This window comes from Gastrolobium bilobum, unplaced genomic scaffold (assembly GCF_033153095.1).
Source record: "Gastrolobium bilobum isolate Gb01-03AN ecotype WA unplaced genomic scaffold, APGP_CSIRO_Gbil_v1 utg4294, whole genome shotgun sequence".
Classification (NCBI taxonomy): domain Eukaryota; kingdom Viridiplantae; phylum Streptophyta; class Magnoliopsida; order Fabales; family Fabaceae; genus Gastrolobium; species Gastrolobium bilobum.
Window position 1 is genome coordinate 6557 of NW_026897253.1, and position 133414 is coordinate 139970.

At 34.8% G+C, this 133414-nt stretch overlaps 12 protein-coding genes and 1 long non-coding RNA gene across 18 annotated transcripts; 8 read left to right on the forward strand and 5 right to left on the reverse strand.

Annotated features, from left to right (window-relative positions):
- Positions 1-8615: 8615 nt before the first annotated feature.
- Positions 8616-11181, forward strand: LOC133305256 (WAT1-related protein At1g09380-like). The gene is made up of 7 exons (XM_061505418.1): positions 8616-8794; positions 9382-9444; positions 9554-9670; positions 9846-10101; positions 10218-10376; positions 10686-10837; positions 10980-11181. The coding sequence occupies exons 1-7, from the start codon at positions 8616-8618 to the stop codon at positions 11179-11181; spliced, it is 1128 nt and encodes a 375-aa protein (XP_061361402.1).
- A 777-nt stretch (positions 11182-11958) lies between these two features.
- LOC133305275 (ADP-ribosylation factor 2) lies at positions 11959-15474 on the forward strand. The gene is made up of 7 exons (XM_061505446.1): positions 11959-12154; positions 12841-13000; positions 13189-13259; positions 14455-14574; positions 14808-14926; positions 15032-15113; positions 15196-15474. The coding sequence occupies exons 2-7, from the start codon at positions 12853-12855 to the stop codon at positions 15199-15201; spliced, it is 546 nt and encodes a 181-aa protein (XP_061361430.1). The 5' UTR covers positions 11959-12154; positions 12841-12852; the 3' UTR covers positions 15202-15474.
- Positions 15475-17411: 1937 nt separating this feature from the next.
- On the reverse strand, positions 17412-20423 carry LOC133305274 (ABC transporter I family member 20). Its single transcript, XM_061505445.1, has 7 exons — positions 20055-20423; positions 19821-19954; positions 19445-19564; positions 18566-18661; positions 18274-18426; positions 18115-18192; positions 17412-17878 (listed from the first exon to the last, which is right to left on the reverse strand). The coding sequence occupies exons 1-7, from the start codon at positions 20239-20241 to the stop codon at positions 17639-17641; spliced, it is 1008 nt and encodes a 335-aa protein (XP_061361429.1). The 5' UTR covers positions 20242-20423; the 3' UTR covers positions 17412-17638.
- Positions 20424-23416: 2993 nt separating this feature from the next.
- On the forward strand, positions 23417-26821 carry LOC133305280 (Golgi apparatus membrane protein-like protein ECHIDNA). Its single transcript, XM_061505452.1, has 6 exons — positions 23417-23590; positions 24021-24077; positions 24165-24368; positions 24525-24584; positions 25100-25226; positions 26390-26821. The coding sequence occupies exons 1-6, from the start codon at positions 23576-23578 to the stop codon at positions 26473-26475; spliced, it is 549 nt and encodes a 182-aa protein (XP_061361436.1). The 5' UTR covers positions 23417-23575; the 3' UTR covers positions 26476-26821.
- Positions 26822-32031: 5210 nt separating this feature from the next.
- Positions 32032-36012, forward strand: LOC133305264 (alkaline/neutral invertase A, mitochondrial-like). 4 transcript variants are annotated; one of them, XM_061505428.1, is made up of 8 exons: positions 32032-32548; positions 32639-32792; positions 32874-33105; positions 33492-33651; positions 33808-34019; positions 34360-34853; positions 35102-35150; positions 35271-36012. In XM_061505428.1, exons 1-8 carry the CDS (start codon positions 32341-32343, stop codon positions 35595-35597), a joined length of 1836 nt encoding a protein of 611 aa, XP_061361412.1. In that variant the 5' UTR covers positions 32032-32340; the 3' UTR covers positions 35598-36012. The 4 variants fall into 4 exon arrangements, with proteins under 4 accessions (XP_061361412.1, XP_061361410.1, XP_061361411.1 ...); XM_061505426.1 differs by having other exon boundaries at positions 32032-32820; positions 32869-33105; XM_061505427.1 differs by having other exon boundaries at positions 32032-32798.
- Positions 36013-39884: 3872 nt separating this feature from the next.
- Positions 39885-42548, forward strand: LOC133305284 (putative pentatricopeptide repeat-containing protein At1g56570). The gene is made up of 2 exons (XM_061505455.1): positions 39885-40709; positions 40873-42548. Exons 1-2 carry the CDS (start codon positions 40107-40109, stop codon positions 42082-42084), a joined length of 1815 nt encoding a protein of 604 aa, XP_061361439.1. The 5' UTR covers positions 39885-40106; the 3' UTR covers positions 42085-42548.
- Positions 42549-43545: 997 nt separating this feature from the next.
- Positions 43546-52746, forward strand: LOC133305285 (protein AGENET DOMAIN (AGD)-CONTAINING P1). The gene is made up of 3 exons (XM_061505457.1): positions 43546-44105; positions 44229-44735; positions 52449-52746. The coding sequence occupies exons 1-3, from the start codon at positions 43581-43583 to the stop codon at positions 52461-52463; spliced, it is 1047 nt and encodes a 348-aa protein (XP_061361441.1). The 5' UTR covers positions 43546-43580; the 3' UTR covers positions 52464-52746.
- A 2412-nt stretch (positions 52747-55158) lies between these two features.
- On the reverse strand, positions 55159-55976 carry LOC133305272 (uncharacterized). Its single transcript, XM_061505443.1, has one exon. The coding sequence runs from the start codon at positions 55904-55906 to the stop codon at positions 55400-55402; it is 507 nt and encodes a 168-aa protein (XP_061361427.1). The 5' UTR covers positions 55907-55976; the 3' UTR covers positions 55159-55399.
- A 3253-nt stretch (positions 55977-59229) lies between these two features.
- LOC133305271 (intermediate cleaving peptidase 55, mitochondrial) lies at positions 59230-73752 on the reverse strand. Of its 3 annotated transcripts, none has more exons than XM_061505442.1 (14): positions 73638-73752; positions 73117-73191; positions 72355-72618; positions 71910-72002; positions 71487-71693; positions 71225-71328; positions 70960-71026; positions 70776-70883; positions 69669-69761; positions 68501-68591; positions 68233-68303; positions 66935-66990; positions 61549-61609; positions 59230-59716 (listed from the first exon to the last, which is right to left on the reverse strand). In XM_061505442.1, the coding sequence occupies exons 1-14, from the start codon at positions 73683-73685 to the stop codon at positions 59603-59605; spliced, it is 1452 nt and encodes a 483-aa protein (XP_061361426.1). In that variant the 5' UTR covers positions 73686-73752; the 3' UTR covers positions 59230-59602. The 3 variants fall into 3 exon arrangements, 1 of the variants encoding a protein (XP_061361426.1); XR_009750750.1 differs by having other exon boundaries at positions 59639-59716; positions 68238-68303; XR_009750751.1 differs by lacking the exon at positions 68233-68303 and having other exon boundaries at positions 59639-59716.
- A 10416-nt stretch (positions 73753-84168) lies between these two features.
- LOC133305273 (rhodanese-like domain-containing protein 6) lies at positions 84169-89544 on the reverse strand. The gene is made up of 9 exons (XM_061505444.1): positions 89365-89544; positions 89110-89274; positions 88609-88714; positions 88225-88405; positions 87960-88041; positions 87569-87651; positions 86278-86410; positions 85442-85607; positions 84169-85237 (listed from the first exon to the last, which is right to left on the reverse strand). Exons 1-9 carry the CDS (start codon positions 89524-89526, stop codon positions 84486-84488), a joined length of 1830 nt encoding a protein of 609 aa, XP_061361428.1. The 5' UTR covers positions 89527-89544; the 3' UTR covers positions 84169-84485.
- A 1125-nt stretch (positions 89545-90669) lies between these two features.
- Positions 90670-93490, forward strand: LOC133305270 (uncharacterized). The gene is made up of 3 exons (XR_009750749.1): positions 90670-90973; positions 91195-91256; positions 91870-93490. It is a non-coding gene; the product is annotated as an uncharacterized LOC133305270 (long non-coding RNA).
- A 2537-nt stretch (positions 93491-96027) lies between these two features.
- Positions 96028-96743, reverse strand: LOC133305257 (uncharacterized). Its single transcript, XM_061505419.1, has 2 exons — positions 96399-96743; positions 96028-96291 (listed from the first exon to the last, which is right to left on the reverse strand). Exons 1-2 carry the CDS (start codon positions 96741-96743, stop codon positions 96028-96030), a joined length of 609 nt encoding a protein of 202 aa, XP_061361403.1.
- A 26829-nt stretch (positions 96744-123572) lies between these two features.
- LOC133305263 (uncharacterized) lies at positions 123573-124030 on the forward strand. Its single transcript, XM_061505424.1, has one exon. The coding sequence runs from the start codon at positions 123589-123591 to the stop codon at positions 123832-123834; it is 246 nt and encodes an 81-aa protein (XP_061361408.1). The 5' UTR covers positions 123573-123588; the 3' UTR covers positions 123835-124030.
- Positions 124031-133414: the final 9384 nt, after the last annotated feature.

The window sequence follows — 133414 nt, forward strand, 5'->3', positions numbered from 1 at the left end:
ATCATATAAAAAAATTACCACAAAACGTATTAAGAAGTCAGAAAAGACCTGATTCATGGTAGCCTGAAACGTTGATGGTGCATTAGATAACCCGAATGGCATCACCAAAAATTCATAGTGTCCCTGGTGTGTGCGGAAAGCTATTTTGTGGACATCTGCTGGGTGCATTTTAATCTGGTGATAACCTGACCAGAGATCCAATTTGGAGAAAATGGTGGCTCCATAAAGCTCATCCATCAGTTCATCAATTGTTGGAATTGGGAATTTGTCTTGCACGGTCACGGCGTTTAAAGCTCGGTAATCAACGCAGAAACGCCAAGTGCCATCTTTTTTTTTTTACTAATAACACCGGAGAACTGAAAGCTGATTGGCTAGGTTGTATCACTCCAGTCTGTAACATTTCAGAAACTAGTTTCTCAATTTTGTTTTTCTGGAAATGAGGGTATCTATATGGGCGTACTTGAACAGGCTTTGTATCTGGCTGTAACAGAATACGGTGGTTGGTGGGACGGTCAGGTGGTAAGGAATTGGGAATTGCAAATACGGTGGTAAACTGATCCAACAGTATTTGGACATCAGTAGGCACGGATACAGGTCGGGTACTGTCCGACAGTAGTGAAGGAGGTGGAGATGAATCTCGTTCTGCTGCTAAGCACATAAAGGAAGACTCTAAGAAATTATGTGTGATTAACTTGTGCAGTTTGGGATGTTGTAATCAAACTGGCAGCAATGCGGTGATCACCATGTAACGCCACTTTTGCGCCTTGATGGGTGAATCCCATTGTCATCAGATTATAATCAGTTAAGATGGGGCCCAAGGTAGCCAGCCATTGAACGCCAAGAACTGTATCAGCGCCTTGTAACTCCAAAACAAATAAATCCACATTGAATTGGTGACCTTGAATGAGTATTGGAACAGCTTGGCAAAGTGCGGCACAAGTGAGAGAATCACCATTTCCTACTTGTACCTTAAAGGGAGAGATAGCCAAGAGTGTTAAATGCAAGTGGTTATCTGCATTGAGTGATGAAATTGTGAGTGCTCCCCCCATCAATGAGGATTTGGATGGACTGTCCCAATATGGTTCCGGTTAAACGAAACGACTTAGAAGAGTAGGTGCCAAATAAAGCATTAAAGCTTATCTTAGGTAGATCCGTTGTATTGTCAACATGGGGTTCTTTGTCCATAGGTGGATCAAAGATATCAGGGGGTTCCTCCTCCCCTTCGCCTTCTAAGTACAGCAATGAAGCTTTTGCTTTACATTTATGGCCATAGGTGAATTTGTCATCACAATTGAAACAAAGGCCCTTGTCACGCTTAATTTGCATCTCAGCTTGTGATTAGCAACGGATTGGGATGGATGGAAATGGTTTGTTATGATGGGTGTTGGTGAGGGTTAAAGGTGGGGAAGGTTTGGTGGAAGTTGGTATGTGGTATGGTGTGGCTGTGTGGGGAGTAGTGTTTGATTTGGCAAACCAGGGGCGGCTAGGTTTGTCATCGGACTGTTGGTCCTCAAAAAATTTGGCCAGAGCAAGAGCTTCATGCCAATCTCCCGGGCGTTGCATGAGAACTGAATGTCGAATTCGGGGTTTGAGACCAGAGATGAATAAGCCACGCTTCATGGTTGTGGACAGCCCAGGAACTCTACCGGCAGCCGCTCAAAATTGGATTGATAGTCCCCCATAGACCCAAATTGTTGTAATTTAGCCAATGCACCAATCGAATCCTCAAATTCCGAAGGACCAAAACGTCTACGAATTGCAGTGACAAACTCAGACCAAGTTGGTAACAAACCTTCTTCACTAAGGCCCGTAAACCAACAAGCTGCAGGGTCATCTAAATGAAATGAAACAATTAAGAGACGATCTTCGTCACCAATGTTATAATATTGGCAATATTTTTCCACAACAAATAACCAAGATGTTGGGTCACCAGCAGCAAAACGTGGAAATATTAGCTTAATAGAAAGAGGTTTTACCAGATCTGTGTTAGAAGCCGTAGATTTGGAAGAAGACCCTAGGCCGGAACCCAATATTCCAGAACGTGGATGGTTATCGAGTAACCTTTGAATTGATAGCTGGATTTGTGCTTGAGATTCATAGAGTTGAGCATTCGATTCCTGGAGCCCCAGAAATTGTTGTTCCCGTACCAGTTCAGCTGAGCGAAGTTGTTGCTCCAACAGATCTAGGCGATGGGTTTGCTATTCCAGAATTTCCAGATGCTGAGTGACATCACACATACGAGTGTTATCGGCCATGAGTAAGGAGGATGAATAAGCAACGAGAGCACCAAAATGTAACAATAAATCCCAGAATGGCTAGGGAAGAAGATCAGAAGAGAGAGTTAGAGGTAGAGAGAGAAGAAGAAATTGGAGAGAGAAGTTATTAAACTCTTGCATACCCTATTTCATTATCAGCATTACTATATATGACCTTAACGGTTTGGGCCTGTCGCTGATTACATGCTTACTGAATAATAAAAGACACTTATTATACTATAGCCTTTAAGTGGTCTCATAGTCTTGTAAATACTTGAGTTGCTTACGGGCCCGTTTCTTCTGTGATGTTGTCATATTAATTGAGCCTGTTACACCCATCATTACAAAAGAAAAAGAAAAAGGTGGGGTACAAAAATCGAAGTAAGAAAAAATGAGAGATGATATCTTATGTAAAAGGAGAATAATATTTTCCATGTTTTAATACTATTATAGTGAATATAATTAGAGCTTATAAAGATGACACCACTTGTAGGTTTTGCTAAAACGAGCATAGCTGGAAATTAACAGATTTGGTTGCTTTAAGACTTTGAATCCAGCCAAAGCTTTGAAGGCCAAGACAAAAACGAAACCGAAATGACATTGTTGCAAAGAAAAACGTTTCAAGGTATAAATAATAGGAAATCTTTTTAGATATTTTCAGAGTAATAATGTTTAACTATTGGTATATCAAATAACAAATTTAATTTAGAGTAAACACCATTTTTAGTCTCTGTCAATATTTACGAAGTCTTTTTTAGTCCCTAGCAATAAAAAATGACCAAATTAGTCCCTGAAATTACAAAAAAGGGTCATGTTAGTCCTTATGTTAACTCCCAAATATATAGAGTGACCCTTTTCTTGTACTTTCAGGGACCAATTTGGTCCTTTTTTATTGCTAGGACTGAAAAGGACTAAAAAAATTAAGTATGGTACTTTTAAAGTACAAAGGAATTTTTTGACGTAAAATTAATTGTGTTAAAATAGCCCATAAAATGGGGTGAATTCTTATAACAAATTAATTTTAAAAAATTAATTTGTATATTAATTTAATTTCTAAATATATCCTTATATGTTTTCTTTTATAAAAAATACAAAAGAGAAAATATTGAGAAATGGAAAATACGTTTTTTTTTTTAATTTTTTATCTCTCTCTATTTATTTATTATTTTTTAAAAGAAAGATTAATGATTTAGCTAGTATAAAGACCAGGTATGTATAAATAACGAATTTTTTTAAATGGCATGGATATCTATCTTTTTCATGGTTATCAATAATCGTAGTGAATTGTTAAATATTTATTAACTTTTACCTACATTGAATAATTTTCAGTCACTAATCATAAAATTAAATATTTAATAACTCATTAAGTATCAGAACAACTCTTCTAAAAAAAATAATTTTTCGAGAAATAAAGTTTATGATAATTAATAAGTTAATTACTAATATAAATACAATTTATTTAAAATAATAATATTTTTACATGACATACAATTTTACAGATAATTATCACTGTTAATTTAAATGCTCGCTCTGGTAAGCTGTAATTTGAGTGCATATGTATGATCAGAGGTGGTAGAGTGGGCGGCCTGCCCCACCCCACTCCACACTGCCATCAACTCGTCAAAAAATGAGTCAGTTCGTTTTGTCCCGCTTTTAAAAGTGGGCTGAAAAACTCGGTCTGTCCCGCACCTTTTAGCGGATTGGACGGGTGTCCAAGCCTATTTTATACTGACCCACCTGAGCTCGACTATGCCCGGCATCAATTCGCCAAAAAATGAGTTTGAGATGGGTTGAAAAACCTAACCCGCCCCACCCCGTTTAACAGGTGAGACGAATTTTCCCGCCGAGCTGATCCCGTTTTACCCGCTCTACTCGTGATTTTTTCTTCGGCTCTTTGACCGATGGGGGGTTTTTTGTGATGTTAATTTATGAATTTGGTATTTGGTTGAAGGTATTTACGAATTGGGGTCATTTAGTGACGCGAGGGGGACCCAGCGTCACTGAGTGCCGCTACCATCCCCTCGCGTCACTCTCACTTTTTTTATTTTTATTTTTACTTTTTTCTATTGAGTGCCGCCCCCCCTCCCCTGGGGCACTCACAGAATTGTGCCAAGTGGCACAATCTCGTTACTCCTATTACCGTAAAACTTCAGAAAGCCATAACTTTTGACTCGGGTATCCAAATCAGATGATTTTTTTTTTGATTTCACATAACTTTCCGAGATCTACGCAATGACATCTCATTTGACATATTTTATCTCTCACAAACATAATTCAAATCTGTAAAAAAGTGTAATTAGTGTTGCACATTTGAACTATATTAATGGAAGATAAAATATGTCAAATGAGATGTCATTGCGTAGATCTCAAAAAGTTATGTGAAATCAAAAAAAAATCATCTGATTTGGATACCCGAGTCAAAAGTTATGGCCTTCCGAAGTTTTACGGTAATAGGAGTAACCAGATTGTGCCACTTGGCACAATTCTGTGAGTGCCCCAGGGGAGGGGGGCAGCACTCAATAGAAAAAAGTAAAAAAAAAACTAAAAAAAGTGAGAGTGACGGGAGGGGATGATAGCGGCACTCAGTGACGCTGGGTCCTCCTCGCGTCACTAAATGACCCCGTTCGTAAATACCTTTAACGCGATACCAAATTGATAAATTAAAGAAATTAAAACCCCTAATAGGTGAAAGAGCCTTTTTTTTCTTCCCATGGATAACATATCTGACATCAATCTGTGCGTAACGAGAATTGAGGTGGGCCTCGTTTATTGTTTTTGCTGACATGGGCATGGTTGGAAATATAACAATCTGGTTAATTACTTCAAAATTCTGAATGCAGCAAAAGCTTTTCAGCCTAACACCAAAAATCATAAACAGAAATGACATTTACATAAGTAACAGGTTATATTTATAAAAAATTTGTTTATAAATTTTTATAAATTTAATTAAGTACTAAGGATAGTATATGAGTTGATTTATGTATTACTCTTAATAGATAGTTAAATTTATAAGAAAGGGTTTGCATTTATCATTTAACATGACACAAAAAGTTTCTTACCCACAACATTTTGTGGGGTTCACACTTTTTGAAGCAAAAAAAAAAAATTACAGCACGCAAAACGAATCTGTATAACATTACACAATCATTTTTCCTACAACATAACTATTTTAAAACCCTTATAAGAATTTATAAATAAAAAATTCTTAAATATAACCTTTCCCCTTGGCATAAATCCCAAAAAAAAAAAAGTGACATTAGCACAATTTTTTCGCAAGCTTTATGCTAAGTTAATTTTATACCTGAAGTTAAGATACCATCATGTTTGTTATACTATGATATTAAAAACTATAAATTTTGTATTGGGATTATACTAGTAGTACAATTTTTTATACAGTGGGGCAATCATAGACCCATGCAGAGTGTTCATAGAAATGTACATATTTATAGAAGTGTTTATAGTAAGAAGTTAATGCCGGTGGCGAAGCCAGTTGTGTGTGCCTGTGTGGGGCTTTTTTGAAAATTAGTCATATTTTTAATATGACTAAATAACTGTAGTCAAATTTTTAGATAAAATTTAATGTTAAGTTTTGTCTAAATTTTTGTTGACCTTAACTCAGTTAATAAGTTGGCTCTGCCATTCTCTAACAATCAATCATATATCCCTGTCTTCTTAAGGATTTTTTTCTTGTCTTTATTTTTATTTGGTATTCAAACCGGTTTAATTCATTTAGATCGACCCATGACTCAAAACCAGTGGAACATTGCGTCATTGCCACTTGAATTTTTTTCTTTTAAATTAAGAGTAGCTACCAACTTTTTTCTTCTAGTCATTTCATGCACGATTTCTCATTCTTCTTGCTGCTTCTTATATATATACTCATTCTTCTCGCTGCTTCTTATATATATACTCATTTTTCTTGCCGCATCTTTTATATATATTATAAAAATAGGTTATTTTACCTATATCTTTTTTTCCTATCTTTGCTGACCACCTTCTAATATCATTAGATCAGAAAATCAACTACTTTTATCATATCTCTATGTTATTCAGATTTTAATCTAACGGTGTTGGAGAGTGATAGATAAAGATAGACAGAAAAAAGATAGGTAAAATAACTTATCTCATATATATAGGGCTTTACTTTTCTTCAACCGCTTGACGTCTAGCAAATAAATTCAGGAGAATCATAACTATACAAAGATGAGTGAAAGCATTAAATGCGGGGAATCATTTCCAATTAACGGTGTAAGATTCATTGCTGGAAGTCCATATATATATATATATAGGGGAAAGCATTTCTGCAGCCACTTTAGATAAGGTTGTCTACAGCTATCCCTTTTTAACTAAGTACGACCGGTCGTAGATTAAAAGTGCATTTTCTCTCTTCGTCATGTCAGCCGACAGTGTCTGAGGAGAGAGAAAAAAAGAGCAGCTTTATTGTTATAACTAAGTACGACTGGTCGTACTTAGTTAAAAAAGGGTAGCTGTAGATAACCTTATCTAAAGTGGCTGTAGAAATAATTTTTCTATATATATATATATATAGAGACAGGATCCTTTGACACCAGTGTCAAATCTAAAGTTTGACACCTCACCTGAGAGTCGTTAGATCAAAAAAGATCAATGGTGTCACATGCTTACAAATCAGAGTCGTTGATATTTTTTGATCTAACGGCTCTCAGATGAGGTGTCAAACTTCAAAATTGACACCGGTGTCAAAGGCTCCTGCCCCATATATATATATATATATATATATATATAGGGTAGGATCCTTTGACACCGGTGTCAAATTTCAATTTTGACACCTCATCTGAGAACTGTTAGATCAAAAAAGATCAATGATGTCACATGCTTGCAAATCAGAGACGCTGATCTTTTTTGATCTAACGACTCTCAGATGATATGTCAAAATTGAAAATTGACACCGGTGTCAAAGGATCCTACCTATATATATATATATATATATATATATATATATATATATATATATATATATATATATATATTAGAGATATAAAAAACCATTAATGTAGCCTCACCCAGCAGCTTAAGCTTTTGGGTTGAATTGATTATTTACATGGTACCACAGTCTCGGTATCATGGATTTGATCCTCACCGCCTCTCATTTAATTAAAAAATAATTAAGTCTTATGGAATGCATAGGTAGGTGGGTCTGTGCATTATCCACCCTTCAAGTTTATGAGATAACGTGTTAAAGATATATAAAACCATTCATATAAACTCACTCATTAACTTAAGTTTTTGGGTTGAATTGGTTCTTTATATATATATATATATATATATATATATATATATGAGAAAAGTATTTCTCCAGTCACCGGAGATAAAGTTATCTCCAGTGAGCTCAAAAAGACGTCGTTTTGGGTTATAAGATTAAAAAATTGTAATGATAAAGCCTTATTCCCTGCAATATATTATAATTACAAAAATATCTTGATTCCCGCCCCAAAACGACGTCGTTTTGAGTTCACTGGAGATAACTTTATCTCCGGTGACTGCAGAAATCTTTTACCCTATATATATATATATATATATAAGGAAAAAGACTTCTCTTGTTGCATGAAAAGTCTCCTCTCCTACCACTCTCACTTTGATGTTCGTGCCAATCACTTTTCTATTTTTTATTTTTTTCTTTAAGGTGGACCCCATCTCTTTCTCTCTCTGTAGGAAAACTTGAATTTCTCATGCAACATGAGAAATTGCAAGCCCATATATATATATATATGGAAAAAGTGTTTGTCATTTTAAATGACATAAAGTTATGTCATTTTAAGAGAGAGATAGACACAGAAATTATTTTTTATTTAAATTTTAAATTAAAAAAAACCATCAATTTTCTCTCTCTCATGATTTTCATTTTCTGTGTCTATCTCTATTCTAAAATAACATAACTTATGTCATTTAAAATAACAAATATCAAACCATATATATATATATATATATATATATATATATATATATATATATATAAGGGAAATGATTTTCTCCTTTAATAGATGACAAGAAGTGTTTCCTGCACATACATGGAGATATGTGTTAATATTTATTTTATTTTTTATTTTATATTTTGAAACGATGGCCCCACCTTTTATTTGAGTAGGAGATAAGTTTTCGGTTTATGTAGAATAAGAAAAGTTTCCCCCCATATATATATCCCACATTTCATTTCTCATGCATGCTTCGTCCAGTTACATTGTCATACACACACATATCTCTCCCACGTTTCTTTTCTCATCCTTTGACCAGTTGCGTTGTCCCATTCTATAAAACAGTATCTCTGAAAAAATCTCTCCAAATTCCGAAGTTAGAGCAGTGAAGAAGAAACTTTGGAGAGAGATGGAGAGTAGCGTCGTCATTCCATTCTTAGCTATGGTTCTTGTGCAATTGAGCTATGCAGGGATGAATATTATCTCGAAGTTTGCATTACAATCTGGCATGAACCCTCTTGTTCTTGTTGCTTATCGTCAAATCTTTGCAACTCTAACCCTTGCTCCCTTCGCTTATTGGTTGGAACGGTAATATATATATGTACAAACTATAAATAGATTGCTTATCATGTTCTTGTGGTCTGGTTTTATTTCATAAATAATCATATATATATGCATGAATAATAATAACATTCAAAATCAACTAAACACTTGACCATATCAATTAAACTCATATTTCCCTGTGGTTAAATGCAGTTAATTCATGAATGATTACCGAAAGAGAACATGATAAATAATGTATGCTTTATGGTTGATGAGAAGGAAGAAGATCACAATAACTAGCCCAATTGCACTTAATGCAAAAAGTCAAAGCTTAATTAAAGACAATTTGAGTTTTTTGTACTGCCCCTCATTAAATATTGTAGAGAAATGGAGCCCAATTGCTATACATTTCAGAGTCGTAGGCATATTGCTCCCTGCACCGCGTGGATCTGTTCGTCTCATTTATTTATCTCCTACTTCTACGAGTAAAAAGTTTGGTGGAAATCGTCAGTTTCTTTGTTTTTTTTTCTCTCCCTTGCATAAGGTTAATGAAAAGCCAAAGGTGAAGCTAATCAAGGAAGAAAACCCTGATCAATGATTGCATCACAATTTTTTTTGTTTTCTTTCCATAGGAAAACGGTTCCCCGGATCACAATGCGCATCGGTTTCCAGATATTATTATCTTCTTTAACAGGGTAAGCTTAATTTCGTTTTTTTCTACCCTTTTAATTTGCTCTAGTCACGTTTTCATGTTTGGCTAATACATGTTTAATTAATTACTCAATAATTTAAGCTTGAATGCAGAATTACAGGAAATCAGGTACTGTACTTCGTGGGGCTAAAATATTCAACCCCTACAATTGCAACTGCACTACTCAATTTACTCCCAGCTTTCACTTTTGTCCTTGCAGTCCTCTTCAGGTGAGTGGCATATAAACTGGACTACCCCAGCATTTTGGTTATTTAAGTCCACTAATAACATCCATGATCCATCACCTTGCAGATATAGCCTATAGACATTAAGATCTACTAAAATAATGATGGCCAAAAACACAACATAGTAATTGATATAACTTAAGTTTTGTTGTATGAGTAGACAAGAATCTGTGAGAATCAAGACGAGGGCCGGGCAAGCAAAGGTGTTAGGGACAGTCCTCAGCGTTAGTGGAGCACTGCTTTTATCATTTTACCATGGAAAAACTCTCCATCTAGGCGAGTCAAGTATTCATTGGAGTTATGCAGACAAAATGGAAGCAGCAACTTCTTCCGGTAGTGGAAGAACAAACTTGCTTCTAGGCCCTGTTGCCTTAATTATTAGTACTCTTAGTTGGGCAGTATGGTTCATAATTCAAGTAAGCATAATGCTGAGTGATATTAATTAATTACTATATATATGTTTATTTCCTTTGTTTTTGCTCTTTATGTTAAAAAAGGGTTTGTAAAATTTATACTTGTTTTGCCGGTTCAGACAGACATGAGCAAGAACTTTCGAGCTCCTTGTACGTGCAGCTTCTACATGTGTTTGCTGGCAAGTATTCAGTGCGTAGCCATTGCATTGTGTTTTGAACACAAGGTCTCAGCTTGGTCACTCCACAATACTATGGGACTTACCTCTGCACTTTATGCGGTATCCTATACCATTTACTATAAGTTTTTTTATAGTTCCGCCAATTTCCTTTTATTAGATATATATATATATATATATATCGGCTTAACATTTCTGCAGCAGTCGTAGATAGTGTTATCTACAGCTGACACAGAAAGTGAGCCCCACGACTTTTAAAAAAAAAAAAACTCAGGATCCGTTGTCGTATCTTAAGATCCGGACGCGAATCCTTGCTTGCTGTAGGTACAGCAGCTGCACAAATCATTTTGCCTATATATATATATATATATTTTAATAGTAGTCATAATTGCATGCTAATGTTGGTTTCAGGGAATTATTAGCAGTGGACTAGTGTATTTTCTCATTTCATGGACCATTGAGAGGAAAGGTCCTCTCTATGTCTCTGTATTCACCCCTTTGCTGCTTGTCATCATTGCTGTTGTCAGCTGGGCTCTGCTTCACGAGAAATTATATGTTGGCACGTATGAAATTATATGCAACTTTATTTACTCATAAATCACTAAGATACTTTCCGTTGATTTTCTGTGCCTGATGAATAAAAAGTGTATGTTTTGGTCCTTACAATTTGGTTTGTTTTTAACCCCAGATTTTGATTTGGTTCAGTGCCGTAGGGTCTGTCCTGATAGTTTTCGGGCTCTATGCTGTTTTGTGGGGAAAGGGTAAAGAGATGAATAAGAAAGATGATATTCAAGAGACAGTCACAGAAGCAATCAAGGATAAAGAACAGGATGAGATTAATGACCTGGAATTGCAATCCTATGATCCTTCTAATGGAAATGGCAGCCATGGGATTCAAAAAAGATGAAGTTCATGAGACATTTCTATTGTCTAGCGCTTTTTGTAACAAGAAAGTCTTTTATCAAGTTATTTATAACACCCTTTCAATATCATATGCTCATTATATGTATGTGTGTATGCATATATAATTGTATTGGTGTAAGTTGTATGGAGGTAATATGTTGTTCTCTAATGCTTTCTCCTCAAATTCCTCAAATGAAAGCTAGAAATTTAAGCTATGAAACAATTTTATTTTTTTCTTTAATAAAGAAAAACAGTTACATTCAGCACAATTAAGGCAGAACTAAACTGCTTGAAAATTGTGTATCTCCAATTTTCATCACCACTCACCAGCAAGGCCAGGCTAAAACAAATTTTTTTAAGAGTAAATATCATTTTTGGTCGTTAGCAAATTTTACGATGTCCGCTTTAGTTCCTAGCAAATAAAAAGGTCCATCGTGATCCCTAAGAAATTCAAAATAAACTCATTTTAGTTCTTTTAAGGACTAATATGAGTCTTTTTTAAATTTGTGAGGGACCACAATTTCAACTGAATGTGTCCATTTTGAATTTCTTAGGGACACAATGAGTCTTTTTATTTGCTAAGAATTAAAACAGGGTATTTTGCTGAGGACAAAAATATATTTACTCTTTTTTAATCATCCCTTATTTTTCATGAAGCAATATGATATACTACTGTAGTGAGGCGTGAGGCCTCTTCCGAACATTAAAATCTTATATGAATTTTTGAGGGGTGAAAGAACTCTACTGGCCCTTTCTGTTTAAGGCTTACGATATAATATTTTTTATTTAAAATTTAAAAAAATAATCTATTTTTCTCTTAATTTTTATTATTTATATCTTTCTGTAACTTAAAATGATATAAAATTAAAACGGACTATTATTCACCTGCGATTCGATTCGAGGGAGCTTCTTATTGGATCTGCCCTCTCAAGTTCGCTAATCATAATCTCACTGTTCTGGTTCAGCTTCTTCTACTCGTAAGTTCTTCTTCTCATATGAACTTTGATTGGTGCTTGCTTTTATTATGTACACATTTTCGCTTTTTTGTGTGTACTTGCTTGCTCTCGTCCAGATCTGATTAGCTTTTATTCGAGTTCTGGTTCGGTGTTTAGTCTGTGCGAAATCTGAGTAGAAATATTTACCATCTTGTTACGTATTCTACCAGCGGATCTGTTGCAAGTAACCTGTTTCTCATTTTTCAAATAGCAAATCAAGTATGTTCTTAATAATAACGCGGATCTGAGCCTTCGCATTTGCTGTGTGCTCTACCGAATAAATAAGTCTAATCATTTTACTTTCAAAGCAGTTTTTGAAAATAAAAATAATCCTCTTTTCTTTTTCTTTTTTGGCTCTAAATTTTTGGTTCCATTTAGATTTTAGCTCGTACTGGATTATTTTATTGTATATGTTCGATAGATTTTTAAGGTGATTAATGACATAAGTTAACCCTGCCTTTACATTTTTCAAAAAATTCGCGTAATTATTTTTTTAATTTTTAATTCCGTCTGAATTTCAAAATAAGGTTGTCCTTTTGCATCCGGTTAGTGTGAGAACGGTTCTCTAATGTATTGATTCTTAAAATATGAGATTTGATCGATGGAGGAATGTGCAACAATGTGATTTGGTTGACGTATGCCTTCTCCTAATGAATTTCTGCATACAGTTGAAATAAGAGATGGGGTTGACTTTCACCAAACTTTTTAGCCGGCTCTTTGCAAAGAAAGAGATGCGTATTCTCATGGTAGGTCTTGACGCTGCTGGTAAGACTACCATATTGTATAAGCTCAAGCTGGGAGAAATTGTTACAACTATTCCCACAATTGGTATGCTCCTGAATTTGTCTTTTACATGCTTACATTTCTGCTTGTGTACTAAGTTCCAGCTTCTTTTTGTTCTCTATAATTTTAGATCTTTTAACTGCTTTATGATGAGATTTCACTCACTATTAACTTCTTTCGCATATGTTTTGGATATGGCTTGCCAATTTATGCTTATATTTTTTGTTATGCAGGATTTAATGTGGAGACTGTGGAATATAAAAATATTAGCTTCACTGTATGGGATGTGGGTGGCCAAGATAAGGTTTGTGGCTTGTATGATTTGTAATTTTCCTTTAAGTTCTGTTAAAACTTTTAAATAGAATCTTATATTAATTGCAATAAATTATAGTATTTTTTTTTTCTCTTTCCTTTTCTTCATTGATAGAGTGCTCTAAATTTGAAACAAAAGATGTGAACATGTGGTAGTAACTACTTTTTCCTATTTCAAACTGACCTTCAGCCTGAACCATGAACATAGGCTACATATATAGCATCCATCTTGTTTCAAGTTTTCCTTGAACCATATGATGGAAAATTCTCAGTATTGTGACTGACATTTTATTAAAAGCAAAGAATTCATACTAACAGTGGAATAGTTTGAGGGGACAGGAGCTTGATGACGTCTTATTGGTAGTCCGTCTGCCATTGAATTAGCTGAGGTCATGGTTATGGTGAAAATCTTCAAGCTTTGACTGTGAAGGAAGTTTAATAATAAAATAAGAAACACACAAAACTTTGGGGGCTAAAGAAGCTCCACCACTACCTATGAACATATGTAGTGTTTTAGGTTATGCAATTTTTCATAATTTATTCTAGATTTCCCTTCTATAGATTTTTCTGCGTGAAATCTGTTTGTTTTATTGTCAATGTGCTTATGGACGGTCTTGTGCCAAGCAGAGTTTCTTTCATTAGCACATAACACAAACATAAGCTACATATTGAGCCATCATGGTTTTCAAGTTTTTCCTGTAACATTGAGGGAAAGCTATACATGTTGTGGCTTATACTTTAGATGTTTACAAATTTCACTTCAATACGTATTTGTGTAGATTGATTTATTTGTTGCTGTCGTTCTCAAGAGTTTCATTTGCTTATGGTTCGTCATATGTAGAGCAATCTCTTCATTTGTGCATATGTTCTTTTTTTATGCAACTCCATGCAGGTCTTTCTTTATTCGTACATTTTTATTGCTTGAAAGTATTTACAAATGTGTATTCTGATATGTGCTTTAGATCAACACCATTTTGAAATTCCTGAGGTAGCTAAATTTTTTCTGTAATCCCTTTTACTTAGCAAATTTTTTGGATGGTCGCTATGGCTTTTGGACTCTTATTTGAGTACATGCAAGGTCTATTAGGTTAACTTCTAATTTTGTTTTGCCAAGATTTTCGATTGTTGCATGTTAAACATGTTATAAATTTTTCCCAATAATGTTCTTTTGTATGGTGCACTCACAGATACGTCCTTTATGGAGACACTACTTCCAAAACACACAGGGGCTTATCTTTGTCGTGGATAGCAATGATCGTGACCGTGTTGTTGAGGCTAGAGATGAGCTCCACCGAATGTTGAATGAGGTAAATAGAAGTCACTAAATGCAGGGGAATTTATAATCTAAATTATGAGGACAGCATTGCTTTGATTGATAGGTCTCGCATTATGTGTTGTTTTGAATAAATGACATTGGATTTGAAGCTTTGATACTTCTCTTACTCTGTCAAGTCTATAAAGCTCTGGCAATAGTAACGGTTGCATTTTAGCATTACATTTTACGGAAGAAATTTTAGTTATCTACATGGTTAATGTATAGGATGAGTTGAGAGATGCAGTGCTTCTTGTGTTTGCCAACAAACAAGATCTTCCAAATGCTATGAATGCCGCAGAAATCACAGACAAGCTTGGTCTTCATTCTCTCCGTCAACGCCACTGGTATTCAGATGCATTACTGTTATATTTGCATTGCTTTAATCTTTATTACGTATTTTGATAATTAGATTTTGTTGGCGTTGTTGTTTTTTGTTTAATATTTCACAGGTATATTCAGAGCACATGTGCCACCTCTGGGGAAGGACTCTATGAGGGACTGGACTGGCTCTCCAACAATATAGCCAACAAGGTAGGCTTAAACTTTGCATCTCCTGTATGGATGCTTGGCTTGTATAATTCTGCGGTTGATTTTTGTTTAATTTTTGGATCAGGCTTAAGAGACATTCATTTTTGAGGAACGCTGCTATCTTGCTTGGCTTTGCGATTGTATTATGAGTTTGATTGGGTGTTGCATCTCTTACAGCATAAAAATCTCTTTTATTTTTATTTTTATATTTTGTTTTCTCTTATAGTTATTTGTTACTATATGATAGCAATCTTGTTAGTTCTTCTAGAATTTCTAGTAATTAATGAATTACAAACTATATAAGCGGGAGTCTTTCATTTGTATTCCTACGCATTTGGTCATCAATGTCATCAATCACGCGAATAGAGTCTCAAGAGTCTTATTCCTTTACGTATAGTTCATTTAATACATGATACCCTTCGCTTAGACTTTTTTGTTTGATCTCATTAGAGGATTTTCATACAATTGACTCCAGCCGGGGACTCATACCTCTTGATACTTTCACTAGAATATATGTGCGATCTTTTTTTTTTCTTTCTTAGAATTCGGTATCAGGAAATCATCTCTAAACAATATTTTTATTTTAAGCTTTGATTTTATGAGAGTTTTAGATTTTGAAATAATTGATGATGGAGAATTAAATATTAAAATAATTAATTTCGAAAGAATTGATGTTAAAATAAGTAATTTGTGTTTGGAAATGATATTTTAAGTCAGTTTATAAGATATTTTAACTTTTAAAGTATAAATATAAGTATGTTTTTAAAAACTGAGAAGATTTTATATTTAGAATTAATTATAGAAAAATTCAAAATTCATTTATCTCAAAACCATTTTTATTTACTGCCGGATTAATTTTAAAAATTGAATCTATAACAAACAATACAAGTTACTGTACAATCTCATTCAGAAGGCTGCGACAGTGATTTTGGAGCTAACTAAGCAGGCATTTAGATGTTCATTTACAAATTTCACTTAACATTTGCTTTGATTGCGCTGAAATTATGCTAGTCAATGAATTCCAATATTTTCCCGAATGTAATTGCCTAATTGGAACTCTGCTACTTAATAATCGTGGAAGTGGTAGTACGTCCGTGGTATTTTTTTTTTTAAAAAGCTACTCACGAGTCAAGAGGAAAGCATAACGTTACGCACTCAATGTCGGGCAAAACGCAAAAATAACATGCATATGTAGAGTGGGGGAATCCCGTGTTTCTCACCTAACTTTACATGGTTCCATGGTAATAACAGCAATTGAGCTGAGGATGTGAAGATGCAAGAGACGATGCTCAAATCAAGAATGCTTAAATTACCAGTGTGAGAGTGGAATATTATAAATGGCAAACTTGTAGGGGTGAACTTGCATTTATTGAAGAGTTTAGCAATATTTAACTACGAATCTCTTGACAGTGGATGCAGTAATAGTTTTTCCATAAGAAGTGGAGACTGAACCAGGTGAACTTGTATTTTTTGAAGAGGAATTTAACTACGAATCTCTCGATAGTGGATGCAGTTATAGTTTTTCCATAAGAAGTGGAGACTGCACCAGGTGAACTTGTATTTTTTGAAGAGGAATTTAACTACGAATCTCTTGATAGTGGATGCAGTTATAGTTTTTCCTTAAGAAGTGGAGACTGCACCATTCATGTAGGATGAACATGCTGATAAGACTGATCTCAAAATATTAAGTTACTAGCCCAGACCAGGAATGAATAGACAGCTTATGGTAGGATGTCTATTCATAATACGTGCCATGTACAACTTTCTGTGTTTCTTTTATTTATTTATTTTCTTTTTTTATTTTTTAGTAAGAAAAAGTTCTGGCAGGGGAGACACCGGTATGTAACCCGCTAGGGCCAGGGCAAACCTGTTCAACCTCTATAAGGATTTACGCCAGGGACAGCGGCAAACTAAACCCGCTTTACAGTTTACCCATCAACAAAGGCCTTCAAAGCGGCCAGAGGGAATCGAACCCACACCCTTTTGAGGTATGGACCGACTCCTTAGCCACCTGTGCCACGCCTTGTTGACTATTTATTTATTTTTAAATAAGGTAGAAGACCTCATTAGGGATTTTTTTATAGGAGAATTTAGAAATGGAATGCTGGAGAATCGAATTCTCTATCTTGAACGCCAAGAAGTTTTCATTCTTTTTCTAAACCCTCATTTTTGTGGAAGTGGAATTATATATTTGGATATATAGCCAAAGACATCATCTAAATATAAAGAGGTGCCAGAGTAATTGAGCCAAACAAGTACATCAGACTAAGACAAATATTAAGAGAATTTATCACAGGCTGCTATCGCTCTCTCTGTCCTCTAATACCGGTCAAAATTTGCAATACAAAGTAATATGAGGCTTTGAAGTAAGTATTATAAACTTTCATGGGCAAATACATTTAGGTTTTATCGGTGATCCTATATATATAAGAAAGGATTATATATGCCAGATAGCATTGGCAAACAAATTTTATTTTGAAATTTATAAAAATATAAAGCAAAACCGATATTAGAATTTGAAGTTTTATCTACTGCCTCAATACTCGGTTGGCGCTGAGGAGAAAGTTTTCCTCACCAGCAATGGTGGAATGTAATCGTCCTGCTGCCCAGCCATTATTAACTACTCGAACAGCAGCACGTGCTGGATCTCCTGTTACACGGCTTCCATCAACTTGCTCTGCAAATTCAGGAAGACCAGCTGCCTTCCTCTCTTTCCTTTTCTTTCTATCTTCATCGCGTTCTTTCCGCAGCCAACTTTCTATTGTTCTCTGCATATTCAAAACCAATCAGGTACAATTATTTTTATTTTATTTTCTTAAATTGTAAAACTGCAAAACTTGGTCTATAATCCACCATGTTCCCTCGACAAGACCATAACCATAACCATTAGGTGGTATTTAAGGTTATGAGCTGACTAGGGCTCATATAACTAGAGGTAAGATACATTGAGTGACACTTAGAAATAATTGATCAAAAACTTTTTGGGATTAGGAACAAAACTAACCATTAGAGATAGTTTGCTAAGTTCTCTGACTTTGTCCATAGGCATTGCTAGTTGTAGCTTTCCATGGGCTACATAAACCTGATAAAAGAACATAAAGAATTACGAAGGATTATGGTAAAACATTAAAATAAAACAGTTCATAATGGAACTTAGAAATACAATATGTGTTGGCCAATCCTCAAGACCGTCGAATATATGTGTTGCATAGATAATAGTGGCCCCCCTTTCTTCACATTCCTTTCTTAGAAACCTCAGCAGGTCAGCTCTTGCTAGAACATCAAGGTCAACTGTTATCTCATCGAGAAGAAGAACCTAGATAAACAAGGAGGAACCTTATACATATGTGCAACGAAGCCACAAATATAAAACTGATTCTCAATTCAATAGGTATGTCGTAAAAAGGAAGAGCCTATAGTGACTTTTCAATACATGAAACAAAAGATTACAATACCTTGAATGGTCTGAGGAGACCCATACAAATTTGCACTCTTCTTCTTTGACCATCTGATACTTTATGCAATCTCCAGGAAAGATTGATATCTAGTACCTGCCAAGTCGAAGAGCAAAACAGAAAATAAGCAACGGTTTTCCAAAGACAACTATATACGCATAGCTAGAGAAACCTTCTAAGAAATTAACAACTATATACACATAGCCAGAGAAACATTCCACGAAATTAACAATCCATAGCCGGAAATCATGAACATCAAGAGAACATAATGATTTGGTTTTGGTCGAATCTGGCATAGGCAAGCTCGGTCTTTATGCCATCTACCAAAATCAAATTCATGGATATAGGAGCAAGTACCATATTAAACGCATTTAGGCTCTCCAGTTATTAAGAGAAACCTCATGCGTGTACAACCCATACAGAAATGAACAAAAAGGTTAAAAACCCGTACCAAAATAACAATGGAAAAAGGAGGATATCTTAGGAACCGAGTAAAGTGGAATAATATTTCTTTTGGTTGCACAGAAACCGATATTTACTCATAAAAAACAAAATGCCACTTCAGTGGCCAGTAAGCCCCTTCTACAGCCACATCTATGGACACAACGAGAACATATATCAAAGAATTATAGTCAATTCTACTGAAACAAATAAAAAATTGCAAAAAGTAATTATTCATGGTGCTACTTTGTTTTTAGACTAGGTAAAGTATAACCTACTTCTCCGGTTAAAATAAAAGTGTCCTAAGACCACTATACTCATCTGACATAAAGAAAAAATATTCCTGAAATGCATGTCAAGTTCTCAATATATAAAACTAAGCAACTGTGTCCAGCTGAAGTTAGATATATAAAAGGTTTAAGAAAAGATTCATCTAACCTTGATTAGCTCTGCTCTTCTTTCTGGATCAATCCCACCTACGCCAAATATCATTTTTTCTGCAGAAATGTCCATTTGTATTGGAACATCAAAACCTGCAAAAGCAACATCTCGCCTCCACTGTGCCCCCACCCCCAAAAAACAAAAAACATGATGGAATCAATTACTAACAGTTAACAATTTGATAGAAACTAAAAATGAATAATCGCAACATAAAATTTTCGATCTTTTAAACCAACCTCTTCTATCCCTTCTTGTTATATAGTTTATCAGTAAGAGACATATACAGCAAGTACTAGTTATACTAATCGATATGCCAAATTGAGATTAATAATAGTTGATATTTGAAAAGGGGGCATAAATTAAAAGCACGAACCTCACCACCAAGATAACAGAGATCACCAGAAGATGCTAAAGTGGTGTCATGAAAAGCTGATCTTCCGAGCACACGAACCATTTCTGGCTCCACCATGTGTTTCCCTCCTAGTATCTTGAGTATGGTGGTCTTGCCTAGTAATCAAATCACAGAACAAATAAATAAATAAAAATGAAAATGCAAATGCCTCTTCTTAAGATTCAAAAACGGAAGACAAAGAGCGCGTGAGAGAACCAGCGCCATTGGATCCAACGAGAAGACAGCGATAGCCGGAATTGAGAGTGAGAGAGAAATCTTGAATGAGAGGAGTGGAACCCGGCGGAGGATGGCCGTCGATGCCAGGGTATGTAAATCGAAGATTCTTTATCTCAATCGCTGCTGCCTCTGAATCTGAATTCCCATTAATACCCATTTTCAACATTCAACACCAAAACCTAACACACACACTCTCTCTTTTTTCTCTCTCTGCTACTCATACATTCATATATGAATTGAATTGGTGTGTAGTTTTGGGAAGGGGAAGCGTGGCTATGTCTCATACACTCGTGTTTTCCAGTTTCACCACCTACCAAAAATGTGTTCGGTTCACAATTTCACATGACCTTGTCTCTTTAAGGTTGCTGTGTATATTTACGAAAAGACACATGACACTGTTATGTGGTAGTTTTCTGGTAATTAAACAGTCCAAGAACCCAAATAGAAGAAAATGATTAAGCACTGTTGGACCTGGATTTCATAAAAAGAGATATCAACGTGATTTTCTTTAAGTCCAGCCCAAGCCTCAGGCCCATCAGCAACACGAGTACATGTAACTCTCTTAGTTATAATAATCTTATGCGATTTACGGAAATATCTTTAATACCACGGGTGTATCAAACTCGTTACATTTGGAAAAATTTGAAGGGATAAGGAGAGAAATATAAAAAAAAGTAAGGGTTAGAATCGAAAAAAAAATTATTCATTTTAATAAACGAGTGTATCAAGTTTGGTATACCGGGTGTACTAAAAGTTTGTTCGCAATATACATATTTTGGCGTGTGTGTAATATGCAATATCTGCTTCACTCTCTAGAGTATTGTATAAGAGACTTCTTCAAAAGAGCGTGTAGAATTGATATTTCACACACTTGTAAGAAGGAAATGGTGTAGAGCTATGATGCACGGACACGGACACGAGACTTGACACGACACGACACGCTGACACGTTAATTATAAAAAATGTCATATTTGGATACGTTGGGACACGTTTTGATATTAAATAAATTTTTTAATATATATGTAAAGAACCTTGAGGTCACCACCCCAAAAGCTAGCTCAAAGGGTGGGAGTGCCCAAGGTCTTATAAACTCCACATTAGTTGCACATACAACCAATGTGGGACTATATATCTCAACACGCCCCCTCACACAAGAGCCCATTGGGCTTGAAGAGTAGACAATGCAACAGGCTCAGCCTACCTGTGCTAAGAAACGCCACAAGAGAAAGCGGGGGGCGGCGAGGCTCTGATACCATGTAAAGAACCTTGGGATACACCACCCCAAGAGCTAGCTCAAAGGGTGGGAGTGCCCAAGGCCTTATAAACTCCGCATTAGTTGCACATACAACCAATGTGGGACTATATATCTCAACATGCCCCCTCACACGAAAGCCCAATGGGCTCTTGTGTAAGGGGGCGTGTTGAGATATATAGTCCCACATTGGTTGTATGTGCAACTACTGTGGAGTTTATAAGACTTGGGCACTCCCACCCTTTGAGCTAGCTTTTGGGGTGGTGACCTCAAGATTCTTTACAATGCTCTGATACCACTGTTGGGAAATTCGTTCCCTCAAACTCCAATGTCAAGCGGGTCCAGGGGAAGCCCGTGGCGGGGAACCACCACCAATGAGCTAAGGCTACACCAACCGTAGCAAGTGGATCCGACACCATGTCTCAACCCAAAATCTTAAGGCATTGGGTTCATGGGTCCTTTCACTTATATACTCTTCACTTAGCTCATTACCAACCAATGTGGGACTCATCACACTTGAATATCTCAACAATCTCCCCCTTAAGTGTGAAACCCACCATTGGTATGCTCCCCCTCAACCGAGTACCCGAAGCGCAAAGTACTCGACCTGCCTCCTAGCCAATCACTAGGCTAGCTCGAGCCCAATCCGGCTCTGATACCATGTAAATAACCTTGAGGTCACCACCCCAAAAGCTAGCTCAAAGGGTGGGAGTGCCCAAGGTCTTATAAACTCCACATTAGTTGCACTTACAACCAATGTGGGACTATATATCTCAACAATATATAATATGATTTATATTTAATACATATAAGAGTCCATAATAAGTCATATAACCAATTAAATATTTAAATTTCATAACATAAATATAAATATAAATAATTTTTCGTAGTTTGTTAACTTTTAATGTCAAATTTTATAACAGAAAAAATTAATTTATAAATTATTTCTTTTATATTTAGTTAACAAAATAAACTTAAGATTTAAAAAAAAATAAAAAAAACGTGTTCGAGCGTGTCCCCAAATATTGACCGCGTGTCCTCAAATATTGACCGCGTGTCCGAGCATGTCGGAGCGTGTCAGAGTGTGTCCGTGTCGGACACGTGTCCGACACGTAAATTTAAAAAAAAAATTGCGTGTCCGTGTAACGGAGGTGTAGAGAATGCACTTGCCTCACGTGCTCACCTTTTTGGATGGGAAACACAAACTTTCACTTAACCTACTTCATCATTTGAGTAGTTTGCTTTGCTTTTATAAGAAGGCGAATTAAGGCTTGCATCTAAAAATAATATTTATTGAATTATCTACAAGTATAAAAGGTCAAATGGGATAGAAAAATACCAACAAAATGCATTCTGAGAAGAGTGTCATACAGAAGAAATGAGTATAAAATATTATATTATTTTATTTTAAAATACTAAATAAGTCAACCTCGTATGTTAAGTTTTTTAAAATAAATCTGCGGCTTATTTGTTAAATAGGTTTTTTTCTAGACCAGATCTGCTCTGTTTACTACTTAGACAAGGTTTGGTCTACATATTGATACCTCTACTCCTGTATTTTTATACCATCATTTAGAACCTTTATAGCATATCACTTTACGTATATATATAAAAAAAATTTGTTTTTCTTAATTTTTATCTTATTTTATTACCATATTATTATGAAAATTTGGTTATATATTTAACATTTAAAAAGACAATATTTAATACAAATTAAAAATTCATTATCTTAAAAAATATTTAAGCTAAATTCAAATAATTTTTATTTTCCAATTTTTATTATGCTAACAAGAGAGAATGACAACGGACAACGGTTAAGGCCTAAGCCCAACAGATGATCACAGTCGTCACAACTTAATTTAGACCAGGAGGGTCCAGCACATCATTTTTTGGGTTCATAGACTATAGCATTTTTTGACACCGCTAACAAATGTGGTTTTAGCCATTTGGACTGTGACAAAAGTCCAAAAAATAAATAAATATTAATTAAAGTAAAGCCCAATCCGGCCCATAATGCTCTTTGTTTGCATTTCTTCAAGGAAAAAAAGAAACAGTGAAGAAAGAGGACTTTCTTAGTTAGATCCGTTAGAAATAGTGTTTTTTCACATAACTTCATCTTGGATCCGTAAGAAACAAATTTTGGTCTGAAAATCCTTGCGTTTGCGGGGTGTAAGATCTGGTATGCTCCGTCGTCTGTGATTACTTGCAAGCTTCGCTTCTTCTCTTTCCGAAGCTCACACAGTCACATATGGATCCCAATCAGGTAAATCAACTAGTTTTCTAGGTTTTCTCCATTTCATTCTCTATAATTCTTAGATCTGGTTCCGACTGTTAGCTCTAGGTTGCTTCTTTGAATTTTCGTTCATCTACGCTTTCCTTTGGTTGTTAGAATCTTAGGAAGACCGGAGATTCGATTTTTCAATAATCTTGAGGGAAAATCAAATCCAGTAGTATCTCTATATGCACTGCTTAATGTTTTTAATTTCAAACGATGATTCAGTAGTGCGTTTTATTTTCTGCTCGATTTTTCATTTTCTGTGCTATACAAATGTGTTGCTACACTTAAAAATTTGAATATGGATTAGACTTTGCCGTACACTTTTGGTCACTGGAAGTAGATTTGGTTGGAATGCTCATGCCATTGATTACTTTTTTAGATTTAGATAATCAATCGAATTTTCCTCCGTGTGCAGCCTGTAGGTGAAAACTACGCCAATCCAAAGACCTGCTTCTTTCATGTTCTCTTCAAGGTTAGCTTATATAGTCGACCTCTTTGCCTATCTTTTTATGTAAGCCATGTTCAACATCATTAAAGTATCATTTTCTGTATGTGGCAGGCTGCAGCCTTGGCATTTTACATTCTCTCGGCCCTCTTTATTAATAATTTTGTCATCATTTTTGTGGTGACAGTCCTTCTTGCCGCCCTTGATTTTTGGGTTGTCAAGAATGTGAGTGGGAGAATTTTAGTTGGTTTGAGATGGTGGAATGAAATAAATGATCTCGGTGAGAGTGTTTGGAAATTTGAATGTCTTGACCACGAGGTAGGTATTCCTTGTTTTGATCCATGGCAGGGCTGTAATATTACTTTTGAAATAATATCTCTGTCATGTACTGTCTATGCTGAGTACATAAGAATGAGCTTCAAATTCTTTATTTATAGAAACTTGCATCTTACATATGTTATTTTTTCCTTCCAGTCATTGGCTCGGATTAACAAGAAAGATTCATGGCTTTTCTGGTGGACCCTTTACCTTTCGGTAAGAAAATATGGATTGGTTATAGCAGGCAACAACATTCCGGTTTTCTCGTAGGTTCAGTTACAGTCAAAAGATTCAATATAGGGGACAGTACATATAATATTGTGGTCTGGTCGTACTTATTGAGATGGTGCACCTGTTGCTTAGGAGTAAATAATATACTAAATGGATTGTAATGTTCAGAAATCAGAATAAAGTGATTAGTTCTCAATAAATTTTGAATCTGATTGGAGAATAACTCCGATATGAACCTTGGGTGGGGGAGTTTAACCCCAAAAGCTAGTTTGTAAGGTAGGAGAACTCAATGTTCATATAAATCCCACACCGGAACCTTACGTTTCCACTGTGGGACTCCAAGTCCCATTCCTTGCAATTGGATCGTAACTAACACTTAACCCCCCCCCCCCCCCCCCCCCACACACACACACACACACACACAAAAGCATGATCATGTTCTCTTTAATCAGCATAACAATGGATTTTTTATTTTTTTATTTATTTGTATTGTTCTACAGGCAGTTGCATGGGTCGTGCTGGCTATATTTTCGCTCATAAGGCTTCAAGCCGATTATCTCCTTGTTGTAGGAGTTTGTTTGACCCTCAGCATTGCAAATATTGTTGGTTTTACCAAATGCAATAAAGGTACACAAGTTTATTGATGATGTTCTTAAAATGTGTGTCCTTTAATATAGAAAAATTGAATTAGGTTGGGGGAAATGTCTGGAAATAATAAGATACTGAAATTTTCAGTGCAAGGCTTTTCTTGGTTTATGACACACGTGTAATATGTCATCTTGAAGTCATGAAAACTTATTTTGTAGCACCTATTTCTCGTCTCCTTTTGAAAGATGTAAACTATAATTTGCTGTATTCTGCCCACTTCCTGTAAAATTGTTGACACACAAGAGGAGACTGACTACTAAATAACTTATGTTTAGAGTTCAATGTTTTTGTGTAAAATGTCAATTCATGATTTTTCTTGTCAATTCCTGGGTGGCAAAGGGCTCTATTAGGCCTCAAAATGACTCATTTAATCACCAAACCATAATTTCTTTAAGTTGGGTCATGATATTTGGTTCAAAGGTGCTTTGGATGCTGATATATTGTATACCCATGTAGGGTTCTGTGATTATTGATGCTTTGTTAATTGCAATCTTGTATTTGTGGTTTGCAACCTGTCCATTGGGCTTAATTGGGTGAGCATTTGTCTTTAGGATGCCCACAATCTATATTCACAGCAAATTTGAAGCTATTATTGCTATTGTCGTTGTTATAGTAATAGAAATATATTCCCCACAAATTGGAAGCTATTATTGTTATTGTCATTGTTATAGTAGTAGAAATAGTTGCTATGGACACTTCCCAAAAAAGAAAAAGAAATAGTTGCTATGGAATTGGTTAAGTAACTAGACACATTATTTTGCAATGATATGTGAAAAGGAATAACTCCTTGTAATAGTACCCTGTTTTTTGTGGGATTGGTGACTTTCGGTCTTGTTTTTATTTGCTGTATCAATATTTTCTGCACTACATCTGGTCTGATTGATCCTTCTTCCAATGAGTACGTGTTTCATTTTGAATGATATGGATATGTATGAAACATGCATGCCCTAGCAGTTTCTCTAGGTCTAGTTTTTCACATCTTGAGACTGGTGGTTCTATTCAAGCTCTGCCCCTCTCTGCGTCCCCTTCCTACCATTAGGAAGGATTTCTCTTCGTTCCCCATATGAATGTACAATTTCATCTTTTACTTGCTATTCAATGGAAAAACTTGCGATGACTGAAACTGCTTGGTTGTCTTTCAGATGCTAAGAAGCAGATTCAACAATTTGCCTCTCAGACAATTGCCTCTCGGTTCTCATCTACCTTACAGTCAGCATTCAATGTTTGATTATCATAGATGACTGAACCATGCATTATTGGAAGTATTGAAATGCGGTGGAAGTTTGTACATGATGATGATTATTTCGGCCAGCATCATATTCGATCTTGACTACCTATCGAACTTGCATAGCTACTGATTACAACAAATGCAAAATTTTGTACCTTTTATAAGAAAAGGCTTGAGTGAGCGAGACTTAGATAATCAAATTACATAGTAAAACAGTTACTTATTTTCGGGTGTAAATCATGTTTTTTTGTATTCTTTTGCATCGGAGGTTTAAGATTTATATTCTGTGCAACGAACTTTTACGGCTTATTATCATGATATTGAGTCATAAATTGGTGGATAATGTGAATGACAAATGTCATAATGTTGTATCATCAGGTCGTGGGTTACGATTTGTCTCCGACGAAGATATATGTAAAACTGAAATCAAATTTAAAAGGGTTTAACCAAAAATGGAGATACACTTCCCTATTTGCTGAGCAACAATAGCAGAAAACCAAGCTCCTTGGTAGAATTTCATATCATAAGCTGTATCTAAAATTTGTGAGGCATCTTTGCCAGGAACGTAACGGAGGAATTATATCCTGTTCGTAACTTTGTTTGGTGTACATGACATTAGATCATATTTTTTTAGCATGGGTGTTGTGCGGATAAATGGGGAACTCAATCTAGTATTAGCTGCTATCATCTCTCTCTATGGTTCCCCATGACGATATTAAGGGGAAGAAAAGTATGTTTGGTGCATAGGATATGATAAAGCATGATAGTACCAGACCTGATAGTATTAGGCCTGATTGTATAAGACCTGATTGAATTTTAATACTATCCAGCGTTTGACACGGTATTGTATACAATAATATATTGTATAAGATAATATTATCTAATATTTGGTAATGCACTGTATAATATTATGTATGATAAAAATAAATATTTTTAATAAAAATATCCTTTAATAAAGAATTTATATAATTATTCAAAAAAATGTCATATGATATTAAATTTTATAAAAAATGTATTGATCAGTGTGTCCAAAATATAAATTAATTTTTATAAAAATAAAAATATTCAATATTTTAAAAATTAATATATTGAAAAATTAATTTTTATTTTAATAGATTAATATTAAAATAATATATTAATTTTTGATAATTATTGGTTAACGATGTTAATACATCAATCTCTTATCAGGTCTTATCTCTCACCCTTAGGCCGGATTAAGTTATATATCGTTTTGATGTATTAAGGGATTATGCTGTATAAACTTATACTATACGATGGTCACACCAAACAACTGAAAATATCACAACATATAGTATAAACTCATACTATCATGCCTTATACGTCACACCCTTAATTAAAATGATTTTCGAATGATGCTGGACAAAAATCCTGTTTCACGCATGGCACGGTAATTTCTTTTCCTTTCGATTGCAAACAATGAGTCATAGATGATCATGATCTTTTTATTTTATTTTTTTGTACCGTTTTCCATCACTTTCGCCGGCCCCACCACCACTCATAAGCACCTGTCCCTCTTTGTTATGGGAACACTCACCAAAATGCCATTATCCACCAACTTTTTTATCTAAATGCCACGCGAACAGTATTATTTTCCAATATGCCACGGGGGCAAATTCGCTACCTTGTGTAGCAAACTCGGTTTGTTGACGTGTCATATTTTTAATGGATAACAAGTATCAAATTTAAAAAAATAATAATAAAAAAAAATGATGGTCGCCTACATGGTAGGCGAACTTGATTAAAATCAAGTTGGTGTCCACTAGAAATGTGACACGTCAGCAAACCGAGTTCGCAACACCGGGTAGCAAATTTGCCCCCGTAAGAAATTGGAAAATAATACTGTTCGCGTGACATTTAGATAAAAAAAAAGTTGGTGAAGAGTGACATTTTAGTCACTATTCTTTTGTTATGTTCATCGGACATCTTAACCAAATCATGGTAATGATGCAGTGTGCATAGGTTAACTCTGACTAGGATGTTAGGAATAACACATGCAATGGGGTCATTATGACATTTCGTGATCTTGTAAAAAGCAACTTAACCTGATATCATGACTGGAATGAACGCTTTATCTCTCACCTAACAAATCTCCACTTTAAGTGGAATCTGTAAGCTTTGCTTCCTCACTCCTGTTAAGCTTACATAAATCTCCCCTAACATATCAGATAAAGAAGATGGGGGTACTTTTAAGTTTTACTGAACCTCATTGTGTCGGTGAGAAGGGTGATGGAGTTGGCGATTTCAAACAATTCTATTAATTATTTATTGATTAGTGTTTTTTTTTTGTTAATTTCTTTGTGCTCCTGCACTTGTCCTCGACTGCCAAAGTGTAATATGATGAATATATATAGATATGTAAACACACAACACTTGTGCAGCAGTTAATATGCATGTAAATAATGAAGAGAAATGACCTGTCATTGCCCTGTGAGATTACCTCGTTAATGTTAGCCAAATTACTCGAGGTTTGGTAAAAGCAAAAAGGAAAAAGAAAAACAGTAAAATAGAAATTATATTCCGTCTAAGATAAATCATAAATTTTCTGTTGATTTTATTTGCCGGCCAAGATATCCATGATGGAACTGCAGCTAAAGTAACTATGCTTTAGGCAAGCTGGTATGCAGTTAGCAATGGACATCTACAAACAATCAGTGCCATAAATACCTTAGGATGTGTTTTGTTTATTCTCAAAGTCTTTTAAATTACCAATCGGGTTTAATTGATCAACACTCCAATAGCTAATTTATCTCTGTAAATTTATGGAAAGGTAAATTTAGTTAGAGTCTCTTTGTTGTATGCAATGACAACTAATTAAATAATCATTAAATTTAAGGTTACCACTTTCATAGACATCACGGTATAATTAACTTTATATTAATTTCATCGGTAAAGAGATAAATAAATATATTAATCAACAAATATATCAATTGAAGTGACACACGTAAAATTTATGTAGAAGATTTTCATTTAGTAGAAGAAATTATAATCTTTTTCTAAGTAAAAGGAGAAAACAATATGACATTTTCTTGAATTGGAAAAATATGTCGCACTCAAAATAACACTTGGGAGATATTATTAATTTCTCATTTCTCTTTGAATTGTGGAATGCTTTGAATTATAGGGAAAGCCTCCATTTATAGGCCAAAGTTTACAAGCATTTACGCATAAACTTGGTTGTTAGACTCAATAAATTGTGATTCGTGAACTTGCTTTAATACATATAAGAATGGAAAATAATTAAAAAATTTCCTTTGCAAAACTTCTATATACCAGTCCCTTTCTTGCATTCTCTCTTTCTCTTCTATTAATGTAGTTTTCCCCATTGCTCTTTGTTGGTTAGATGCAAACTAATTAATTTATTTGGTTCTCGTAGATGAGATGATGGACAGAACCCAACATCCTACGATTGATTATTGCTCCACCTAAACATGGCATAATATAACATTGTGATAGACCAATTTGGAAAAGAATTAAATTAATCACATGTAAATCAAAAAGAAAAAGAAAAAAAATTAGAACGAAGAAGATAAGATCAAACCACAAAAGTGGGATCTTCAACTTAAGGCCAATTGGTTGAACACTGTTTATGAATCAAACACGCAGTTGGGACAGATTTCAGGCGCAAAAAAAAGTGGTGGACAACATCTTTGCTGACCCGTCATCAATGAAAATCTATTTCCAACTTTCATGCGTGTCGCAAGTGTCGTGTATGGATCTTTGCATATTATATTTTTATAAAAATCAAAATCAAAATTCTTAGAAATGATTAAACCCAATATCATCAAATTATTTTTAAGACATAAAATTCATTTTAAATTTCTTTAGCAATTGTTCAACAATACTCTTTCAAGTCCAAAATTTTTCGCCAAAACAAAACAAATGAAATAATCCTCCTCCTTACCCGAAAGAGAAGGTCATAACGGAAATTTCCAAATATAGCAAAACGAGTAACTTCTCGCTTTAGAATTACAAAGTATTACTCCAAAACAAAGCATATCTTCGTTGGTCTGCACTTTAAAAAAATTGCTAATAGCAGTGTTTAATTTTAACTGCTAACAGTTGTTGAATTATATTTACCATTTATATTTAATGTGGTGTATACTTCCACAGTAGTAGCAAAAACAAATTTTTTTGCAGCTGATCCTTCTATTTCTGTGCGATCCCACTTTAATTGAATCTGCTGTAGAAGATTTTTGTTTTGCTATTATTATAGAAGTATAAACCCCATATTTACATTTAGTACTATAAAATATGAGAAAACATTTTCTCCTTTAAAAGGAGAAATTTTTTCTCATGTTAGTGACTCATAATATATGTGGGGCTCACAAAATAGTGGAGAGAGAGAAAAAGTTTCAAGGTAGGACTCACTTATGTTATGAGTCACTAACAGGAGAAAAATTTTCTCCTTTATAAAGAGAAAATATTTTCCCATAAAATATTATTTGGTTTTTCTAAAAGACTCATGAGTTGTGTTGATAAAAAGATTCTCATACTGATCTAAGTAATACCAAAACCAAATATGTAGTCTTCATAATTTTCAATCCTCTACCCCAATTTTTTTTTTTTTTTTTTGGGTAAATATACTTATTAGTTTTGCTCCTTTTCAACTATCCTTGTTATTTTTTTAATCACCTAATTATCCCCAACTTTAATTGATGTTAGAAATATTAACTTCTAAATCAACTTTAGTGACAATTTAATGTTTTTCAACCTATTTTTAATTTTATTTTACCAAACCTACGGTAATTTGGCTAACATTAACAAGGTAATCTCACATGGCACTGATAGCTTATGTTAAACCATAGAAACAAAAGTTAAAATAAATAATAGATATCATTAAAATTGACGAAAAGTTTAACATTTTCAAATTTCAAGTTTGACTAAAATTAGGAAGCGATCAAATGATTCGATAATGTTTTACCATGAAATAAATATAAAATAGACTGATTTCCATGAAAAATTAATGAACCACTGCACACGTAATGATAAGTGTGTTGTAAAATTGATACCGAATTTCTACACGGCAGATTTTGTGATTTATTAAAAGTATGAGATAAAATTATTTTTTATATATATATATAAAAATAGGCGGTGGTCATTTTTTTTTTCACATGCCTTACGTATTTTATGTGTAAGATAATTTTATTTTTTTCTTATGCACAAAAAACATCAAATCAAACCCTAAAAATTATAACAAGACATTTGACATTAAAAAGAACGAAATTGTTATATTTATAAATTTTATTATGCCTAACTGATAATATATTTTTGAATAAAATATTATCGATTTATAAGTTTGTAAAAAAAAAATTTATGAACGAGAAGAAAATATACTATACTTAGGGAACGTTCGCTACGCGATATTTTTCAGGATTTTCACAAATCTATTTTTTTTTTAAATTTTTAATTTTTAAATATTATCATAAATTAAACATAAAAATCATATTTTTAAAAATTGATATTTTTCGGATAAAAAAGATTTTTGCTGTGACAAACGCCCTAAATTCTTTACCTAAAAAGATAGATTCACCGAAATTCAAGACAGCATTTTCCCTTCATCGCCGGCAGCACCACCGCCTCAATATAAAGGACCATGGCTTCTCCAATCCTCTTGACATGATTATTCAATACGCTTCTTTCTCTTTTCCCCCACAAATTGAGATAAAGAACTGATATCTAGATTTTATCCATGAAAATCTTAGATTTTCATATTCTTACAACATCATAGGCCTATGCTAACTCATTCATATGAAATCCCAACACGCTGTTTATGATATATTAACCCTTTTGAGTTGACTTCGTTTCTGTTGTCATTCCCAGATTGCAATAATCTTTTCTTTGGTCATGAACGTAATTGCCCTTACTCGCAATTTCACAATGAAATTCTCTCGTAGGATTCTCATTGGTTCCAGGAATTCGTCGTTTTTTGGGTTCCCAACTTCAAAATGTCACCATACTCTTGCTCTGGCTAACAATTGGCTGAAACATCGTTTCAATATTGACCATAGCAATCACTACCCTTTTCGAATATTGGGGTTTCAGAGCATAACAGGTGGTGCCCAGAAAGTTTTTGACTTACCCTCTTCGAATTCTGGCCTTTACAGGGTATTATCAAGGTCTTTTAGCTCCACCATAGCCGGAGTTGCCTTCAAGGTTCGAAATTTCTCAACCTCTGTTGAGACCCGTGTCAATGACAACAATTTTGAGAGTTTTTACATACAGGGTGGCATGAATGTTAAGCCATTGGTGGTGGAAAGTATTCATAAGGATGATGAGAAAGTTGTAGGAGAAGAAGAGTTCGGGTTAGGAGTTGGAGCTGAAGATGTTAGCACAGAGAATAAAGATGGTGGTGTGAATGTGACACTGGTCAAGACCAGAGGCGAAGATACAGATGTTGAAAAACAAGCATGGAAGTTGCTACAAGGAGCTGTTGTGACTTATTGTGGTAGCCCCGTGGGGACAGTGGCTGCAAATGATCCAGGTGATAAGTCACCCTTGAATTATGATCAAGTCTTTATTCGGGATTTTGTCCCTTCAGCTCTTGCCTTCTTGCTTAGAGGAGAAAACGAGATTGTTAAGAACTTTCTTCTTCACACCTTGCAATTGCAGGTAATTTATCCTTTTCAGAGTCACATAAAGATTCAATCATGTGCTTTGTAAGTCTAAGCTATAAATGGCTGGATGGCTATCAATTGAATCCATTCTCTATTGATGTTCTTCCCTTTCATATATTCAACCCGGCTATTTTATACGAAGAGTTAGGTACGTAATCATTGCAATAGATGCTGATGATTAATGGTATATCCGAGGATTAGATGCTAAAGAAAGTATATTTATTGTGGTGATTACATGCTAATTCACAATTCTGTCTGTACTTTGATTTATCCCAAAAGAAAGTGTTTTTATTATTACAAAAATCACAAGTGTTTTAAAATTTTGTTATATATTGATTGCTAACATTCTACTTTTTTCTTTTCCCTATTTACTTGTAAAAGAGCTGGGAGAAAACAGTGGACTGCTACAGTCCCGGGCAGGGCTTAATGCCTGCTAGTTTCAAAGTTAGAACTGTAGTTCTTGATGAAGATAATCATGAAGAAGTTCTAGATCCTGATTTTGGGGAATCAGCCATTGGTCGTGTTGCACCTGTAGATTCAGGTTAGTACTTCGCAGTTTCGTATAATATGTCTATAGAAAAATAATGTTATTGAAAATTGCTTGTGCATTGTGAACCATATGCATTTTCAAAAATATTAGTTGAGTAACATTACGAAATGACTTTTCTCTATTGTTACAATTTTGTTTCTTTGATAGGATTATGGTGGATCATCCTGTTGCGGGCTTATGGGAAGCTCACTGGTGACTACAGTTTGCAAGAAAGGGTGGATGTTCAAACAGGCTTAAAAATGATCCTTAATTTGTGTTTAACTGATGGTTTCGATATGTTTCCTTCTCTGCTAGTCACTGATGGGTCTTGCATGATAGACAGGCGGATGGGCATTCATGGTCACCCCCTTGAGATCCAAGTAAGCTTAACTAAACTATGTTTTTCATTCTTGTGTGTTTTGTATTAGGTGCTATAGGGATTTGGAAATTATGTTGTTTTTGTGATCTGTTCTATGTAAATTGCATGATGCTCTCTATTTTACTCAGTTGCAATTGCCCTTGTCTGTAGACATAATGCACCTGTTTTTATTTGATATATGTTCTTTTTCCTGTATATGCTACAAGTGACTTATATATATCTTTGCTAAACATAATGAAACTTCGAATTCAGGTGATGTGGTTTCTGAATTATACCTCTATTGTTTCACTTGTTATCTCTCCATTTGGTTTTCCTTATTTGTGGTAAGTTTTACTTTACAGGCATTATTTTACTCAGCTCTTCGCTGCTCGCGTGAGATGCTTGCTGTAACTGATGGAACCAATAATCTGATTAGAGCCATCAACAACAGACTCAGTGCACTGTCATTCCACATTAGAGAATATTATTGGGTCGATATGAAAAAGTTGAATGAAATATACAGGTATAAAACAGAAGAGTACTCCATGGATGCCATTAACAAATTCAACATATATCCAGAACAAATTCCTTCGTGGGTAATGGATTGGATTCCAGAAGAAGGTGGATATCTGATTGGGAATCTGCAACCAGCTCACATGGATTTCAGGTTTTTCACTCTTGGAAATCTTTGGTCTATTGTTTCATCTTTGGGTACCCCAAGACAGAATAAGGCTATTTTAAATCTGATAGAAGCAAAATGGGATGATCTTGTGGGCCATATGCCTCTCAAGATATGTTATCCTGCCTTGGATAATGAAGAGTGGCGCATAATTACTGGCAGCGACCCAAAGAATACGTAAGTTCCTTCTGTGGTTTGCATATCTTGGAGCATTTTGATTTTTGATTTCTTTTTTTCTTTTTTAAAATTTACGAGTTCATCTACCACCGACCCCAACTAATTTGGGATAAAAGTGTTGTTGATGTTGATGTTTTTTTAAATTTGCGGAGTACATTTGATGAATTTATATTCTATAATTGTCTTTGAAGTCAGAATTGCTTCTACGTTATGAATCTTAACTGAAACAACATGCTTAACTTTTGCAGGCCTTGGTCATATCACAATGGTGGATCTTGGCCAACCCTTCTCTGGCAGGTAAATTTTTTCCTGATGGCAATATTTGTGTTTTAAGGAAAGCTTAGATATGTTGGTTATCCACTATGAAGTGTTGGTTTAATTTGTGATATATTTAATTTCCTTATACATGATCTTCAGTTCACGCTGGCATGCATCAAAATGGGGAGAATTGAACTAGCTCTGAAAGCAGTTGCTTTGGCTGAGAAAAGGTTACCACTAGATTCTTGGCCTGAATACTATGATACACGTACTGGAAAATTTATTGGAAAACAAGCTCGGCTGTATCAAACATGGACAGTAGCTGGTTTCCTTACATCCAAGATGCTTTTGAAGAATCCTGAAATGGCATCCATGTTGTTCTGTGAGGAGGATTATGAGCTTCTTGATATATGTGTCTGTGGACTTAGCAAGAGGGGAAGGAAAAAGTGCTCTCGTGGTGCTGCCAAGTCTCAGATTCTTGTGTGATGAGACTCTGCTTTATTTGGAAGCACAATGCCTACTGTACATGAATTAGTTCAGGGTTTAATTAATACGCAATTGGTAGGATAAAGTAAAAATTAAGTTGGATAATTAACAACATTTTACAAGTGAAATGTTATATTTACAAATTTTTGTTTACAAACTCTTACAAATTATATTATGTTTGACCGGTAATATACTCTTGAGTAGAGAGTATTACCGGTCACGTATAATTTAGTTTGTAAGTTTGTGAAAAAAATGTTTGTCAATATAACCCTACTTATGTTACAATAGTATGCAATTGAGAGGGCAATTCTCACTTTGTTTTTTAGTTACAAGGATGACGCAGGCTTTTTAAACTTCTGACTTGTTACAAATTATAGTCTCCTTACCTATTGGTTAGTTGATACTTAGGATTTTAATTTACAAATATGTACATTAACAAATGTTCATATATATATTTTTCTCATTTTACGATTGCTCCTTTGCGGCAATTTATAATAATGAGTTTCTAGGTGAGCGTAACTGAACTATTTTTATGTAGTACTTTTTTGTGTCTTCCAAGTTACTTTCTGAATGTTTTAAAGAGTAAATTGTAAAACTATAATCATAAATTAAAAAAATGATTGGCTGAAATTGTGATAAAGATATATTTTGTTAAACTTGATTCTGATAATTTTTAATCAGCGATTACAATATTGCACTTTATCTTTTAAATTGTATCCTTTCATTTGAAAGGAATTAAAATTAAAGGAGGACATTATTAATCATATGGTGAAGGTTGACTTGTAGGAAGTCTAAGTATGTTTGCACAGAACAGTAACCAGATACTTAATGAAGTTTTAGGGTGTGTTTAATTCTGTCCTGTTTTTTTCTTCTTAATATTATTTTGTAAAATAGTTAATGAAAATAAGTTTTTTTATTTTTTTAATTTAAAAGTTAAAAGTCAAAATACAAAAAAATGATCTCTAATTTTTTTTTTTAAATGTTATAATTTTTAAATTTTTTTTACAAAATATATTTTTTTATTCTAAAAATAAAAAATTCAATACAGATTTCGAACATGTCCTTAGTCTTTTAGATATATATTAAAAAAAATGTAGTACGCATAATATATAATATAATTTATAGGGGTAAGATATTGTAATAACTAATTAGAGTTACTATCAATGTTACTACCAATCAATTTTATCATTAGATCGATTATGTTGATCTAACGGTTATATTTATGAGTTTATTTTTTTTTGCAGTCACTGCAGATAAGTTATCTGTAGTAAACCTAATACGACGTCGTTTTGAGGCAGAAATCATGGTATTTTTATAATTTTAATTTATATCATGGTTATTATAGTCTTTTTAATTATAATTTTTTAATATTTCAATCTCAAAACAACTTCGTTTTCCGAGTAAATACAGATAACTTATCTGCAGTAATTGCAGAAATATTTTTTTGTATATTTATTTTCATCTTTGTATGGTTATAATTCCCCATATTTATTGTGAAAGCATTAAATATGGAAATCATAACCATACAAAGGTTAAAATAAATATAAAGTATTAAGTATGAGAAATTATAACTATACAAACATGAAAATAAATATAATCGTTGGATCAACATAATCGATCTAACAGTGAAATTGATTGGTAGTAACTCTAATTAGTTGTTACAATATCATACTCCTAAATTATAAGAGTTTGTAAAAAAAAATAAAAAAAAATATAACATATCCCACTATAATTTTTTTCACAGTTTCTTTTGTTTACTACCAGGGTTTTTTAAGAGAATGTATTAGATTAGGATTTTAAAAGACCTTTTTTGAGATAAAAAATATAATAGATTTTAAAAGATAATTTAGAATTAGAGGGACTTTAAATACTTTTTTGAGATAAAAAATCTAATAAATTTTAAAAGATTATTTAGAATTGGAAGGACTTAAAAGACATTTTTTACGATCAAAATTTCGTAAGATTGAATTTTAAAGGATTTTAATAGAATTTATAAGATTTGAAAGGATAATATGGATTTATAAGATTTTAAAAAAATCATATGAATTTTTAACAAACATTCAAAATTACAAGAGTCAATAAAAAAATAACAAAGAAATGCAATGATATTGATAAAAAAAAGTAAGACCTAATATAATTTTCTCAATCAGTAAAATTCATGATAGAATTTCGTTTGTAATTTTTTTGCAATTGATCTTGTAAACCTTGAGATTTTTGTTTTACGTGATGAGAGAAAAATAACCATTATCATATGCATGTTTTCATTGCGTATTCCAAGAAAATTTCGAATATGAATTTATAAGTTTTATTACATGAAAGTTTAGAAAATTTCTCAAATTATTTTCAATCGATACATTAAAACCTTAAATTGCTTTGGAGCTTTTGAAAACGAAGTTTTTAGTGATCTATTGATAAAAAGATTCTTTGAAATCGTTTCCTATAGCGGAGGAATTTCGTTTATGAATGTAATATTATTAAACATAAGGTTCATATTATAAAAGTTTCAATATTTCTTCAAACAAAAAAATATTTCTACAGTTACCGCAGAAAAGTTATCTATATTTACTCCCAAAATGACGTTGTTTTGGGATTGAAAGATTAAAAAATTATAATTATAAAGACTATAATAACCCTAAAATAAATTAAAATTACAAAAATACCATGATTTTCGCTCCAAAACAACGTCGTAGTGGGCTTACTGCAGATAGCTTATCTGCAGTGACTGCAGAAAAAACGAACCCTTCTTTAAATCGATATTGTTGCATTGATTTAAAACGAAAAATGGTTTGGGAGTTTTTGTTCCTTTGTTATTTTTCCACTGTCTTGTGTTATTTTTAATACAAAAATTAAATATTTTTGTGCCAAGAAAAATAGCATCAATAGTTTGAAAAATTATTTTTAAACTTTCAAAAACTCTTAAAAATTGCTCAAAAATCTACTGTTTTTGAAATGGATTAGATTAAAAATCTTGTTGAGTTGTTGTTTTGTGATGCTAAAAAATCTGCTACTTTTAAGCTTTGACGAAGATTCCATGGCGGAATTCGATTTCGAGCGAGTCGACCTAAGGAAAAAAAAAAACACTACACTAGAAAAATTTCAATAAATCTCAAAGTATATATTTCTCACTAAAAAGTTTCACAAAATTCATACCAATAAAAAATGGAGAAGGATATTGTAACAACCAAGTTGTGTTACTACCAATCAATTTCACCGTTAGATCAATTATGTTGATCCAACGATTATATTTATTTTTATCTTTGTATGATTATGATTCCTCATATTTAAAGTGAAAGCATCAAATATGAGAAATCATAACCTATGATGCACGGACACGGACACGGGACACGACACGACACGACACGTTAATTCTAAAAAATGTTAAATTTCGACACGTTGGAACACGTTTTGATATTAAATAATATTTTTAATATATATAATATAATTTATATTTAATACATATAGCAACTCATATGCTAATTAAATATTCAAAAATTTTGTTTATGCTGGGACCTTTTATTAATTAAGAATGTATTTATTAATTAACCGACCAAGAGGAAGGAAAGAATAATACTAGAAGTATAGAAGTCAAAGTTAGGAATTCAAAGTTGAAAGCACAAGGACCAATGAGTCGATGGTGAGCAGTAAAATCACATGGGAGCCATCAGCCCATGCTGGCTAGGCAGTAGGCACCCTCCCTCTCTTGGGTTTCGCTTCCTTTTAAAATATCCCAAAACCATTAACACAATTCAAATCTGCAGAAGCTGAAGAGAGTAAGAAAAGAGGCACCATAGAATGAACGGGGTATCTCTGTCGAGCTTGATGAGGAGCTTCTTGGCGGGCTGAGCCGGAGGAGGAGCTATATTGATCTCCGCTTCCACTGCCTATATTATTACCGGAGACGACGACGGACCAACGAAAAAGAGAAAGTTTCCCGCGCGAGAGAGGACAAGAGGATAGGATTTCTGACTTTTTATTTTTATTAAATATTTTGTATTTTTTTAATTGTAATTTTATTTTATTTTTTTAAAAAAAATGACAAAACATGTCTCAAAACGTGTCTATATACGTTGACCGCATGTCGGACTCGGTCAAATTCGCGTGTCCCACTAATCAACGTGTCCTAAAAAGTTGACCGCGTATCGGACGCGTGTCCGAACATGTCCTTGTCCGACAGTCCGAACGTGTCCGTGTCCGACACGTGTCGGACACGCATTATTTCCCAAAAAAAACGTGTCCGTGTTTCACAGATCATAACCATACAAAGATAAAAATAAATATAAAATATTAAATTTAAAAAATCATGTACAAGACTGAAAATAAATATAAAATATTTGTTCAACTCTCACGCTTCAGCTAAGTTATCGCCTTTTCATAACCGAGATTTTAAACCGAACTAAACACCAACCAGATTGTGAAATTGCAAGACAGTTCCATTTTTGCAATGAAACATGTATCATCAAACCTTAATAAATATGAGGCTTGGTTGGATAGGCAGTTGAAACAAGTGTGATGGCGGGTGCTAGGAAGTTACTGTCCCCAACTGATTTCCGACCCATCTCATTCGTGGTCCAAAACTCTCTTCGCTGCACCCAATTGAACACACCGTTTTGCCCCAAGGATTTGACTGGTTTAGCCACTGATCTCATCAAGTCGTACTTCGATAAGGGCTCTATCGAAGAGGCACACACTCTGTTCGACGAAATGTCCCACAGAGACGTCGTGGCTTGGACTGCCATGATCACTGGCTGCATCTCGTGCAATCAGCACAACCGTGCATGGAATGCGTTTTGTCAAATGCTGAGAGGTGGGGTGCAGCCCAACGCTTTTACCATATCTGCTGTTTTGAAGGCCTGTAAGGGTTTGAAAGCTCTTTCATGTGGCACATTGGTTCATGGGTGTGCCATCAAGGTTGGTACTCATGGATCATCCATATACGTTGATAATGCACTCATGGATATGTATGCCACTTGCTGTGATAGCATGGACCACGCAAGAATGGTTTTTGACGATATCATTACCAAGAATGCTGTCTCATGGACTACTTTGATCACTGGGTATACTCATAGAGGTGATGCCTATGGTGGTCTTAGAGTTTTCCGCCAAATGTTTCTGGTAAGCTTCTGTTTTATTCCTCTTTTCTTTTTGTAAATCCATTTCTAGTTTACTTAATTATTTGACTAATTAATGATCTAATAGCAACTAGAAGAAAATAAAATAATTGATCTGAGATGAAATCAGTATAACAATGTTTCCGTAATTTCTTGGTGACAAACAGGAGGAAGGAGAGGTGAGTCCTTTCAGCTTCTCAATTGCAGTTAGAGCTTGTACCTCAATCGGCTCTGACAATTTGGGCAAGCAGGTACATGCTGCAGTGATTAATCATGGATTTGAGTCCAATCTTCCCGTCATGAATTCCATACTGGACATGTATTGCAGGTGTCGTTGTGCATCTGAGGCAAAGCAATTATTCCGTGAAATGACTCAGAAAGATACAATCACATGGAATACCTTGATAGCTGGATTTGAAACATTGGATTCTGAGGAGTCTCTCTGCATATTTTCACGAATGGTGTCAGAAGGTTTTGGTCCAAATTGCTTCACATTTACTAGTGTTGTAGCTGCATGTGCTAACTTAGCAGTTCTGTATTGTGGGAAGCAGCTTCATGGTGGAATTGTTCGTAGAGGCCTCGATAACAACATGGCATTATCCAATGCACTTATTGATATGTATGCCAAGTGTGGAAATGTAGCTGATTCACATAAAATATTTTGCGAAATGTCGAGCACAAATTTGGTCTCCTGGACGTCCATGATGATTGGATATGGGTCTCATGGACATGGAAAAGAGGCTGTTGAATTGTTCAATGAGATGGTCAGGTTAGGTATTAAACCAGATAAAATAGTGTTTATGGCAGTTCTGAGTGCTTGTAGCCATGCCGGACTAGTGGATGAAGGCCTGAGATATTTTAGATTAATGACCAGCTATTATAATGTTGCACCAGATCGAGACATATATGGATGTGTGGTGGATTTGCTTGGTCGTGCTGGAAGAGTAAAGGAAGCTTATCAACTAATAGAGAATATGCCATTTAAGCCGGATGAGTCTATTTGGGTAGCCCTTCTTGGAGCTTGTAAAGCACATAAACAACCAAGTATGGTCAAATTAGCAGCTTTGAGAGTTTTGGATATGAAGCCAAATAAGGCGGGAACTTATGTGCTGTTATCAAATATTTATGCTGCTGAAGGTAACTGGGCTGATTTTGCCAGTTTGAGGAAGCTGATGAGAGGTATCAAAAATAAGAAAGAGGTGGGGAGGAGCTGGATTGAATTGAAAAACCAGGTTTACAGTTTCGTTGTTGGAGATAGATTTGTTTCTTCAAATGAGCAGGTGTGTGAAGTTCTGAAATTGTTGATTATGCATATGAAAGATATAGGACATGTACCTGATTTAGACTGCTTTGTACATGACCTAAAAGACGTGACTTGAATAGAAGCTGAAAAGACCATCTTATTGCTGAATGCTTCTGGCAGATTCTTTGGTTTAGTTCTTGCAAGCACAATCAACTTGGTTATAGAATACAGCAAAGAAATCGGGCACGAGGGAATTTGACATTTTTCTTGCAAATAGATTTGCTCAGTTTAGGTTAGAAAACAGAAAAGGAGTTGGAAGGAGAGCAGGAAGGTCATTTTTTTGAGAAAGTTCTGTTCTTTTTAAATTTGATTAAAAGAATAATTTATTTGGAGAGGAGAAGAATACTAAAACAGGAGGATGAGGGATCTTCCCGACAGCGAACAAAACGGAAGTTGCATTCCTTATTCCACTGCCAATTAGCCAAGTTCCTGAGCTCCACAATGCCATAAACACAAGGGGAAGACCAAGAGTGGCAAAATGACTTTTGTATATTGACATTATTTATTCATTCTGAAACCTATGCGACAACTATAGTTTTGTTTGCCAAATTTTGCATATTTAGAATCAAATGATATTTGATCTCATTCAAAGAAAGAAGAAAGAGGCGGTGGTTACTGAATAGGGATGGATTGTTTTTGGTTCTGGTTGTGGTTGCAATTTCTCTAGTGACATGGAGTGGAAGAACTCAAGCTATAATTTCTGTTCACTTGCGTAGCATTAAGGTAAAGATGCAAATTCAGCCAGTAGCAAGCATTTTTGACACTTTACGATCTCTACCAACTTCACTAAATTAGACAACAGTATATATACCAGGGACTAGCCTGTCAACAGCGAATGGATTCACTCATGTGAAAAAGTGATCATGTTATTTGATCACAATCACTCAATTAAAAATTATATACCTTTCTCTTTATTATCTCATCATCAATGAGTGGTTGTGATCAAATAACATGACCACATAACCACTTTTTCACATGAGAGGATCCACTCCCCTATCAACACGTCCAACCACATTTCCTCCGAATAACTTGGTTCCCCACCTTATTCTGCCACTAGATAACAGCTCATGACATGAAATTATTTATGAGACACAATGGAAACATTTATCCCTTAAGTTGGCTTGAATCTTAAAACATTTTTCCACCTTACAAATACCGCACTTGCGAAAGAAACATTTACGCAGAAGGATTGTGTTGGTTAATTTAATTAGAAATAAACTTAGTAATTGAAAAATACTTATTCTAAAAACCAGTCGATTGAAGTATAATCATAATAATTTCCATTCTGAAGTATTTGTAGGTTAGGATTAGTTTCTTGATTATTATATGAATAAAAATCATAAAAAAAATTATATAACAAAGTCATATGAAATTTTAAATCAGTTTCTTGATTATTATATTAATTTATCCGATATCAATTTTTTTATTATTTGAAAATTTAAAACAATAAACCCAAACAATAATTCTCTATGTTACTTGTGCGTAATGAAATAGAGACAACTCCGTTCACATTCCCGCCAAATAGAATTATAAAGACACTCGCTACTCTACGATTCCGTTTCTCATAGATATATGCGATCACATAGTAAAACCCTAAACCAGCAAGTGAAAGAGATGGCGCCCAAACCCAAAGCCTCGAAATCCTCCTCCTCCTCCTCTGTCTCAGCCCCTTTCAAACGTGGCTCTGTGGTGGAGGTCAGCTCCGACGATGAGGGCTTCCGCGGTTCTTGGTTTTCCGGCACCGTCGTCCGCCGCATCGCCTCCGACAAGTTCATGGTGGAGTACGACAACCTGATGGCCGACGAACAAAGTTCCAAGCGGTTGAAAGAAGTCATAAGTCTTCACCAGCTCCGACCATTACCACCGGCGGAGAGCCACCCGGAATTCAAGTTCGGCGATGAGGTGGACGCATTCCACAACGACGGCTGGTGGGAGGGCCACATAACGAAAGATTTCGGGGATGGTAATTTTGCTGTGTATTTCAGGGTCTCGAGGGAGCAAATCGTGTTTCCCAAGGAGAGTCTTAGGATCCACCGCGAGTGGATCAATGAAAATTGGGTTCCGCCAATTGAACAACAACAAGAACAACAACAACAGGCACGCTTCAATACAATATGATCAAAATTTTGTTTTTATTTGTTGCATTAGGGCTAAATTACATATGTTAGGATGTTAGTTTATTGTTCTTGAAATGACCTGATGATGTTGTTTTGATTCTAGGATAATGGAGTGCAGAAAGAGGAGTTGACGCAAAATTTGAATTTGGTTGAAACTGTGACGGAGGAGGAAGAGTTTTTGGTTGAAACTGTGACGGAGGAGGAAGAGTTTAAGGTAGGGACAGTAGTGGAGGTTAGTAGTGACGAAGATGGTTTCCAAGGAGCTTGGTTTTCTGCCACTGTAGTTGAGGCAATGGGAAAGGAGAAGTTCTTTATTGAGTACCAGAGCCTACTGGCTGATGATGATTCACAGCTTTTGAGAGAGGAGGCTGATATCCATCACATAAGGCCTCATCCGCCGGAAACTAGTGTTAGTGGTCAATTTAAACTTCTTGATGAAGTTGATGCGTGGTACAATGATGGTTGGTGGGTTGGTGTGGTTTCTAAAGTTCTTGATGACTCAAGATATATAGTTTTCTTCAGGAACACCAATGAAGAACTAGAGTTTCAGGGCTCTCAGTTAAGGCTACACCAGGATTGGATTGATGGAAAATGGATCATGGCTTCTAAGGTATGACGTTTTTAGTGTTCAAATACGCTTGTGCATTGAAATTTTCTTTTCAAAATTAGTCTTGATTCACATAACAGCTTATAGTCAAAATCAATTGTTGCCTTGTTGGGATTGCCAACTTCCATCTTTATGTGCTATCAATTAGCATTTAATAGCTTCCATTAATAAAAACTTGAATTGATATCAATTAGCTCCAATTTCTATCAATTAACATTTTTTTAGCTTCTATTAATAAATTATTGCCATCAATAGATTGGTATGAATTAGTTTTGATTAGTGTCAATTAACATTAAGCATTTATCGACTTTACCTTTTTAGTATTTCAAATCCTTGTTATAAAGGCCACAATGGTTTTATGGAATAAACAAAAAGAAATCACTTCCTTCCAGTCAATCTGTCCTCTCTCTCCCTTCTCTGCAATTCTGCCCACTCCACATCAACCCTGTTGTCAATCTTTAGGAGTATGTTGGATTTCAACCCTGCTGGAAGACGGAGCAGAGGGTTGGTATTTTGAAATTTGTGGCCTCTTAGTGAATCATATTTAGAGGCAGAGACACCTGGTAGATATTTTTAAATTGATGACTTCTTAGGAGAAAGTTTGATCTGCATTTATGAATGTTGGCTTTAGTTGTGCATTCTCCTCTGAGAATGATGTTGGAGGCTGAGATAATGTTGAGGGAGTCCGCATAAAATATAAGAAACGAGTTGAGTGAAGCAGAAACTTCCGTAGATTTGAAAATGTCTATCTAACCAGCCATGCATAATATTTGAAAGTAACAAGCCTGTCAAAATAGAAGTTTGGATCCGCACATTTGTGGATGTGGTACCAAAAGTAGTGTTTGCTCATCTATAACATCAATCAAATTACAGTATTACACCCAATTGCAAGTTTTCTCGTATTTGCTTATGTTTTTCTGTTAAATTATTAACATTGCTGATCAATATTTGATGTTTACATAATGGTTAATGCTCTTCTGAGATAAGTTTACACCTCTAGAGTAAATAAGTAAGGGTGTTTATTTTGAAGTGTAACGTTAACTTAACTTTAAAATAGAGTTTACCTCTAAAGTAAATATACCCTTGCCTACTTTAGTGACATTCATTGTAGAAGAAGTGGAAAATGAAGAGTGTGTATTATCAATTATGGAAAATGAAGAATACAAGAGTTGTGCTCTTTACAAAGGAAATGTTCCCTTCACAATGAGATAACTCTCAATCACAATAACATCCAATGTGCCCTTTGTAAAGAACACAACTCTTTTACTCTTCATTTTCCATAATTGATAATACACAGTCTTTCTTTCTTCATCTCCTTTGGTCTTTGCTTTTTACTTTCCCAGCCCTCTATATCTTAACAGAATTATTGAACTGCTACCAAATATATATTATCACTCCTTGTTGTGGAGATGAAATCAATTATCTTTATTAAAAAAGAATATATACCCTCCACACTTTGGGTTGACCTCCTTTGGACAAACCATTTGTGTCAATACTGTTAGAAAAGTATAATATAAAATTATTAATACGGCCTTCACCTAACAACTTAAATTTTTGAGTTGAAATGGTTCATTTGAAAGGTCAATGTGAATTGAGTATTTGAAGATGGTAGTTAGTGTTCAGGTTTTTAAGTTTTCCAAACCCATGATGTGCAGGGTCTTGATGGGTGTACCCAAGCCTTGATGTAACCCCATCAATACTCGAAGAAGCTTCCGCTTGAGAAAGAGTGAATATGGGCTTGAGACTCACACTTGATGGGGAAAATGTTGGGATTAAGTGTGAGTAGTGAAGTCCCACATTGGTTAAAACTCAACTAAGTGATGAACATATAAATGGAAGGACCCATAAACCTAACACCTTAAACTTTTAAGTTGAAATAATTTTTGACACTTGTTGGTCTTCACTTAGTCCATTTCTAACCAATGTAGAACTTCTAACTAAGAAGCATTTCAAATATACCTAGTTACCCACCTAAATAGAGAACTTTTGCTATGTAAATTGGCTGTACGATTCATGTAATCTTGGGCTCAGTGTAAATGAAAACAAAGCCCCATCTCTGCTCTATAGATCTTGTGCTACTGACTCTATCAAGGTCTCCCCTAGGGTAAACATGGACAATGAAGGAGGGGATCTACTATATACCACCTCAAAAGGAATGGTTTGGGGTGATGAGTGAAAGTTGATATTATATAAATAGTTCCTCATTCCTTGGGATGCTGACAGCAAAAACAACATAAATAAATCTCCAAAGTCCGGTTTAATACTTCGGTGTAACCATCTATCTCCGGATGATAGGTTGTACTATATTTTAGAACTGTCCCCAGTAATATGAAGAACTCCTTCCAAAAATTACTGACAAAAGTAGGGTCATGATCATTAGCAATTGAAATTGGAATCCCATGGAAGCATATAATTTCTCTTACAAAGATCTCAACAATTCCTTTAGATGTGTGAGCATGCTTGATCATAATAAAATGAGCATATGTATTATGGCCTCTAAAATTTGGCAAAGCAATAATGAATCCTTACTAAACTCCTAAAAATCATTCGGGGTTGGTAGAGGCTGCAACAAGCCCGCATGGAAAAAAAAACCAGATACTTGTTTTTCTAGCATATAAGATAGGCTGCCACAAATGCAAATGCAGTTACCACACTTTTCATGCTAATCCAGAGGAGTGGTTTAGCCAACTTGTGATAGATACGGTGAACTCCAACATCCTTCCGTTCGAGAAGCATGGACTTCATGATTGAGCTTTGGTATTAATGTTGAAGTTGTACATAAAACTAGTCTGCCTCTATAATATAGTATACTATCCTCCAATTGTTGCACTTTAGTTGCTTACAATTTAGAAACTTAAATAACTAAAGAAAAAGAAACAAGGATAATTTTTTGAGTGTTTGAGAGACTCAAAACTCCCCAATTCCCAATCAAGATTCGATATTTTCTTTTTCAAGAACTTAATCCAGTGCATCGCTTCCGCTTCCATGCTAATAAGGGTGTAATGCACTCTCCTACAGAGAAATATCCTTAAGCTCAAAGAATTTCTTAGCCTTGTTATCCATTATCCACCCTAGGGGTGGCAATTCGGGTTGACATGACATGATCTTAACACAAACATGAATACACTCTACATGAACACGACACGAATAATTTATAAGTTCTCAACACTAACATGACCCACTTTTTATGCAGGTTAACACGACACGAAAAGAATAATTATAAATTTATGGACCAAAATGGTAATTAACCAAAAAAATACGGGTCAAATTCGTGTTTACATGTTGACATGCGACATGACAAGAATTTTTGCGTGTTATATTTTGCCAACACAAATACAACACAAAGTTAAATATGGGTCAACCCAAATATGAATTTTCATGTCGTGTTAGAGTGTCGGGTCAAAGATTGCCAACCCTAATCCACCTCAATGAATCATTGCCTTCGAAACTTGGGAGCTCAATCTTGTGAGACAAAGAATGCTTATCGACTGAGCTAGAACTCATGTCATCCCCTGCATTGAAAGCCTTGCTGTGATTGGCTTCACGCTCATAAGAGGTGATGTCTATGGGGTCACCCTCCATCTTTCGCATCCAAGCCTTAAGGTGGCGTTTGGTAGAGGAGAGATTTTTTTGTTCCTATTAATCGCATTTCCCAGGAATATGCTGGGAAAGTGAATTTCCCGAGAATACTACCCAGGAAATTTGTTTGATTGGTAAGCCAAAATATTTCCAGGAATATTGGTTCAAGTTTCCTGATTCTATGTTTGATTGATTGTCAATTATTACTGGGAATATGGACTGATTTCACAAAACTACCCTTTAATATTGCTATGAGCTTAGAATATTGCTGCCAATATTGGTTGGCCGGTGAAGCAGCGAAGACACTGCGGCTTTTGGTTCCCTCCATTCAAATCACAACCTGAAGAGAAATAACCAAGTTTTCTAAACATTCACCAAATCAGATATATAACCAACCATGTTTTGCCATTATGTATTAGGATACAGACATAATCAACCTTATAAACATGAAAAAAAGGCAAGATTTGGAGAAAGCCCTTTGTTCCAAATTCCAATGACTTACATTACCAATCTCATATTTAGGGTTCTAATGAATCTAACTTATAATTTTTAAATACGAATAAAAGTAGAAAGCAAAAACAATCAGGTCATGAAGTTAAGGAAAATGAGATCTGGAATTAGATGGTGGGAGTTAATTAGGGACAAAGAATGAAAGGATAAGGTTGAAAAGATGGGAAGAAGAAAGCGTTAAGATAGAGATAGTGGAGAATGAGAATGAAAGAGAGAAACGAAGAAGAATAAGAGCTGACCTGACTAGAGAAAAGTATTGTTCAATGGATGGTGGAACCGAAAAGCGAACGAGCGGATCTATGAGGCTAAGGGTATTTTAGACATAAAAAATTTGGGAAAATTTTCCACCGGGTGGGAACCAAACCCGGTGGTATTCTTCAATGGGATTTTCCTTCACAAAAATAAATACTGGGAATATGATTTTCTCAGGAAAATTTTCATAATCCTTAAACCAAACGTGAGTAAATAAGATTCTCAATATCAGTTTTTCGTGAATCTAAAATTTATCTTTCTACCAAACACCCCCTAACAGTTAAACAATAATCTTCCGGGCCCTCAAATTTCTTCTCCCAATTTGCTATGTGCTTCAGGGAATAGCCGATTTGAATTCAGCTGGTCGGACCACTGTTACGATTTGGGGGGCTAGGAAACTAACAAGCAGAGAATAAAGGTGATGAAGAAAGCACGATGTAACACCTTGTCTAGAACCGTTTTGTTAACATCAATAATGGTATTGAACGCAACATGTTTAATTAGTTAAACACGGAAGCTTGCTTTATAATTCACTTTTAGTCTTAACATAAAAACGTGAATAAACTTTTTCTTTCTTATATATTGCAATTAGCTAATTATTTCTTGTTCAATTAAAACTACTTGATACCTTCAAGCACCTCATATCTTTTTAAAATAAATTTGACGGCATTCAGTCTGTAATTCGGACATCTAGGGATAATTCGCACCGTCCCAACATCACCTGATAGACAGTATATCTCATTTCTTCAATCTAGAATACATCCATGAATTTTATATCAAAGGCTCCATGCGAATGACTAATTAAACAATCGTTGTCAATTTAAGGCTCAAGTATCTACTCCATACAATTAGCATATCTCTTAGGCATGTAAATACAATCCATATCTTGTATAAATCTACACGTTTCTCTAAACATAATATACAAGTTTATGCAACATAGGCATAGACATCCTCTATGCTCTCCAAAAGAATAACATGACATATATATCTCAAATGATAATAAAACTCATGAATCATGCCATGTAAATATCAAAATAAAATCTATAATTTCATGTCACTTCACTGTCCTGGCCTCTTGCCATGCGATGCCTCAGCACCATCTGTCACTGTACTTGAAATGGTAATCCCCATAACGCGGGATGAGATAATATAATCATCTTAGTAAGCCAGGGGTCCTTGGAGGGCTCCTTCACCCCAAAGTTCACTTCAGGTATAACCATAGTATAAAAATCATGTATGCATCAGAATATGTATATCAATGCATGTGTACAATAATGAATTCTACTGGCCAGAGAATACAACATGTATGCACTACGCAAGGAAACACCATCTTGCAACTTACCTGAATGAGGAAACATCGTCTCATACTATGCATAAGGAAACATTGTCTTATGCCTCATACAAGGAAACACCGTCTTGTGTGGTACACAAACATACATACAATTACATGTATTATTAACCGTTCATTTTCAACATACCATTTGAAAGAACTATCCTTCCTTGGAGTCTGATGGAACAAACGAGGGATTAACCCCCAGGACCGAAAGCTTACTTGTCAAAGCAATGTCGTCCAATGTACTCTTTGTATCCAAGGGTAATAACCACATGGTCCACACTAGTTTCTCATTGGTGCCACCTATCACAAGATGCAAGTATGATTAATAACACAAATCGTACCATAATTATAAAACTAGTAATTACAAGTATCATTATCACTACTTACTATTCATACTCATTATGAATCTATATTACTTGCGATATCATTATCACTAATTAACCTATGATAATGTAGAATATCTTTTACTAGCACAATAGGGTCCATGAGTCCTTTCACTGAAGAACAAACCAAAGAAATAAACTCTATTGTTAAGTTTGGCACTAAACCGCTCTCACCATTTTTAAAAATGGTATTGAATTCCCTTTCCATTAATTCTTAGATTTTACTATTTTAAACTAGATATCTTGAGCTTTTCAACAACATATTATATGCCTCGATTGGACTTGTACCACTCAAGATATGTTTGTCGCAAGCTGACTGCTTCAAACTGAATTTTCAGCAACGTGACAACAACTTTCTAAATGAAACTTCTCTTAATCTACTTACCCAATGGTTCTAAGATTATATAGGGTTATAGCCCTATGTGCTGTCCTTATTACAACAGTGGGGATTCAAATTCCTTCGAAAAGGATTTGTATCCCTCCCTTACAGAAGCTGAATTTTGCCATTTTAATAGTGGGGATTCGAATCCCTCTTGGAGGCCAAAATAATAGTAATTTTCTGCATAAATGGTCACTTAACCCCAAAACTCAACTCTTTTCTACACATAGTTTCATACTTCAACTCATATACCATCAAATCCCTAATTTTTCATACCCTAAGTCATGATATTTTCAAAAATTCAAAGGGGAAAGATTATACAACCTTACTTAGAGGCTTCACACACTTGATTGAAGACAACCCAAGTTTTTAATCACAAAATACACCTCCTCCCAGCTCCAAAACCGAAATGGCAGTCCTCTAGAATAAGTTTTTCTCTCTCAAAATCCACTCACAAGATGAAAGGAAGGAAAGAGAGTGATGGAGGATGAACAATGATGGTAATTCTCTCTTGTTTCTTAAGGGATGAATGAGCACAATGAGGAGAAGAAGAAAAGCTCTTCTTTGGCTGAAGAAGAGGGGGCATCGGACGGGAGAAGAGAGAAAAATGAGGGTTGTGTGTGTTTGAAACACAACTTAAGTGAGTTATGTTATCCAAGTGAATATAAATTTATCTATCTTGCTCACTTAACTCCCCTTCAAACTTGTCACATTGGCTTATAATATTTTTGTGATAATATTCACTATTTTACTTTTATCTTTCGGGTAACTTTGTCTATCCACATTTTCACCCAATAAACTGTCACTATTCAACCTTTTTCACAAGGTAACTTTAATTTTTCTAATTAGACCTCTCGTCTAATTAATTCTCATAAATTACAATTAAATCTTTAATTGTTTCGTAATTCCCTAATTTGCAGGTTAAGGTCATTGTACACGACTCTGTATTATTAATTATGGAAAATGAAGAATGAGCTTCACTCTTTATAAAGGAAATGTTCCCTTCACAACGAGATAACTCTCAATCACAATAACATTCAATCTGCCACCATTACCAGCAAATATAATTCTATTTATACAACTTCCTAAACCCCCTAACTACCTCATTACTAGCATCCAATCTTCCTTTGTATATTCCTGCGAGAATATACCCTCCACACCTTGGGTTGACCTCTTTGGATCAACCAACTTATCAAATTCTAGTCTTGAGCATGCAAAGATATTTTTTGTTTTGAAGATCTTAACCTTGCAATGCGTTTGGTTTAAACTTGTTTCAGGCATTGAAGTTGTGATCGCTGAAGATAGCAAGAGATAGAAGAGAAAACCCAGTTTCAGTCTAGTCACTGGCCAGGATTCCTACTAACTGCAATAATGAGAATAAAACTTCCGTATATTTAAGACTTCCTAGTTCCTACGAATCAAAACTTGAACTCAACTTGCTCGATATGCTAATGGCCTTTTTAGGTTCCCGATTATGTAGTTTACTATTAGAGGTTGACTTTTAGATTTGAATTAGTGTGCCAGCTACAAGCTACGTATGCAGTTACAAAATCTTCAGACGTTTTTCATTACAAACTTCGGAATTGCAAGTTGTGCCATTAGTGTGGGGACCTGCCTTTCCTTGCCAAGCATTCCGGTTTGCTATATCAGTGCAGTAAAAAAATTTATAATTCTCGAATGCTGCTTGTGATTATGATTTCTCCTTCTTATAGTATTGTTATTTCTATCGGTTTGACAAGATGAAAAAGCATGTGATGTCTAAAATAGTCCAATCTGTTGCCTTCATATGTGACTTTTCTTTTGTTCTTATGTTGGCTTAGTTCGACAACTAAATAAATATTGCGTACCAATTAAGTCACAAATTCGCTGATTACTTCTTTAATTTTTTTATCACTGTATTTATTTTGATGTTTGGTTCTGAAGGAAACATCTCTATATATAACCGATTACTCCTTATATTTCTTCGAAACGGTTCTTTTTTTTTTTTATCTGCCTTTGAAGTGTTGTTTCGAAAAATAAAAAATTGTTGTTTAATTTTTGGGTTCGCTTTTTCTACAGTCAATGTAGATAACTTATTTACAGGGAGCTCAAAACAACGTTGTTTTGAGGCGGAAATCAAGATATTTTTGTAATTATAATTTATTTCAGGGTTATAATAGTCTTTTTCATTATAATTTTTTAATTTTTCAACTCAAAATGACGTTGTTTTGGGAGCGAATGTAAATAACTTATCTACATTCGCTTTAGAAATATTAAAGCCTTCATTTTTATATCAAAATTATTTTGAAAAATAAAAGATTAATTGTGGGAATAGATTCCCCGATGTCTTATTTAACACTATCATATTATGTGAAAGAATTATAATCATTCATGAATAAATTAAAGATGATAAGAAATGACAGAGAAAAATGATGGAATACCATTGATTTTTTATTTTTTATTTTTTGATACTAAAATACCATTGATTTGATCACGAATGATTAAAATTCTCTTCTGACCATTATTATTATTACTTTCACAAAATGTTCAATGGCACACATTATTTTCGTACTGTCTTTTTAATCATGTTTTATATTTATTGCTTTATTTTATCTTTTATTATTTTTTTCCCTCAATTTAATCTTAATTTTATTTTAAGTTTACCGTCAGCTGATTCCAACACCTCGGGAATAAGTTGATGTTATTGTGATCACCCTCTATATTTTATAAGAAGAAAAATTGTGAATTAATAGAAATGACAAGAGATACCGTAGACACACAAAATGAGAGTAAGAAAAAGAAAATATTAATAACAAATAATTTTTATGTATTTTAATAAATAAAACCGTAATATCAAGATTCTTTCCCTCGTCATATTGTAAGTATTAAAGATAAGAGCGGTGGCGGACGCAGAAATTTTAATAAGAAAGGACGAAAATAAAAAATATTATATCATAAATAAAAGTACTCAAAATACAATACAAATTTAATATACAAAAAATCAAAAAAAAAATCTATTACAGAACTTAATATCATTTCAGTTGACTCTTGCTCTACTTGTTTTCATATAGTTAAACTCATCTATAATTAAATTCGTGCTAAAACTCAAAATAATTTCTTTTTCAATGCATGTAATCAAAGAAATATATGGTAAGAGCGAGGTCATCTTTTGTACATTTGTAGTAGGTATATCTGCCATTTAACAGGTGACACTTGGATAAAAAAAAATATTTTTCTCTCCTTTCTATACAAGCATGATAATTATTTCTCATTTTTTATTGGATAGATGCACTGAGCGAATGGTACAATAGTAGTACTATAGATATTTCTGGTAAAAGCGTGAGAAGAAGCATGGAAAACTGAAAGGAAAAGCATGTACAACACAATAGTTTCATCATCACATTTTTTTACATATAATATATAAAAAAATTCCCAAATTTAAGGGGGCGAGGGCCCACCCTAACCCCGCTACTCGGTCCGCCTCTGGATAGGAGGAGGGTTATCTTAACGGGGAAGGATATTGTGACAACCAAGTTGTGTTACTACCAAGTGACTATCAATCAAACTTACCGTTAGATCAATTATATTGATCCAACGGTTATATTTATTTCCATCTTTGTATGGTCATGATTTCCCATATTTAAAGTGAAAGCATTAAATATGGGAAATCATAACCATACAAAGGTGAAAATAAATATAAAGTATTAAATTTGGAAAATCATGACCATACAAAGATGGAAATAAATATAACCGTTGGATCAATATAATCGATCTAACGATAAGATTGATTGGTAGTAACACAACTTGGTTGTCACAATATCATTCTCCTATCTTAATTATTTTTTTTTTTGTAAACTACACTATGTTTTACTGATAAGATTCACTCAAATGTATCTTACCAATAAGATATAAGGTAGTTTGTAAACAGAAAATAGTTTGTAAATATAATATTTCTCTAAAAAGATAAACACTTCTAAATAAAATATTTAAATTTGCTCAACATCAATCTTCGGTAAACCGAACTCCATGTATCAAATTCAGGTTTTTTTTTTTTTTTTTTAAATCTGTGGTAACAATTCATTTTTTTATTCCAGAGCTAGCTGCACTATCAAGGTTGTGAACCTGATACATAGCAAGCCTAGCTCTATAGCAAGAAAAATGGAAACGATGACACAACTTATTGCAATACAAGACTACAAATCAACTTATTAAATAAGAAAAAAAAAACTCATAGCCACGGCATCATAATTCAGACCTCTTTGACTTCAACAGCAGCAGCAGCAGCTGCTTCTTTGACTTCCTTGTTTTCTTGTTCCTTGGCATCCTTTGTTTCCTCTTCAAGTTCAAAAGCTGTTACTGGGAATGTCCTATAAAGCCCTGTAGGACTCTTGAATGTGATGTTACCAGTTGGTGGATCATCCACAAATATATCACTCAGTGTAAGCCAAACCATTAGTTCCTTAGCCTTCACACCTGTGAGCTTCATGATCTTACCAACCTCAACATAGGCTGTGACTTCAGTAGCATAGGTTACTGGTTTGTCAATCTTCTCAAAGTTGTGCTCTATAGTGTTCTTCTGCTTAAGCCACACGAACCCAATCTCCCTATTGTATCCACATTCTTCTATGTCTTTCAAGGGCAAAAGACCTTTGGGTAGCTTTATTTCATCGAGAAGTTCCTTGGACTTTTCTTGGCATATGACATCTCCATGGTAAACCTCTGCTTTGGCTCTGATCTCATCAGTGACTAGAGACATCTTTTCTGATGTTTTTTTTTTCTTTTTCTTGATATTTGGATCAGTTTAAGGTAATGCGGTTGTGAAAGGGTCAAGGACGTAGGGGGTGTTAATATAGTTCTGAATATATGACATTGCCCTTCTATATCCCATAAACTTCAACAAATGCCACTCTCCTATAAAAAAATTTGTCATCAATTTGTAGTATAATCAGTAGTTGTTCGTTATTAAGGTAGCGGGTAAGGAAAACGGGTGCTTTAAATGCCACTGTCATTCATAATTACTGATATGTTAAAAAAAAAGATTACGTGTTATCAGCATTTCTCTTATTAGAATATGTTTGAAGCAGGTCTCTCTCCCTTAATTTGTTGCTCTCTCTTTCGTAGCTACATCAGATTTTAATGTTTTAGGGAAGGTGCCAGTGTCCTTTTACGCCCATTTGTTTTGGTGTCTCATTTATAAGCTTTTTACTAAATTATTATAAAAATAGTTTTTTATTTAAGAAGAAATGTTAGGCTCTTCAGATTATAGGTTTATCATCTTTAGTGGTTTTTTTTTTTCTTTTAGCTTTTAATTAAGAAGAATTCTTAGGTCACCTAACAGTATGTCTAATTTTCTAAACAGAAAACACATTTGTTCCTTTTAAATTTTGTTCTGAATTTGTTAACATATAAGGATGCCAATTTTACTTACTTCATATGCGCCATGTTAAAAATATATATAAAAACATAACAAACATTTATGAAAATTGACGTAATGAATGCCACAACAAGAAAAAAAAGGACAATATCATGTGTAGGTAGGGAAGGATTAGACATACTGTGTGGTTTACACAGTGGCCGTCTTACCTTACACTTGCAATTGCTAAATATATTATTCAAATATGTGATTTCTAAGTTGCTTCGCAACACTATCTGTTTAGGGATGGTAGTTTGTGTTGGGTCGAGATCTGAGATGAATGTTATTACACTCGACATCAATATAACATGAATAAAGATTTGTATCAAAACCTTCGATATAAATATGATACACTTATTTTGCGAGTCAACACGATACAATTAATATAAAAAAAAATTAATATGGGTCAGTGTTGTATGTATGGATTAACACGTAACATAACATAATTTTTTTTTTATATCAAATTTTGCAGTTACAAATATAATATGAATTTAACAGTAAGTTAACCCAAACATGAATTTTTCATGTCATGTCAAATGAGTTGGGGTTAAAAATTATCATCCATATATTTTTTATGCAAAAATCCCTTTCCTAAAAATAAAAAATGAAGAATTGTGTAATTTTGGTTGGTGAAAATGTGTGTCTATTCAAATTGGTCCCTCAAATGATAACTTCATGACACTTAGTTTTAATGGAACATAATGTAAACGTTGAAAATCAACATTAAGTACACACATGTGATGTCTTTGCCAATAGATTGCTTAAATAGAATATATAAACTACAAATCTCTAAAACACTCGAAAAGATTGGAATTTTTCCACCATTCTCCTCAAATGAATGTCTCATATTTATGTAAAATCTCAAAAATTCTCAAACACTGGCAAATAAAATTACACGTGTACTTAATGTTCCACGGTAGCGCTTTCGTTACATCCCACTAATATCAATAGAAGAAAGGATTAACTTATTATAAAGTTTGTCATTTGAAAAAAATTTATATAAATTATACTTCCAAATACTAAAATAATCCAATTTCTCATTTTTAGAGTCTAGATTATACACTAACTTAAGAATAGAAGACTTAAAAAATACCATGTTAACATGAATACTCTAGTTCAAAGTCTGTAGCAGCAAACTAGAAGAAGAGAGAGTAATAGCAACCGAGACCCACAGGGTAATGTGTATGAACTACCGGGCTATTGTTAGTTACGTGTTTCCTTCGATATTATACAAAATCGTTTTTTTTTATTTCAAATTTTTTTGGTTGAAATTTCTTGAAACGGTTCTTGCATGATACAGTTGAAATTTTAATGCAGAATAAAGAGTTGGAGGCAAAAGCCAATGAGAAAGCTTGACGTGTAATTTGGTTGGGAAGGTGACATATTTATTTTGGGGCTACATTTGTGGTGAATGGATGGGCAGCCATATCTTCTACCTAGCTCCCCACCACCAACAACCTTTCAAATCATATTTATTTAGTACTTAATTTATTTTAATTTTATTATCTATAGAATTATTTTGTATCATTATCTACTTTGACACCCTTGAAAAAAAGTATTATTTTTCACATTGTTAGTATCATAACCACTGCTTTAATAATATAACAACACGATATATGAATAAATAATAATATAAACAACTTGTGTCAAAATTTAATCAAATTTTTTTTGTATCAACAAATTAAATTTGTTTACATTAAAATTTACTATCAATTATCCGCGCAAAAAATACTATAAATCTCTTTTTTCTTGAAATATTTTACCTCTAAATAAGCTTGTTTTTTAAAAATTATTCAGAATTTGCGAGTGAAGACAATATGTTCTCTTGTATTTCCTCTTCCTAAGCATTTATACGTTTGGTATCATAATAAGTGAAATTCATACCGGTAAATCTTTAACCTAAAAAAAGGACAATAAGAAAAGAATAATTCGCTTTCGAGTACAGACCATCAGGGTTTTATTTGCAACTCCTTTATTTTATCACTGCTTTGCTTATAGATTAAGCAAATCCTACACTGCATAAAGCATTTATGACATTTGTTTATATGTTCATTTATTTATTTACACAAAAGAGGGTTTCCAATGCAAAAAAAAAATATTTGATTTATAAACTTACTTTTATATTTGAGATTTTAAATTATAAGAAATGATTTGATTTTAAGTTCCAATGAATTTTAATGGTTTACATTTAGAAATCCGGTTAAATATAATATTTGTTAGAATTTGATTTGATTCAAATAGATAGACTATTGTATTTTATTAATTCTATATGAAAATTTCATATTATAAGGCCAAATATGTAAATAATAAAATCAAATCAATTTTATTTTTATTTTTTTTATTTTTACTCTGTACCAAGTATGAGAAATAATTCCAAAATAATTCAAATCCAAATTTTTATAATGAGTTCTAAACATGAGATTTAATTTTCAAATCAAATAATTTATAATATTTCCAAACACAACAAAAGCAAAAACTCATTCCCTCCTTAACTCCCTTCATAGGAGTTATTGATCCCATAGTTTATACGAAGACAGTGCATGTTTCCTCAAATGAACCAATAATTTTGTTTATACATCCAAATGAAGATTGGAAAGTTAGCAACTGACCTAAATGACTATTTAATATATTTGTTAGCTTTGTAATGATTTAATTTATGTAGGGTTTGACTTCACCAAATCTTCTCATAGAGGGTTTCTCCAGATTATTACTATATTTGTCAGAGTTTGTGTAAAAGATTACATTCAAACTGTTGTGAACAATTTATCAGGAGTTGGCATATTTTCATGATATCATCTATCATTTACAGCAATGAAATACCAGGCAGGAAATGAACAACTAATTGTCCACAATTTTCTCTTGATTTCCCCCCTCAAGATTGTAGTCTTGTAGAGTACATGCTGCCCAGGTTGAAGTAAATATGCAGGAGGCCAAAAAATAAAGGATAAAAATAATTGAGTTACCGCTCCTAGAATTAGGACAACACCATGCACATCTCAAGCATTGACTGTCCTAGTTCTTGTATGTGTCTGGACAATATCAATTGGATGTAGCTCTCAAGTTATTTTGGCTATCAATCCCTATTCCATAGCAGAAATTGTTTAGCAAGGACTCAATGTGCTTCACTTCTTTTGGAATTGATGCTGTTAGTACCTGTGTAGAACAATATTAGTATTCACGGTCAGCAGTATATATATGTATATATGTAGGACATAAGTTAATTAAAGTTTTTTAGCTTCTTGTGGAACTGTTTCCCAATAAATACAATACATATCTATTATTTTTTACTCACCTTCCATAGATGAGGTGTAAGAAATAATAAACATGTTAACAGTTTCGTCCATATATATTCCAAGAAGTCACAGTAGGATTGTTGCTTCAAATGGCTGGTTTATTTTAATAATCATAAAATAAATTTAGTTGTACAAAGTACTTGGATAAAGTTAATGCATCCAAGTTGGTAAATATCGGCATGTTTGGTGCATAGTATTGGATAAGACCTGATTAAATTTTAATACTATCCAGCATTTGGTATGGTATTGTATAAGATAATATCCTCCAATATTTTAAAAATTAATATATTAAAAAAAATGATTTTAATATATTAATATTGAAATGATATATTAGTTCTTGAGAATTGTATTTGTAAGCAATATTAATACACCAACCCCTTATCAGGCCTAATCTCACTCCCTAGGCCTGATTAAGTTATACATCATTTTGATGTATTAAGGAGTTCTGCTGTATAAGCTTATACTATACGATGGTCACACCAAACAACTGAAAATGTCATAACGTATAGTATAAGTTTATAAAGCCTTATACATCACACCAAACAAGCCCTCGAGGATTTAATTTTGATTCAGTTACACAATCACTCTTGCGGATTACTTCAGTACCTTGATTACTTTCTACGGTACCAATATCCTTAATTAGATGTCAAGTATTTATTGGTTTCTGACTAGACAATGATGGCCCAGGGCAACTGAGGGACCCTATCAAAATTTGTAAATATTTATGAAGTCAGAGTTAGACACAAATTTTAGATGATAAGGTTATGTGAAATTTTAACATGAGATAATTCATTCCCATAAAACAACTAAGTGTATCTAAGAAATTATTGGAAATGTGCCTCTCATATTAAAATTTCACATAACTTGTTATTTGAAATTTTTGTTTCTGTCTCTCTCTTTATATGTACTAAATAGGGAGAGCCTTATTCAAATTTATGAATATATATGAAGAGACATATAGACACAACTTTCACATAAAAATGTAATGTGAAAATTTAACATTAGAGAATCCATACCCGAAACTCTCATACTTTATGGATTTCAAACATTAATTGTGAGAACCAACAACCAATAAATACCAAAGGACACCAATATCCTAAAAGAAAATAAGCGTGCCATAGCAATCCCCATCATGCAATTATGCATTGTGACATTATTAAGAGTTTGGCTTTGACAACTACTACTTAGTACGTAAAACTCTCCTAACTATTTTTCACCACATGACTGTGTGATAATGTAAAAAATTACCCTAATAATGGATTAAAATCAAACTGCTATTTGAAATTAAGGATTCGTGCTTATGTTTCAAGCTAAAATTAGATGAAATCGAAAAGTATAATTGATAGAGTTAAGAACCATCCTGTTTTGACAGCTACCAACAGTTTCATATGGGCATATGCTTAGTATTTTTATTTTTATTTCAAAAAAAAGGATAAAGTATTAACTTCAAACTTGAATTGTTATTTCGTTTTTTCATGGTAAATTTTTCTATCACAGATTCCATTTTTGGAGTTCTCCTTAAGAAATTGACTTGACTCATTGCAAATGGCATACAGATCTTTCAGTCATTATTCTAACGCTCAAAAGAAGTGGAATCAACACATTTCCTCGAATTGTCACAAACTGATGAACTAGCTTAAATTAAAATACTGATATAATAATAATAATAATAAATAAAAAAAAAAAAATTACCTCATAACCTGTTTCGGTGATGAGAACCTCATCCTCAATCCTTATACCAATGCCTCGATACCTATATGACCAAAAATATATAACAAGTAGAATACAGTCGATAAATAAATAAAAGTCATTTTATGTTAAGCTCAACTGTACAACTTGTACAACAACTGAAACAGATTAACTTAATAAATAATATTCTTAACTCCCAAATAAAAAATTGAAGATCCAAAAATGGTTATATATCACATGATGGATAAAATAATACTTGAAAAAGGGTATTCTGATATATTATAGAATTGTAAATAATCTGCACAAAGGGTTCTCTATTTATAGAGAATAAAAGACCTAATACTTAACCTAATGAGCTTGGCCCAATACAACAAATAAATTAATAAATAAGAAAATAACTATTATTTACAACACTCCTTCTCAAGCTGAGGAATAGATATTTATCATTCTCAGCTTGCTAGTAAGCTCTTAAAATCTGTCTGAAGGAAGTCCCTTTGTCAATACATCAGCTAATTGACGTCCAGTGGGAATGTATGGAGTGGTAATCAACCCGCTATCAAGTTTCTCTTTAATGAAATGACGGTCGACCTCAATATGTTTAGTCCGATCATGTTAAACTGGATTATGAGCTATACAAATAGCGGACTTATTATCACATAGCAACTTCATAGGTCTCTCACATTTTATTTTGAGATCATCAAGTACAATTTTTAGCCACAGTAACTCACAGATACCTTGAGCCATAGCTCGAAATTCAGCCTCTGCACTTGATCTGGCAACCGCATCTTGTTTCTTACTTCTCCACGTCACCAAGTTACCACAAAGAAACATACAATAACCAGTGGTAGAACGACGGTCAGTCACAGATCCAGCATAATCAGCATCAGTGTAGACTTCTAAAGAAAGATCTCCATCACGTCGGAATAACAGTCCTTTACCAGGAATAGCTTTAAGATACTGAAGAATTTTCTCCACTGCCTGCATTTGTTTCTCCTTTGGATCATGCATAAACTGACTGACAACACTAACAGCATAAGCTAAGTATGGTCTAGTATGAGCCAGATATATCAATTTCCCAACTAGTCGTTGATATTGTCCTTTATCAAGTGGAGGACTCTCTTCTTCATAGTCTATCTTGTGATTCTGCTCAATAGGAGTATTAGAGGGTTTACACCTGAGCTTTCCTGCTTCTTTGAGAAGATCAAGAACATATTTCCTCTGGCTGATAAAAATTTCTTTTTTGAATGAGCTACTTCTATCACTAGGAAATATCTCAGTTTCCCAAGGTCTTTAATTTCAAACTCAGATGCTAGTCTTGTTTGCAGAATATGTCTCTCCACAAAATCATCACCAGTGATAATAATATCATCAACATATACAAGGAGCACAGTGAGTTTCCCATCTTGGGAGTGCTTAAAGAAAAGAGTGTGATCTCCTTGACTTTGTTTGTATCCTAAGATCATCATAACTTTAGTAAATCTTCCAAACCAGGCACGAGGTGACTGCTTCAATCCATACAAGGCCTTTTTTAATCTACAAACTTTATTTTCTCCATTCACAGAATTAAAACCAGGAGGGATTTCCATGTAGACTTCTTCTAACTCACCATTAAGGAAAGCATTCTTCACATCAAATTGATTTATATCCCAATTGTAATGAGCAGCAAGGGATAACAAGACTCTCCCCGTATTCATCTTTGCAACTGGAGCAAAGGTTTCTTCATAATCAATGTCATAGGTCTTAGTGTAACCTTTGACGACTAATCGAGCTTTATATCTCTCAAGAGTACCATCAGAATTATACTTCAGGGCATACACTCATCTGCACCCTACTACTTTCTTTTCATTGGGTCTATCAATAACCTCCCATGTTTTATTTTTCTCCAACGCATTCATCTCCTCTTGCATGGCTTGAGCCCAATTCCCATCTTTCAATGCTTCATGTACTGATTTTGGGATTGAAATAGAATCTAGTGCTGAAACAAAGTTTTTGTGCTGCACATAAAGATTAGTAGAAGAAACAAAATAGGAGATAGGATATTGAGTACAAGAGGGACAAGAGGAACACGATTTCTTGGTACAAGATCTCTTCCCTTTTCTTAGGGCAATAGGTAAGTCATCAGAAGCAGAAGCAATCGGTAAGTCATTAGAGATATCAGAAGAAATAGACAAATCATGAGAGGCAATAATATTAGAATCAGAAACAGGAGATTCAGAAGAAATAGGAGATTCAGGACTTACCAGTGGTTCAGACGATTGAGGTTGCTGGTGCGACAGTATGGGTTGTTTCCTCCTCTGATATGCCAATTCAGGTGTCAAAATCTTTCGTATCTCATGTGTATTTGAAGGTTCTGACACACCAGGAGCAGACATACTAGGAAGAGGTGTAGGAGTAGACAAGACTGATGTATTTGAAGGTTCTGACACACCAGGAGCAGACACACTAGGAAGAGGTGTAGGAGTAGACAAGACTGATCCAGACTCAAAGAAGGAAGGGGATGAGTCTTCTGAAGAACTGTTCTCTCCCTGAAGATGAAGACCCGAGAAATAAGATTCAGATTCTTGAAAGGTGACATTCATAGAAACAAAAAATTTTTGACTTGGTGGATGATAACACTTGTATCCTTTTTTATAAGGGGTATAACCAAGGAAGACACACTTAAGAGCCCTAGGACCCAACTTACTCCGATGTTGTTTATGAACATGGACAAAGGCAACACATCCAAACACTCTTGGTGGAAGGCTCTGCAATATGGGAACAGAAGGAAAGAAGGAAGTCATGGAATGAATAGGACTGGTATTGTTAAGGACCCGTGAAGGTAAAAGGTTGATCAAAAAGGTTGCAGTTAACACGGCTTCTCCCCAATAAGAACTAGGAACAGATGTCTGGAAAAGTAGTGCTCTAGCAACTTCAAGGAGGTGACGATTTTTTCTTTCAGCAACCCCGTTTTGTTTAGGGGTATCAACACATGTGAACTCATGAATCATACCTCTGTCTGAAATGAATTGTGACAGGCGTTGGTTGACGTACTCAGTACCATTATCAGATCTTAGTCTTTTTAATACACTTACCAAACTGAGTCTCAACCATGTGATGAAACCGAATAAATATCTCTGGTACTTCAGACTTGTCTTTCATCAAGAATATCCATGTTACCCGAGTACAATCGTCAATAAAAGAAATAAACCACCTTGCACCTAAAACACTACACACTTTAGAAGGGCCCCAAACATCAGAATGGATAAGAGAAAAAAGTTTGCTGCTTTTAATAGTGCTAGCAGGAAATGACACTCGATGGTGTTTTGCAAATTCACAAACATCACAATAAAAGGTCTCAACCGACTGATTAAGAAACAGAGAAGGAAACATAGACTGAATGGTGGATGCCCCAGACGCTTGTGATGGAGCCAAATCATAGACTCTGCAGTAGAAGGATGACGTGTCATTAATAACTGATTTTTGCTATCATTTATAGCATGTTCTGGAAGGAGATGATACAACCCATCCTGCTCATTAGCAACTCCAATTATCTTCTTCGTGGTAAGATCTTGAATAACACAATGAGAAGGAAAAAAATGTGATAGAACAATTCAAATCAGTTGTAAGTTTTTGAGTGGAGATAAGATTAGTAGAAAGCTGAGGAACATAAAGAACATTTTTAAGAAACAAGGAAGGTTGAATTTGAATGTTACCAGAACCAATAACTAATTTATGGGATCCATCAGCTACGGATATAGTATGACTACCAACAGTAGGATGATAAGAACGAAAAAACTCAGTACGACAAGCCATATGATCAGTTGCACCAGAATCCAAAATCCATGAGGTTTTAAAATCAGTGCAAGAAGCAAGAAGCAAGAAGAGATGTAGAACGTGTACTCTTACCAGACAAGATCAAAGAACGGTCAGATGGCTTACACATATTATCAATAGCGGGTTTAAGCCGATCCAACTCCCTTTGCTGAATATTCACATATGGAGAACCATCTTCTAAATTGGCCATAGTGATAAGAAAGAGTGAAAAACAACACCAAAGAACACACAACGGACACCCAAACGACGTCAGATCAGAGAGAAAAACACAGATCCGGGTAAAGGAAACAAAAACAAAAAAAAAAAAAATTTGAACAGTACCGCGTGAACAGTACCCGGTGAACAATACCGCATGAACAGTACCGCATGAACAGTGCGCGATGGACAGTATTTTTGAGTTGTTCCGGTCGTCTGATGAAAAAGAAACCTCCGTAGAATGATAGATCTAAGAAAAACGGAGTGAAATAGGGGTCCTCACGGTCCAAAATGTCTCCGGAAAATTTTTTCTGACAGCTGCGAGAGGCAAATAGGGTTTGGTTTTTAAAGACGGTGATTTGCGGAAGCAGAACCCTTAGAATCGAGAGCTCTGATACCAACTTGAAAAAGGGTATTCTGATATATTATAGAATTGTAAATAATCTGTACAAAGGGTTCTCTATTTATAGAGAATAAAAGACCTAGTACTTGACCTAATGGGCTTGGCCCAATACAACAAATAAATTAATAAATAAGAAAATAACTATTATTTACAACAATAATTTACGAACTATACATCTGTAGAACTTTAGGCCCCATTGGGTTCAATGGAATGATTTTAATAGGAATGAGAATGAGAATGGATGGAAAGGAACAACCATTTCCATTAGCATGTTTAATATGATGAAATGACTATTCCATTCTATTCCTGTACTTGGTCTGCCAAATAAAAAGAGTAGAGTAAAACAGTTTTTATGCCAAAACTACCCTTACAGGTATGGAGCTGGTGGTGTAGTGGCAATTGGGGTTGGTGAAGGCATGCCATCATGGTGCAGCAGCGGGGGAACATGATATTTTTAGCATCTTGGGAAAAGATGTAGGGTACAAAGTAATTGCAATCAATCTTGATGGAACGAAATACAGTTCCATCCAATTTTGGAGGGAATGGCTACTCCCTCTTTTTTGATGGAATAATAACTCCGTGGGCAATGACCAGTGTCATTCCAAAATTCCTACTAACAAACTCATTCTCATTCCTTTACACACCCATTCAATTGAACCAAACAGGACCTTAGGAAATCGAGAAGAAAATAAACAAGCAGGGAAATCAGTGCTAAATATCCTTGGAAACAGAAGCAATCAGGGTTATCCAACTCAAGCTTTAGCATACTGGTATATGCAATCAGATTATAGGAAGAAAAATTGAGGAGGTAAAATTCATGAAGCTGGTTAATGGAAGGAAACTCCCATGGATTTGCATGTTACGTAGAAATAGTTGGTGAACCAGGAAAATTGCACAAGAGGAGCAAGCAATGGAAATTATCAATTTTGTAATAATCAATTTGTTAAAACAAGTTCTTTAATCAACCTCAATAAGTACCTCTCTTGACCATCAAAAGAAGATGGGATGTATACTCCTGGTTCAATAGTTATTACCTGCTCACAAATTAAAAAGAACAGGCTGTCAGCTAATATGGGTATACATGATGTCCATATGCATCGCTAAAGTATATATGAATAAGTCGATACAAGCAGAGAACCAAAACTGCAATGAGGTTGTCTAATTGTATAGCCAGAAATTATATTGTACTTATATTACATAAAATATGCTGAGATAATCACCAAGGAAAGTGCCTCAGCGTGTAAATTCTAAAGCTTCCTTCAACTAGCTATATCTTTTGTATGCAGCAAAAAAAAAAATTTATACCAGTTGCCTGAGAGTATCTTTAACTTTCAATATAACGGTTTTGAAAATAAAGAAAGACATAAGCTGGAATTAGCGCACTGCAGCTATGAGAGAAAATTTTGAACCATAGGTATCATCTAATAAATTAATATTAAACTTAAAATTAAAATGCCTTTGAACATGAATAGACACCAAGAACAGATACCTTAAATGCAAACAAGAATTTAGAAACACCGAACAGGTGCATCTGTGACACTGTTTATTTAATTTAAAGAGACACTTCAATGTCATTCAGTTGATTTCGAAACCAATGGATATGATTGTACTGAACAGATAGAAATATGCTCCGAATGGGTGCTAAACTGTCTATTAACAGAGAATAAGTAAAAGTACAGAATGCATTCATTCTCTCCACTATGTTACTTTCTTTTAGAACACAAACATTATCTTCTTTCTAAAAACAATATTTTAATTTACATTTTTTTGTTCTGTTTTTTGGGTTGGTTCTGGTTATGAGAATGTAAGAATGGCAGACTCTGTTTTTTATTAAGCACTTTATTCTGGGAAAGGAATTTCTATGAACATCTACAACGTGAAGTGGAGACTTACTATTCTAAAGATAGTTTGCTGGAAATGCATTGCCGAATATTGTTATTTCATAAGTATTAAAATATAAAATTACTTATTTCAATTTCTCCATATTCAAAATCTTTATATTTCGGTATCAGAAAATACCGAAGGGTAAGGCTGTGTACAAGGATTGCCCTCACCCTTACCCTCGCTAGTCGGGGTTTAATGGGGAGTGGTTTATATATCAGAAACTACTGCATTACAATTTTATTAGAATAAGGCAAAGATAATCTCCACTACCCACATCTGACAAGTGACAAGTGATTATTAAATATTAACTTCCGATGGTAGAAATTATCTTAAATTTATACAAAATAGATGGAAGAAAATGAAACTCTTGTCCAGTCAGGAAAGTAACTTACAACACCTGGCTTCAGAGGACAGTCAAAGCTGACCATTGAACAATCATGAATATCCATTCCTAGATAGTGACCTAGACCAATAATTATAAAACATGATTAACTATATAACCAGTCTCTATTAGCTATCATCATATTTATTGTTTCAAACTTAAAAGTAGCTTACGAAACTCTACAATAACAAATAACTTTTCTGAAGGCAGCAATATCTTGTATGCTTTTTCAACGAAAAGATTAACCAAGTTGTATGTCAAGGGTTGCACAAAGCTACCTATAGAAGTTGGGTTCAGCTTATGATAGGAACTGCTTCCGATGCCTCTCAGAATTCCAATCTCCTTCAGTCCTTTCTGCAGCATTTCAACCTATGCAACCAGACCATTTCACATGTCTCACTGTTTTATAGCTAAAGAAGCTTCAACCATAGCATTCGAGTGAAGAAAAAGCAAGATATAGATTCAGTGCCACTTAAAATCTCGAGACAGAATTTACAGTCAAGCAACAGATACATTCAAACCCAAGTATGCAGCTGAGTCATTGGATATTTCTACAAGCCTATGACGGAAACCAGATATAATATAATTAAATTGTCTCTGCTCTCCCTTCTATATCTTCCCAATTGATCATAGAATAAAATAAGAATTAGTCAAATGACAGTATTGAGAAGATTTATGAATGAGTCTCACATAAAAAATAGATACTAACAGAATTATCTGCTGTAGTACCCAATAACAGCCATCCAACTTTGAGACCAAGCATTATCTAGTATTTATTTGCTAATACTGGAATAGAGACAACTGCAAATGTTCTTCAATCAAACATTTTTTAGAATATGCAGTTTTGCATGCTATATTATTACCAAATATACGCCAGTGAAGTTGCTACTAGCTAAGATGATTTATTTTTACTTAATTAGCATACATTCTACACATAGTTAAATATTTCCTAAATAATTTCATTGTTTAGATAAGTTGCTTGTGAAATTATCACTTATTCCTTAGCAGATCATTTTGAATTAGCAGATCATTTTGAAGGTTTTAAGATTTGAGAATGACTAAGATATAAGGATATGTTTTCTCAATCCCATTGTATAATGGAAAACAAAAGAGCAATAGAAAACAAACGCAGTTTCTGATAATAATTGCTAATAAATGTGTCAATAACCAACTCTCCTAAGATCTTAAGCCATTAGATTAAGGCTAAAAAATGGAACTATTATATCTCAAACGCAACCCTCATGCAATAGTCATTTGGACTTGAAGAATGGAGAATACATAGTCCCACCCAACCTTGTATTGAAATTCATTTTTTATTTAGAAGCATGGGGTGGCAAGGATGGAACTTCAAACCCTGACCAATGTAATAAATGTTATGATACCATGAATGAAATGACTTTATTACATCTCTAACAAATTGAAAAAAGGATAAGAAAAAGGAGATACCGAATAGTTGTGTATTTGACGTATGCTGGCACCAGGCTTACAAAGTTCCACACAATGCTTATTCGTTTCCAATATAAGCTCATAAAGCTCTTCCTGAAATATACAAGAAACCATAACATTCATATGAAAAGTTATAAGACTAATTTAAAGAACAAAGCAACAAGTGGAACGAGCAGTGTTATTTTACCTCAGATTTCACTGGGCATGAATAAGGAGCAAAAACTATGTTTTAAACATTTATATGTCATAGACTAGCACAAGCAGAGAAAGTTCCCATTCATATTACAAATTACCACCCACTATGGTGGGTAAGTGCAAGCTTTAGGCCCGTTAGATGGGCCAGGGGGAGGCGAGAATCTATCCCGAATTGAATGTCCATCCATGAACAAATTCTTCAGAGCATATCTCACCAATCCAATATATTTTTATGTACAAAAATCTTCGTTTTGGCTATAATGATTAATGACCAATTAGTATGCCATCTTCTGCCTTTTGTCATGGAGGCCATTTGCCAGATAGTAATGCTTCTTCCCTCAAGTCTTGAAGTATAGAATAAAGAGTGCAGACTTGAACCAATTCAAGTACCAAACTACCAATCATGTTCAAGATACTCATGCACTGCCTTTTATTTGTTCAGATGGAAACCCCCTCCAAAAAAAATTAATATTTCACACCAGCATGAATTTTAATGTTGAAAAGCCTCAGCCTTGAGTAGGAAGTTCAGAAAGTACCATGTCATAACAAAAAAATTTCAAATTACAACAACCGAAAGAGGAATTGAACTAAAATGGACCCCCTCAACATTTTAAATATTACAGAAACTTGATCCAGAAGAAGAGCACTACGAATGAAAAGATGTAAGTCCACAAATGAAAATCCATATAATTGCATCCCATCACGAATGAGGTCTGCAATGGAAAATTGAGACTATGCAGTCTGCTTGTCTCAGATTGCTATTAGTTGATCAATAAATTGGATATCAAGTTAGAGTTAAAATCAAGAAAGAAATATAAACATAAATTTACTGCCTATTATGAAAGGAATATAAACCCTTAATAAGCTTTCCTGCAATGATAGAATTACTAAAAGGAATTCAATCATGCTAACCTGGGCAGAAGAAAAGCTACCACAAGGCGGCCAGGTACGAGTAAGATCACTGACATAACCATTTAACTCACATCCAACATCCATCAAAACAAGATCTCCATGTTTAATCTGCCAAACATGTTAAAAAGGTTTAAAAACATTAAATTATACATACTAGAAGATGGCATTTATTAAATGAATTTACTTTCTGATCATTTCTAGAATAATGTATAATGCTTCCATTAGGCCCACCACCAACCACAGGATTGAACCTGACACACAGAAATAAAATGAAAAGTATAACATTAATTATGGACACAAGTGATGCTTAAATTTACATTTGCTTTTTATTAATGAACTTCTATATTACTCTTGTGGAAGCTTCTTAAATTATCAATAACAATACACGAAGTAGTCAGACACCAAAAAATTGCTTAAGAGGCCAAATTATTCAATAAAGAAATGCTCACCCCATTCGCTGGGCACCTCTCATTTTGCATTCATATTCAAACTTTGCAGCTAGCATACCTTCACAGGGGTATGTCTTTGAATGCAGCATTGTTGACAAAAGAGCCTACCCAAGACCAGAAAATGTTCAAATTATCAAGAGTTAATCATTTTGAATCTAGTACAACTAATGGTAGAATTACCAATTCTGCAAGTAACAGCCTCACTGGGAGTTCTGGATTTTTAGTCATTAGATAGTTAACCGTGCTATAGAGTTGAAAGTACCTGACAAGCAATTGATGCAGACTCCTTCATCAGCTTGAGCTCTGCTGGTGACTTTATCCATCGCAGCTGATGCGTGTAAACAGATAGATCCCTTACATTGTTATTATGCACAAGCTTTCTGAAGGCCTCCAGTTCCATATATGCTGGAGTTGCAGTCTGAACATTGTGGAACAATTTTGAGGATCCCCTTATCATATCTGGAAGGATCTGAATCAGTAATAAAAAGGTTAAATTAAAACACCATTACAATTGTTTGATCAAGATGATGAAAATGCATTTTTTAGATGGCAAAGTTGTGGCAACATTGGCTGCCAGCCGCCAGCAGGCTTATCGATGGAAATATTTCACAGGTAGAGGACAAAATAGATGCTAGCTAATTCCTATAGAAGTAAAGGTTGTTAATACTTTTTAGCAGCAATTCACCTCCTGCAATTTTCTTATTGGATATGCCTTGTCAGCCTTGAATGTATGTAATGCTGCATCAACTCCAGCTATTTGCCCTTGCCAAATCACATCCTACACAAATTTATGGTTTTAAAATTATGTTAGCTTCAAGCTTAATTACTTGTTTATCCTATAACTCTAAAAGTCACGAGATAAATCACACCCATGATGACCAAATTCATGGATCGTTGAAGCTAACATGAAAAACAATTGATATATTATAGGTTTCAAAAGATGGCATATTGGTAATCAGATGAACGATCAGATATTAAACTAACAAACAAGTAGTTGAATTTTTTACACGCAAGTAAACATTTTACATAACTTAAGATAATAAGTGGTGAGTTTACATCATAGATAAGTATTGCAGAACAACAAAGAGAGTTCTATTTCTAAGAATTAAAGGGTATCATATCAGACACACATAAGGCTTAGCTTCTGGCATGAACATGCATAAACCACAGTCATGTCCTAAAACAGCCACACCACCAGGTTGTTGGCAGCCAGTGATATACAAGTAATCAGCATCTTGTCGAAATGTATACGGCACAACATCCGTCATCATCTTTACAGGGGCAGCGGCAATGATTGCCAAACTCTTCTCTGGGAGAAGTTCCAACAACTTTTTTCTTCTTAGGATGTATTCCTCACTAGATATGCCTGGTGTGAGCTCCCCATCTTTTAGTAGCTGCAATGCAACATAACATAAAAAAAATGCTAATTAATCTTAACAAATAAGTATTCTAGCTAAATGCTTTTTAGCATGTAGTGCCAAGCTAGGAAGCACATACTTACCTCTGTCAAATGCTTTGGATATTCCTAGTTATATTTTGCAATTTTTATACTCTTATTTTTTTGGATTTTTGTACAAATTCAAATGAAAACATTATACTAACTAGATAAATGATAGTATTTATTAAGTATGCTAGCCTTTAAAATATTCATCTTCTATTTTAATTAAAGATTTATACTTTTATGCTAATTTTATACTAATATTATATGCTGTACCAAAATCATGTTGTCGTTGTTGTGTGTTATAATTTCTAAAATTTGCAGTATCTTAGCATCCATGCCATATAGTATCCATGCTTCGAATGTGCCAAGTCAGAAAGTAATTCAACTTTTATTTTTCTTTTTTCGAACAAAAAAACAAAAACAAAAAAAGGGACATGTAGTGAAATAGCACCTGCGGATGAGATGCCGGCGTTGGTTGTCCAACATCAACAACCTTGTCAGTGCAGTACAAACGAAACCCTATAACCTGCGATAGAACCTTGTCAGTGCAGTACAAACGAAACCCTATAACCTGCGATCGAAACTTGTGCAAATTCCAAGTAGTCAGAGTAACTCAAATGAATCACCTAATTATTCCCTTGATTTAGCCAAATAAATTAAGAATAGAAAAAAGAATTAGAACATTAGATCATGTAACTTTGTGAGAACAACCAATTTAAAGCTTGGGCATATGAATGCTGAAAATATTTACTGTGAAATCATAAATGGCAGAGAGAGAAATATTGAATTGACATGCAGAGAAGCAACACACAGTTTCACCAGCGAATTGTTTAGATCATACTAAGCAGACATATGGTCTGGATTCGAGTGAATACAAGGTACAAGATAACAGAAAGCTATTGACTCGATTCGACTGAATACAAGGTACAAGATAAGTAGATAACAGAAAGCGATTGATTGAGGAACGCGTACTCGTCTATGTGAAATTGTGGTGGTTAGTTTTCTAACAACACCCTGCATCTTGGAGCTTCAACAGTCGGGGCAGAGGTTTAAAGGGTTTAAGAGTTACACGCTTAGATGGCCTCACAAGTTTCCGCAATCAATTCATTTGTGTCTCACAGATCTTGTTCAATTTACTAACTAGGGTCTATTTCTTTTTTATACTATAAAATAAATTAATTAAATTAAATGTAATATAAATTACATCTTAAACGTTATATTTACAAATTTTTTATTTACAAACTCTTACAAATTACACTGTCTGGCCGGTCATACACTAATCAAAAGTGTATGACTGGTCATGCTTAGTGTAATTTGTAAAAAAAAATTATAAACGGATCATCTCCAAATTACATTTGTCTAACACTTCCATGGGATAAGATACTATATCTACTTCTTTTTTTATATCTACTCTATCTATTAAAATCTTAACTAATTTTCATTATTTTCCTTTTCTCTTAAAATTTTAATCTAATGATATTAAAAGTAAATAAATAAAATAGACATAAAGTATAAAAATAATATTTTATCTCTATTTTATATCTTTAATTTGTCAAAAATTATGCAAAGAAAATGGGGTATATTATATTTCTTTTTTAGGAGAGACTCAAAATATATTCTCGTAAGTTTGACTCTTTCAGTTGCATATGAATTCATTCGGAATTTGGTGCAAGTCGAGAATTAAGGTGTTTTTTTTTTTTTTTTGAATAACAGAATTAAAGTTTTATATTCCTTTCTTAAGATGGCATTGCTGGAAATCAAACCAAAATCATTCCCCACCCACTCAACTCCATTGCACAACTAAGCTATTATCATAGAATATATTTATTATATTTTAGTTCATTAATGTAAATAAGTCTTTACCAAACCATTCTTTCATTTTTTTTCAATTATCGACGTGCTAGTTCTAAATTGAATAGTTTTAAGGAAAAAAGTCATTCGATCCAATTCCATCAATTTTCATTTTATTTTTTTGGTGAATTCAATTTTCATATTTTACCATCTGATCAAGTAGGTTTTAAATTAATGTTGTTAAAATCTAGATCTTAAATAAAATTGGAAGGGGATTAAAAAATCGTAAAACGTAAAATCGTAATGTAAAAAAATTGTAAAAAATCATAAAAACGTAAAAGCGTTTGGGATATTAGTAAAATCGTTTTGATAAAAAAAATCGTAAAAATGTAAAATCGTAGTGATAAATCGAGATTTTAACAACAATGTTTTAAATATTAAAATTTGATCCAATCGTCCTTTCTCCGGTTGCGAAGCTTAGTGCACCCACTGTTACAATGAGGGGCTAGCCCAAACGGGCCGTATCCGGAGGATATGGTGCCCGGAGAAGGTTGAATGGAGATACCTCCTGGCAATGTACCCAAAAAAAAAAAAAAAAAAAATTGATCCAATCTCATATAATCCACAGCGATTTGGATTGAATATTTTTTTTAGAAAGACAGATTTAACATGATTACAAAACAAAATATAAATACAATATATGAAACCAAACTCAGAACTATGTGGTAGTTCAGGTATTGCACTCTTCTATATTTACTAGCTGAACATAATACATTTTCATAATTCGTTACATATATTTATAAGGCTTCTGAATACAAAAAAAACTAAGAAATTTAATTTTTATTATATTATATATGAAAAAAGAACTTCCGTTGTCACTGCAAAAAAATTTGTCTAACAGCACACATAGAGGGATAAGAACTTTTGTTGTTATTGAAGAAGTTCTCTCTCTAACAGTAGATCCAAAAAAACATAAGGGACCCATCACTTTAAATGAAATAAAAAATGAGATTTTTTTTTTTGTATGTTGTTAGATAGAGAGAACTTTTAACAGAAGTTCTTTTCCCATATATAATTTAATAAAAATGAAATTTTTTGATTTTTTATATTCAGATCGATTTTTTTAGTTTTCACTGTACGATATTAGTTTATAAATAATTGTTTTAAACACATAGTGTTAACTTTGTGCTTTGCAACATAAAATGAATTCTTAAAAGTAATAGCAAAAACTATTCAATAATTTATTTCATATTATAAAATTTTAAATTCAAGAATAAGAGTGTTCAAAAATAATTATTGGTAATAATAAAGGCCACTAAAGACTTGTTTGGGAGTTAATTTTAGGAGGAAAAGGAAAGCAATAGAAGGGTTTTATTAATCTCTTAGGATATTTTATTAATCTAGCTTTGTACCTGTCAACGCTTCCATCTGACTTTAGTTTTACAGTAAACACCCACTACATCCAATTGTTCTTTTTCCATCTGGTAAGGGCACGAGTTCCCAAGTAGAGTTATTTTGCGAGGCCTCCATTTCATCATTCATTGCCTTCTTCTAATTTAGATCCTCCAATGCATCCTGCACATTACTAAGGACAAATATATTGGACAATTGATCAACCGTAAGAGCATATGACTTAGATAACCTATGACTTAGATAACCTATGATTAGACACATAGTTACCAATAGGATATTTAGCTTTAGCATTGGGGTCAGGTTCATATAGTTTCTTTGGGACACCCTTATTGATTCTATGTGATCTTCTGATAATTATGTCACTAGAATCAATCATGGTTCCAGTAGGAATATTATGAAACACAATGACACTTTCAATGAGTAGATTATCATTCTGGAATATATTTTCATCAAGAGGAGTAGGGTTAGAAATTACCTGTGTTGGGTTATGGTGGTCCTGGAAATATCCTTCAATTTTTGGTGTTAAGCAAGGTATTTCTGTAGTTACCTGAGAGTCAGAATGTAAGACTTCAACATTTTCCACACTTGTATTTGTTGCTTCAATTCCTCTAACATTCAAGTTGATTAAAATTGGTCTTGCTCTTCATAGTAACTTTCCCCCTGAAGAGGAGACCCAAAAGCTCCCCCTGCCTAATAAGGTTCAAATTCCCGAGAAGAGACATCTAAAATGATATGTAATATTTGTTGTTGGAGATCATAACACTCGTATCCTTTCTGAACATTAGAGTAACAAAAAAACTCACTTTTTAGCACATGGATCTAATTTGTTATGCAATACTTTAGGAATATGGACATAAATAATGCAGCCAAACATACGAGGCTCAAGATTGGGAATGAGGGGAACTGAAAGTAGTGATTCAAACTTCTATTGTGGAGTTACAAAGTTGAGGACACTAGAAGGGGTATGATTAATCAGATAAGTAACAGAGCAAACAGCTTCACCCCCAATAAAAGTCAAAAAGAGAAGCACAAATAACCTTCATAAGTTGTCTATTCTTCCTATCGGCCAAACCATTTTGTTGTGGTGTATAAGTACAAGAGGTCTGATGTCTAATCCCCTAGTGACTCAAGAATTGTGCAAAATATTTATCTGTATATTCAGTCCCATTATCATATTGCATTGCAAAATTCGGATCTGGAATTGAAATTGAGTTGCTACCATTCAACGAAAAGTTTGGAAGGCTATAAATACATCACTTTTCTTATGTAACAATGTGACCCATGTCATTCAAGTACATTTATATGTAAATGTCCCAAAGTATCGAGCTTTAGCTAGGGAAGGAACAACAACAGTTCCCCAAACATCCGGGTGAACAACTTCAAAAGGAATTGAACTTTTATTACTACTAGAAAAATAGGAAACATGATGGCTTTTTGTTTTGCTAGTTCGCATGTATCACAATGGAAATCAACAATATTCAAACTAGAAAACAATCTTGAATGTAATATTTGCAAATAGCTAAAAGAGTGATGTCCTGGTCTTTTATGTCAAAACCAAAGCCAAATTGTTTACGAGCCTTTTCTTCACTACTGGCATGATTAACCTCTTTTAATTTATTTTGTCTCTTTTTGTCTCGCTTAACACCATAGCTAAGAGTCTTCCAAGTGGAAATGTCCTGGAACACACAAAATGAGGGCCAAAAAGTGATAGTGCAATTCAAGGTATTAATAAGTTGTGCTACGGAAAGTAAGTTATATTTAAGGGAAGGGATTGCCAATACATAAGTCAAATGAAGATGTTAGAGAAATATAAAATCATTAATATAACCTCATCCAACAGCTTAAACTTTTGGGTTGAATTGATTCTGGACATGGTATCAGAGCCTCAGTGTCACAGGTTCAATCATCACTGTCCCCATTTAATTAATAAATAATTAAATTTTGTGGAGTTTCTTGGCACAGGTAGATAGGCCTGTGCATTATCCACTATTTAAGCCCAGTGAATTTTAGATTTTTATTGGAGACTTGGAATAGATGGACTCTCTATAGGACCTATTTTACTGGCGGGATTTATCACCACTTTAGCTACTTTAGCGGCTCAGCCGGTTACTCGAGAATCCCGATTATTCCATTTCCTGATGTTAGCAATGTATAGCGGTCAAATAGGACTCTTTTCTTCTCGAGACATTTTACTTTTTTTCATCATGTGGGAATTCGAATTAATTCCCATTTATCTACTTTTATTCATGTGGGGAGGGAGGAAACGCTTGTATTCGGCTATTGTATAAGAGGGCGTGTTAGAGAAATATAAAATCATTAACATAATCTCATCCAACAACTTAAGTTTTTAGGTTGAATTGGTTATTTATACTAACCATTGATAAGATATTCGTTTATATTTATTTTTTTAGGAGATCGATATTCGTTTGTATTAAGATAGACTAAAAGTGCATTACATATTCATCTTTTAGGGGAGAGGAGTGTAATATTTTGAAAAGCAATGGATTATATATATATATATATATATATATATATATATATATATATATATATATATATATTATAAGATATTCCAATAAGTTCATCGTTTCACAACTAATTCGATTTGAGACGGATCCCAGAATTAAGATTTTAAACCGTGAAATAAAACATAAAAAACCATCCTTTTTCTCATAGAGAGAGAAACACACTGACACACCACACCGATTCTTGATTTATAAAGCCCACCTTGCTAAGAAACAAACATTAGTTACATGTACTATTGTCGGTATCTTCCCATGTAAAATTGAGAAAAATATTGTGAGGGAAGGATTGGACAATCGTAGGGGTGTAAATGAGTCCGATTAGACCAGACTTTAACTTTGATAGCTTAAGCCAATGTAAAATATTTGGAGCTTATATTGACCTACTAGTTTATTAAAGGCTAGAATTATAAGTCTGACTTGATCTATTATAAAAAAATTAAAAAGCCTAACACGGCCTGTAAGGCTTACCATGTTACAATCTAAAGTTTATAGGCCCAAACCTTTTACCAAAAAAAAAAAAGTTTATAGGCCCAAACTAAACTGAAATATAAAAGATAAAAAAATTTATTCACAAAGATCACATGAAATAATATTTTCATAAACAACACATGAAATAATATTCATAAAGATCACATGAAAATTTCATATATGTATATATACATATAATTTGCACTTTCTTTACTAATTTAATTTAGTAGTTTATTTTAAATTTTAAATAAATATTTATTTTTTATTAAAATAACATCAATCCTATTACTTTGAAAATTAGTGGTACAAATTATGATCTCAGAATATATCTTTAAGTGAATAATTTATGATTCAATATATATCATAAATATATTATATTATTAAAAAATAAAAAGACTAGCATGCAGGCTCTTTAAAGTAAGCCTATTTCCTAATTTTTAAATGAACTTTTTTTAAATCTTAAACTTTCTCTATTTAAAAAAGAGAACATGTCAGGTTAGACCTAAGTTGGGTCAGGTTAAAAGCCCTTTATAAACCGTCTATCCCGTTTACACTTCAAAATAGTCTTACCTACCTCTATCAAATGCTTTGGATATTTCTAGTTATATTTTGCAATTTTTATACTCTTATTTTTTTGAATTTTTGTACAAATTCAAATGAAAACATTTTACTAATTAGATAAGTGATAGTATTTTATTAACTATGCTAGCCTTTAAAATATTCATCTTATATTTTAATTAATGATCTGTACTTTTATGCTAATTTTGTATCAATATTATATTGTTGTACCAACATCATGTTGTCATCGTTGTGTGTTATAATTTCTAAAATTTGCCGTATCTTAGTGTCCATACTATATAGTATCCATGCTTCGTAGTTGTCAAGTCAGAAAGTAATTTAACTTTTTTTTTTTTTTTGAAAAGAAAAATAAAAACAAAAAAGGGACATGTAGTGAAATAGCTCCTGCTGATTAGATGGGCGTTGGTTGTCCAACATCAACAACTTGCCAGTGCAATAGGAACGAAAACTTAGAATCTGCTATCGAAACTTGCAAATTCCAAAGAATCACCTAATTATTCCCTTGATTTAGCCAAACAAATTAAGAATAGAAAAAAGAATTAGAATATTAGATCATCAATCATTTGCTGTGAAATCATGAATGGCAGATAGAGAAATATTGAACTGACATACAGAAAAGCAACACACAGTTTCACCAGCGAATCGTTTAGATCATACTAAGCAGACATATAGCCTGGATTCGTGTGAATACGAGGTACGAGGAAACAGAAAGTGATTGAGGAAGAGGTACTCATCTATGTGAAATTGTGGAGGTTAGTTTTCTAACAAACCCTGCATCTTGGAGCTTCAACAAGCCGGGGCAGAGATCTAAAGGGTCTAAGAGTAACACGCTTAGATGGCCTCACAAGTTTCGACAATCAATTCATTTGTGTTTCACCGCTTTTGTTCAAGTCAGGGTCTATAAATTACATTTCTCTTCTCTCTTTTTTGGATATTATAAATTAAATTAAATGTAATATAAATTACATTTGACAAATTACATGTATCTCTTTTAAAAAATATTATACTCACATTTTAATACAATAATATAGTGTGTCTACTTTTTTTCGTGTTTACTTTATCTATTAGAATCTTAACTAACTTTTTTTCTTTTTCTTTTCTTTTAAGATTCTGATCTAATGTTATTGAATATGAGTAGATAGAATAGACATGAAAAAATATAAGAATAATATTCTATCTCTATTTTATATCTTTAATTTGTGAAAAATTATGCAAAGAAATAGGTATATTATATGGGTTTTATAAGAGTTATGTTGTAGGAAAAGTGATTGTGTAATGTTATAGAAATTCGTTTTGCATGCCGTAATTTTCTTTTTTTTTCTTTTTTCTTCAAAAAGTGTGAGCCCCATAAAATATTGTGTATGTAAGAAAGTTTGTTGTGTCATGTTAAATGACAAATGCAAATTCCATATTATATTCCTTTTTTAGGAGAGACTCAAATTATATTTTTATAAGTTTGACTCTTTCAACTACATATGAATTAATTCGAAGTATGGACAAGTTAATAATTAAGATTTCATACCCCTTGAAAAGATGACATCGGTGAAAATCAAACCACCATCCTTCTCTGCCTACTCAAGTTCATTGCACAACCGAGCTATATCATGGAATATATTTATTATATTTTAGTTCATTAATGTTATTAAGTCTTTACCAAACCATTCTTTCATTTTTTCGATTATCGACGTGCTAGTTCTAAATAGAGTCTTCGTAGATTAAATTGAATAGTTTTAAGGAAGAAAGTCATTCGATCCAATTCCATCAAAAAAAAAAAAATTGGTGAATTCTATTTTCATATTTTACCATCTGATCAAGTAGGTTTTAAATATTAAAATTTGATCCAATCTAATATAATCCACAGCGATTTGGATTGAATCATTTTTTTGGATTGAATCATTTTTTTTTAAAAAGACAGATTTAACCATGATTACAAAACAAAATATAAATACAATGTATTAAACCAAACTCAGAACTATAGGGTAGTTAAGGTATTGCAATCTATATTTACTAGCTAAAAAGAAAATCAAAGAAACATATATTTACTATACATTTTCCTAATTGAACTTACTATACTCTTATTGAAGCTATATTGATTTGTTGTCAAATTTTAATTCTATATAACTAGTTTTTTGAAATTTCTAAATAATTTGATGTCTGAGCTAGTTAGGCACTAACCATTAGCATCTTAGAGACATTGCTTGCACCAAACACTTTATGAACAGCTGCAAACTTTTGAGGCTCATGTGGTGAGAAATAAGGAGAGAAAGGACATTTCCAAATACATGCTTCTTTTTCTTCAATACCCGAATTGCTGGTCTGCAGAGGAATGAACGAACTAAAATCGGTAAGAACAAGAACGGAGGAAGAAACTTATGGGCTCCACATTGGACTGGGCTGATCAACAATGCTTAAATAGTCAACTCTCATTTTTGAACATCTCTTATATTTATTTTATTCAATATATATATATATATATATATATATATATATATATATATATATATATATATATATAGGGATAAGATCCTTTGACATTTGTGTCAAATTTTAAAATTTAACACCAAATTCAAACCGTTGATTTTCGTCAATCAACGGTTATCATTTATTGAAAATTATTAATAAGTTTAATTCTCAATAAATGATAAGATTGGCAGAAATCAACGGTTGAGATTTGGTTTCAAATTTTAAAATTTGACACCGGTGTCAATGGATCCTGCTTTATATATATATATATATATATATATATATATATATATATATATATATATATATATATATATGAGGTAGGATCCTTTGACATTAGTGTCAAATTTAAAATTTGACACCTCATCTGAGAGCCGTTAGATCAAAAAAGATCAATGGTATCACATGCTTACAAATCAGAGTCGTTGATCTTTTTTGATCTGACGACTCTCAGATGAGGTGTCAAATTTCAAATTTGACACCGGTCCTACCTATATATATATATATATATATATATATATATATATATATATATATATATATATATATATATATATATATATGGTAGAATCCTTTGACACCGGTGTCAAATTTGAAATTTGACATCTCATCTGAGAGCCGTCAGATCAAAAAAGATCAATAGTGTCACATGCTTACAAATCAGAGTCAGTGATATTTTTTTATCTAACGCCTCTTGTTGCGAACTCGGCATATGCACCGGTCGTACATGTAATAAAGTGATAAGAAAAGTTGTCTATCCCACGAGGACTGATGACCAATCAATAATTTATTTATTTAACTAAAGTTGGATCGATCGTAAAAAGGATTTCGTGAGGATGTTGTAATTAAATTAAAAAAAATTATAAAATTAATTTTGGTTTTTAATATTTTAGAAAATAAATTCAGAATTAAATAAACTAGAAATCGGTTTTAAGTTTTAATAAAGAGGCGTAGCTAGGATTCAACTTCCCCAGTGGTTTCTTAATGAGTTTGCCTATTCTTACGATTACATTCATGATCAAATTATTAACAGTTCTTTCTTTGATTGATTAAATCTCAATCCCTCGGTAATCTAATTCTTTACTCTAATCAAAAGCCCAATCGCTTAGTACTTTTTCGTAAAATAAGCATTATCGCAAGAACCTACAGTTATAGAATTTATAAGTCTATCCCTATATCATACAAATTTCAGCAATCAACCAATCAGAATCATACACCAACATTCCTATTGTCATGCACAACTCATATGTTTATCTACGATTGATCAAGTCATAAATAAAACTAATCATGAATATCAGATTGATTGCATAATTTAAAAACAAGAATGTAATTCATAAGAGAAACACACATCAATTAAGAACACATTGGTTCTGTATCATCCTAACTACTAAAAGTAATTTAGCTATGCATAATTATAAAGACAGAATTAAAATATACTGAAAAATAAATAGGGTTCATGGTAAAACTTGATTAATGAAGACGATCAATGATGCAGAATGATTCCTTCCTTCCCCTCTACCAGTGTTCCTCTTCTGCCACGGCTTTCGCTTCGTCTCTGACTCCCTTCTTTCTTCGTGTTCCAGCCTTCTCTCCACGGCTTTCTTCACGTTATATTTAAAGAGAAATTGTGGGCTTCTGAGTCTGGACCCGCTCGCTGAGGAGCTCGCTAAAGCGAGCTGCTCAGCGAGTATTTTCTTCTTCTCGCTTAAGCGAGGAGTGAAGCGAGCTTTGTTGTGTTGCTCGCTCACTTGCTCGCTGAAGCGAGCAGTGGAGCTAGCTTGACCAAATAATTTATTTTTAATTATTTCTTTATTTTCGCTTCATATCCTTCAGATTCTTCATATTGCAACCGGTCTCTCATCGTTATCAGTTAGTATTTTGCTATTCTAGTATGAAACAACATGAATCAACAACAAAGATTAGGATCTTATCTATTTGTCGGCAATTTACTATCTTTTAATATTTTATTTAATTAATACTATATTCTTAATTATTTGAATTATTATTTGAACTATATTTAATATTAAAAGCATAGTTATTTTTAATAATTCATTTTACAAAGTCTTGAAATTGAAAAATCAAATAAAACAAATACTGTTATAATTATTAATAAAGATATACCAATTAAAAGTAAAAACAGGAAATAAACCAAATACAACATTTTCCAAGCTGAAAAGGACATGAGTAAAAATAACAGGATCCTTGTCCCTTGATGAGGAGGTAAATGGGGTGTATGCTTTCTCGAAACTAGTTTTTTTCATGTCAAGATTTGCATGACCTTGTATAGTTGTATGTTAATTTTTTTCATTCCCACGCATCATCTTCCTTCCTTTCAACTTCGCAACAATTACAGACTCTCAGCATGATTAGTATGCTTTGAATGTGGTGTTCGTTGCACGCTTATGACATATAATTAAGAGGCTTGGTCCTTACTAGATTGAAATGAGGCAATCGCATGACCATAGAACATGGTACAGGTTCTATGGCAAGGTGATATGCATAAGACAAATATGATATCAAGCAACGCAACATTGTAAGTTTTGAATAGTATCAACAAGTGTTTTTTTTTTTTCCCGACCTCTTACAGAAAACGCCCAAGGAAATTCTTGATCTCATCAATATATGGGGACCGAGTAGGAATTATGTGACCACAATCATGTTCAACGATCACAGAACAACCGCCATCATATAGAGAAGCAAGCTCCTTGCTAGCTTGGTTAGCTATCTGCCTGTCTTTACCATGTTCATTACCGAAAATATGAAGAGAGGGGCACTTGATAGGGCCACCATCCATCCCCTTCACATGGAGAGCAAAGCCTGAGCACAAGATTACAAATTTGAAGTCCATAGTACCTTCTAGCTTTTCTTGTTGTGCAGAGATTAAGGCGGCCATTGCTGCTCCCTGTGAAAATCCTAAGATTCCATCAAATGGCCCTTCTTGGGAAAACACATTCTTCAAGTGTGATAGTGAAATATCACATCCATCAGTTTGCTGCTGGTATTGAAGTGGATCAAATGGGCCATCTGCTACCTTCCAATCAACACCGCTACTTCCATCAAAATTAGATGCCACAAACCATGCAAACTTCTTCTTGCAATTCTCCAGAGGTGGAGGAGGAATTGATGGCAATGATGATGATGCACAATTCCCACAGGGCACCGACATGGGGGTTTGATAAATGAATGGCAATTCATGAGGTGCATCTACAAAAGAAAATTCAGTAATCTTCTTGAGCTTTTTGGCTAATGATGCTGTTCTTCCCTTAAAACTGGATGCATTCTGCCGAAATCCATGCAAGCATAAGATTCTTAGTTTTCTTGAGGTCTGTAGATCTGAAATATAATACATTAGGATGTTAGGAATTGCACACTTTCAGTAAATTATAGATGGCTTTTCAAATTGCGAATGCTTCAGATTTTAAAGGACTAAAAACTCAGTACGCTGCAACAATTGTAGGTTAACTATCAGTTAACTTAAAATTCAACAAAACGCAGGTGAAAGCTAGGTTTGTTGATATGACATGGCACAGACCTTACCATCTCCCCTAGGCATTTGAGGCAAGAATATAGTATCTGAAGAAAAATTCTGGAACTCAACAACTGGCAATGGTGTCCTTGATTTACCATTTTCAATCAACTGCATTGACCTAACAGCCTTGCCCTGTTTTTGGCATAGCTCACAAATATACTCTGCAGCTTCATTCTGGTGGACCACAATAACATCAGAAGGCAAAACAAAAAACCCAGAAAACAAATAAAAAAAGAATCAAGTCAAGAAATTAAAGATGGTGAAAGGATAAATTTTCTAGAGTACCAATTCAGGAGTGTAGTTAACCCGAGTTTTAAGAGCCAATGCTTCAAGAGTACAAACATGTTATTCAAATGCTAGCATGATTGAAGCCCAACTTTGAGGTCTAATGACCACAGGAATAGCTTGGGGCTTACAAAATCAGCTCATGAACTCAATTTGAGAAAAATCCAACTTTTCTTCCCAATAACAAACCACAATTCTTGATAAAAAAAAATTGAGTAACATTATTAGTATTTTCTGGAACCAGTTACAATTAAACTAGCTCAAAAGCAATACTCAAGATAGTAGGTTCTCTTAGTAAACAAACATAACCAGAACCAAGCTCTCATTTATAAGCTCATGGGCACTTCACAAACAACCCAAAACAGTTCTTAGTTTAGTTCTCTGAAAAAATAGTGTTTGAGACCACAAGATCCAGTAAATAATCTCATTGTATATTAATGATTTCATTCTCTTTCCTTATACTTTTCTTCCTTTACTAACTCCTTAAGAATGGTAAAATTCAAAAGACATTTGAACAAAAAAATTCAGCAGACATTAGGTAAAAGTTATCAGATCATACCTGGCAATTACCACAAACCAAGACAAGTATTCTGCAATAAGTACATCGGCAGCGTGAAGAATAATCATCAAATGAACAGTGACAGATAAGGCAGGTACCAACAATATTAGCATCTGAACTTCCAACTGATATCCTGTAGCCACGGAAGAAATGAAATATGGATTCGGTTTATCCAATTGTCGGAACACTACCATTAATACTTTGACCAACTTTCAATCTACTCTTTACTGGATAAGCTCAATAATGAATATAGATAATGAAGCTCTCATTGCATTGAAAGCAACAAGTGTTATTACCAGAAAGCAAGAGCAATTGAAACAAACCCCACCCCAACCACCAAAAAGTCAAAGATAATCAAATTAAAATTGTCAGCATGTGCAACAAGCCAGCAACAGCAAGTGATGAGAACAATACACATGAATAGTGAAAGCAATAAAATCATGATGACCTGTCTAGCTTCTCTTAATTAAGATTTAAGAGCATAAGCTGTAATTTGGAGGGACTAAACATGTAATTATGAAAAGTTAGTTTTGTTTATCATAAATTTTACCTTTCGATTCATACATGTATGACTAGAATTAACACTTCTACAAAAATAAATTATACAATAAGTCATTCAATCCAATTCATTTATTTTAAGACAAGCATATCATTTAAATAGTCTGCAAATTGTGAGCCGTAAAAAGGGGGGAATAAACGTGACTTGATAAGAGTAGCAATAATAACTTTAAAAAAATAAAAAGCAAAGCAAAGGAGAACCGGCATGTAATGTATATAATGTAAAAACATCTAAATCATAAAAAATAAACAATATAACTGAGAAATGAACTAGCATAATCACCAAGTAATGCATGATAAAAACATGGCAGAATTAAAATCAAGGGCTAGCAAAAATAGCATGATTTATTGCAAAGGATCCAATTCTCTATTTAGTTCAAAAGCTCGGTTATTTGAAAAATATTTACTATAAAGGAACAAGTTAAATAACCAGTTTGTAAATGCAATTGAATCATATATTCATATAAGGTTAAATAAATCTTCAATCTGAAAATAAACTGTTGTGGCTATTGGATACAGTATCTTAAATAATTCCATTTGCAGGTCTTTGTCTTTTAACATCGCAAAAAAAAAAAAAAAAAGATAAAATACTACCATAACTGTTATTAACAAATAATGGCAATAAAAGAATTTGATGTAATGTCAAATTTCCAGTCCTGACAGGTATCACAGAATTACAAGATATTTATACAAATTCATGCCTAAAAGCAATGTGAGAATTGAAAAGATATACCGGGGATCAAAAACAAAATTCTTTCCTTTGAAGAAACCACCGTCTGGGAATTGCTCCAAATACCGTTGTATGCCACCAAATAACTGCAATTAATCCAAAAATACAAGAAATACAGGTCATCAGCATTAACTAAGACAATCTTGACCATGTCTCATAACAAAGTCTTTAGAAGGATACGCTACCAAAAGATTTCCACACACTACAGTCATCATATTTCATTGCACACTGATACCAAGGTCCTTATGACTTAGTAGGATCTTTTCTAAGGTTGTATCATTATGAACAGCTTATGAGCATAATAAAAATCCATGACATATTGATCAAAATTTCTTTTGTTTTCAAAGGGTTGAGTAGAGAGAAGAACTGGGAAAAGAGAAATTCAGGAATTCACCTGAAACACATTATCAAACCCAGCACCTTTTGACCTAATATATGCTGATGCCATTTCACACCTGATTCCACCGGTACAATACCTTCAACCAACAAGTGAAATTACACACCATAAGCATTGTAAGTAATTCAAGTACAGAAATCATAGCTACATGGAAAATACTATTCCCATATCACTGATTAGATATTTACTAGATCATATTAGAATAAGAATGCAACTAAGGAATCAAGAATTCCCCCCAAAAAGTTTTAAAAGGAGAGCATACATGAGGATTTGTTTGCCTTTCAACTGCTCACCATTATCATCTATCCAAGAGGACAAATCACTATACTGCCTAACTTGAGGATCTAAAGTTTCAACATTTGGTGCATGAAATTTCCCAATTCTTGTTTCATAAAGATTCCTTGCATCAAGTAAAACAAGGTTGTTTTCTGGACTCTCCTTGTCTACAAAACAACAGGATTATACAAACGGAGATTCAGATTTCAATATCAACTCTCCAAATAAAACCAAATGCTCTAAATAGTGAAAAAAAAAATATAGAAAAAAAACATATTTACACAGTAAAAAGGACAAGGACAAATGAAATTTAACTAAGATAACAAATGGAAAACATATACATCAAGGCTTTCAAGTTATAGCCACTTACTAGAATTCTGAAGGGAAGAATGGAACTCAACAGCAGAGAGATGTCTTCCAGCATTTGAGATTTCAGGTGACTTTAACAGTGGATGGGAACTGAGAGTAACCAATTCCTATGAACACAGCAGAAGTATATCTTTATGGAAGCAAGAATCAGAACGAAAATTGCAAAGGTAGCAAATGCAAAAGAAGAAATAAAAGCTAATAAGAAAACAAACTGCTTATTATATTACACCACAACAGACACCTTCACAATTGATGTTTAATCAATATGTGTGTGCGTGTTGATGAAAATGATAGTTCATTTCTGATATTTTCTGAGCATAGCTTATCCTCTTCTAAGATGACAATATGTAATGAAACATAGCCTTGTACTTTTTCGCTCACACCAAGGTGCTAATAGGGACAAAAGGTCCACCGAATCGTAATTTAAAACAGCAAATACAGATGGCATGTTAACATTCATAGTTTCAGGGTATAGGAATAAAAAAATAAATAAATAAAAGACCTTGACGATCCGAATTGAGAGAGAAGTGAATCCACACTCCTTAGCAACATTGTCAATTAATGGCTGATGACAAGTTGCTAGCTTGAAATCAGTCCCTTCAAAGACGCTATTAATGGCCTTAACGGCTTCGATGTGCCTCTCCAAAGAGGATAAGTTGCCGCCAACCTATTCAAATGAAAGACAGTTTCAGTTTTCAGTTTCGAACGAAAGGAGAAATAAGCAGAAGCAGAAGCGAGTTTGGGATTTGAGATTTACGGTGACATTGACGCCGTGGGAAGAAAGCCGAACACGACCGAGGAGGCCGAGCGAGGAGCAGTTGGAGTCGTAGAATGTGACGAGCTCGTTGAGGTTTGGAATCTCGACGTACTTGTAATAGAGAAGGACACCGTATTGGTCTTTGTTTTTGTTGTCGGACATGGTTTGAGCTTTCGTCTTTAAAGGGTTTATGCGAAATCGCAGATTTTACTCACGGTGAGGTGAGACTTGAGAGGCGTTGTTTAATCACTACGGAATACGGAATACGGATACGCAGGGTAAGAATACTTTTACTTTCTTTTTGAATTTCCACATTAACCTACGGTTTTATTTATGGACGACATATTATCTCTAATTTTCTTCGTGCCTATGTTAATTATTTTCTAAATAACGAATTATTGGTGTAGATTTACATATTTATGACAAAGTGATCAAGGATAAGAATTTGATCTTTACCGTTTCCATATTTATAAATAAATGAAAAATGAATTTTAATTTAAGATTACGCCTATGCATTATTCATGATTGAAGTCCAAATATCTATTGAATAAGGATCATGTTAGAAATATATAAAGTCATTTATCATTCTTAGAATTGGTTATAGATACAAACTGCATTTGTGTTCTATTGCTCTTTTGTTTTCCACTTCATGATCTGGTTAAAACTTACATCTTAATCATTCTCAAATCTTAAAACTTTCTAGATGATATGCTTAGGAATGAGTGGTAATTTCACAAGCAACTTCTCAAAACTATGAAATTATTTAGGAAATGTTTAACTACGTGTAGAATTTATGCTAATTAATTAAAAAAATATATCAACTTAGCTAGTAGCATCTTACATCATCATAAATTTGCTATTAATATAGCATGCAAAACTGTGCAAGTCTTAAAAATTGTTTGATTGGACAACATTTTTAACTATCTCTATTCCAGTATTAGCAAATAAAAACTAGATCATGCTTGGTCTTAATATTGGATGGCTCTTATGTGGGTACTACTACAACGGGGGATTCTCTTAGGTGGCGTTTGGTTGAGGAGAAATTTTTGGAATAATAGGGAAATGTAATTACTAGGGAAATAGTTGGAAAATGAGTTTGATAGGAAAGTTAAACAAAAGTTGTTTGGTTGGACAAAATATTACCGGGGAAATTGAGTAAAATTTGTAAATGTGTGTTTGGTTGAAGATAAAATAATGATAGGTAAATTTAGTAAAATTACAAAATAACCCTTTATTTGAAATTACCCTATTCGACAAGCTTATTAACCCAACGACAATATTGACCTCGTATGACACCAGTTTGTGTTTGGACATCTCTGTCTCTCCACCAGATTTGTCACTGTCTCCATCTGTGGTTCCAATTTGACCTCTACCATCCGATTGTGGTTCCAATCGCTGGCAAGTTTGACAAAACCCCAAGGTTGGAGACGACGCCTCTCTTCATCCATTGTTTAATTTGTCGCATATATTAGGGTTGGACTTCCACGACGAATTTTTTTCTTCTTCTTCCTCTCTGAGTACAGTTGTTCTTCACAAAGCTTGTTCGACTGCTTGTTCTAGTCTTCCGATTTCTTGTTGCTTCAGCTAGTTATTCTTCGTCTTTGCAAAGGTAGGATTTTCGTGAACATGTATTTTTTCTCCTCAATGGCTCCATATGTTTATTCTTCGACTGATGATTTTTTTGCTTGCTTCATATGTTATCATGGGGTGTTTGCCCTTTAACTTTGAAATTTGTTATGGGTATTTTTTTTTTCAATTTAAATTGTGCTACCGAGTAACTTTAAGGGTTGTTGTTTGAATTTGTGTTTGATTTTGTGGATTTCTTTGCAGAACTTGATATACCAGCTCTTCAAGGGTGTTGCTTTCTGCCACTGCCATCGAATCTTGCACAGGTATAGCTGAAATTCCTTCCGTCTTCATTTTTCTTTCATGTAATCATATATCATTGTAATGAAAATTTATTTAGTGAAGATTTGCTTGAAAATATCCCACGGTAGTTCCTGATAACCACAAACGTCAGTCATAATTTTTAGGCATTAAATATATTACTTCTACACAAATATTGGGTATTTGTTGTTTTGAAGGACCAATGAGATTTTTGTATTCTCATCAACTATTTGGTACTTTTTTGTTTGTTCAAACTGATATGCTCCTGTTGCCTTGGTTCTAAATTTTTAACGATTTTACTGGGTGATGAGTACTTTCATTTCATGGACATAAAGTATTAACATAAAAATGCAATACTTACAGCAAGTAATCCATCCAAACCCTCCATAGGGGTGGTTTTTGATTTTTCAAATAAACTGAAATAAAGTGAAGATTCTATTAGGTAGCTTTATAAGATAGACACTTATAAAGTGTTTAGAAGTTCATATAGTCATACATAATTTGTGATGCTAGGCTTTGGTACTGTAAACTTGTTCCAGTGAGTTGGGAACGTTGCACTTTTTCATTATTATATTTTCATGATTGTTAAGCATAATGTAAGTTCTTATGTTTGTCTAGGGATCGCAGCCAAGTTCAAGATTTCATTAGGGGTGGCTCTGAGAGGGATAACTTGCATTAAGTATATTGGATTTCAGGGTTTTAATCGTTTAAGAGTTGCTACTTAGTTTGTTCTGGTCATGGCAGGGAGTTGCCAAGTTGGTATCTCACATTTGCAGAGAGATTGGGCAGCCTGGTAGCAATCTTAGTTTTGATCTGCTCTCTTTTGTTTTTAATTTTTTTTTCTGTTTTGTAAGACCTTTTATCCTCCTCTTGTTGTAATTCACATCCCTCTATAATTGTTGACGATAACTGCCATAGTTCTCCTCAACTCAACTTAACAAGCAACAGGTACTCCACTCCACTCATTGAATAATCGCCTTTAACCTATAATGCACGGATTATCATTCAATAATGTCCTTGGTCTTGTTTGACGGTGATTTTTTGTTTTTTAATTTTTTATATTAAATTTTATGTTACTTCATAGATGTATGAGAACCTTGGAAGCATAATTATTTTTTTATTTTTTTATTTTTTTTGCTTGTTATGCAATAGCTCTGTATGTTTCTAGAGTTTTTACTTCGTGGCAAGTTTCATGTGCTTCTTCAATCTTTCTCCTTTTCATAAAGCTTTTTGCTTTTAACTTGTACACTCTTTCTGTGACTTCCCAATAACGTGCAGGGTTTGTAATTTTGTTTTGAGTGTTCTGTGATGGAAAATTTATAGTGTATTTTCATTACATGAGTATTTTCATGACATGAATATAATGTATGAACATAAAAATGCTGTATGAAAAGTTTGTTTTCGTCCTTAGTGTGATTAAACTTGTGGCTTGACTTTGATTGCTGATCTGAAAATCTTAAAAAGAGAGGAAGGTGCTGTGTTAGGAGATTGTCATTTTACTTGTATGATATGGAAGCCACTTTTACTTATACTAAAGGCCTCTGTTTGTTTCGTATCAATAGATTGTAATTTTGTAATTGATATAGTTGTTTCCCTTAAGGTAGTTGGTAACATATAGGTTCTTAGTTTTTTTATTCACACATAACATCATCCTAATTGATAACTGAGAGAATATATATTACCCAGCACCAAAGGTATAAATTTCTAATAATGGTAATTTGTAATAAAGTTAGCTAACATGTTCTCCAAATTATGGATCCTGTTAAAAAAATATGATGCCATTTCAGTTTTATAGCTATTAACCGTAATTGACTCTTTCTCTGTTTCAGTAACCCACAAGGCAGTGTCAAAAAGTGTGAGAGCCTTATTGGAAACAGACCAAACTTTGTGTACAGAGGAAGTATGGGCGGATGTGGGTTTGGAACAGGTGCCGGTGATAGCACAAACTCGAGGCATTCTTCATCATCATCCTCATCGAGGTTGAAGATGTGCTATTGTGGAGTGTCGGCTGCATTGCGTGTATCCCACACAGATAGGAATCCAGGAAGACAGTTTTTTGGATGTCGTAACTTCCGAACCACGGATGACTGCCATTTCTTTGAATGGTCTGAGGAACCGTTTTGCCGTAGTTGTGTGAAACACGAGAAGGTCGAAAAGTTATTAGCCGTTTCTCAAATGATAACTGTCATAACGTTTGGTATTGTCATGACATTATTTATAATATATAGATGATTTGTCCTGTGGTATGGCACTTGTTTTGCTGTAATTAATATGTAATTGTGGCTGGTTTCTGTACGGCTAAGCATGTTTTTATTTGTACTGTAATTTTTGGATGTCATCCGGTTTAGTTTATGGTATGTAAATGATGTTTGTACACCAACCAAATTTTTTTTAGTATCAGTCTGTGATGTAAGCCTATATGTAATTGTGTTGATGTTTTAATGTATTTTTTTTAACCGGATCACAATTGGTTTAATTCTTGCAACTTAGTTTGTTAAGCACAACGATGGCAGTATAGATGTGCACCCATTCATTTGTGTCTCAAATCATGTAGAACATGTGATGTGGGTTTAAACCATTTTTTAATAAATTTGAAAAAAGAAACAATAGTCATTCATGCCTCTCTGCAACCCAAGGATCGTATATGAGACAAAAAGAATTTGTTTAGAAGAAAAACTGACCACTTCGTCTTTGTAGGTCCAGTTTGCTTGCTCTTTTATAAATTACAAAGGTAGCCTAAAATCAGTTGAATGACTACTTCAATATTTGTATTTTGATTCTGTTATTGGTGAGACTAAAAGAACAATTAAACATGACATACATATGAATACAACATTCAATGTAATATTTTAATTAACCACTCACCCAAAATAAATGGCATCAATTTCTCTCTTTTGGCATTGAAAACAAATCTACGTAGAAGTACTTGATAACCTCGCAATAAAGTATTTGATTACAGTTGTAAGATCATAAACTAATCTTATTCAATTTGGGATTGTAACTGTGATAATTACAACAAGTAAAAACACGACCTAAGGGTACATAATTTTAAACCGCTACAGCAACCTAAGGATCTTGTAATTTGGTACAAATGCATCGCCAACTCTTTTTCTACCTTTTCACTACTTATATTCATATCTCAGCAGTATTGCCTCGTAATATAGCAAGACGAAGGCATTTGTTTGGCCGTTTTTGAATACTCCATATTGCTATGATCTTCAGTCACCTGAGTTTGCTTCTGATCCATTATTCAATTTGGTTTATTTGGAGCTGTTCCTACATGGTTGAGGGGTACCTTACTAATTGGCAAACCACCATCCAATTGTGACAACATCGGACAACACACCTTGCTGGAAGAATCTGGGCTGACAGCCATTGTGAATGACGTATAGGTGGTCCTCCATGGCATGCAAGGGTATTGCATAATGGAATTAAGCATACTGTAAGAAAGAATAAAAGGATCAAACCAGTCCACGAGATGCCCCTGTGGTTGTCGAGTAAGAAAATAACTTAAGACGTAAACAAGAAATCCACATCAGCTTGCATCAGGATTAACTCTATGTATCAGGAAAATCACCAAAATGAAACATACACACTATAAATGAATACTACCTTTAGCTCCTAGCAGATGTCCTCAATCACGCATACTTCATGCTGGAAGAGGTTGTGAGCAGTCTGTAAAAGCAGCAATTCTAAACTTAATAGGAAGAAAAGACATAGGTAATATGGGGTAGTATGCAGAACAAGTAAATAAGAATGTCATTACTACACCAATAGCACATATAGCAACCTAATGCTTGAAGTAATAATATAAAAACATACATTATATGTATAAGCACAATTGTCTTATACAATCAATCACCCATATGATAAGAATATTAAGCAAGAACCTCGATCATAATAAAACTTTCAAACTTACAACATAGCCTGGCATCAAGATTTTCATAATCATTATAAAGCAAGACTGACGGCACAGAATGAGGTTATTAAAGACAATAGAAATACTGTACAAAAAAAAGTCCATGCCCATGTGGGAAACAAGGAGGCCTACCACACAACTGTCATCCTCGTCATCATTCATCAAACCTTGCAAATATTCCTGCATTAAGTCACACTTTGACAGACATTCGAAGTGAACAAACACTAAATAGACAAATATTTATATCTCCATATTCAAATAAATTTACATAAATAATAGGACGAGTTTAACGATTCCAAAATGCATCCATATAGGAGACAATACACCACTGCTTACACAAAATAAAGTCAAACATCTAACACTTGTGTGACTGACAACTATACAGTTGTATAGCATTGTACCCTCCAATGAGAGATTTACATCATAACAAAAAAACACTGTCATGCACAACAACAAAATGTCAGTATCAAAGCTACCATACACGGACATAAACATGGCCAAAAAATATGCAAGTGTTCAAATTCATTGAAAGTTAGCTAACAGCCCAGCCAACAAGCACTTTCGTTGGCCATCATTGCATTGCATGAACACATCGGTCATAGTACTGTCCATGCTCAACTGCAAAGCTATATGAACCATTTGAGGATCAGTGAGTTCATCAAATTTTTTCAGCTCATCCATAATTGACATCCTCTGTTGCTTCCATCAGCTTGATGTTGAAAGCAAGACACCAACTTATCAATGTTGTTGGTAGATTTTCGGTATGTGTCACTAAGATCTTTCATTACATCAACCAAAGGATCCTCAGTCCTTGTCCTTTTCTTACCCCTTTTGGCCGTAACATTTGAAACAGGAGATTAGGGCACAACCTCTTCTGTAGGAATATCAGGCACGTGAGATTCTTCAAGTGGAGTTGGGATGTAGTCCCCAGTCAGGTCTAGATATTCCTCGAATGGGGTGCCACTATCATCATCACAGGTTGTCTCTCGTTCTAAATCGTGTATAGCATCGTGTGCACCCACCGCAGAACCTCCTGTGGCGACATCCTTACCGAAGATTGATCCCAAAGCATCATAGTGTGGGAATGGCTTGTTGAAAAGTCCTTTAGCACTCGGGTGTGTCTACAAAAAGTTGGTCAAAAATTAATGCATAAAAAGTTTGAAAGAATTAATGGCCATTAATGTTATAGTCTATAACACATCAGTATAACTAGATTAGAGGTTTCTACCTTCGCCCAGTCGTCGAATATATCCCTCTCAACATCTATCATTTTTTTGGCATCATTCCATCCAAAGCCACTCCCACCATTAGGTCCAACCATTTCAGCGATGGCATTATAATGCTTTTTCAACAATTTAACTCTGGATGTGATGTGGGGGTTAGCTCGCAGAGAGCAACCTGGAATCTTGCTATGCATCATCTTTTCTACCACACTTGAAAAACCTATCTTGAAACCATCATCTCCTCTCCAACACAAACCTAGATCAGTGAGACATTCAACGAGGACTTTATCCTCTTCGGCGGTCCATATATGATTAGATCGTTTAATTGACTGCTGACTGTCTTCAGCCATGTATAGTCCTTTGTGAATGAAGCTCTGCTATATAGAAAGAAAATATGCAAAAAATATTGGTGAATCGAATGTCAAGTAACCGAGCAAATAAATATGTCATAGCAGATAATGGAAAACCCTGTAATAACAGTTAATGAATGCTAATACTATTAGAACAGATCACAATACGATAAAGTTCAAATTGTTATCTAGTACAACACGATACAACAGAGACAAAATATTCTTCGAATGTGGCATTAAGTCTGCTTATAAGACTAAAAAAACATAACGCTAAAGCGGTTAAAATAATTGATATCAAACACGACTCCTCCAAGTGTTAAACATGTGTTCCGCCATTTGGTCCCTCGAAGTAGTCCATGCATTAGAAGACTCTACGTGCGTAATGAAGTCATTTCCTCCGACATCCTCTTCCGCAGGTTGCATTTGATCTACCTCTTCCTCGTCGAGCGGATCCACAGTCATTTCTCTTCTGATATGATTATGAAGCAAGCAACACGCGATAATAATGCGGCATTGAGTTTTAACAGGATAGTATGACTTAGATCTAACAATCGCCCAACGACCCTTCAACATTCCAAAGCATCGTTCTATGGCATTCCTTGCGGAAGAGTGCTTCATATTAAAGTATTCACGAGCCGTTCGAGGCTGTGCACCATGTCTCCAGTCGCTCAAATGATAACGCTGTCCTCGGTAAGGTGTAAGGAAACCTTCTCCATTCATGTAACCGGCATCACACAAGTAATAATAACCTGAAACGTATTTAATATTAGTTACAAAAAATATTAATCTCAATGTATGTACACAGTTAATTCCATGTCCCTATTGGTCATGAAAGAAAATTTTGATATTTACCTTTCGGGACCTTTAAACCATGCGGACGAGAGATGGCATCTCTGAGTACCCTTGAGTCTGCTGCGGAACCCTCCCATCCAGGAAGAACATAAATAAACTGCCCATCTTGGGAACAAACCCCCAACACATTGGTTGCTATCTCCCCTTTCCTAGTCCGGTATCTCGCCTTGTCAGCTTGCAAGGGATTCACCTTGATGTGTGTTCCATCTAGTGCTCCCAAACAATTCTAATAATAAACCACCAAAAAATTACCTACCACACGACAAAACTATTACACAGTGTATGGGTATGTAAAGAACAATAAATTACCTTGAACAACTTCCACCTATCTCCGCAACTGGTTCAGGTCGTTTAAATAAAACAGTATGACACCGTAAGACAGCAAGCAACACTTTGGAGAATTGTCTACTGATGGTTTCACCAGATTGCATGAACTGCCTTTTTATTACCCTATTCTTCACATCGTGGGCCAAAATGTGAAGAAATATTGAGACCATCTCTTCTACACCCATATGCCTAGTCGGCGCTTAACCATCTCACACAATTTATAGAAACAACTTCTATCCATCCTTGTATTCTCAATACAAGCCTTGTCACTTAGATGAACTATTCTATGGAAATTGACTTCCCTAACCCTCATCCTGGTCAACAAATTGCAGGATACTCTTCGCCTTTGATTTCTCCTATTTTCATTACGCCGTAATAACAAGGCACAAATACTGAATAACAACAAAAAGAATTGTTGCATACATTCCAGATGAGCAATGAGTACAACAACGACACTATCATCCATTCCATTGTTCATTGTCTCAATCTAAGGCGCAAAATCACGAACACATAAATGTCAATTATAAGATAAAATGTTGATGGTCAACAAGTGGAAGAAATATATGATGATAGTCTTAAAAATAATAAAATCAGTTACTAAGCAGAGTCATTAAAGTTGAACAAATTTTTTGAGTCTTTCAAATCGACGTTGTCATTATTTAAAGATTTTAACTTTAGCATAATTTTTGCTTTTTGCCATAGCAAGCAATCATATAACCCCCTTCATTTTTCTTTCTCTCCTTTCATTTTGTAATTCATCATGACATTCACTACCAACTTCTAATTTGATGAAGACACGTATGGATTGTAATGTAATAAAGCCTGAACCATACAATGCAATTGGATTTGAAATGCTAACCAAAGTATTTAAATTGGTCAAGTTATGTACTTTTTTCACAAAGTATATTTCAGAAGTCAAGGCCAAGAAACCTTACATGCATCAACCAACATAGGTTTGCCAACTGATTCACACTATAAAATTTCACTAAGTCGCAGGTTGCATACATTAATATGACGGAATTATGAGAAAAGCGGTATCAACAATGACAAAATTGATCACTTTTAAATATGCCCTAAAATATCTAAAAATATTACTTACAAGCTCCAACTAGTTGAGGTTTAATAACATAAAAATAGCAATTTATAAAGTTATTATGTGAAGGGGCCAAGCCTCCCTGCTCATCCCTTCTCTATTTGAACCCTTCTCACCCCTACACTTCTTAACCAATGTTTCTTTTCATTTCCTGCCCCTCTCACCCTTATTTTTACTTCATCATTCTTTCTCCCAAACAGACCAAACTTGTCCCTACTCATAATAGTAACAAAATCACCTCTTATTCAGCATTTTTCTACAATGTCAGTATCACATACTGCCTCTTTGATTTTGTTTCTGCCAAATTTCCATACCTTATGAGACCCAACCTTTATAAACTCTTATTAATGGATACGGTTTTCTCTATTTAACTCAACACATGAAAGTGGTTAAGGTCTAAGCCCACCACTGTCAACCATAAATCAGAAAGTAAAAAAACCAATATACTTTTTACTGTTCATCTTCTCCCAGGAAATGCTCTCTTCATCCATTGTCAACAACTTCAATAAGTCCCCTTTCACAGTGACATGTGGTATAACAGAGCAGAAAAATAATAGGTTAAGATATCAAAAATTACCTTTAAAAATGGATATATCAGGACCTATAATTTTTTGACAATTAAAAAGCTATTTTATTAATTAATCGTAGATGTAGTTATGTTAATTAAGGAATTAAAAAAAAATTGTTTACCACAAAAAAAAATTCCTATCAGATGTCAGTAGGCTTCAGCAAAGATAAACACACACCATGGGACCAAGGGGTGTGAATATACTAACCGTTCAAGTTTAACAACGCGTCAACACAGAAAGAGGACCCTGTCTCTCCACGTTGGATGCACCAAACCAAATCAACCTGAGTTACCAACCAGTAACTTCTCAGCCGTCGTAGATCTACTTCACCGGAGTCTTCTTAAACCACCTACGCAAATGGAACCTGCAATCGAGTAATAAAGGGTGACCTGTCAGTTCACATACACAAACACGACAACACATTTCATTCAAAACCTTCATTCATCTTCGTTCATCTTCATTCATCATCCTTACCTGACCTCCCATCCTTGCGCATGTGGCTTTCCTCTGTCCTCTTCGTTCGTCTGGAATCGAGTTTTGGGTTTCTTTTTGTTTCAGAAGATATGCAAGCCGGATGAGTGATGTATGACTTTGGGCAAAAGTTGGTCACATGTGAGGGGTAAATTCGTCACCCAATTATACCCCTTTTTCACTTCTCCGGATTTCACCAACAATACCACCCTCGCAGAAGCTTTCTTCAACAGTGATTTTCACAAAAATCACATGCATTTGTCGAATGCTGGGGAACAACGAAGGGTGGATAAATTTGATTAATCCAACGAACCAAACGTCGACTTCTTAGAATCCAGGAATCACTTCTCCATCAAACTTGATCGAAATCTCCAAACAAACACCCCCTTAGTATCCATTTTTTATGTGAATTCATTCATAGACCTTCTCAACACTGTCATTTGACTAGTTCTTATTTTATTCTAGGACCAATGAGGAAGATATAGAAGGGAGAGCAGAGGGAGTTCAATTATATATGGTTTCTATCAAAGGCTTAGAGAAAATGTCCAAGAAAAAACGACCGTATTAGTAACAATTGGCAAAAGTTTCTCCAACTCAAAGCTATTTTGAAATGTATTTCTTGACTACAGTAGTCAAACACGTTTGTCAACTTGACGGGACCAGTCCTGTCAACGTGCATGGCGCGACCAAGGGCCATGTCAGCACATAATGTGGTACTGTCAGGAAGGGTGACGTGTTCAGTGTCAATACTGTCAATGTTGTTGACGTATTACGTGGATTTCGTCAAGCATTGTGACGCGTCCAACGTGTTACGTGGACCCCGTCAAGCTTTGGGACGCATCCAATCCAGTCAAGCCTCTTTCTTTCCAAACCCGTCAACAAGAATGATGAATCCTTTGCACCTCAGCCTGGTCATCCCAAGTCCCGTCTCATTTGTTGATGGTACAAGTACAAATTCTGAAACCAAGTGTTGATGAAAACGTGATAAGCGTGGAGCAAAGTTCTGTATGAAGGACAAACAATAGTAGTCTTGTTACAGACATTTACGGGAGTAATCTCTACATATACCAAATTGACTATATATAGACAATTCGATCTAAGAACGAGTTCAAGTTCTAAGCATTAATTTTGTAGTTGATATTTGTCTCTCTGGCACTTCATTTATATCTTCGTGGGAACTTTCAGAATTTTTTTTACTATCATTCTCAATTTATATTTAATGTTGTTATTTATTTTTGTATTTAGAGTCACAACTATCGTCTAATTTTGTGTGTTATTTGCATACAAATACTATTACAATGGATCAATATCGTTCATTCATATATTATAATGGTTCTAACGCGGTTTAAGTTTCAAAAGGGAAAAAAGAGCAATGTATATTGTTCAAGGCATGTCTGTTGGAGATCTGAATAACAAGATCCGTCAGAAATTGAAGTTGCAACAAAATCTGGTAATATCTTAAGTTGCGGGTAGAGTCCCATGTGGAAACCACAAATATTCAGGTTTTGAAATATGTGATGATGAGGACGTAGATATTTTCCTTGGAACATTTGTCGAAAACTCTACGTCTCAATTTATACATGGATATTAAGACATCAGAGGAATTGTCAATACCGATTCGTGGACTGGACCTTTAACAGTCAGACACATAATGTATCGTCATCTAGACCCCAGCCCACACAATCAACCGTTACACATGGAGAAGAAAGTGACCATATGGTAGATGTTGAATATCACAATGAAGATGAAGAGACTCTATTGGCAAATGACCGTGATCAGAATGAAAGCGATGCAGGTGATGAAGAACATCATGATAATCCCACGTCACACGAGACTGGTATCCCTATGTCTAATATTGCGGTTAAGGATGGCAAAAAGAAGCCAACTAGTCGAGTAAGCTTGTAACCCACAAAAAATGAGTCGGGTTGGGTTGGCAAAAATGAGCTGACAACCCGAGTTAGCTCGACCCGAGCCAACTCGAAAAATTTGAGCCAACACGAGGGTTAAACGAGTCAGCTCGCGGGTTGAGGATTTATTTTTTTAATTAAAAAAAGTAAAAAATAATATCAAAACTCGACACTCAATTTCTTTCGTTCCTCACCACAGCAAATCCAACTTCTCTTCTCCATTCTAAGTCTTTCTAAGTCATTCCAACCTCACCAAATCCTCTTATCATGAACCACCAAAACCCCAGCATATTTCCTCAAATCCATTCGTGGCCACCCAGTTGTTGTGAAGCTCAATTCTGGTGTTGATTATCGAGGTTGGTCCCTCGATTTATCAATTTTAACAGTTTCTTTCTGTTTTGTGAATGGAAAACTTGATTTGGTTGATTGGATGAGAAAGAAAGCTGTTTAATATGGCTGTGATTATTGTTGGATTTTGAGCTCAAGTATTGGTTTAGATTCCTGCGTAACCTTTATTTGAACCAGCCAAAAAATTTGAGCCAACCCAAACCTGACTCGGGTGGGTTGGGTTGGATTTTCTGGCTCATTTTTTTTTTCGAACCAACCCTAACCCGACTCATTTTTTTCGAGTTACACACGGGTTGGGCCGAGTTGAGTCGGGTTGGCCCGTTTTGCCAACCCTAATTGAGGTAGTTCCATCATCCACATGTTAGTTTGTGGGCTTTTATTATTAATTTATAATTTTTTATTAGTTACTATGTTGTAGCATCTACCGTTTATGTGTGTATATGCAGATGTAACACCATTTTGGAACGTGATTCCATACTATGAGGCTCTTAATTTGGATTACCTGAACGAAGACATATTGGATGTAGAAGGCTTAGGTCGTGGTCCGTGGACAAAAGGAGAGGAAATATTTGTGAAACAAAGTTCACGTCGAAGCGCGATGTCCAAGACGCAATTAAACATTACTGCATGAAGAAACATCAAGAAGCTGTTGTGGTTGAGGGTATTACGACGAAGTTGTGTATGAAATATCGTAACCATGAAAAAGGTTGCAATTGGCGAGCAAGAGCAATTAAACTGAAGAATAGCAGCACCTGGGTAGTCAGTAAATGGGTAGGAAATCATAATTGTGTGAGCATAATACTTTCCCAAGATAACAGACAACTTGATTGCAATTTATTTCTGAGGCCATATTAGGTACTACACCATTAAACTATTCATTTTCATTATTATCTGTATTTAGAAGTGGACATAAATATAATTACTAATGTGTACCATATTATGAATGCTCATGCAGACATGGTCAAGGCTTCACCTTCGGTGGTCGTTATCCTGATATAAGAACGAGTTACTGGTGTTTTTGGATTTAACGTTTCATATAGGAAGGCATGGAAGGCGAAACAGAAAGCAATTGCTAAGATCTATGATGATTGGGATGAGTCATATGCGTTCTTGCCAATATGGTTCGGGAACATGATGAATTTTTCCCCGGGATCTATTTATCATATTCAACATAAACCGTATGTGTTCGATCGACAAATTGTTAATGGGACCAAGGTATTTCAACGTGTTTTTTGGACTTTTAGTCAATGTCGTGAGGCGTTCAAATGGTGTAAGCCAGTTATACAGGTGGACGGTACGCATCTTTACGGTAAATATAAAAGGACATTGTTGATCGCCCAGCCCAAGATGAAAACAATGAGGTACTGCCCATTGCATTTGCATTGTTGAAAGTGAAATAAAAAAAGCATGGGAATATTTTGTGGCATCCATTAGACTGTATATTATAAATAAAATTGGTTTATGCCTTATTTCTGATTGACATAAAAGCATTATATCAGTAGTCAATAATGAGGAAATTGGATGGCAACCTCCTAAGGCGTACCATGTGTTTTGCCTTCGTCATGTAGGGAGCAATTTTAATACACGTTTCAAATACCAATGCTTGAACGATTTTCTAAAGAAACTAGGTAATAAACATTGCTCAGATTTAATACAGACGTTTATAAGTTCCATACTCATTTTGCTAATGTTGTGTATTTGTGTATTTTTCGCAGGATAGATTCCAAATAAAATATACTTTGACGCTCTGTATGTTGAGTTTTGTAGCATAAGCCCTGATGTTGCTGTATGGATTGAGGGCATTCCAAAAGAGAAGTGGACTCGAAGTTATGATGAGTGTGGACGAAAATACGGGCACATGACAACTAATATATTTGAATCAGTTAATAGGATTTTTAAGGGAGCGAGGAACATGCCAATTACTGCCTTAGTCAAATGCACTTATAGTCAACTTGCTCGTTACTTTTTCAAAAGGGGTGTAAAGCCCAAAAAGATATCGAGGACGAGAAACAATTCTCGAATATTATTAGTGAAGCCATGACAAAGAATGGCGAGAGAGCTACTGCGATGCGTGTTCGGGAGTATAATGTGGCACATACGACCTTTGAAGTTGATGATCAGGGCAACACATTATGGGTTCTCCTGAGTGAGGGGAAATGCCAATGTGGTAATTTTTAGGCATTCAAAATTCCATGTAGCCATGTTATTGCAGCATGTAAGAAGGTAGCCCACGATGTTAACCAGTACGTGGATCTAGTTTTCTCTGTGTACAATATTATGCATGTGTACTCTTCACCGTTTCAACCAATTGGTAGTGAAGAGGGTATACCTCCCAATCCTGGACCAAAGATTATCCCCGATGTCTCCCAGCAGCGTGGAAAGAGACATCCTAGATCTACACACATTCGCAATGAAATGGAGGTCCAACCTTGCTCCAGCCGAACTAGATGTAGTATATGTAAACAGTGTGGACATAATATGCGTTCATGTCCCACTAAAAGCATATCCAATTAACGTGTTGTGTTCATTTATGTTTATGAAGTTAATTTCCTTTTCTGTTTCATTGTATGTTGTACCTGTCCAGACTTTCATTTATGTTAATTCCCCAAATTTGACAGCTTAAAAGATAAAAATTTGGAGAGCATAACAACTGAAAATGGGACTGTCCAGGGATATTTTGTACCTGAAATCCAAAAAAAGTCAATCCAAAGATTTAACAACCCTAAACCATACATGAATGACATACATAATATATAATAACGAAAGTCACAGGTGGTACAGTCATGCATAATAATGTCACAAGCTAAATACAGTCATCCATAATACTAACACAGGCCAAATACAGTAATCCATGAATACATGAAAACATAAATACTGTAGTGGAATCAAAAGGAAGATACAAAATCTACGATGGCGGAGTATATGTCGGCCACGGTCTCGTACGTGCATCACACTCAAGATTCTTGCAGATACGAGCACTGCCTCGGTGTGCATCAGAATCGTGCCTAATGTGTCGTCGGTGGCTGCCTATAGGAAGTCATCATGGGTGTCCTTTGTATCCTGTGAAGACTGATGTGGGCTGCACGAGGATTGTGACGTATCCCCCGTAACGTGCCCTACCGCAGCAGCGTTACTCGACTGTGTGCCCTGATATGCCCCGAAGGCTGAAAACCCAGAAACTGGTGGGGTTTATGTACTCTGGGAACTCGTGCCCTGATCAAACCGTGTGCTCATCCACTGATAGGAAGAAAGCAACCCACTTTGTGTGTGCTGATGCATGTGTGGATTATACTTAAAAGACATATCTGGATGTGGATGTAGAGGCATCTGTGCAGGTATATGAATGGGCATTTGTACGGGTACCTGTGTAGGCATCTGTATGGGCAACTGTGTAGGCATCGGTACAGGCATCAGTGTAGGCATATGTGGAGGATACCAATGAATAGGAGTAAAGGCCATAGTAGGCCACATGGATGGTCTATAAACATCTTCGCCGCGTGGACCAGGATGTGAGATCTCATATGTCTGCTGTTGAATTTGCGGTCGTTTACGAAAAATTCCCCGAGCCTCATTTGCATGAGGCGGTATCTCTAACTCGGGATCTGGTACACCAATTAATGGTCCCGATGGTGAACTTAGACCAAGCTTGGAAATCCGTCCAAACTCTCTAAGTGCACATCGTAACTGGTCACAAACCTCTTGCACCTGGTCATAGTCGCACTGCGCACGCATCCGTGGAGAATGCATCCACCATATCCACTTAACCCTATCAACCTGTGATTATATAGTAAATTAAAGTCAATTCGTAAACAATTTATGTTTTACAATATAAATATATAGGGTTTATAGATACAACATTCATACGTACCATATGACCCATCTTGGCGACTTGCCTTGTCATAAACCGTCGAGTGTGACTAAAGTACCAGATCATATACTCAAAGTTTGCGGACATGATCCCCTGCCACGCGTCTGTAGTCTCAATGTGTTCATGTCTGGTGTTCCACAACTGTATGTGTGGGGCCATCTTGGCTTCCCAATTCTCAGTCATCTTTCCACGTAGGATAAGATCATATGCACTTCGCAGTTGTCCAGAAGGTCCAGGAATGTGTTGTTGCACGCCAAATTGCCTCATGCAGCGATCAGGATGGTGTATCTCCACTATGTGGAAAGCAAGTATAGGTGTCACCGCCCTCCACATGTTCTGCATGTGAGGATCTGCACCGAGAAACTCATAACCAGCGTCCTTATATGGCTCCCACATAACCTGTTATACGAAAAACTGTAAGCATGTGCACACAGCTTAGCACAATATTAAATCCAAACAATTAAGGAATAATCGTTATTACATTATCTCGACCTATCTGGTCAAGCTTTGTCCGATAATCCCTCAGATGAAATTGGAGTAAGCGTAAGTCCACATTATTAAACCTACAAAATATAACACAAAAACAATCACAAATTAATGATATGCAAAACATAAAAAAAAAAACTATAATTCTTAGGGCAAGTACATGTATTATTTCCATACCGACGTCCGTAGTGATCGACAGAGTCGCTGGGCAGTGGAATAGGAGGTGCTATAGTTGGAAATTTGGACCATGCCCATATCTACAATAACAGTGTACATCCTCCAATGTCTTTAGCCGAAGAAGACGTGGCATGACATAGCTCGCGGAATAGTGTAGCTAGTACAGCTGACCCCCAACTATATATACGACAATCCTCAAAGTCCCTGGCTAATAGTTGTATGAATCGATAAGCGACTACTGAACTGGACTTATCGCACATAAAAAATCCTTCGAATAGACGCATAAGATAAGCACGCGTGAAAAAAATCTGCCCCTCTGGAGTACCTGCATGCTCGATCCAATGACCCCAATGATGGGTCAACCAACTCATATTTAGATTCTCGCCCTCCAAATCTTGTTCCCGAGGAGGCCTCACTCCCATGTACTGCTGGATTACATTTGGCCAGTTGCCATGCGTATAACCAGATACAACCCGTCCCTCAGTGGCTAAACCCAGAATGGCCTCCACATCTTGTAAAGTAATTGTCATCTCTCCAATAGGCATATGAAAGGTGTGAGTCTCCGGCCTCCATCTCTCAACCAATGCAGTAATCAGTCGATAGTTAATCTGCCAACATAAAATTAACGAACAAAATGTAAATGTCGCCTGTTATCGGTAAAATGTTAAACATAATTGACAACAATAAAATTGATAATTAAAACATACTGGTAATCGTCTCATGCGAGTCGCATGCCAGAAACCTGCACGCATAAGATGCTGCTGCAAGTCTATTGGGATGTCATTTAGGTTATGCACATCTCTGTTGTTTCCCCTACCCTCTGAGGATTGCCTGACCCTAAGAGACTTAAGATGCCTGTCGTTCCACACGACTTGCGATCTGTGTGATTGCTGCACAGCCTGATCCAGTACGCCCCACTCTTTGGGACCGGGGTCAATGCGGGGGCAGTCACTAGGCATTTAACTAACAAAAATTTACAATTACATTAAACATTATGAGTATTATATCAGTTAAAAACAAATTATAATTGCATTTAATAAATTATACTACACAGTTAATTAAAACAATAAGTATTAAATAATTCAAAAACTATTTACATTTATCATTAATAATTACTTATTTTTCCAAAAAGGTTTATGCGGTTAACTAGTTAATTAAATATGATCACTATTATTTAAAAAATTAATTAAATTAAAAAATATTATTTTTTAATTATTTCATTACAGTTATGCTTAATATTTAATTAAAACAATAATTATAATTACTGTTTAATAATTTCATTAGCAATAAATCTATTTAACTAAGTAGGTTTTTTTCTTAAAGTTTCATAACTTATAATGACTAAATTAATTAAAACAAAAATGATAAAACCCTAAAACCCATAAAACCCTAAATAAAAAATGAATGGATCTAAGGGTTCAATAATTCTAAAGGCTAATTGAATTTATAAAATAATTAAAACAGTAATTAAAAAATTATTTAACTAAATATCAGAACAGTAATTAAATTTATAAAATAATTAAAACAGTAATTTATAAAATATTAGAGTTTCAATAATTAAAACACTAATTACAAATTCATTATTTTACTAAATAAATTTTATTATTACTGTTTAAATAACATAAACACTAAGATAATTAAAATAATCAAAATAATATTTATTACTATTTCATAAATACAGTACAAATTTATTGAATAGGTTTCTTTCTTGGAGTTTCATTAATTATATTTACTAAATTAATTAAAATAATAATTATAATTTAATTAAAATTAATGAATCTGCTCACCCAAAAAGAATAAAAATTACTGCATGCAATGGTTTCAATAATTCTACAACCTAATTAAATTTATCAAATAATTAAAACAGTAATTAATAAATAATTCTAACAATTCTTAAAGTTTGAATAATAACTAAATATAATTATAATTTTAAATTAATAAAAACATTAATTACAAAATAATCATTTAACTACTATAAAAACATAAATCTTACAGTTTGTGCCATTTTATTACAAATATCTATCTTACAAGTAACTATGTTAGGGTTTACATGTAAAATATATTAAATTATATAAGTTATGTTAGGAGAGAGATAGATACAAAAAATAAAAATTATAAGAGAGAAAAAATGAGAGATTTTTTTAATTTAAAATTTAAATAATCCTGACCCAACTATAAAATAGTAGTGAATTTTTTTCCATACTTACCTGTTACTAACTGATTGGAAATGGAGATAGGAGTGCCTATGTTTTCCGGCGACGTTACAGACTGGGCAGACACCAAAGCAAAGAGGGAAGGAGAAGATTAACAGAGAGAAAGAGAGTAGGATCTGAAAAAATGTAAACGATTGGAACGGCCGGAGAGGAAGATGGAGACTGAAAGCAGAGGGAGAGAGGGGAGGAGAAAACGGAGAAGAGGGAGGCACAGGAACGAAGACGAGACAAAAACGAGGTTGAGGTTTTGTAGTGAATGAGACTCGTCAAATCTCATCAAAACATGTGACGGGTCTGCAGTATGTGTCAGGCTCACTGAACGCGTCAAAGTACTTGACGAGATTTGAAAGCGTCGAGACTCGTGTATCTGCTGCATACTTTGGTTTGAATGTAGCTGTCGTCTGACCCTGACTGTAAATTCTGTCTCAAGATATTAAGAAGTGAATCTATAATATATATCCTTGTTTTTCTTCACTCAAATGCTATGTTACTGTTTACTCAACTAGCTGCTTAATTGAATCTTCTTTAGTTATAAAATAGTAAAACATGTGAAATGGTCTGGTTGCATTTGCATAGGTTGAAATGCTGCAGAAAGGAGGAGGTTGGAATTCTAAGAGATGTTGGAAGCAGCTCATATAATAATTCATAAGCTGAACCCCGCTTATTCTATAGGTAACCTTTGTGCACCCCTTGAGGTAAACCTTGGTTAACTTTTTCGCTGAAAAAAGAAAAAGAAAAAAACATACAAGATATTATTACCTTCAGAAAGAGTATTTGTCATTCCAGAGTTTCATAAGCTAGTTTTAAGTTTGAATCAACTTGAATGAGAAAAAAATATACATATTTTTTAATAAATTTATATGTTAGTATATAAATATATCCATTTTTTTGTGGGCATATATATATCCATTTTTATTTTTAAAATAAGTATTTATCAATTTTTTTAAACAATGTCTTTTAATTTTTAAAATATATTTTTTGCAATTATATATTTTTCATAATAATTTTAATTACAAATGGAGTTTATGCAATTTATTTTACCAAACAATTTATTTAAAATTAGCTTGAGTTTATAAATAATTTTTAAGTTTAAAAAAAAAAAACTATACAACAGCAAAAAGAACCTTAACTTTGAATTCTTATTTTTAGCTTTGATAATTTTTGGCATAAGATAGAATCCTAAAACAAAGTTTCCGATGGGCATGAAAACTAAAAATGCTCCTTTATGTTGCCTCGACTCCGAGTGATTGAATTATAATTCTTCGTTGGTTGTCTTGAAATAAACGATATGCCTGGAGTCACCAAGAACTTGAGAGATCATATCAGCCCACCAACCATGATTATATGAGGCATCAACTTCGCGAAGAAGTTTAAAATGATTAAAAACATAAGTTTCTTGCTCGAATGACAAAAAACACAAGCTTCCAGGGAATGAGCAAAATACCAACCTCCTCCCTCAAAAGTTGGGAACCATTTTCACTTAGTACGCTCTGATACTCAACAGGAAACTTTCATTCCCTGAGTCACCAAGAATTAGAAATAACACCAACTCATCAACTTTCATTGACCAAAGCATCAACTTCAAAAAGGAATTTAAATTGAAAAATAATACAAGTTTAAGGTGGATGAGGCTTACAATGTTTAACTGAATCAGAGTATGAAGTTCTAGATCTGTTTTCCTTTAAGGGTGAAATATGTTGATTTGACGAAAACGAGAGAGGCAATGGTATAGACCAAAGCTTTGAGTTGTCACCATACTGATACTACCCTCGGTCCAGTTGAGGGTGCAAAGGGAGGAGGTGTGTAGAGTGCTACGACTATGGCTAAATGGTGAATTCTGCACGGTAACAACAATGGAGAATATCCATAGTGAGTTAGTTGAGGTTTTTTATATAGGAAGTTGGAGATTTCTTTTAAGTGCGCAAAATATGATGTCATAACTGTTTCCAGTCACGTGGATCCACTAGGAGTGAGACTGCGTGACCCATAACATGTAAAAGGTCATAAGTGCATACGAAATGTGAGGGGACACCTATATAAGGGAGTCATATACTCAATGTGTCAACTGGTGGAGCTACACCAGACAGTTATTTGGGCTAGCTCGGCAGAGCATCCGGCCAAACCAGAACACATGTCAAAATTCTCTCTCAAAAGCTGGAAATCATCATCAGCCTAACCAAAGAGCTTTTGAGAAAGAAGGTTGAAATCCCGCAATAAACCCGCATCCACTAGAAATTTGTGTTATTTATCAATTTAAACTACTTGATGAAGTTGATGCATGCTTTGTACAATAACAGTTTATGGGTTGGTGTGAATTTGAATACAATGAAGAACTATCACCCACACAATCTCATCCATGCTCACACACACTCTTGATCTACAATATCTCTACTCCACCATTTGTTATTTTTAGTATTTGTTATTTTTCCATTCAAATAAATAAAAGATAAGTATTATTCAATTATAAATATATATATTACTTTTATTCCCCTTGCAGTTAATAATTTACGTGAATAAAAAATTTAATCATTAGATGTGAAGGAGAACAACAATTAATAATTCTGATTATTCGACGGGTCAATAATGACCTAAAAAATAGGCATGTAATCCTACGCGCGCGAACTTTCCCCTTTCTGCTAGGGTTTCAAGATAGTAACAACGTTCAATGGATACTGGAGAAGAAGATCTAAAGTCACCAACGGATGAGGATGGAACGAGAGGCAGGATCCAATCGGAGGAGGAACTTACGCCTAGGAACGGGAAAAAACCTAAAGGAACGGCTATGGAGGATGCAGCTATGGATGACGACATGCAAGAGGAAGGAGAGGCAGTGTCTGATCCACTCCTTCAGCCTATAGTGTTACCAGAAGATTTGAGGACAACGACTAGTGATGGTCATCGACATAAAATGATATCCTATAAGGATAAATTACTTAGGTTGAATGGGAATGGAGGTTAATCAGACATCGAAGAGGAGAACTGGATCTCCAAACATAAAAGAGAAGAGGAGGAAGCGGACTTGATGGAGGGACTATCCCAGGAAACTTCGGAGGACCCACTATGTCCGAGATACACGTTCTCCATGGAGGAACACAAAAATGACTGTGAGAAATGGCAGAAGGCACTCATAATCAAACTTCTAGGGAAGTGAATGGGTCCAAGGTTTCTCATGTCCATGCTGCAGAGACTGTGGAGTCTGGTAGGTTCTTATGAACTTATCGACCTTGACAATGGCTACTTACTACTGAGGTTCCAGGAAGACACTGACTATCGTCATGTTTTAGAGGAAGGTCCATGGATTGTGAGCGATCATTACGTGGTAGTTCAAAGGTGGAGACCATTCTTTGATCCCTATGATGAGAGCTTCAAGAAATTGGTTGTTTGGATACGGATCCCTGGCCTGCCAATCTAGCTATACACTGCGCGTCACCTTTGGAGGATTGTGAATATCTTCGGTCGTACACTTAAGGTGGACAGGAACTCTTTGAGGAAAAGTGAGCTTGGGCATGATGTTTCACTGAGAGAGCTCGATTCGCTCAAATTTGTGTGGAGGTTGATCTGCGGAAGAGCTTCCTTTCCAAGTTCATGATAGGGAACAGAGTGCTGCAAGTTGGTTATGAGGGCCTTCATCTTATTTGCTTTAAGTGCGGTTTGTATGGGCATAGGCAAAATCAATGTCCAGCAGTGTAGGAGATATGTAAAAGCCATGAAGAGGAAAGTGTCGGGTAGGGGAATGAGAATATGCAAACTCTTATGAAGGGGGTTATAGAAGAGAAGGTGGATGAAACTTTTGGCAACTGGATGGTGGTTCAAAGACAATCCAGGAACAGGAAGCTGAAGGCCAAACCGATCAGCCATAGGAAGGAGGGTGATAGTCAGCAGAAATCTAGTTCCGTGGTTAAAGAAGCTGCCCCAGGTACTGCTGCACCACAGGAGGTCATGAGCCAGGTTGTTCAACCAAGTGTAGCTCACAACACTGGTGATCAGTCGAAGGATGCCAATGTGAACACCATCACTGTTGAAAGAACAGAGAAGGTACCAAGCATAGTAGCTAAGGAGGGCAGTGTGTCTGGACCCAGTCCTCAGAAAAAACTGAGTACACCAGAAAATAGGCCTAAAAGAAGTATCATAAGATAAGGAAGAGATAAGGCCAAATCTGTTAACAAGTCAGGCCTGAAGAAGACTGGCATTAAAAACATATCACCTAACTTTATGCTTGATGGCCCTGGCAAAGGGCCAGGTAGAAATAAAACTAGAGGAGGCTCCAATCAAGGGGGGCTGAATAAGGCTGGAAGTAGCTTCAACAACAACTCCAGGAAAGATCAAGTTGAAGAGCCAACAGTTCATATGAAGGGCCTGCCTATTGCTCAGAATGAGATGGCCTTTGAGAATGCTCTCACTATGAAGGGTGGGGTTTCCACCCACTAGGTAATCTGCCTGGTTCCTTTGGGATTTTCCCATGTACTAATACTTTTATTTTGTTTATTACGTCAGTTTTTTCTTGGAATTGCAGAGGAGTGGGGAAGAAAAGTTTCCCTTCCCTTGTTAAAGACTTAAAATTCAGGTTTAAAGTTTCCATCATGGCTTTATATGAGGTCAGGATTGGTGGTGTTAGGGGTGACGATATCATCAAGAGTCTGGGATTTGCTAAATTCTTTAAGCAAGACCCCGATTGGGTACTCATGGGGAATTTGGATTTTGTGGGATGATAACATGGTGAAGCTGGAGGTATTGAAAGCCAATCATCAATTTGTCCACACTCGGGTCCAGTATCTAGATTCTAAGAAGGTGGATCTTATTACGTTTGTTTATGCTAGCCCAAGGAGAAATGAGAGGAGAATCTTGTGGGAAGAATTAGAATCCATTAGTCATTTGGCTAATGATCCCTGGGTATCTTTGGGGGATTTCAACTCTATCTTAAATGCGTCTGAGAAGAAGGGGGGTAAGGAAGTGTATTGGAATAGCATCACTAATTTGCAGCAGTGCTTGTTTAGCTGTAATATTTCTGATATAGGCTATAAAGGGCCTGATTTTACCTGGAAGCATGGTAGGCTCCATGATAGATTGGACAGGGCCTGTTCTAGTGAAGATTGGAACATAGCTTGGCCTGACCGATTCTTACCCCATCTTTCTTTCTTTAATTCAGACCATAGGCCTATCCTACTGCTCAAGAGGGTCACTCTAAGCCGAAGGATCATTCCAGAAGCTTTAAATTCCTAGCGGCTTGGTTAACTGAACAGAGCTTTAGTGACCTGGTCAAGAGCAGCTGGGTAAATAATGAAAATTGGTTGATGGCTAGGAACAAATTTGAGTCAGATGTTAAGAATTGGCACCAGAATGTGTTCAGGGAAAATATGAAACAAAAAAACAGATTGTATTCTCGACTGAATGGGCTGGATAGTTATAAGCATGGGAATTATGATCATAATACAGAAATACTGCAAAGGAAACTGTGGAAGGAGCTTCAAACAATCCTAGTGAAGGAGGAATTGACTTGGTTTCAGAGATCTCGGATTCAGTGGCTAAAGTATAGTGATAAAAACTCAAGGTTCTTCCACTCTTCGACAATAGCTAGAAGAAGGCATAACAGGATTGTCTCCTTAAAGAATGAGCAGGGTTCTTGGGTAGCTGATACTGAGCTTCTGGTGAACATAGTTGTCTCATTCTATCAGGATCTGTTCAAATCTGATCTTGAGTGTGATGGGGTTTTTCCTATACAACATGCATTCCCTTGTCTTTCTAATGATGAGAAGCGATCTTTGGCCAGTAGACCAACCAAAGAGGAAATAAAAAAGATTATTTTCAGGATGGGCAAATTCAAAGCCCCTGGTCCAGATGGTTTAAGTGCTATTTTCTTCCAAAGCCAGTGGAATATAATAGGTGACTCTGTCTACAAGCTAATTGATGATATCTTCTGTAGCCCTGAGAAGGTGAGGGAGATTAATGGGACTTTGATATGCTTGATTCCCAAAAAGGAGAGCCATGAAAATATGAGAGACTTTAGACCTATTAGTTTGTGTAACGTCATTTATAAAGCCATTACGAAGCTAATTGCTGAGAGATTGAGAGACCTGATGCCTAGGATTGTCTCCCCAAATCAGTGCAGCTTCACTAAAGGCAGGCAAGGTGTGGATAATATAATTATAGCTCAGGAGGTCATCTACTCCATGAGGGCTAGGAAAGGTAGGAAGGGCTGGATGATGATAAAATTTGACTTGGAGAAGGCTTATGACAGGCTAAATTGGAGTTTTGTGTTGGAAACCTTGAGGGACATTGGCATTCCTGATTCCATTTCACATATGATCTACAGTTGTATTTCCACTGCTTCTATGAATCTTCTTTGGAATGGTGTGGTGACTAAAAGTATAATCCCTGGTAGAGGCATCGGGCAAGGGGATCCCATTTCCCCTTATTTATTCGTCCTTTGCATTGAAAGATTGGCTCACCTTATTCAGATGGCAATGGAGACTAAAGCCTGGAAGTCTATCTTGCTTAGGAAGATTTCTCCTCTCATATCCCACCTGTTCTTTGCTGATAACATCATCCTGTGTGATGGAGTCAGTTTGCAACAAGCCTATGCGATTAACCAAGTGTTAAAAGTGTTTGCTGAAGCTTCAGGTCAAAAAGTGAGCACTGATAAAACAAGAGTGTATTTCTCTAAAAATGTGAGCCTCAGGAGAGCCAGGGAGATTAGTAGTTCCCTTGGTATAGGGATTACTTCTGACCTTGGTAAGTACCTTGGGATTCCCCTCTTTCATAAAAGAGTAACAAAGAACTCCTTCAGGTATGTGTTGGAAATGGTGCAGGGAAGGCTATCCTCTTGGAACCAGAAGTCCTTGTCCTTAGCTGGGAGAGCCACTCTTGCCAAATCAGTTCTTGAAGCCTTGCCTGCCTACTCTATGCAATCAGATGTTATCCCTGTTGGTGTGTGCAGTGAAGTGGAGAAGGAAACTAGGGGATTTATTTGGGTTTCATCCCCTGTTCAAAGGAAAACACATTTGGTGAGTTGGAAGAAGTTGTGTCGTCCTAAGAAAGAGGGAGGATTGGGGCTAAGGGACCAAATGCTGGTTAACAGAGCCTTTTCCATGAAACTTGGCTTTCGAATCTTATCTAATAAAGATAATCTTTGGGTTAAGGTCATTCGCAGCAAATATAAGGTGGATGATCCTCATAGTTCTCAACTGAGAAATAGCAGAAATGGGTCCAACACTGGGAAAGGTATTTAGAAAGTTTGGGATTCTGTTTTAGAGGGATCTAGATCCATTCTTGGTAATGGGACTAATACAGCCTTCTAGTTTGACAGTTGGCTGCCTAATGGTGGAAAACTTATGAACTATTCTTTAACTAACATACGTGTTGAGGCAAAGAGTTGGAAGGTGGCTGATTGTGTAGCTGAGGGGGTCTGGGACTGGAATAAATTCAATCATCTCCTTTCTGATGAAGCCTTGCAGGTTCTGGAAAATATGTTCCCTCCTGCCAATTCAGATGACCAGGATATGGTAGTTTGGAGTCAATCAAACTCAGGTGAATTCTCTGTCACCTCAGCTTATAAATTTCTTTCATCCCAATGTGGAAATCCTATACCCAAGGATTGGAATCTGGTGTGGAAATGGGAAGGTCCCCAAAGGGTAAAAAAATTTCTCTGGCTTTTTGTGGGGAATAAACTTCTCAACAATGCTGAAAGGATGCGCAGATATATGGCAGTAAATGGTTCTTGTCCTAGGTGCCATCTGCCACTGGAAGATAATGACCATATTTTTAGAAGATGCTCCTAGGCCCGTGAAGTGTGGAACCTGTAGGTTGGCAGCAAGGATTTGGAGTCCTTTTTATTCATTGAATGGGAAGGATGGATGGAAAATAATCTTAACAGAAGCAGTAAAAACTCGAATTGGAGGCTGAAATTTGGGGTGATTTGCTGGCTAATGTGGAAGGATAGAAATAGCCTAGTTTTTGATGGAAAAGCCTCTAATCCGCAGGATATCTTTCTCAGGATTCTCTTTTTGTGGCTAATATTAAGGTGGCTAATGATGTTCTTGCTGGTTCGGGATTAGCTTATGAAAGATACGGAGAGATCTTAATCAAATGGAGCCCCCCACCAGTTGGCTGGATCAAAATTAACACATATGGTGCTTATGCAGAAAATGGTTCAAGAACTGCTTGTGGAGGGGTGATCAGAGATGAGGTGGGGTGCTGGATCAAAGGTTTTTATAGAAAGTTGAGTAATGTAACAACATTAATGACTAAAATCTGGGGCTTCATCATAGGCTTAGATTGGGCTTGGGAGAATGGTAGAAGACAGATTTTGCTAGAAGGAGACTCCATGTTGGCTATCCAGCTTGTTAAAGAGGGTTGTGTTAGCTCACACCCTTGCTACCCTCTTTTGAACAGAGTCAAATTGTTAATGGCTAGACAGTGGAATGTGAGATTATGCCACATCTATAGGGAAGGAAACCAAGTAGTAGACTGGCTTGCTACTCATATTTGTTTTTCTAGTTTGGAAACCATGTGGATTGATAGTGTTCCTGGTGGCTGTAGGGACTTAGTGTTGGAGGACTCAATGGGCACTGCATGGCCCAAAAGTGTTAGTGTGTAGTGTTGCTGTTTTCTTTCCTCTTTATACAAAAAATAATAATTAATAATTATGATAAGACCTAGTGTGAATTATATATATATATATATATATATATATATATATATATATATATATATATATATATGTTGGGGGTCGAGAACTCCTCCCCCTTCTTCAAACTCCGATTCATAGTTTTTATAGAGAAATATAATGGATCAAAAATCGTTAATTCATATAGAGCCATCGAATCGGTGGGAAAACAACAACGATTAGTGTCTTATTTGTCAAAGAAAAATGGAATACATTATAAAAAATTAATAACTCATTTGAATATTCGAGAATCACAAATTTGTTAATTAATTAATTAATTAATTTGAATATATATATATATATATTAGTTTGTTATTCGTGCGATGCACGGAGACAAAAAAGAAATTGATTTGTTTGGCTTGTAAAAGTTAACACAAATTTTAAATAAAATTTTATTGGAAACAATTATTAAAGAAATAATTAAAAGATAAAATAGATAAAGAGCTTTGTTATCATAAATAATTTGATACGACCCTGCCAATACAGCTTGCATGCATATACTATACTAATCAATAGATTTCAATATCGGAATCTATTGATATAGTTTGTGTGTCCAATTTGAATCCATCTCAATCGAGTCCTTGTTACTGCTCATACAATCTGATAACGAATAGTTAGGGGTAGGGATGACAGTACTTGATCCCCACCACTGATTGTGAAATTTTGTTGTTGTGTTAGAAGAAGGATAGCTGTATTGATTCAGTATACTCAAAAGGCACCCTTGGTACAAAATAATGGTGTTTATAATAAACTCTAAGAATGTTACATTAGCAACTCCAAACATATGCAATAATAAATCGATTAGAAGTGATTTCAGGAGCATCGGTTTCTATTTCTCGATTGCTCCCCGCTTTGCAAAAAAATGAAGAATCAACCATTGAAAGAAAGTTCAGGAAAAATTAAAAATCAAAAAATCAAAAGCTTTAAGAAAATAATTAGGATTAAGATACTAACATGTAGTTTTAAAAATAATAAAAACATAAACTTCCTGATACATATAAATTAAAAGAAGTCGGTTGAAATGTAGACTAGTGTTTTAAAACCTCACCCCGTCCCCCGGGTCAACTCTGACCCCTCCCTTATGAGGGTTGGAGTCACAAGTTGGAACTTATATACATATCGACCCCTCCGACCCCCAAAACCTGGCCGGGTTTCAGTGACTCCCGGGTCAGAGGGGTCAAAGGGGGTCACTGCATGTTTTTTTTAATTCCATGAAACAACATCGTTTTATTTAAAAAATAAAATAAAAATGCTTGCAAACATAAATCTAATCGTTCTCTTATCTCCCAATGTCCTAGACGTCTTCAATCTTCACCCTGCTGCCGTGAATCTTCTAGAAAAGGTAAGAATTTACTCATTCAAATAAAATCCTTACGGTCGTCGATGGAAAACAAAAACTCATTCTTACTTTCTTTAAATTTTTCTTTGTCAAAGACCTTCTCAAAAGAAGCATGACCGGGTCAGCGTAGTGACCCCATTAGAATATGAGTTTTGTACTTTGGTATCTTGATACTTTAATTAGGTTGTGTAATATTGACTTATGGTTGTAATTGATGAATTATGTTAAGTATATTTTGAATCTTTGATGATTGGTGATTTTTTTTTTTTTTTTAATTTTCATATAGGATATATATTTAATTTTTGTAATATATAAAACAGAGTCAGCATAGTGACCCCGTGACCCTGACCTCGGTCAGATCAATGGTCAGGCCGGGTTTTTAAACACTGATGTAGACACATGAATAATATAAAATTTAATGACAAACATAGTTTTATGATGCAAAATGTGTCTCTTCGTTTTTTTAGTTGAAGATGATTTATCATAAATATATTTTATTAATCTTTTTTTTCATAATCAAACAAAGGAATAAATATTTTCAAATTTCAAGTAACAAGTGAATTATTGTATATTAACTTCAGAAGATGAAGGAAAAAACACAAAATATTTAGATTATATTAAATATCATATTAAGATATTGTATGTTCCATAATTGTCTAATAATTCTCAAATATATAGTTCAGCAACACTCAGAATAATGTTGATGCTACAAAACTTTTTTCCCATCAGCATTGTCCATACGCAACTTCCCTTTATCCAGCAAGATGTCTCCATAATAATAACTTTTTTTGCTATGATCAGTATACTTGCTGTATTAAAGATATATAATATAGAAATAATATGGAGTAGAAAATTATAAACACAAATAATGAGTAAGTACTTAATTCTTTCTCTGTCTTAATCTTTTTGTTATGACGGTTAACTGAATAATTAAATTATTCTTCCTCGACGGCAACAAATTTTATATTCAACGGTGACATTTTTGACTAGGATTTTGGATGGAGCAAAATAAGAAAAATGTCTCATTTGAATATGGAAAAAGGAAAAACTAAATATAATGGTTAATCAACCCCTTGATTAGCACCCCATCACTTTCCAATCATATTGGATAAATTTTTTTTTTTTTAATTCAATCAATCCAATCGATTGATTTTCCTTGTTTTAGCCAATCAATCTAATTAATGGGTTTCATTAATTTAAGCCAATCAATATAATTAATTGGATTCCTTAATTTTATCTATTGTCATCAAATCTAATTTCACGACTATATGAAAATTAAAATTTCAAATTCGAAATTCACAATTAGAATTCAAATTTATTTAACATTTAAATTAATTAGGTTGCACAATGGATCAAGTCCCGCTTGGCTCATGACACATGTAATTTTTTTTTTTAAACTTGGATAAGTTGGAAAATGAACTTTTCAAAATAATCCAAATCATTATATAAATTACACGTGACAAAACTTTTCACATAATTGCTCTAATACTAAATATATATATAGTAAAATCAAGGTTGTTGAATCGCAATATGTATCGTGTATCGTTTGACCATTTTTTTGTATAATGTATTGTGAATCACTGAATCGTATCGAATCGTAAAATACAAAAATATAATAAAAAATAATTTAAAAATATATAATATAATTAATATTTATAAATCCAAATTCCAAAAAGGATCCAATAAACAAAATACATAAGTAATTAAAGTGCAAACAATTTAGTTTACGAAAAAAAATGCAAATCAATTTTCTCCTACTTATCAATTATTAACACTAATATTATCACTAGTCAGTACTACCACTATCAGCATATATCAGTGACATAACTAATCCATATTCCCTCTTACAAAAAGGATCATTTTAGATTTTTTTAAATTTAAATCGCAAATAAAATATTTATTTCTTTTTTTATATTAAATATTAAAAAAATTTATTTAATTTTCGTATCGTATGAATCGTATCGTATATCATAAGATACTGATAACTATGAGTAAAATTATTTCTCTAGCCGCTTGACGTCCAACAATGACAATTATATGGTTATGATTTCTCATATTTAATGCTGATTGTTCGACGTCAAGCAGCTGGAGAAATGTAAACATATATATATACAGGGTTCGTTTTTTCTACAGTTAATGCAGATAAGTTATCTGCAGTAAGCCTAATACGACATCATATTGGGGCAGAAATCATGGTGTTTTTATAATTTTAATTTATTTTAGGGTTATTATAATCTTTATAATTATAATTTTTTAATCTTTCAATCCCACAACGACGTCGTTTTGGGAGTAAATGCAGATAACTTTTCTGCATTAACTAAAGAAATAGTTTTCTGATATATATACATACATACATACATATATATATGTATATATAAGGTAAGATCCTTTGAGATCAGTGTCAAATTAAAAAGTTGGATAACAAATCTCAACCTTTGATTTTGTAAATCCAACGATTATAATTTACTGGGTTTCGCTTATTAATTAATTTCGAATAAATTATAACTGTTAGGTAGACAAAAATCAATGGTTAAGATTTTGTGTCAAATTTTTTAGTTTGACATCGGTGTCAAATCAAAATGTTTGACATTAAATTTTAACCATTGATTTTCACCAATATGATGGTTATAATTTATTGTAAATTAATAATTAATTAATAAGTGAGACTCACTAAATTATAACTGTTAAATTTATGAAAATCAACAATTGAAATTTGATATTAATTTTTTTAGTTTGACATAGATGTCAAACGATCCTCGCCCTAAAAATACTTGCAAATTTCGTGCATGCATTGTCCATGGAGACATTGGCCCACAAATTGGCTGTTGGGCGTTGGCCTGGTTGCCGACTAAAATGGTGCAGATTCACATGACATCTATTTCTCCATGGAGACTGCAGATTGAGGGGATAGCCAGATCCATAGATGCATAATTTTATTTTATTTTTGTATCAATGATATTCATTTTGAATTAATAGATGGGCATACATAATAATTATTTTGCTTTCGCATTTTATTGGGATGGTAGTTAAATAGTATTTTTTTCAACTAATGATTCTATAATAAATTTGTATAAGCATTTGTTTACAATTTACATACTTTTGGATTCTGAATGGTGATTAGGACTCCCTCACAATAACAACCCTAAAACATAAACTTCTAACGATGCAAATGCAAGTAAGATTCCTTTCAGGCTCCTCTACTTTGTACTTCTATTGCGACCAATTATTATTGAACTGCGCTGTCATTAATAAGAGTTAATTTTCGATAAAGATTTTATATATTTTATTCTCTTAATAAATTTATTATTATTTTTTTATTAAAATTACAAGTGTTGTTAAGCTTTTATGTAAAAGGATTTCAGTTTATGAAAAAATAAAAAAAGCCCACATATTTATACCATACATCATACACAGCACACGCTTTATTGAGAATGCCACGATATAATGATATACCAGTTCAATGTAGCTTCCGCCAGTCCGTTGAAATGGACATTGGCCAACAAATTGGGTGTTGGCCTAGTTGCCACCTAAAATGTATCATATTCATATTATATTACTTTTTTCCAAATTATTTAAGCCAATTTATTGACTTTTACAGAATATAATCCCCTTTGTTGTAACAACAATTACGTTCATTGATTTTTCTATACGCAAGCCAGTTCAAATGCAAGCAATATCATCTGGAAGAAATTAATTCCTTCAATGATGTAGAGCACGGTGTCCCAAGTTGCTTTTTTCCAAAAAAAAAAATGAAAATAATGTTTAATTGCCTATTTTTTATATTTTCATTTAAAAAAACGGCTAAATTCGTATAATTTTACTTTGCATACTAAATTAACAAAAAAAATAAAATTCAAAATAAGTTTGAAATTTGAATAATTGCTTGAAACCGGTACGGGGGTAGGCATTAATTTAATTTAAAAGCATTCATTGGTAAACAAATTTGTTTAAAATTCAAAATTTCCCTCCCAAATATAAAGAAAATTTTAAGTTCTGCACATTTTTGTCTTATTATAAAATTGATATGATTTGGTTGCGAGCTGTGTCACATGTTTGCTACAGTGTTACTTAGAAGAAGCAACCGCTATTCACGCCGGATCGAATGCTCCTACGGTACAAAGCCTATCAAAAGCGTATCACCTTTAATTTTGGCAATACACGAATCGAGTGGACGAAAGTTTAAGTAGGTCTGACTATACAATAACATTTCCCATATTAGCTGTAAACATTAAAAAAAAATTAAAGTGGTCCCCACTCCATTCTCTAGACTTTGACTTATATCGAAATTGTCTTGTGTATTTTTTCCCAATCTCGCTATCAGACATTGTCTTGTATTCAAAAGGACCCAAAAATGGAAGTGCAAACAGCACATGTGAGTAATCTGTAATTTTTACTGTAATTTACAAATTACAATTTCCCTGCGGTTATTAATATCTTCAAATAAATATCCGAAGCTCATTCAAACCTTTTTAGTACATATAACTAGAAAAGTGGCTAGAGAAAAAGGTTAGGTTTCATTTTTTAAACAGTCTTATGGCATCGGCATTCCGTGGGCTAATGTTGGAGTGCTCGGTCCGATCATCGGTGATGCGCTGGTCGGAGACGGTGGCCTCGTACATAACGCCGAGGTGGTCGCCGCGCAGGTTGATAAGGTGGTCGGGACTCATGAGCATGTCCATTGTCGATGAGTTGGTGTGGGGGGTGGTGACGGCATTCGAATCTGTGGCGCTCGTTTCTATGCTGTGCTTCTTTTTCTTGTTCTGTGGCTGTACCATCTGATTTCTACGAGGGACGATCCATCGACTCAATTCAAATTCCAACTGTGTAAGGCACGTTGATTCGCGTGAATCTTGCTGCCAAATCTTTGTTTTTTTTTTTATTATTATTATTTTATTTTAACTTCGCCCTTGGGGGATTTTGTTTCTTAAATTTTTGTGCTTTTTGGTAATGGAAATTTTGCTTAATGCTATTGGAAAAGTATATGTATGGATGGTGGAGTCTATTTATTTCACAGGTAGTTCACCAACACTGAACAAGGTTTAAAATTTTCGTTTCTATTGTCGGCAATTCTTAGAATTCTAATCCTAAGCTTTCTGGGTCTTTCAAGGCTATATCATGGTGAATTTGGTGTGTTGACTATAATTTGAGTGAAAGAGTAAAAAAGAATACGGTGGTTGAGCTTGTCCCAACCCTAAAAATCCAATTTCAAATCCCATTCTTTCTGGTAGCGCCGGACGTGTGATACTTTGTTTGATGTGAGCAATTTATTTATTTTTATTTTTATTTTTTTGTTGTTGGGGGACGGACGCAGTGGCGAGCTTTGTTTAGTAATCCTCCAATATTTTGAGAGGCCGGTCAGGTCTTAATGGTATTTAATTACATTTTCTGTAGTCATATGATATTCTCTATGTCCAATAGTTACCCCTGAATGTGTGACGAATGGAGTCAAAATGTCAAATACAAGGATTTTCAAATTTAAACAAGATGTTTTCTATTTCGCATCATGTCATGTGTAGAATGAGATAGGTTGCTATTAAGGGCTTGCTTCCACTCAGGGCCAACATGTTCGGCGGGTTCACCCATTCCGCCCTTCAAACCGAATGTGTTGGGTTGAGTTTTATAATCCATTCTAAAAAATAGAGTAAACTGACTCATTTTTTGGTTGATTTATGACGAGGAGGGGCACGACAGGATGGTTCAGTGTAAAACAATTTTGAGACAGCGGGCCAATTTGCTTCACCCGCCAATCGAAATGGGGTGCGTCGAGTTTTTTAGCGCACTCTTAAAAATGAGACAGAATAGGCTGACTCATTTGTTGACAGATTAATTGCGAGTCGGTCGGGATGGGACAGATCACCCACTTTGTCACCTTAGTCTCACTTACAACGACTTTAACTTTTTTTCATGCTATTATCAAGAGGATATCTTTGTTTAATTCATGATATTTTCAAATTCCTCCTAATGATAAACTTCACTTACAAAAATTCATTTGTAGATGAAAATCACGTGGAAAAGAGCATAAAATCGAAAATGATAATTATTTATCATAGATGGATAGCATCGAAATTTAATTTTGTAATCAGCCCACTCATTAATCATTATTCACGTTATTCATTTTTAAACAATGGTGAGGGATTCTCATTTTTTCGTTCATCGAAACTGTAGACAAAAAGTTCAACCAATAGCAAAAAGTATGAGTGCAGCGAACCCTAGGAAACACGGTGAGAGTGAACGAGGTGATCATGGCAAGAACCCTGGTAAATCAAGTGAAGAACTTGATATTCTTCAAATGAGCAATAAGAGGAATAAAGGAGGAGGGGACCAGTTTTCCAATGACGTTTCTATGACCTCAAGACAAAAAGCTTGGATGGAAGATGAGGATGGACAACGATCATCCTGGAGGGAAATACTGATGCGTCATAATGGTGAAGATGGTGAAGATGATGAATGGGAAGGAGGGGAGTTTGATGGAGAAGAATTAGATGGAGAGGAACCTGCTGAGGAAGAAGATGTCAATCACGGAGGGATCAAGATGTGGGAGGAAGAAGGTGGACGTACCCATTTTAGCTACACCAAAAGAGCAAGAAAGAGAATGCAGAAACCATGGGAAAAAGCTTTGGTTGTCAAATTAATTGGGAAGAAAGTAGGCGTGGAGTTTATGAAGAAAAAAATAAACACTCTCTGGGCTAGAAAAGGAAAAATCAACGTCACTGATGTTGGTAACGATTTTTTTGTAGTCCAATTTAGTGATAAGGAGGATCTCAACTTTGCTTTAAATGGTGGTCCATGGGTTATCTTGGGTCATTATTTATCGCTGAGGAAATGGGAACCTGCGTTTAGACCGAATGGTGCTGGTATTGCAAAGATTGCTGCTTGGATTAGACTTCCCAATATTCCCATTGAGTTCTATGATGAAGCTTTTTTTAGAAGGATAGGGAATTGGATAGGAAAGATTATTAAAGTGGACAACACTACAAACGCTCAAGCAAGGGGAAGGTTTGCAAGAATCTGTGTAGAATTGGATCTGTCCCAGCCATCAAAGGGTGAGTATGTTCTTGATGGATTTACCAAGCAAATTGAATATGAAGGACTAGGCCTTATTTGTTTTGGTTGTGGGAGATATGACCATAGTACTGAGGGCATGTTCTGATGCTCCAAAAAATCATAATCCATCAGCTGATCACAGTAAACTTCACATTCATCAGGAGGAATCTGGAAATTCAGATTTCAATCATAACAATGGTCTGGTGTAAGAACCTGCACCGTTAATTAAGGTATTTAATTAATTAATTATGTGAAAATAGAAAATGATTCCATAATTGACTCTAATAATTATTATGAGGCTTTAATAATTATAGTAAGTGATTAAGAATGCTGAAAGTCGCTTTTCGGAAGAAAAGTGCAGATACCGGTTCTGCTAGTCAGTATAAATGTGTACCGAAAAAATATCCCAGAAAATTAATGTAAGTGCATGATAATTACTAGAATAATATGTAGGACTTGTAAAACGAGTTTCAAGTCCAAATAAGGAGAACTGGTGCCAGAAACTGATACTGGCTATGAAAAGTGCCTACCGGAAAGGTACTCTGAAAATTATAAGAAAAATATGATAATTCTTGTAAAAATGTGTAGTTTCATATTCCAAAGTTTGAGATTAAAATGCTAAGCGTAGCAATTAAAGTTAATACTGCGTGTTAATCTTTGAGTGGGCTATAAATACCCTTATTAAGGGCACATTGCCCTAGAAAACTGACTCATGTGTGAGTGTTAGGAAGCTGGTCAGCTGCTGGTTGCTTGCCTCTGGTTTCTCCTCCATTTGTGAGCCAAGTTGCCACCTTTGCTCCATTTCTTCTTCTCTTTGAGTGAGTAAACACTTGGGCGAGTGTCTTGGGAGGTTGAGGTCCTATCTTCTGAGTTGTGGGAGCTGGTTTGAGTCAAGGTTTGGGGCTGAGTCCTTGTGTTGGTGTCGTTGGGGCTTTGTGTTGGTTGTTGGAGCTCCAAGGAGCAATCTTTGTGAAGAAAGATCCTTGCTTGGGTGGTATTTTCGTGCACCCTTGAAGTCAGAATCTTGGAGCTGTTGTGTGAGCTCCAAGAGCACCCTTTTTTCTGCGTTTGAGCTTTGGTAAGCTTCATCACCTTTGATCATGAGTCTTTGAGCTTAAAAATGGAACCTTGATGCATGTAAAGGTTAAAAGATGATAACTTAATGTTGGGGTTGGTCAAACACACCTAAAAATACATGTTTAAGTGTTTAAAATCGGTAAAAACCCAACCTTGGAAGGATATCTTCACGAAATGCAGTTTCTGCATTCTGTCGTGAAATATCCGGATATCTGCCCGAGAAATATCCGGATATGTGATATCCGGATATGAGATTTGGACATCCGGATATTTGATATCCGTATATGGGGATATGGATATCCGGATATTGTATATCCGGATATGTACAGTGAAATATCCGGATATTGCATATCCGGATATAGTCCCGAGGAATATCCGGATATTCTGGAATTTCGTAGAACAGTAGTTGTGCTGTGTGTACAGTAGGCTATTGGGGGTTTGTGGACCCTAGTTTGATGAAGTTGAACTTCTGTAATTAATGAACTTAGTCAGAATCAAGTGATTAAGGGCTTATGGCTTGGTATGGAGCCTTAAGACGTAAAACGTAAAGGAAAGGCGTTGTCTTTAAGTTATATGCTTGTGGTGCATTATTATTGATATAGTATTGGTCCATAACATATTGTGAATCTACTGTGTTTGGACTTTGAGCTGTGGACTCTTGGCTTTGGGTGTTAGCTTGCAAGGTAAGCTTTTGTGTCCTCGGTTTAGCCATGTTGTGGTTCCACCATGTCCCATGGGGATATGGTTATATGCATGTTGTGTTACATGCTTTGAATATTTGAAATGCTGTTGAGCTTTATGTGTAATGACTTTTAATATACATGTGTTGTTCCATCTTGACGGTAAGCCTGAGTATGTGGCGTCATACAAGACGGTGATCCGGGGTGGATGCAAGTAGCATCTTGCACTATGAGTGAGTAATAGACGTATTCCTGCATTTCTCTGGCCAGTAGAATAGAATTGACACACATGACATGATTATCTGCTGCATTGCACTATTTTAGAACTGATGATGATAAACTGCTTTTGAACTTATATTGCACATGTAAGTCAGCTTGGGGTGGAAGATCCTTGAAGACCCCCTGTCTTACTGAGATTTCTTGTTTCGAGATCTCACCCCATGTTTGGGGAATGCTTATTTCAGGTTCAGGTAGTATGGTGACTGATGCCTCTGACGGCAGGAGGCCAGAGCTTAGCTGATTATGATATTATGCTGTATTGCTGCCATGACTGGATTTGGATGATGTTTATGTTTTTCGCTATTTATGATTATGTTGTTGTTGAGACTGATGTTGGGCATGTTGCCTTATTTGAGTGAGCATGTGGATTGTCCACGACACCTTTGTTAGTGCTTTTAGATTGGAGTTGTATAAACTGTTAGATGGTCCGGTCTACCTTGTTGTAGTTCCGTGACTAGAGCCACACTTTTATTATCTATGTTATGAGGTATTTCAGTTAGCTGTTTTATTGCAATTACATACAGACGATGTTTTATTAATTGATTAATAAGCAAGTTGGTAATGATAATGACATCATAATTGAAAAGAAAAAGATATTCCGCATTTTTAATTAAGCGCTGCTTAATACGATAGTATGATAACATTACCGGATATATATGGGGTGTTACATCTGGGACCTTGGATGGTAGTCAACCGCTAACACAGAATCCAACAACCTACTCAACCGGCCTTTGTAGGCCAGCCTGGCACTGTTTCAAAAGCGTTACAAAGGAATAATGGAAAAAGAGTTATGATCAACAATAATCATAGTGATAAGGAGGCAGTTATGCAATCACGATTTGCAGTTTTAACGGATAATCCTATTAATGAGGAAGATCATAACCAAAGAATCCAATCATCTCTCAATAATATGGGGCCCACTCAGCCTAAAATTCCACAAAAAACATGGACTAAATCCAAAAAGTCCAAAGATACCCCTACGGCTAATCCAACAGAAACTTCTAATCATATTGTTTCCTCTCCAAGCGCGAGTCAGCATCGCCCTATCCAGAAACAATCAAAAGAAGATCATCTGCTCATCCAATCTTCTTCAACAAACGCCAATCCCATAGTTTCTAGTCCTATGGAAACTAACCAGCATGCTCAGGAAAATAGGACAACGGAAGATCCCTTAACTTTTCATAAAGACGCTCAGCTGCATGACACCTTTATTAAAAAAGGCCCTGATAAAAATGATGCTAACGATAGTGATAATGGAATCGCAGATAATCCAAGAAAATCCATGTACATGGATGTGGATAAAGAACGACATGAAGATAGTTCATGTATGGAGGATGCAAGAACCTCGGAGTCTTGCGCTCAACCTAGTTTTTAATGAAGCTGTTCTTTTGGAATTGTAGGGGTGCAGTGAAATCCCAGTTTCATAAATCACTTTTTCTGTTCACTCGTAAGCATAAGCCTGACATTGTGGTTATTCTAGAACCTCGATGTAGTGGGCAAAAAGCTACAGACATCATTCGTAAAACTGGGTTTAAACATTCATTTGTTCAAGAAGCAGAAGGATACTCAGGGGGTATTTGGATCCTATGGAATGACGAGGCTGGTTTCATCGAAGTCCTAGATCACAAGAAGCAGTTTGTTCATTTTAAAGTCCAGAATCCTCCTTTTCCTTCTTTCGCTTGTTCTGCAGTTTATGCAAGTCCTAGAGAAGAGTTTAGAAAGGATCTTTGGGTGGAATTGCTTAACATTAGTCTCCAATGTAATGAGCCATGGCTGGTGGCTGGAGACTTGAATGAAATAGCTCATCGAAATGAGAAGAAACGTGGTAGTAGAGTTGACACAAATAGATGCTTCAAGTTCACAACAATTCTCCACGATTGCAAACTCATGGATCTAGGAGGATCAGATCCTTAGTTTACATGGAAGGCCCCAAAATTTCTGCATCTTGATCGTGTTTTCAAAAGGCTAGATCGTGCCTGTGTCAATGCAAGCTGGAAGACTACCTTTACAGATGCTGGAGTAAGAGTTTTACCAAGGGTTTATTCTGATCATTGCCCCATTATGGTCCATTTGACTAGCTTGGATAATGAATGGAGAAGACGGCCTTTTCGTTTTGAGATTGCTTGGATGGAGCATTATGATTTTAAAAGCTTCTTAGCTAGACGCTGGAAAAATGAAAAGGATACAAGAACAAATTTGCAGGATCTGACACCAAGGCTAAAAAACTGGAATAAGACAGTCTTCGGCAACATCTTCAAAAGGAAGACTAACTTATTGAACAGTATCGAAGAAATTCAGAAGCATGCTGATTATCATTCTAATATGTCTCTTCAATCCAAAGAAAAAGGAGATTAGAAGGGATCTTGATTCGGTTCTTATTCAAGAGGAAATTCTTTGGTTTCAAAAATTCAGAATAAAATGGATAAATGATGGGGATAGAAATCCAAAATTCTATCATATTAAGACAGCATCCAGAAGAAGTTCTAATAAGATCCATGAGCTCAACCAAAATGGTGGTAGCTCAGTTGGCGCATGGGAGCTAAGCAAGCGGGGATGAGAGCATGTGTTTGAATCTCCCCAGTACCACCTTAGGGAGGGGTTTAAAGCCTTAATCCTGGACTTGCCCCGAATCGGATTAGTTGCGAAGCAATGAATCGATTGAAATATTTCCAAAAAATAAATAAATAAGATCCATGAGCTCAAAAATCCTGATGGGATTTGGGTTAGCGATGTTAGACAGATTCAGAATTTGGTAACAGATTTTTACAACAATTTATTTTGTGAGGATGTCCATATTCGAGACTGGGTGAAAACAAAGAATACTTGGCCTTCTCTTAAAGTCGATCTATTGGAAAATATGTCTCATAATCTATCTGATGAAGAAATTTCAAAAGTTGTGTTTAGTATCAACGGTTCAAAAGCTCCAGGAGAGGATGGGTTTCCAGCCGCATTCTATCAAAAGAACTGGAATCTTCTTAAGGCTCATATTATTAAAGATGTTAACATGATGTTTCAGAACCTTAATCTGATCCATCTTGTAAATACTATTCTTTTAGTTCTCATTCCTAAAGTCAAGAGACATGAAAGTGTGAAGTAGCTTAGACCAATCTCTTTGTGCAATGTCTCCTATAAAATTCTCAGCAAAATTCTGGTTAACAGAATGAAGCCGTTAATGGAAGAGATGGTGTCACCTTTCCAAGCTAGTTTTGTTCCCAAGCGTCATATCCAGGACAATATTATCATCACCCAAGAGCTGATCCACTCAATGAGTAGGATGAGAGGAAGAAGATGTTTCATGGCAATTAAAATCGACTTGGAAAAGGCATATGACAAGTTAAATTGGGATTTTGTGCTTAAAGTTTTGGAGGAAATTCAAATCCCTCAGTGGCTTATTATCCTTATCATGAATTGCATCAAGTTAGATAAGGTCTCAGTTCTTTGAAATGGAGCTATAACTGGAGATTACCTTCCTTCAAGAGGTGTTCGTCACAGAGATCCCCTATCCTCATACATTTTTGTTCTAGCCATGGAAAAATTATCTCATATCATCCAGGATGCTGTTGATAATAAAAGCTGGAAGCCAATTTCAGTTGGATCCCTCAGTGGCTCATCTCATGTTTGCTGATGACTTGATGTTGTTTGCAGAAGCCTCTTTAGATCAAATCAACATTATTTTGGATTGTTTGAAGACTTTCAGTTCAATGTCTGGGTTACAGGTAAGTATCCCAAAATCTAGCATTTTTCTCTCTAAAAATATGGATCTTCACACTGCAGATGACATTACAAAAGTGTGTGGTTTCAAGAAAACTCACAATATAGGGAGATATCTTGGATCCATGATGAAACATGGCCGTGTATCTAAAGATCATTATGCTAATGTTGTTGATAGAATTAGACACAAGCTGGCTGGGTGGAGTAACCAGGTTTTATCTTTTGCTGGTCATGTAACTTTATCCAATTCAGTTATCTCAGCCACGCCTATCTTCCAAATGCAACTTAGCCTGCTACCTGTAGCCATTTATGATGAAATAGAGAAATTGCAAAGAGCTTTTATATGGGGTGACACAAATGATCAAAGGAGGACTCATCTTGTTGCTTAGGATAATCTATATAAGCCTAAGAGCATGGGTGGTTTAGGGGGGATCAATCTTAGAATCCAGAATAGAGCTTTCTTTCATAAGCTTGCTTGGAACTTGATTAACTCGCCTCATTCGTTATGGGTTCGTGTTATTACTAGCAAATATAAGAGAGGTGTCGATCTTCGAAGATAGGTGATTCACAAACCCATGATTCATACTTCTGGAAAAACCTGTGTAATGTTTGGCCTTCGTTTCTCCAAGCAATTCAGTGGGAGATTGGTGATGGTAATGACACGTTATTTTGGAAAGATAATTGGCATGGGTTATCAGAAAGCCTCGTCTCCTTAGCTACATCTATGCCTACATTGAATGATATGCATCTTCCAGTTAGTCATTTTGTGAATAACGATGGTCAATATAATGTTCTTTACATGCGTCAATATTTCAACGACCATGTTATAGGAAGGATCTCTGCAGTTCTTACTCCTTGCAGGTCAGATGGACATGATCGTATTATTTGGAAGAATCACAAGGTTGGATGTTCATTGGTAAAATCTGCGTACTGTTCCATGCTTAATTTTCCTCTCACGAAAATGGAAAATACTTGGACTAGCTTGTGGAAATGGAATGGTCCTCCGAGAGTCAAAACATGCATGTGGACAATTATGCATGGTCAACTACTTACTAAGGATCGAACAACTAAATGGAGTGGTGGAAACAATTATTGTATGTGCTGTCCTGGTGAACTGGAAACGAATCTCCATGTCCTGAGAGATTGCAAGCATGCTCAAGGAGTCTGGGACCGTCTGGTTTCACCTAATCACAAGAGATCATTCTATAGCTTAGATTTTAGAGGCTAGGTTGAAAAGAATATTGCAATATCATGGAACCATGAGATTTTAGATGATTGGTGTGATTTATTCTTTACCTCTTGTTGGTTTTTATGGGGTTGGAGAAATAAAAGTGTCCATGATTCTAATTTCAATCATCCCCCTCATGGGATGAAATTAATCCGTATGTATGTTGATGAGCTGCGAAACAGTAGGGGCAGGAAGCTAATGCATACTGGTAGCACTAGTACAATCCGTCCAATTATGTGGAAACCATGAGATCAAATTGGGTGAAGATCAATGTAGATGGCGCTATTGAAAGGACTAGCGAAAGTGCCGCTTATGGTGTGTTAATCAGATCTGATGATGG

Coding starts and splice junctions, on each gene's coding strand:
- LOC133305275 (XM_061505446.1), top strand. CDS start 12,853: ATGGGGTTGACTTTCACCAAACTTTTTAGCCGGCTCTTTGCAAAGAAA. Junction 13,260..14,454: donor ATGTGGGTGGCCAAGATAAG/GTTTGTGGCTTG, acceptor GTGCACTCACAG/ATACGTCCTTTATGGAGACA. Junction 14,575..14,807: donor TCCACCGAATGTTGAATGAG/GTAAATAGAAGT, acceptor GTTAATGTATAG/GATGAGTTGAGAGATGCAGT.
- LOC133305256 (XM_061505418.1), top strand. CDS start 8,616: ATGGAGAGTAGCGTCGTCATTCCATTCTTAGCTATGGTTCTTGTGCAA. Junction 8,795..9,381: donor TTCGCTTATTGGTTGGAACG/GTAATATATATA, acceptor TTCTTTCCATAG/GAAAACGGTTCCCCGGATCA. Junction 10,838..10,979: donor GAGAAATTATATGTTGGCAC/GTATGAAATTAT, acceptor GATTTGGTTCAG/TGCCGTAGGGTCTGTCCTGA.
- LOC133305285 (XM_061505457.1), top strand. CDS start 43,581: ATGCGATCACATAGTAAAACCCTAAACCAGCAAGTGAAAGAGATGGCG. Junction 44,106..44,228: donor AACAAGAACAACAACAACAG/GCACGCTTCAAT, acceptor TTTTGATTCTAG/GATAATGGAGTGCAGAAAGA.
- LOC133305263 (XM_061505424.1), top strand. CDS start 123,589: ATGGCATCGGCATTCCGTGGGCTAATGTTGGAGTGCTCGGTCCGATCA.
- LOC133305273 (XM_061505444.1), bottom strand. CDS start 89,526: ATGTCCGACAACAAAAACAAAGACCAATACGGTGTCCTTCTCTATTAC. Junction 88,042..88,224: donor AAAGGCAAACAAATCCTCAT/GTATGCTCTCCT, acceptor TGTTGGTTGAAG/GTATTGTACCGGTGGAATCA. Junction 86,411..87,568: donor AATTTTGTTTTTGATCCCCG/GTATATCTTTTC, acceptor CCGTGGCTACAG/GATATCAGTTGGAAGTTCAG.
- LOC133305274 (XM_061505445.1), bottom strand. CDS start 20,241: ATGTTGAAAATGGGTATTAATGGGAATTCAGATTCAGAGGCAGCAGCG. Junction 18,662..19,444: donor GAAGAGCAGAGCTAATCAAG/GTTAGATGAATC, acceptor TCGACTTGGCAG/GTACTAGATATCAATCTTTC. Junction 18,193..18,273: donor AGGATTGGCCAACACATATT/GTATTTCTAAGT, acceptor TTCTTTTATCAG/GTTTATGTAGCCCATGGAAA.
- LOC133305284 (XM_061505455.1), top strand. CDS start 40,107: ATGGCGGGTGCTAGGAAGTTACTGTCCCCAACTGATTTCCGACCCATC. Junction 40,710..40,872: donor TTTTCCGCCAAATGTTTCTG/GTAAGCTTCTGT, acceptor GGTGACAAACAG/GAGGAAGGAGAGGTGAGTCC.
- LOC133305272 (XM_061505443.1), bottom strand. CDS start 55,906: ATGTCTCTAGTCACTGATGAGATCAGAGCCAAAGCAGAGGTTTACCAT.
- LOC133305271 (XM_061505442.1), bottom strand. CDS start 73,685: ATGCAGGGTGTTGTTAGAAAACTAACCACCACAATTTCACATAGACGA. Junction 71,329..71,486: donor CTGCATCAATTGCTTGTCAG/GTACTTTCAACT, acceptor GGTCTTGGGTAG/GCTCTTTTGTCAACAATGCT. Junction 68,304..68,500: donor GCTGAACCCAACTTCTATAG/GTAGCTTTGTGC, acceptor TTATTGGTCTAG/GTCACTATCTAGGAATGGAT.
- LOC133305264 (XM_061505425.1), top strand. CDS start 32,341: ATGAACGTAATTGCCCTTACTCGCAATTTCACAATGAAATTCTCTCGT. Junction 33,652..33,807: donor TGTTGCACCTGTAGATTCAG/GTTAGTACTTCG, acceptor TTTCTTTGATAG/GATTATGGTGGATCATCCTG. Junction 34,020..34,359: donor GTCACCCCCTTGAGATCCAA/GTAAGCTTAACT, acceptor TTTACTTTACAG/GCATTATTTTACTCAGCTCT.
- LOC133305257 (XM_061505419.1), bottom strand. CDS start 96,743: ATGGCTGAAGACAGTCAGCAGTCAATTAAACGATCTAATCATATATGG. Junction 96,292..96,398: donor TATTCGACGACTGGGCGAAG/GTAGAAACCTCT, acceptor AACTTTTTGTAG/ACACACCCGAGTGCTAAAGG.
- LOC133305280 (XM_061505452.1), top strand. Junction 24,369..24,524: donor TTGAATGTCTTGACCACGAG/GTAGGTATTCCT, acceptor TTTTCCTTCCAG/TCATTGGCTCGGATTAACAA. Junction 25,227..26,389: donor TTTTACCAAATGCAATAAAG/GTACACAAGTTT, acceptor GTTGTCTTTCAG/ATGCTAAGAAGCAGATTCAA.